This window comes from Mchenga conophoros, linkage group LG23, assembly GCF_057382185.1.
Source record: "Mchenga conophoros isolate Kocher_MC1m ecotype Shallow Benthic linkage group LG23, M_conophoros_male_GT1.1, whole genome shotgun sequence".
Lineage (NCBI taxonomy): Eukaryota > Metazoa > Chordata > Actinopteri > Cichliformes > Cichlidae > Mchenga > Mchenga conophoros.
In genome coordinates, this window is record NC_140547.1 from 1 (window position 1) to 123,757 (window position 123,757).

At 42.1% G+C, this 123,757-nt stretch overlaps 5 protein-coding genes, 1 long non-coding RNA gene and 2 pseudogenes across 7 annotated transcripts in view; 3 read left to right on the forward strand and 5 right to left on the reverse strand.

Annotated features, from left to right (window-relative positions):
• Positions 1–2,516: 2,516 nt before the first annotated feature.
• Positions 2,517–15,474, reverse strand: LOC146546238 (uncharacterized). 2 transcript variants are annotated; one of them, XR_014890753.1, is made up of 6 exons: positions 13,969–15,474; positions 13,514–13,888; positions 12,533–12,579; positions 12,077–12,223; positions 9,819–9,951; positions 2,517–8,338 (listed from the first exon to the last, which is right to left on the reverse strand). It is a non-coding gene; the product is annotated as an uncharacterized LOC146546238 (long non-coding RNA). The 2 variants fall into 2 exon arrangements; XR_014890754.1 differs by lacking the exons at positions 13,514–13,888; positions 13,969–15,474 and adding an exon at positions 13,461–13,511.
• A 4,538-nt stretch (positions 15,475–20,012) lies between these two features.
• LOC146546239 (uncharacterized) lies at positions 20,013–23,763 on the reverse strand. The gene is made up of 2 exons (XM_085265141.1): positions 22,886–23,763; positions 20,013–22,121 (listed from the first exon to the last, which is right to left on the reverse strand). The coding sequence occupies exons 1-2, from the start codon at positions 23,705–23,707 to the stop codon at positions 21,786–21,788; spliced, it is 1,158 nt and encodes a 385-aa protein (XP_085121267.1). The 5' UTR covers positions 23,708–23,763; the 3' UTR covers positions 20,013–21,785.
• Positions 23,764–37,029: 13,266 nt separating this feature from the next.
• LOC146546240 (protein cramped-like) lies at positions 37,030–88,338 on the forward strand (annotated as a pseudogene).
• LOC146546241 (uncharacterized) lies at positions 43,184–44,950 on the forward strand. The gene is made up of 8 exons (XM_085265142.1): positions 43,184–43,543; positions 43,616–43,651; positions 43,729–43,899; positions 44,031–44,144; positions 44,305–44,367; positions 44,451–44,513; positions 44,601–44,702; positions 44,799–44,950. Exons 1-8 carry the CDS (start codon positions 43,471–43,473, stop codon positions 44,900–44,902), a joined length of 726 nt encoding a protein of 241 aa, XP_085121268.1. The 5' UTR covers positions 43,184–43,470; the 3' UTR covers positions 44,903–44,950.
• On the reverse strand, positions 51,217–52,573 carry LOC146546242 (uncharacterized protein F54H12.2-like). The gene has a single exon (XM_085265586.1). It carries the CDS (start codon positions 52,571–52,573, stop codon positions 51,332–51,334), a length of 1,242 nt encoding a protein of 413 aa, XP_085121712.1. The 3' UTR covers positions 51,217–51,331.
• Positions 56,550–58,262, reverse strand: LOC146546243 (uncharacterized). Its single transcript, XM_085265175.1, has one exon. The coding sequence runs from the start codon at positions 57,891–57,893 to the stop codon at positions 56,550–56,552; it is 1,344 nt and encodes a 447-aa protein (XP_085121301.1). The 5' UTR covers positions 57,894–58,262.
• Positions 88,287–92,547, reverse strand: LOC146546244 (peroxisomal reductase activating PPAR-gamma-like; annotated as a pseudogene).
• A 28,867-nt stretch (positions 92,548–121,414) lies between these two features.
• Positions 121,415–123,757, forward strand: part of LOC146546245 (uncharacterized) — a 2,983-nt gene continuing 640 nt past the window's right edge. The window contains exons 1-3 of the mRNA XM_085263840.1: positions 121,415–122,386; positions 122,496–122,777; positions 123,273–123,751. Coding sequence (XP_085119966.1) covers positions 122,170–122,386; positions 122,496–122,777; positions 123,273–123,751 — 978 coding nt within the window. The 5' untranslated portion in view covers positions 121,415–122,169. The remainder of the gene's footprint in view (positions 122,387–122,495; positions 122,778–123,272; positions 123,752–123,757) is intronic.

Here is a 123,757-nt window from a genome sequence, read left to right on the forward strand (position 1 = left end):
CATTGCACTTTTCTTTATTTTTAAAGCTTAAGTATGCGTACATGGGATATATTAAAAACTGACAAGCTGTTTGAACATATGATGTGAAATCACTTAATTAACCTGCTGGATTTGCTAAAAGTTAAAATATTTATACTACTTTGGCTAATGGGTTTTGCACATTACTCTTAGTTTAGTAAGTGGCTATTAGTGAGGGTCATGATAATCAATTCAATTGCGTAATGGGCTGACTAAGTATTTCCAGACTAAGAGAAAAAGTCAGTGAACATATCCGTTGGTTTAGGTGTAGGCTTAATCCATTTCTGAGAAAACTGAAGAGCATAAGTGAGGGTTAGTATGTGTTAATGATTTCAGTGTCATGCAGGGGAAAGTAGCATTCAGTGGAAGCTTCTCGGTGATTGTTTTAAATCCAAATATGACCCTTATTTGTGGCGCATGTTAGCATACAGTCAGCTCAGGAGTTAGTATCAGTCATGTGGTTGTCACGAGGTTGCGCACAGCATCACCGGCAAGAGGGCTTGGTTTGAGAGGTTTTTGGCATCTGTGATGTGATTTACAACCATCCACCCATGTACAGTAAGAAGCTGCACTCACAACCGTGGGCATCAGCAAGTTGGTGAAATTTAAACAAAACAGCATTCCATCTGAAACTCTCTTATTGTACCCAAAATACAAATTTTAGTGATTACATGTGGCTTCATTAATTATGTTCAAAAGGATGAATACATAACGCAAGTAATAACTTTATAATCAGTCAGTGAATGAAGGAGCTCAAGAGTGCAAATATAGTTGCAATAAAGTGACAAATATGCCCTTTTATGTCAAACAAAGACCGAAATAAGTGGCATCAGTGTGGGGATGAAAATGAGCGATCCAACCTCACACTGCAGATATCAGGGCAACGCACAGTGGGGGGGCAGGGGAGGGGGGGGGGTTGCAGTCTGCGCGCACAAGAGGGCTAACAACGCTGTGAGTGACAGAATCCACCCAAACTGAGGAACAGCTTCTTCCCCAGAGCTGAAGCCTGCACTGTTTGCACTATAATATAATATAATATGTTGCTATTTAATGTTTTTTGTTCGTGTTGCAGCTGCTCTGTGAGCCAAGCTTTCGTAGTCTAAATTCAATGGAAATATATCTCTGCACCACACGATGGCGATAGATTCTCACAGTCTGTGCTCTGCTTCCGCCACCAGTCATCTTTAAATCTTTTTTTTTTATTCAATGAAACCTTTAACTGTCCATCTCGCAGCATTACTTTAAAAAAAATCATATTTAAATACAAAAAAAATTAAATACATGAACGACAGTAGTAGAAAATTGATAAAATAACACCAAATAAATATATTTACAAATGATAGCAACATCAATGGAATAAAACTATGAACAGCAGCAGAAGGAGAAAGAGGCCTGTATCTACATTATTACTCTGGCAGCTCTCAGTCTCCATACAGACAGGACACGTTGCAGCGTAATTGCAGACAGGTGCGTGGGCCTGAGCTCCGCCCAGGCAGAATGACGAGTGGAAGAAAGCAGCAACACAATAAACATATGTAACCTTGCGGAGCCGGCCGGGCAGACATCGAGACCGTGACAGAGTGCAAAACTTTTATACTTGACAACTGTTAAGAGTTCAAATATTGAGGAAGGAGAGTAAAAACAACCATGGTCCAGAAGAGCTTGGTCAAACAATTGATTTTAATGAACACACGCGTGGGGGGAGTAGTCGGAGTTTCCTGTCACTCTGACTTTGCACAGAGTGTACTCAGAATCAACAGAATCAGCACATACACACTTAAGATTATAACAAGCATTCAATCAAAAGCATTTATTATAGATTCAACTCAGTTTAAATTGGTTATAACTGCACCTGTAACAAAGGCTAATTGGGTGCCAATATGTTTAAACATCTGAATGCAATATCAGTGCTGTAGATTATATTATTAATGCAATGGTAATGATGATGATTATTAACAATAGCAGCAAAATAATTTCCCTGATCTCCACACTCCCTCTTTTGACCCACTTTCCCTAAAAAGAGGGTCACTACACTTTACTTGTTTCATTTCTCTGACATCCATCCTCTGGCTCAGCAAATCAGACAACCTCATGTCATCTAGGTGGTCCAATAATAAAATGCCAGCTCCCACTTGAGAACACTCCATGCGTAAGATTAGGTTTTTTCTGCGTCCCTCTCTTGTGGTCCATCAGGCCTCGGGCCTCCAGGATCCTCACCCCCCTGTGGTCGCCGAGACCTTCTGCAAAGGAAACAAAACAGCTTTTCCTGCGCCTCCCTAACTTATGTTTGGGACTCTTTAATCAAAAGCATGATCCTAATTATGTTCTTGACTTATTGACTTGTATTTGTACACACACACACATATATATATATATATATATATATATATATATATATATATATATATATATATATATATATATATATATATATATATATATATATATATATATATATATATATATATATATATATATATATATATACACACACACACTCTTCAACGTTACTCATCATTTTAAGCGCTGCTTTCACGTCCCTGCATGTTTCCTATTGCTCGCCTTATCTGATCATCAACATCCTGTACACAAAACTGTCGCTGCTGCAAGTGCCTTAACTCTGATCTAAAGTCACCTTTCACAAGAAAATCATTATAAGCGCCTATTCTACTAAAAGATCCAAGAGAGAACAACCATTTTAATCAATTAAGTTTAAGCATATAAGCAATTACTCATGCATACATTTTATCATAGCTAAATGCTGCCTAAAAACAACTCCTGTGTGTTAACACCAACTTCATTTTAACACTCACATTTCCTATGTTATAACCCGTTTTTGGTATAGCCTTTTTATTTCATTTTGCTCCTTACCCCTGGAGGGTCTTGGGTCGATTTGTGGCTATTTTCAAATTTTGATTACATGCCATTTGCACAGTGTTGAATGGACTATAGCCAAATTCTCCAAAAAAAAAAAAAAAAAAAGTTTGATATGATTTTATTTCAAAATTCAAGTCCGACTTCCTTCAATTAGCTTCAGTGGCTAAGCTACAAATAAACTTACACTATTGGGCTTAGGGTCGATTTGTGCCCCATTGAAAGCCATTATAAACGCTATTTTTCACTGCAGAATTATTACCGTTAACATCTGGGTGACGGCTTAGGTTTCGTTTTTGTTTTGGACAAGAGGCCTTAGAATTGTAATTTTATTTGTCCACCGGGTGGCGCCCTTGCTCCACATTTGACCCGGGGCTGGAAAACAGCAAGAGCAACAGCGGGCTGCTTTGACAGACCTGCGGGAAATGAAGCCTCATTTCCGGCGTGCAGCAGCGGCTTCGCCCGCTGATCGGGCGGGACCATTTTCTGTCCCTAGGACCGTTAGAGTAACAATTTCTGCTTCAGTTTTACCATCTCTAAATGATCAAAAACCCCAAAAGTTATAAAATAATCCTAAAACCCATTTCAAATTAAACCTTAAATTCCCCCTTTTTTGACACATCTCATGTGTCAAACTAAAAATGCTCCACCCAAGCTTAGGAAATTAAAAGAAAAATACAGTTAGTCATATCATCCCTCAAAACACCTCAGCAATCCTCCTCTCAGGTATATTTGCTCCGACCCTGCAAACCTGTCTTTAAGGAATGAAATCCATTTAATCATCATGTCACATCTTTTCGAACTCCCGGCTCTATCCACAGCCTGCATCCTTGGAACTTCCTAAAAACAAAACCTGAACTTCACATTCCATACTCAGTTTTCCCCCTTATGATCCAATCTGTGTTATAAAAATAAACTTAGAACAGTTATCAGTCATGTGTTTCTTCAGTTAATGGTAACATGAGTTATATCAAAAAAATGTTTCCCCTTTAGCATTCTCCCAACAATATACTATAATACCATAATCTAACCCCAGTCAATAAAACAGAAATTTTCTCAAAGCAAACATCAGCAACCCAAAATCAACATCGCCAGAATTAAGCCTTCCACTCCCCTTGCTTATGGCAAAAGCAAAGCAAACCCTTTCTCTTGCTGGCATGGCAAGTGGTTTGTCCACATTTATTCATCCCCACCTTCATCCAGTCACACACACATCCACACCATGTATTCACACCAGGTATTGCTAATAGTGGAGCCTCCCGCGCAAGTAATCAGATTCTCCACTCTCAGCAAAATGAGCTCATTCATTTGTTTTATTTGTCATAGTAAAATAGTTCTTTATGCTTTTGGACTGGATTGACTCGCTATTATTGTCCCGATTCGTATTTTGAAGAAAAGACAAACGACTACAAAGTCCCAATAAGGTGCGTCAAAACAAGGATTTTATTGAAATATATATGGGGGGGGAGAAGTAGAGCACGATCACTCAAACAGCGGCGATCTTCCCCGAACAATACTTGGGGTGTAACATACATATGATGACCAGTAATATGCGTCACCGCAGATGAAAAACAACATGCATGTTCCCCCCCCAGTTGTTCTGCAAAGCCCACCATGGCGTCCCTGGTAAGGTTTGAGAGCCTCAGCAAATTATAATGAACATAATTAATGCGATCAACATTTTTATTTGGAGTTATCCATAGGAACACACTTTCAAATCCTGCTGCTATTTGGTTAACTAATTTATATTCATCAGGAACTCCCCTGGGAACTCCAATCGAGTCAATCCAGGTAGGCGAGTCAGTTCTCGGGTCATAAATCTGTGTACCCGTTGTGCTTCTTTCCCTCAACATGCGTCTCCTACATCTGACTGTCAATGTACGCGTGTCATGTTGTGGAATGGCTTTTACCCTACTCCCTATTAGCATCAATGGTGCTCCTAACCGCACCATAGCACATGTCCCCACACTCCCCAAAGGAACATGCACCAAAAGGGTGTGATGTCCACAGTAATAATACAACCCACCTCTAGCCCATGTACCTATTATGGTGTTTGGGTCACTTACATTATTTGTGGTCCTTCCCGTGAGCGTCCTCTCACACCAACTAGGGTCAATTTCTCCCAGAGTGTATTTCACGGCGTCCGTAGAAAATTCAAAACAGGTGTAATTATTTTGTTTAGGTATGAATGAACCTGTCTGCGTACGCTTGTCAATTGGTGGATATAAACTTGACAGTGTGATGCAGTCACCCGTGGCCACAGCTTCTCTAGTTAATCTCAACATGCAATTATAACCCCACTCATCCTCTGGATACAGAGGCGCAGGCTCAGTAAACAAACGAGGTCTAGCTGTAGCACAGGCAACACAATCATCTACATGCTGTTCCCTAGCATTTTGAGCCACCCAATCCAGCCAGAGATTGCTGTCACTGAATCCGGTGGCACGTTCAATTAAATCTTTTCAGGCGAGTGTAGTCAACTGCAACTACCTTCCTATCTGAGTTTTGGTTAATTTTTATCAGTGATGTCCCATTGTCCCTTACTACAGGCCTCATTGGTTTAGCTTTACTAAGAAAATTAACTTTTATTAACCTTTTTGGATCTATCCCTACAGTTTCCACACCCAGAACTAAATATAAGGAATTTTGACGCCACCAGTTCCCCATTGACAAGGTCAATGGATTCTGGGCCGGACTATAATCTCTCTGAAGTTTTAGCTCATTCTCTGGCCCCTGCTCTGACGCCTCCCAATCTTCCCCAGTGTAACCTTTTACCTGATCCCAGTTCCGACACCAATTGGCATAAGGACGACTTCCCCTTTCACAATATGTGTTCACAGCATAATCCCAACACACCCACACATTAAATCCCCTCCAGCTACTGTCAGCTCCCTTACAGATAAAAACGTTGCACAAATCAAACGTGAATGAAGTGGTGGACCCATTAACATAGTCTAATTCTAGTCCACCATATATGCTGAGGCACTCATCCCTTTTACCTGAGACTTCACGCTTAACCTTCCTTGGCAACGCAATCAATTTGGACTCTGAAGCGGGTAGACTTCTGCGTCTGGGCAATTCACCTGTCTGCCAAAAAACAAAGAAACATTAGAACACTCACGCACGCCAACACCCCAGTTATTTTCCAATCTCCCCACAAGCCCATGGTTTTGGTTCCCCTACTCTCCTCTAACTCTAGGCTGGAGCCCCAGCCTATCACGCTTCACGCCTCTTTGGCACCTCCTCTTTGAGTGAAGAGACGCCCCGGATCCTTCTCTTCTTTCTTCGACTTCCCAGGTAGACTATTTGGGGATGAGCTTGTCTCCACCAAGCTCTCGTCTGCCACTGCACATTGAGACCAATGGAACCAGGTCTGGCCTTTCCCCTTCAACTGGACCGCTGTTGTGGTACGAGCGTTCACTTCAAATGGCCCCGTCCACCTCGGGTCTTTCCACTTTCGCTTGATGACCTTCAGCCACACCACCTTGGCGTCGGACCTGTCCACCGTGGTCACTCCTGCTGCAACCTGTTGTGTGAAACTAGACACAAGAGCTTTTAATTCTTTCCAATATTCTGCATGCGTTCTGTTACTTTTTATACTCTCTTCAGCCGGGACTGCCGTCCAGGGACCTGGAAACTGTCGTCCTGTCAACAGCTCGTACGGCGTGAAGCCTGTGGATTGGTTAACAGAACATCTTATGATCATTAATGCAATGGGCAGGGATGCGACCCAATTTAGCCCCGTCTGAGCACAAATTTTGTTCTTCAAATTTAGATTCATCCTTTCTACTTTCCCTTGGGACTGAGGATGATACACAGTTCCAAACGTGTGTTGCACCCCCAGCCTCTGTTCTGCCTCCGCCAAATCTTTGTTTTTAAAATGGGTCCCATTATCTGACCGAATTCGCTTGGGGAACCCATACCTCCTTTTAGACAGGGACTTTCAATCTGATCAGGTCCCCACTGGTAGCCTTCTCCTCAGCCAGTTGTAATCTGGAAAGCCCACCTTATATTTGCTCTCCCGAGAATTTGTCACCGCTGTTATTCACTGTTGCAGGCCTGCTTAGAACAAAAATGAGAAAAAAAAGAGAGCTGATTATTAGCTCATCAAAGCACCTGACAGGTTTTCTTTAAGTGCACTGTTACAAAAATAATGGGCCCCTTCTTAGACGTCCATGTTTAATAAAACTCCCTCTATTAAAAACAAAAACAACCCAAACCTAACTGACAGAATCAACCCATCTCCACAACAACCTCAAAAATCTTAAACAAAAAGTTGTGCCACCAGAGTCCTGACACTCCCAGGTCAACTCATGTAATTTCACCTCCTCAATACACCGAAAGTCTTGTTAAAACCACACAATTTGCACACAACAATCGCCCCCTTTATGCACTTTAACATACTTAGATTCAGCATAAGATAACCCCATTACAACAACGTATCAACACTAAACTATAAATTTCCTATCCAAATCTGCTATGCTTCCTCTCCTGAAAGAGAGGCGCACACACACACACACACAGTCATCTCTCAATAAGTTGCTGTGACAAGACAAATACATGTTCAAACATTACCACCTTGTTAAATTATTTTATTTCTTTCTACAGTGATCACTGGTTTTGATCACTCAGTACGAGGGCACTCCTAAGTCACTCTTTTAAAACTACTTCAATCACTTTTTCTTTTTTCCATAATTCACTCCCTTGTCATATAGCTTCTTTTGAGTTATTCCTCAACTTCAAACTCAAGTGCATTTTATTCTTTTTTTTGCCTGTCCCGTTTGGTTCTTTGGCCATCAGAATTATTGTCTGAAGGCGAGAAAAGATGCCCAACGGATTTACTTTACCAAATTGACCATCCCAGCCTTGCCGTAATGGTCTATTTGATTCATCTTTTATGGTTTATTTTCACTCGCTTTGCCCATTTGCTCTCTCATCTGTTAAATCTTCAGTTTGGTCACCATAAATTCATTTTCGTCTTGTAACTGTGTATTATGCCACAAAACACCGTCAATCCAACACTGCGAGGATTGACGTTCTTCCTCGCGTTCCTTAACCGCATTGACGGCCACACTACTATTTTTTACTGTTCTCTTAAGCTTTATTTTGGAATCATACATTTCAATGACCTCTTCTAACTTTCTGTCTGCAGCATTGGCTTTGTCTTCGTTTTTTAGTATTTTCCTCGTAAAATTGCTGCATCTTATTTTTTATTTTTTATATTTTTTATTTTCACTCGCTAGATACGGGACTGACTTGAATGAGGAAAAGAAAAGGGAGAAAGGAAGAGGGGGGAGAAACAGTGGAGAAGAGGGACGGGGATAAAGGGCAGAAAAAACCTCGCGTTTTATGGTGACTCCTGAATTTCCTCCACTTCCTCCTCATCCTTAAAATACTCCGGATGAGTGTCCACAGCATTGTTCAGTCTGATGGCATCCTCCATGACCTGGACAACATGATACCATTAGAATGACATCATAGAATGAGGGGTGTGACCAGAGCCAGAAATGCACTCATTGATCCTTTTGTTGATTTATTGCTATCATACACTACTAATCAACTAATCGAAGTGCAAGTGTCACAGTCTGTTATTTATTCTCCCTCCATGCAAGGCAACATCCAGGGGTGGTGCTGTGGGTTCAGCATGGCTGGCAGCCATTGTTCAATCATGCCTCCCCTATTTCAGTTGGAACGCTGGGGCCTGGAGGAGAGAGCTGCGGACTGCCATGCACCATGAGCAGCCGATGGGAGCGAGAACAGTCGCAGTTCTTGCTTTTTCTGTTGGGGGAGGCCCAAATAGTGCCATTCAACCTTCAGCAGCAGCAGCAGCAAGGGGCTGTTTTTACAATGTCTGCCAGGTAATTCTACACCGACTGGGTAGAGGGCATCAGAGGGCCACTACTGCCATTTCTGAGGAGGACAGATGGAGCTGGGGGACAGGCCCTTCGCATATGCTAATGCACAATGCAATAGCCAAAGACCACTGGAAATTAAACCAAGGGGCAAAATATACAGCCCAAGGCTGCGGTTCGCTCCTGCGTGTGTAACGGAGCAAAGGTGATTTTATTTTTTCCACAGTGTTTTTAAAGGAGGGAAACCTTCCTCCAAACGGACAGAGCAGTGGAGTCGCCAAGGGAAAGCACACAAATTAAAAACTGTGGAGCCTGCGGCTTAATTTGACTCAACATGGGAAACCTCACCCGGCCACGGAAAGGATTGACAGATTGATATTTATAGTTAAAAATATAAAATGAATTAAAACAACCCTGGCCAGGGGACAACACAATAAAAATCAATAAAACACAACATTAAAAGTCCAGTGGCGTCCGCCACGGTACACTAAAACAAAAAAACAACTCTTTAAATGAACAAAAAAAAAAAAAATCATGGAAAGAATTTCCACGTGATTAAATTGCTTTATTTTAGCATTATGCAATTCTGTTACTCCAACTTAATGCACTCAAGTCGGACCAACTTAATTAAAGATTGATTCATCAATGTATTTACTGCATTTTGATCCAATATATTTTAATAGTGTTGATCCAACAAAGAGTTTTGTTCCAACTCAATTCAGGTTTTCTCCAACTAATTTACTAAATTTGGTCCCAGCTTAAGTTAATTGAGTTAAACCAACTCATACAAATTAAGTTATTCCAACACAAGTCTTTAATGCTAATAGAAAACACTTTAATCACATGGAAATTCTTTCCATGATTATTTGAAGTTAATTTAAAGAGTAATTTTTTGGAGCATTTAACAAAGTCTAGAGTCTGGTTAACATACATTTCACTATTACATCTAAAAGGTAAATACAAATTTGTCATACACATCTTTTTGTTTTCTCCAATTTCTAGCAAATTTCAGGTTCAGTGAATAGACCAGACCAAGCAACATTGTCACTGCAAAAACTACATTGCCCAACTCACCCATCACTTCCACCCCCTCTAGAACAATCATAACATCCTGAGGGTCATCGCTGGCTCCGCACCCTCTGACCGAATGACACAGATTCCAAAGACTGTCTCTGCTATGGCAGTGGCCATGCTTTCTATCAACTTCCTGTGACAATAAAACAAACAAATTTAAAAAAAAGATAATGATTTCTCACTAATGTCCATTGCAAACAGTTTTAAAAGTACATCTGTTTTACATTAATGTAAAATACCTAAAAGCTTTATTCATTCAAGCCTTATAATAATGTAAATGTAATCAAAAATGACTGCCCGATATTTTTCCTCACTCAAGAGAAGTTCATTCAATACCTCAACAATGTTCTGTCTTTCAAAATCTTGAGTTGTGATAGGGGTGACTGTGGCACAGGAGGTAGAGCAAGTTGTCTACTGCTTTAATCCCTGGCTTCTCTAATCTGATACTAAAACTATCAATGGGTAACACACTGAACCCCAAGTTGCTCCTGATACATCCATTGAAGTGTAAATGTTACATAAAAATCTTGTATGAATGAGGTTATAATGATATTATAATAATGATAGTATAAAACACTCAAGAATGGTGCGTGTAGTTAGGGCTGCTCAATTAATCGAATTTTAATCACGATTACGATCTGGGCTTTCAACGATCATTAAAAGTGACTGAGCCGATTATTAGCCCCTCCCTCGTGCTTTACTCTCGCGCTGCTCCGTGTGGCAAATCGAGCGCACCTCTTGTTTCCAACACGCGTCACAACAATTAAGAGGACCCGAGGGAAGCTCGGAAAGCTAAGCAGAAGTTATTTGGAGAGGAGAGTGACTGCCGTTGGTTGAAAAGAGGGGTAAAAAAACAAAAACAAAAAAAACTTCAGTGGTGTGGAAACATTATGGGTTCGCCGAGTCAGACATCGTGTGTAAACTTTGCTACGGTGTTGTAGCTGCACCACTGCAAAGTTCACTAAACAGATGTTTACATTTATTTCTTATATTGCAAACATTTGCACTGTTATCAGTATTTGCACACTATTTTATATTATTTGTTAAAGTCATTATTCAATACATTGTTATTGTTAACCTTTACAGTCAGAGCGGGCATGCTCCGTTTTGCGTAACTATTTTTAAATCCCTGTAGAACCGGAACCGCGTAAGCTAGCGCAATAATTTTTTGCATATGAAACCAGAGGAGTCGTACTTACATCTTATGCTATCAGCTTGTCCTAGGTCACGGTTGCAAAAATTGCACAAAACGCACTAGCAGGAACAAACACATAATATTCCAGAAACGCGCTTTGCCGATTTGATCAGCTGTTCGCAACACTTCCCACATTGAAACAGACGTCAGCGCGAACTATCGCACGTCCGCCATTTCCTGCCAGAAACCCGAAGTGACGTCATCTTCGCGGAAACTGTAGTTTTTTTACTTGTAGGCCTTAAACACCTATACTGGTGTTTTTATAAGTCATGTTAGACTTTACTGAATAGTTTCTGGGATGCTTAGAACTCATATTGCACTGCTGGAAATAGTTTATTTTGATGCACATGCTGTTTTCTTTGCAAATTTGAATCATAGGATTGTTTTCCCTGCAGTATATAAAAATTGCTTTATCTCCAAAATAAAACTATGAAGACACTCAAAATAAATTTCCTGTTGTTGTAAACTATTTTTTGCATTTAAAGTTTTGAGGGATAAACCTCTTAAATTTCTCCAAGTAGAAATATATGTAAAAAACGATTTTCAATTTTTTTGTAGTTTATTGCACTTTTTGCAATTAATCAGAATCAGAATACTTTATTGATCCCTGGGGGAAATTATTTTTTGTTACAGTGCTCCATTTTAATGTAGTTACTATGGACTTAATGCATACATATTATTAAAATATGGGCTATAACAGTTGTATTGATGTATAGCAACTTGAAATGCTCCCAATGGCACTATAACATGTAAAAAAATAATATAAGCTCTGGCGGACTTTGTTCTATAGTAGGTCTTAAAGGGTTAAATAAATATCGTCAAATAATCGAGACCTCAATTTCAGTGAAAATAATAGTGATTATCATTTTTGCCATAATCGAGTAGCCCTACGTGTAGTATCCAGTGAGAAACTTAAAGCTCTTACTTTTCCCATTTTAAAAGCTATTTTTTTTACAGCCACCGGTAATTTATAGGAAAACCCCATCCCCTGAAACTTTTTGCATGTAGTTCAAGCTTATCTTTGATCATCTCCTTAGTTAAGGATACAGGCAAGTTAACATACCAGGTAATCCTTCACCAGCTCAGGATCTTCATTCAGGTACACGCAAAGACCTTTGGCGATGTATTCTCTTCTGATTTCAACAGCATCAGTACACAGAGTGGGGGGGGGGGGGGGAAACAAATATATACGGAAATCCATCTCAACGACCTAGCAGTGGGATTAAAGAACTTTTAACTGAATTACCAGGAATTTGTGAGAAATACAGAGGCTATTGTTTTACAGTCTTAATCTTTTCAAATAGTATTCATGCATTTTAGACAATTCTGTCATTCTAATATTGTTTTTTACTTTGTATTAATTTAATCATGCCATACCCCCAATTCAAGAAAGTTTAGATGATGTGTACATAAAATCAGAATGCAATGTTTTCTTGGTCTCAAAACTATGTCACTTACAAATGAATATATTAAATTTTTAACATGGGAATGTGATAATTTAAGAAAAATATTAGCTCACCATGAATTTGATGAACGGGCCTGCCAGCTCTCCAGACCTTTCACCACCTGATAAGATTAAACATTTATTATCTTTACAGGAGGGAACTGCAAGTCTAAGTTTAAGTAGAAAAATATTTAATTTAAAAAACAAAAAACAAAACAGGAAAACATATCTGTTCATGTTTTGTCTTTCCTCCTCAGTGTACTAAAAACACAAGTTGTTAAATAAACCACTCTCCATCAGTTGCAACTTACAAATTTCAACAACCCACACGTAAAATGTAAATTTATCACAACAGTCTCTGTGGTAGAGCCAAACTAGCTTATGTGCAGAGTTTAAGTTATAAACAATATCTATATTTGGAGTAGCTAAGTCTTTCATATTAGGCTATCATGCTAGCATGACATTGTGCTATATTCTTGCACTAATGTGTTAGCTAGCTATCCATCCATCCATCCATTCGCTTCCGCTTATCCTTTTCAGGGTCGCGGGGGGCGCTGGAGCCTATCCCAGCTGTCATAGGGCGAAAGGCGGGGTACACCCTGGACAGGTCGCCAGTCTGTCGCAGAGCTAACACACAGGGACAGACAACCATTCACACTCACATTCACTCGCACATTCACACCTAGTGGCAATTTGGATTATCCAATTAACCTATCCCCACAAGCTGCATGTCTTTGGACGGTGGGAGGAAGCCGGAGTACCCGGAGAGAACCCACGCAAACACGGGGAGAACATGCAAACTCCACACAGAAAGACCCCGGCCTGATGTTGGAATTGAACTCAGGACCTTCTTGCTGTGAGGCAACAGTGCTAACCACCGTGCTGCCGTGTTAGCTAGCTAGAATGGCATAAACAGATTAAAAAAAACAAAACAACAACAACAACAACAACAAGAACAAATGTGAATAAATAGAACTGAAAAGAATCGACAAACTAATGATACCTTTGTGCAAAAAGTATTTTCATCAAGATGGATGAAGATAGATTCACTCTTACCTTTCCAAGAGGACTGTGGAGCAAACCATGTGCTTTCCTGCCTCTTGTTTAGAATCTCACGTGATCTTGTGATATCGCGAGTCTTTAAGGCAGCTAACCACTCTTGTTAGATTTTATCATGTCATATCAACAAGAATTTAAGAGGTGCTAGTTGGTGAATTTCATGTAGATCTTATATGATTTTATTACGTTCACCTTAGAAACATAAATTCATTGTGTTCAAATTACATGTTAGAGTCTTGTAAATGCAATAAACCACCAAATTTCACTTTGAGTGTATAAGAGTCACTAAGAATTAAAAATCCAGTGAAGCGGTGCAGGAGGGAAACCCGGCGGCGTCCTCGCCTTCCTCTCCGCGTTCTGCGCCCCGGTGCGCTAAAGAAAGGAAGGCAGCGGTAGTCACTATTCTTTTAGGCAGCTATAATTCATTAAAGGGGACAAGTCAAAAGACTTACCCCGGGTGGGCAGAGCTCTTAACTCTGCCCGCCGCTTCTTTGTAACCGCCAATCGGCACCGGCCCGCCTCGCCGCCTCTAATTCCCTGCAGACACGTAATCTGGCCTCCTGTTGCTGCAGCAGTCGGACCGCTCGCTCCGTGTTGCTGGCACTGTATCCTCCTCTCCTGAACGCCAAGCTCCACCAGCCCTCCGGGCTTGCAGGCGCCGCCGCCTGACACCACTCACGCCTGCCCGTCTCTCAAGCCTCTTTCTCCATGGTCTGCCAGGCCCTCTTATTGGCCTCTGTGACCTCCCAGGTGTGATCAGGTTTATAATCAGGTAGGGGCGGAGTCTTTCCAGGACAAGTCACCAAATAAATACCATAAAAAACATGCAGTAAAACTCATAAAAATAAACCAGTGTACAATATTAAAATATTGAAAAGGTAAAACACAGCAAAACATGCATAGTAAAAAACCCTAGATAAGTTGTCCCTTTCCACCCCGTGACACGTGACACACACCTTGACTTTGGGAACAGATTGATGTGATTGCTGTGATTGATGCGATATTTGGCCACATTGCTATAACGACACCACTCGATTACTTCACACGCATGCTACCAATAATCCATAAATTGCTGCTTAAGGAACTAAGGACAATACATTTAAATGCAAGTTCTTTTTTCTAATGTGTTGTACAACTATCAAATTCATTTTTTTATGTTACATAGTAATATGGTCCTTACCGATTGTGAAACTAAATTAATTCGTTTCATAGATCTAATCCATACTGCTCCTTTAAGGCAGCAAACTCGCTATATTCTATTCATTATACCAATTAATAACACCAGTGGTAAACAAAAACACTACTTTAAAACAACTCAGTGCAAATAGGCATGCATGTTCATTTGCTTTCAACTCACAACAACAACTCAACTTCCAAACCAAAACACCAACACAAAGGAGTGTGAGTTTAGACAGCACCAGTTAGCTAATCACATAGAACTGTAATCTTTGACATTTGTTTACCAAGTGAACAGCTTTAACATTTAAGCAGCTGTAACTGTTAGTGCAAACACTGTGTATTTATAAGGAAAGAGCTTCAAGTCTCCAGATCTACTAGCTAACAAAAGACACATTACGCTTTCACCTGCTTCTCTGCTTCAACAGCAACAATGTTCCTCTTACGTCAGAGGCACAGCTACAGCAAGTGTAGAGCCAAGCAGCCTCACCAGCGTAACCAGTGTTGCTCTTTTAGCTTTGAATGTTTTAACTTAAATGCATTAACAACTTGTGTAATAATTCTAACAAAAGGTTTCTAACTTTTATCTGTTTGTAACCCTGGGCTACACAACATCCATAAACAACATGTATCCATTCAATATCAATCCAACCAACAAACCTGCATTAACCCAACTATCCATAAAGCCAGCAACCATCCAGCCAACATGCATCAACCCAAAACTCCAACCAGACAGCATGCATCATAGTAAGACTAGGTGGACTGCTGTGGATTCATTTGAATCTTACTCTGCACAGCTGCAGAACACTGTTGATGTAGCTCTCGTCCTTTTCGACCTTATTCCTGAAAAGGCTGGTTTGTTTCTTGTCAGCAGGGTCGATGTCCTTGGGCCACCCCCCTCCACTTGGTTTACTCCACAGCTTCTTGTCTTGTGAAGTTTTGTGTTCACCTGAAAACAACAAGTAGCACCTGAGATTCACACAGACAGGCAATTCACACAGTGCACTGTTAATCAGGAGGTAGAGCAGGTCACTAATCAGAAGGTTGGTGGTTCAGTCCTTGGCTGCATCCCTTGGGCAAGATACTGAACCCTGAATTGCTTTCTGATGCATTCATCAGAGTGTGATAAAAAACACAGAAAAGTTGCTTTTATGAATGGGTGAATGAGGCATGTTCTGTATATAAGAACCACTCTCTTTACTCTGTATGTAATTTCAACCCTTTTGGCAATCCAGTTCAAGCTGTGTGTAGGTGATCAGTTACTGCAGGAGCGTCACACTCATTTTAGCTCATGGACTGCTTCTAGCTTGATTTATCCTAGCCCAATACTAATAAGATAATAATAATAATGAATACTGTATTGATCCCCGAGGGAAAATCCCTCTCTGCATTTAACCCATTCACTCAGAGAAGGAGTGGGAAGACACTGGGCACCCAAAGAGCAGTGCGTAGAGACAGCACCTTGCTCAGGGGTACCTCGGGGGAGCCGTTCAGTGGATTCGAACCCCCAACCTTCCAATCATAGGGCCACCACTGTACCTACTGAGCTATCCCTGCCCATAACTCTAGAGCATTCACATTTCTCTGTGTAAAGGCAGCTGATCTGTACGGAGCCCCTCTGATGACATGGTACAAAAAATAAATAAATTGTGGCCACGAAATACCATTTCAAGGCCACGAAATAGGTATAACGTGCCCACGAAACACTTGATGATATATATATATATATATATATATCATCCCAGGGCACATTCACTAGAGCCTGCGTCAGCCATAGTACGGAGTCCTTGCTGTTGGTGATGTCCTTAAGGTGAGTGTATTATATTTTATATTTATTTCATATTGTTATCCCGCAATTCGGCAGTTATTTATTCAGACCTATATTGTTACTATGTTCTAAATTGTATCTGCTGACGTTTCAAATGTTGTATCCTCATGTTGCTACTACACGTTGTTTTGTTGTGCTAATATGTAGCCGTAAACTCATTTTTAACTGTAGGACGTTTCAAAGTAGAGCAAGGCTGAAGGCTACTAATAAACGAGGTATGTTCAACATAAAACCTTAGTTCTCTGTGTCACGAAGTTGTCTCTCTTTTACCCTGGCCACATCACCATACTAGCTGGTGCAACTAATCTGGTCTGGACAATAATAACAGTTTTAGACGGAAAGCATCTTAAAATTGCCTCTTTTTTTCGCTGAACATCTCCTTTGAAAGTAGCATCATGTGAGTCACACTTGTCAAGGTAATGCATGCTAAATGAGCCGTAGCTTTCAATGCATCACCGGATGAAGCCTTGCAGTTACAGTAGCTCACTGCAGGTATCACGTTGCCAAGGGAACTAATAAAGCATACAGTGATCAGAATGATTTTGTATTGATGCAGGTTGCCATTGCTAATACTGAACTACTTAAACTCCAAGTAGACAATCGCTCCATTCCTCATTACCATAGATAATATCTAAGTAATAAAACAATCATTATCAAATTCTGATTTGCCATATATAAAGTGATTTTATAGGTAGGCTATCATGTAAAAATCTGCTACATAAAATTTATAACCGAGTGTAAAAATACTAATTTCATTTTCATGTGGTTTGGAGGTCAGCTATGGATACTCGGCTGCGAGAATTTTTAACAGAGCGTAAAGTTGAAGAAGATGTGATCAAGAAACTTGAAGATGAGAATGTAAGCCACTGCAGCTGTTGCTGTGTGCGTGTGTCTGTGTGTTTGTTTTTGAACGGAGAGCCGCAATCCACAATTTACTATGCACATTCTAAAATAAATTATTGAATTTCATATTTTGGTTTAATCAATGACATTAATTAATGACATGATATGTTTAAAGAGTAATTTAAAAAGTAATTTTTGTTCATCTTATGTTGGACAAATGTGTACCACATTACCAAAAGTATCTGTTATCAAAAGTAGATAGCAAAAAACAACTCTAAAATATGCAGTTGTATGTATTCATTGTTTTTTTAATATTGACACTTTTATTAATTTGTTATTTATATTTTTCAGATTGATGAAACTCTCATTCCCTTAATGACAGACAGTGACCTGGCAAAGTACATCCCCAAAGTTGGCGATAGAGTCTCCACTGTGGCCTTCTGCAGACAAGCAACACGTCACCATCCAGGAAAGAATCTATACTCTCAAGGCTACGACAAAGACTGACAGGAGCTGAGGGAATGCCTCCTAAAAAGAAATTGTCTCAGTGGGCAGAAAATACAAATGCAAAACGAACAGTGAGACGAATTGAGGTTGGCTGGATGGATTTTGATGAGGAGAAGGGTGGGTTCAAACAGGTGACGTGTGTAAGTGGTGGTGGAACAATAATGGATTGGATTTATATAGCGCTTTTCAAGGCACCCAAAGTGCTTTACAATGCCACTATTCATTCACTCTCACATTCACACACACTGGTGGAGGCAGCTACAGTTGTAGCCACAGCTGCCCTGGGGCAGACTGACAGAAGCGAGGCTGCCATATCGCGCCATCGGCCCCTCTGGCCAACACCAGTAGGCAGTAGGGTAAAGTGTCTTGCCCAAGGACACAACGACCAGGACAGAGAGCCCAGGGATCGAACCGGCGACCTTCTGGTATCCCAGATACGCTTCCCAACCCCCTGAGCCATGGTCGCCCCAACAAGGCATTTATCTGTAGATAAAAATGAAACAGTGTCAAATATCAAACTTATGGCTGAAAATCAGTTTTTCCCCAATGGCACCTCAAAAAAAACCAAAAGTCTTTCACACTATTCAACTCATATTGAGAGCTCACAGATGCATGTGGATGCTTCCAGTACAGTTGATGAGTTGTATAAGCAAAGTAAGGTCAAAATTCTGCGACTTTATCTGTGTACCAGAAAGAAAACACAACAGCAGCCTCAAGACGTAGAGGCCGATCATGCAATAACCCAGCCCTCTGTGGTAGATCTCACTGACAATGAACCTAATCAGGCCGCTGATGATCTGTTGGTGGAAAACGTGAATTCAGAACCATCAAACTTTGTAATTAATGATGGAGCTTCCATAAGTGGATATTTGGAACTGAATGACACATTACCATGGGATGGTCTGCCAAATGTAGGTGAAAGTGAAGATTCTGATGCAGTTGTTATTATTAGTGGGGATAACAGGGTGGATATTAGTGTGGTTGAACTAAACCCTGAAACACTGTTTACAGAAAAAGAGTCTGATCCACCTCATCACACATTGTCTCTCTCACCGGGGCTGACAGGAGAGGCCAATATTCCTGACCAAGCACCCCCTGAACCACGATCTTGTCCCGTAATACTAACTGTTAGAAGAGGTCATTGTCTTACTGATTTGATCAGTGCCTTTGAGGACTCAAACATTATTTCATCTGAGGTCAATATCACAGATAGGACACAAAGTACTTATTCAGGCCCCAATGTTTGTAATCAAGTGCTGGCGTCCCGTTGTGGGTTCTGTAGCTGGTTTACTCCCACCAGAAGGACTGCATCATTTCATTGCAGAAAAAAAACCAACTGTAAAAACAGTGAAGGAGCTTCTAATCTTTCCAGAGGAGATGACAGCTGCCCAGTCAACAGTTTCTCGTTACCTGAAAAGGTACATTGGAGAAATTGATATCTTCAGCTTTTCCTGCGGTTCTGTACAGGATCCAATCTGTTCGATAAAGCCATACTAATTGAGTTCATAGAAACTACAGATTTCCTCCGCAGACCACAATCCCACACATGTGGATGTGTGCTAAAGCTGCCCCTTGGTTATCACAGCTAACCAGACTTTCGCAGTGAATTTAACAGCATTCTCGCAAGCTCTATGTGGGTGATGGATGTGGTGTAGGTCAGTGTTACCCAACCATGGTCCTCAAGGCACTCTGCCCTACACGTTTTAGGTTTTCCACCCTAACAGTTCATAGAAACACGGGTGTAGTTAACAGTAACATGAAGGAATGAATGTGAATGTTCAATAGACTGGGCCGTTAAGTTCTCTTAACGGTGTAGCCCGTTGTGCCTTTTTCATGTGCAGCCTTTTTTTTCATCTGGTCAGTAAGTGCTTTCTTAGTTTCTCCCGCTAATTAAAATAGTAAGCTAAAGGGAATGTTCAGGTTATTTGAAGTGGAGTTGCCTGTAGTAGACAGCACTTAGCACTCTGACTTTGCAGAAGCAGCAGTTAGATATTGGGGACAAAATAAGGCAACAAATTGCTTGGGGAATGAGACCACAAAACAACACCAGTTGAAAATACATATACATATTTAAATGATTTTAATTTTCAGTGCTTCACCTGGCAGGAATCCGTACACTAAACATAGAAGTGCATCTGTTCCTGCTGCACACATTGTTACTGTGTTTTTGGCTAGTGCCAAAATAAATGACTAATTTTAACATTCTAATACTTTTTTACTACAGGAAGAGTAACAAATATTTCCAATATAGCATACAGTAACAGTTCTACAAACTGGAAGATTGCTGAGTGCTGTCTACTGTATATACAAACATAAGTACAACACCATTACAAATACCATATTCCAACTGATTAAGCATGTTCTATATTAAAGTATTTCAGATGTTTGCAGAAATCTTAATAGAAACAAGAATGTGAACCTTTATGTTCCTAATGGGTTTAGAAGAAAAGTTGTCAATTACAGAGATTGGTTACATTGTGAAGAGGTTTGTATAACCTCTTCACAATGTAACTGTTATTTTAGCCTGTTATTATATGCAAAATACAACCTGTTTTTGAGTATGGTGTATTTTGAAAGACACCAGTAAACCATTCTCATTTGTACAAAACATTGTCCTCTCTGTTACATTCTATACATCTTTAAACATGAACATGTCTAATGACACCGCTGAAAGTTATTTAATTACTCATTCTATAATGTCATACACGTGCTGTGATTTTTAAGAAAAGAAGCCGTTCTTTATCAAACATGGGATTGCTTTAATCTATTCCACAATAACAAAAATATAGGCTCAAGAAACATTTGGAGCATTGGTGACACAACTATGATTCTACACTTTAGCCTACTTGGTCTTCTTGTCTAATTGATCACAACATTAGCTATATTGCCAGTCTATGTGGTTGTTATCCAAGGTGCTCTTGTTTTTGTTAGAAATGAACACATTTTTGCTACCAAAAACTATTATGAACAACTTTTGATGCTTTAACAGTTTGATAAGTTTAACTCAATCCCAAAAGGATTTATTTTTTTCTAACCTGTATCATATTTTAGTTTAATACTCCACGCTTTGTAGCTACTGTGAGATTATTCTGTTATCATATGTTATCTTATATCTGTAGTTAAAGTAGTTGAATTATGTTAACAGCTGTAGAACATATATGTATCCCTTAGTCTAGATTGTGTGCAAAGTATGTAGCTTAGTTTCCCTTATATTTTTAGGTTAAAAGAATGTGACCATTTTTGGATTTGTTAGACAGGTGTGGATTACCCTGTACCCTTGATCTGCTGTGAATGTGTTACACTGTTTCTTGACATTTCATACTGCTGAATCATGAAGAGAATGTTGTGTGCAGAGGACCTTGTGCCGATAATAGAAGAGACAGACCACATTCCATACCCCCACCTTTACAGAGAGCAGAAAGACAGGGAGCCGAGGTCATAACTTAGGCGCCGTAACAGAGAAAGAATGTGAATGTTTAGGCTTTTACGACTAGGTGGGGGCCACTAGAGGCTATAAGAAGCGGAGTAGCCCGTCACCATTTTGAGATTTGCTGTGACCCTCTTCATGCATGTCTCCCCATCATGATGGCTTATGCTCATAAAGTGTTGGATTGTATGGAAATAAAAGATTGTTGATTGAGCATTTATACACCGAGTATTGTCCTTCCTTCAGCCCAAAGATTCAAAGAATTGGGAGATTTTAACACTACCAAGAGCAAGCAACACTTCATGATGAGTTAATTTACTGACATGGATAAAATGAAAATTATGTTATACAGTCTTTTCTGATAATTTTGATACAAAGACAAGATAAGTACACACTGGAGAAAAATAATTACTTAATAATAAGTACATTAAGCTGTAGGAATACGTACTGAAGTACAAAATGTACTACATTTGTATGTTTGTGTCCATTTAAGTAGCCTCAAATAACTGTGAACGAACTGTATCCCTGAGATGAAAATATAAATCAAGGGCCTGGGACATGGTAGATGGGAATTCCAAGCTTGATTCCTCCATTATTATTGTGCACAAATCAAACACTTGCACATCACATGGGACTGAACTAACAAAAGTGCAGCTATTTTTACACAAGGTCAAATCTTCTGTCAGTGGAACGAGACAGTCTTCTGCACCCCAAAGGTGAGGGGCCATGTACATGACATCAGGTATCCCACAGGGCACGTTGTTATTCTTTGAGGGCCTTATACGGTGAGCATTCCAAACACTCCGGATGTCATTCAATACCTCCTGATGAAGAAACAAGAATTAGGTCAGAGCTGTAATACAAGGCATTTTTAAAATGGTCGACAATAAGTGTGGTGCATCCTTAAATGAATTGAAAAGCAGCAATGTTTGGATGCAGTTTAATGAAAACCAAAGGAAGAGGGAGTGATTGCAAAAAAAGAAAAGAAAGAACCACACCAGGCAAACCACTGAGTTGTGGGATCTGGGCTTTATACTAATACTAATACTAATCTTGGTCCGGATGCGCAAAGCTTTTCAACTTTATGCGCATAATACAGGTGACAAAATCAATATTTTTCAATCCCATGAGGGGATCCAATATCATCTGAGTCCTGAATGTACCAATGATAGAGCGCTGAAGAGTTACTGATGCGTGAAGCCTCTGACTGCTTTTGACAGACTGGCAGTGACAGATCGGTAGCTGCAGCATAACTGCTGATGCAGAATGAGCGCAGACAAGGATAATGTCCTCCGATCAGAAAAAAACAACATTTAAGTCGTGCTGACTTCTGATCAGTTCAATTGGCAAAGTGTTCCCTGATTTAAAAACTTTGGCTGGGTCGATGCTTCAGCCTCCATTACGCACATACAGAGTGCAGTTGACCTACTTCAACAACGTTAGGAATACATTGCATTTACCGTTCGGTAAAGGTAATGTCGTTTTAACTACGGTATGTAAACGATTATTTTGTTACCCTTACTGCTAAAACAGCGTAATTTAATGTAATTAATTACCACCACTGGTTATCATAATATGGGTCATTTACCTGAATGATTGACATGAAGCAGAACTGTGACAGAGCTTTGTCAATGAAATCCCCAAAGAAGAATCCTTCGTCCTTCAGTTCTCCTAGAAGCTTGATCCATGACTCGACTCCTTCTTTTCTCATCACTGCCCACCAGCTCTCAATTCTCTGGTTTGCCGTACTTGCTCCTGTGACATAGCTTCTGTCTCCTGCTCTATCATCCCCGTCATTTCTCTGTAAATAACGCTGGAGGTCTCTGACCAACACGTTCTCAGTGCCCATGTCAGTTCGTACGAGCCTGGGGAAACCCCCACGACTCTCCACTGCTTCCACAAAGTAACCTCCGATAACCTTTGGGTCACTGTTAGTGTGTGCGGCCCGCAGCCAAATGATGTTGCGTGAGAAACCGTCGATGCATCCATTAATACATATCCCATATGGCTTTAGTTTGTCATAAGAGTCTATGTGCCACACAAAGTTAGGCCCCTGAGCAAAATATTGCCTCCTTCTGAGACGTGTGGTCTGGCGAACCTGGGAACCTAATGGGTCCAGTAAAGAGATGAGGATCCTGACGTCTTCTTTCCTGATCGCAGTGCCGTGTTGTTTGCACTTTGTAAACATCCACCGATAACCGTGATCCTTCCCAGGCCCTTGCAGTTGGTTCACAATAAAATCTATCCCGGCGTCCAGGTCGTACTTACGTCTGTAAAGCGACTTGGCTCTCAATATCCGGTTTAAATGTCTCTCCGTAATGATGGTTCCTTGCATTGCCAGGCTTTTCAAAATGCGTTTGTAGCTCATTCCCAGCCTAAAATAAAACTCAATCAGACTGTCTCTGTCCATGGTGTATAGGTTTAGCTTCTTTTAGCTTGGGGTAGGCCTCAGTTGATGTTTTAAATTAAAACGCTTGAAGACAAAGTGAACTCTGGACAAGCGTGCGGCCTACCTGAAGCCCAGGTGGGCTTGTTGATAATCACATTTTCACACTCATCTCGGGGCACATCCATGGTGTTCTGGTGCCAGCCTGTCCCCTCTGTTTTTGTGGGGGTTTTCCCCACATACGAAAATGGCCGCTTCTGCCTGGAGGGAGTTTTTTATTTTTGCTTTGCAGCTGCACAGGATCTGTATAGAAGTTTTAAACACTTCTATTTTGGGCAAATTTATAATATTTTAGACGACAGAACATAAAACACTGTTTGCTTGCGTGCGTGTGTTTGTGTGTAAAAAGTGAGATGTTCAGAGGTCTTGCTTCATGGTATCGAACAGCCCACACAAAACAGGTTCTTTATGATTTAATTTAAGTGCTGATGTAAACCACAATGTTCAGCAAACATCTATCAGGTCATTGGACTGTATTTTTTTAAAGCTTAAGTATGCGCACATGGGATATATTAAAAACTGACAAGCCGTTTGAACACATGATGTGAAATCACTTAATCAACCTGCTGGATTTGCCAAAAGTTAAAATATTTATACTACTTTGGCACATTGCTCTTAACTTATTAAGGTGGCTATTAGTGAGGGTCATGATAATCAATTCAATTGAGCAGAAGTGACGTTCTTACTTCGATTCGTCCAAATTCATGTGAGTTCCAGTCTGTTCAGCCTGTTTCTGTGTAGCACCAAGCAGTAGACCTAAACCTGGATGTGCTTCTGGGTTCTGCCTCTAATGAAAACGGATGAGTGTAAAATGCAACCATTGTTTGTAGTTTGCTGCCACCTACTGAGTGAAAAAAGAACTGAAGTTGTAAAAAGTCACTATTCCTAATGATAGGCTTCGTTTTGTTTCAGTTTCAGTTCACTATACAGCTCATCAAACTGTTTTCCCTTTACGTTTTGATATAATAGCTTTTTAGTACTACTGAGACACATACTGCCTTTTTCTTCCGTTAGAGTAATATTTTCTTGAGCTGTGTAACTGGATTTGTTCAAACATAGAGGTAGTTTGGATTCACTGACACAGGAGCCATACGCCCTTTCTGCAGTTTCTATGCTTCCTTAGCTCGTTTATGTCGCCATTGTTAATCCTGTCCTGTGCAAAGAAAAGCCCAAGCTACACTTGTCTGACTGACAGAAGGTTCAAGAGAAGGACATTTGCTCTCAACTCTTTCCCTGTTGAAATGTTATTCCAAGCAAGTGAGTTTCCTACAGGGTATGGAGGGTTAGTATGTGTTAATGATTTCAGTGTCATGCAGGGGAAAGTAGCATTCAGTGGAAGCTTCTCGGTGATTGTTTTAAATCCAAATATGACCCTTATTTGTGGCGCATGTTAGCATACAGTCAGCTCAGGAGTTAGTATCAGTCATGTGGTTGTCACGAGGTTGCGCACAGCATCACCGGCAAGAGGGCTTGGTTTGAGAGGTTTTTGGCATCTGTGATGTGATTTACAACCATCCACCCATGTACAGTAAGAAGCTGCACTCACAACCGTGGGCATCAGCAAGTTGGTGAAATTTAAACAAAACAGCATTCCATCTGAAACTCTCTTATTGTACCCAAAATACAAATTTTAGTGATTACATGTGGCTTCATTAATTATGTTCAAAAGGATGAATACATAACGCAAGTAATAACTTTATAATCAGTCAGTGAATGAAGGAGCTCAAGAGTGCAAATATAGTTGCAATAAAGTGACAAATATGCCCTTTTATGTCAAACAAAGACCGAAATAAGTGGCATCAGTGTGAGGATGAAAATGAGCGATCCAACCTCACACTGCAGATATCAGGGCAACGCACAGTGGGGGGGCAGGGGAGGGGGGGGGTTGCAGTCTGCGCGCACAAGAGGGCTAACAACGCTGTGAGTGACAGAATCCACCCAAACTGAGGAACAGCTTCTTCCCCAGAGCTGAAGCCTGCACTGTTTGCACTATAATATAATATAATATAATATAATATGTTGCTATTTAATGTTTTTTGTTCGTGTTGCAGCTGCTCTGTGAGCCAAGCTTTCGTAGTCTAAATTCAATGGAAATATATCTCTGCACCACACGATGGCGATAGATTCTCACAGTCTGTGCTCTGCTTCCGCCACCAGTCATCTTTAAATCTTTTTTTTATTCAATGAAACCTTTATTTAACTCGCAGCATTACTTTAAAAAAATCATATTTAAATACAAAAAAAAAAATAAATACATGAACGACAGTAGTAGAAAATTGATAAAATAACACCAAATAAATATATTTACAAATGATAGCAACATCAATGGAATAAAACCATGAACACCAGCAGAAGGAGAAAGAGGCCTGTATCTACATTATTACTCTGGCAGCTCTCAGGCTCCATACAGACAGGACACGTTGCAGCGTAATTGCAGACAGGTGCGTGGGCCTGAGCTCCGCCCAGGCAGAATGACGAGTGGAAGAAAGCAGCAACACAATAAACATATGTAACCTTGCGGAGCCGGCCGGGCAGACATCGAGACCGTGACAGAGTGCAAAACTTTTATACTTGACAACACACACAAAAACCCCCACACACAACAAAAATCAGAATTTTTGTGATTTGGATTTTTATTTAAAGGTGAAACCTTTTTTCTTTTCTTTTTTTTGCCAGATTAGACATTTTGATTAATTTCATTGAAGTATACTTTAGTTTTTTTGTTTTACTTTGATGCTATAATAGATGTTTTTAAAATTTAGTAATATTTAATACTATATTGCATCATGGCAAAACAACAGTCTCCTCAAGCTGCTTTATACTGTAAGGTGAAAACACTACAGAAAAAGCCAGAAAACCCCAACAATCCAAAGATCCCCTTTGAGCAAGCACTGGGCGACAGTGGGGAGGAAAAACTCCCTTTAGGAAGAAACCTCCGGCAGAACCAGGCTCAAGAAGGGGCGGCCATCTGCTGCGACCGGTTGGGGGTGATGGAAAGAGAATAGAGGGAGACAAGATGAAGTATACTTCTAATGGCCTATTCCAATTGGTGGTAATACATCATAAGAATTGAGGAAAGGTGGTGTTGATGGAGACTCTGGGGAAGGCCTTCGTCTGCCAGGGTGTTTTGGAGCCACTTGAATAAATTTAGTTTGCACTGGAGGTGGACGAGGTTTAATCTGTGGAAAGATCTGAGACGGAGTTGGAGTCTCCCCATAACATCTCCCCATCACGCCTCTATGGACCAACGGTGCGAGCTTTTGTCCTTTCTGTTTTTCTAATTTAAGCTGGAGTTGAACGTCTTTCACTCTAGATTTTAGATGACCCATCTCTTTTTCTTCATTGCCAGCCTTTCTGATCATCTGGTTCACTGGTCCAATGAGCTCCTGTTTTTGTTTGAATAAAGCGTATTCGGAAGACTTTACCATATCATTGTACTGCTTTTTAAATGATTCCAGCTCCCGTGTTTTATCTAGTAAAGCTGCATCTAGATCCTTGCATCTGGTACGTAGACAGTTCAGCTGTTTTTCAAGAAACTCGGTCGTTCCAACAAAGGGGATGCCTTCCACACCGTCTGTCACGGCTGCCGAGGCGAGCCGTGTGGAGTTGGAAAAAGGACCCAAGAGCAAGCAGTGTATGAAAAGATTAGTGGAGTTTATTTACAAGGTGTCAGTGGCAGGAACAGAAAACGAATAATGAGACAAACTAACGGAAACCTAAACTGGGAAAACTAAAGAGCAACTAGAAATCCACAGGACACGGGGAGAAAGGCAGAGAGACGCAGACTGACGGAGGATACAGAGACGCAGAGAGACACAGATGAATGCAGAAAAGCGCGGACTTACATGGAGTAATACAGACGAACCGGCAACAGGCAGGAGAACACACAGGGCTTAAATACACACACCAGTAATCAGGGGATAAGAGACAGGAGGGCAACACAGCTGGGAGAAATCAGAGCTGACGGGACAGGGGAAATGTAAACTGAACACACTCACATCAGACATGAACCTTCAGAATAAAACAGGAAATTAACAGACAGAGAACCAGACAGGACACTGAACTTGACAGGCAGACTCATGAGCAGACACAAAAACACCATGGACAGACAGAGGGAACACAGAGAAGTGGGAGCAGGCAGGCAAAGAACAGAAACCTAACAAATGGCAAAATAACAACAGAATACACACTCGGAATGAACAAAAGCATAAGGAAACACAAAACACTGAGTCCTCAGACTCAGGACCATGACACCGTCTACGTATTTCTTTTTCAAGTTGTGGAATATATCCCTAAATTCCACCTTTTCTTTTTGTCTGAAGTGACCTGCATGTGGAAATGCCTTTTCAAAGGACAAAACGCACTGGTACAATTCCTCTTGGAAGTGGCGCTTTTTCTTTTCCAGGCAATTCGTTTTTTGTGTGAATATTTCTGTTTGCTTTTTTGTGGCGCGCAGTTGCTCTTCCAGTGAGATCTTTTCAGCCAGTGCCTGATTGTGTGCCGTTTTTACTTTATGCCTGTCCACTGCTGTCTTTCTGTGTTCTTCCTTCTCTTTACTTAGTGTCACAGTTCGGCTGTGTGGCAGGCAGGAGAAGGACCCAAACGCAAACTCACAGAGTCAAAAGTTAAACTCAAAAAACACAGCTTTATTGCTGGCGTGGAGTGGGACACGAAAAACAATACAAAATAACCTAAACTGGGAAAAACTAAAGCACAAGGAGCCACAGGGAAAAATCACACAGCTATGATGGAGGACGCAACACTGACAAAGAGAAACATGGGGCTTAAATACACTGAGGGATAACGAGGGGGAATGAGCCACAGGAGGAGAGCACAGCTGAGAGTAATTAAGCAGGACGAGGCAAGGGAAGCAAAACTAGAAACATTAACATAGAACAGACTGTGAAAGTAAAACAGGAAACACACTGACGGAACTCAAGACATGTGGACTTAACAGACTGGGGGAGACAGAACATAGGGATCTGAAACATGGAACAGAAAGGCACAGTAGATCAACATAAACATAACAACGCCACAGGGGAAGAGTAAAACTGAACACGATGAACACAGAAACACCAGACCTCTTCACAATAAAACAGGAAACATAATGAGACGTAGACATGACAACCCAAACTTCACAATGTATATCAAAACGTAAAGGGAAAACAGTTTGATGAGCTGTATAGTGAACTGAAACTGAAACAAAACGAAGCCTATCATTAGGAATAGTGACTTTTTACAACTTCAGTTCTTTTTTCACTCAGTAGGTGGCAGCAAACTACAAACAATGGTTGCATTTTACACTCATCCGTTTTCATTAGAGGCAGAACCCAGAAGCACATCCAGGTTTAGGTCTACTGCTTGGTGCTACACAGAAACAGGCTGAACAGACTGGAACTCACATGAATTTGGACGAATCGAAGTAAGAATGTCACTTCTGCTCAATTGAATTGATTATCATGACCCTCACTAATAGCCACCTTAATAAGTTAAGAGCAATGTGCCAAAGTAGTATAAATATTTTAACTTTTGGAAAATCCAGCAGGTTGATTAAGTGATTTCACATCATGTGTTCAAACGGCTTGTCAGTTTTTAATATATCCCATGTGCGCATACTTAAGCTTTAAAAAAATACAGTCCAATGACCTGATAGATGTTTGCTGAACATTGTGGTTTACATCAGCACTTAAATTAAATCATACAGAACCTGTTTTGTGTGGGCTGTTCGATACCATGAAGCAAGACCTCTGAACATCTCACTTTTTACACACAAACACACACATCCAAGCAAACAGTGTTTTATGTGCTGTGAGATTTATAATATTATTTTATGCCATGTTAGACCCCTAATTAAAGATTGTGAATTATTATGTAGTTTTAGTTTGCATTATTCTCCTGAATTAGGAGAGGGTGATAACTATTGCATTTGTTAAACTGATTTGCATTACACTGCTGATTTATTGTGAATGGATGATATTGTTTCATGATGCATTATACTGCTGAGTTATAAGAAATACTGTTTGCAGAAAAGTCATCGCCTTATTTGTCTGATTAGAAGAGAACGGAACATGCTGGAGTTTTCTGCCCCATCTCAGCAGGAGCAGATAAACAGGGAGCCAAGGTCGTAGCTTAGGCGCCGTGTGAGAGAAAGCATGTGAATGTTTAGGCTTTTATGATAAGGTGGGGGCACCAGAGGCTATAAGAGTTTTATCAATGCTCCACCATTTTGAGATCTGAGGCTGTCTGCATACAGTGTCCATCTCCCACGCGTGTGATCATTAAAATCATCGTTTGACTTAACCCGGCCGGACCAGTGTTGTTATTGTGGTTTTTCCTCTTGTCTCCATCCCCAATTTTTGAACTCGTAACAGTGCTGTCGTCTAAAATATTATAAATTTGCCTAAAATAGAAGTGTTTAAAACTTCTATACAGATCCTGTGCAGCTGCAAAGCAAAAATAAAAAACTCCCTCCAGGCAGAAGCGGCCATTTTCGTATGTGGGGAAGACCCCCACAAAAACAGAGGGGACAGGCTGGCACCAGAACACCACGGATGTGCCCCGAGATGAGTGTGAAAATGTGATTATCAACAAGCCCACCTGGGCTTCAGGTAGGCCACACGCCTGTCCAGAGTTCACTTTGTCTTCAAGCTTTTTAATTTAAAACATAAACTGAGGCCTACCCCAAGCTGAAAGAAGGCAGATTATGTCCTCAGATAAAGCAAGCAATGAGGGCGAAGCAGAGAAAGTACCTGCACAATACATTCACATAAATCTAAATGGAATTTCTTTGAGGACACAAACATCTGGGGAGTAAACAGCTGTTTCAATACCTAATCACAGATGATGAGGACGAAGTCGAAGTCCTGCAAGGACTGCTGGAAACAGCAAAAGAAAAGGTGGTACGTCAGGAATTTCACAACAGCCAAGTTGTTGAATTATTATTGAAACGCCACAAAGAGGAAAAAAATAAGATGCAGCAATTTTACGAGGAAAATACTAAAAAAAACTCGAAGACAAAGCCAATGCTGCAGACAGAAAGTTAGAAGAGGTCATGGAAATGTATGATTCCAAAATAGAAAAGCTTGAGAGAACAGTAAAAAATAGTAGAGGTGTGTAAGTAAGTAAGTAAGTAAGTAAAATTTATTTATATAGCACATTTCACAGATAAAAATCACAAAGTGCTTTACAGTAAGATCAGACATACAAGTTAAAATTAATTAAATTAGTTAAAAGCCCGTTTGTATAAAAATGTCTTCAGCTGCTTTTTAAAGGAGTCAGTAGAGTCTAGACAGCGTAAAGACAACGGCAGAGAGTTCCACAGCCTAGGTGCCAGTGCCTGAAAAGCCCGATCCCCACGTGTTTTAAATCTAGTACGTGGGACCACCAGTAGCCTCTGACCTGAAGACCTAAGTGCTCGGGATGAAGCATGAGGTTTCAACAGGTCAGAGATATACTGGGGAGCTTCACCATGCAGAGCTCTAAAAGTTACAACTAAAATTTTAAAATGAACCCTAAAATTTACAGGCAACCAATGAAGAGAAGCCAAAACTGGAGTAATGTGTGACCTCTTGTTTGTACCAGTTAAAAGTCTTGCCGGTGCATTCTGAACAGACTGAAGGCGATCCAGAGCTGATTTGTTAAGACACGTAAAAAGACCGTTACAATAATCCAAACGAGAAGAGATAAAAGCATGAATAATCATCTCAAGTTCTGCCTTTGACACCAGTAGCCTGAGTTTAGAAATGTTTCTTAGATGATAAAAACAGTTCCGGACAAGTTGTTTAGAGTGTTTCTCAAGAGACATCGAACTGTCAAATATAACACCTAAGTTTCTGAGACTCGACTGAAATGAAGGGTCTAAAAAACTGATATGCTGCCTAATTTCTGAGAGCATGTGATCAGGTGCAATAATCAAAGTTTCTGTTTTATCTGCATTTAACTGAAGGAAATTGTCATTTAACCATTGTTTGATTTCTGACAGACAATTTTTTAAACAAGACAATTTATACAACTCAGAAGCTTTGAAAGAACAGTACAACTGAATGTCATCAGCATAGAGATGATAAGAAATATTATTGTAACGTCTGATAATGTGGCCTAGAGGGAGGATATACAGCAAAAAGAGAATAGGACCTAAAACAGATCCTTGAGGTACCCCAGAAGACAGAACTGATGTTTCCGACAGCACATGATTTATACAGACAGTAAAGGATCTCTCAGATAGATACGACATAAACCATTTTAAAACAACGCCAGTAATCCCAAACAAGTCCTTCAGCCTATTTATCATGATGCTGTGATCAACAGTATCAAAAGCAGAGCTGAGATCCAACATAACCAGAACAGTGTACTCTCCAGAGTCTGCTGCCATCAGAATGTCACTAGACACTTTAAGCAAAGCGGTTTCAGTGGAGTGCAATTTGCGGAAACCAGACTGGAAAATGTCCAGAACATTGTTCTTTTCCAAAAAGTTTATAAGTTGTTCTGCAGCTATTTTTTCCAAAATCTTTGACACCAATGGAAGTTTTGATATTGGCCTGTAACTGCTTGGAAGAGATGACCGTCAATGCGGTTAAAGAACGCGAGGAACAACATCAATCCTCGCAGTGTTGGATTGAGGGTCTTCTGACACGTAATACAAAGTTACAGGACGAAAATGAATTGATGGATAAAACCGTGAAAGAATTAACAGACGAGAAAGATCAAATGGGCAAAGTAATAGACAACCAAAAGGCCCAGAATATGGAGATCAAACGGAAATGTCAGAGAAATATTAGGGCTCTGGCCTTTGAAAAGAAAATGAAGGCTATGGTCGAAGATGAAGTTGATTCTTTGAAAAAGAAAAATGAAGACCTAAAAAAGGCCCTAAGCACAGAGCAGGAAAACCACAGAAAGACAGCAGTGGACAGGTATAAAGTAAAAACGGCACACAATCAGGCACTGGCTGAAAAGATCTCACTGGAAGAGCAACTGCGCGCCACAAAAAAGCAAACAGAAATATTCACACAAAAAACGAATTGCCTGGAAAAGAAAAAGCGCCACTTCCAAGAGGAATTGTACCAGTGCGTTTTGTCCTTTGAAAAGGCATTTCCACATGCAGGTCACTTCAGAGAAAAAGAAAAGGTGGAATTTAGGGATATATTCCACAACTTGAAAAAGAAATACGTAGACGGTGTGGAAGGCATCCCCTTTGTTGGAACAACGAAGGAGTTTCTTGAAAAACAGCTGAACTGTCTACGTATCAGATGCAAGGATCTAGATGCAGCTTTACTAGATAAAACACGGGAGCTGGAATCATTTAAAAAGCAGTACAATGATATGGTAAAGTCTTCCGAATACGCTTTATTCAAACAAAAACAGGAGCTCATTGGACCAGTGAACCAGATGATCAGAAAAGCTGGCAATGAAGAAAAAGAGATAGGTCATCTAAAATCTAGAGTGAAAGACGTTCAACTCCAGCTTAAATTAGAAAAACAGAAAGGACAAAAGCTCGCACCGTTGGTCCATAGAGGCGTGATGGGGAGATGTTATGGGGAGACTCCGACTCCGTCTCAGATCTTTCCACAGATTAAACCTCGTCCACCTCCAGTGCAAACTAAATTTATTCAAGTGGCTCCAAAACACCCTGGCAGACGAAGGCCTTCCCCAGAGTCTCCATCAACACCACCTTTCCTCAATTCTTATGATGTATTACCACCAATTGGAATAGGCCATTAGAAGTATACTTCATCTTGTCTCCCTCTATTCTCTTTCCATCACCCCCAACCGGTCGCAGCAGATGGCCGCCCCTTCTTGAGCCTGGTTCTGCTGGAGGTTTCTTCCTAAAGGGAGTTTTTCCTCCCCACTGTCGCCCAGTGCTTGCTCAAAGGGGATCTTTGGATTGTTGGGGTTTTCTGGCTTTTTCTGTAGTGTTTTCACCTTACAGTATAAAGCAGCTTGAGGAGACTGTTTTTTTGCCATGATGCAATATAGTATTAAATATGACTACATTTTAAAAACATCTATTATAGCATCAAAGTAAAACAAAAAAACTAAATGAAATGAATCAAAATGTCTAATCTGGCAAAACAAGAAAAGAAAAAAGGTTTCACCTTTAAATAAAAATCCAAATCACAAACACATTCTGATTTTTGTTGTGTGTGTTTTTTTGTGTGTGTTGTCACGTATAAAATCTTTGCACTCTGTCTCGGTGTCTGCCCGGCCGGCTCCGCAAGGCTACATATGTTTATTGTGTTGCTGCTTTCTTCCACTCGTCATTCTGCCTGGGCGGAGCTCAGGCCCACGCACCTGTCTGCAATTACGCTGCAACGTGTCCTGTCTGTATGGAGACTGAGAGCTGCCAGAGTAATAATGTAGATACAGGCCTCTTTCTCCTTCTGCTGCTGTTCATGCTTTTATTCCATTGATGTTGCTATCATTTGTAAATATATTTATTTGCTCTTATTTTATCAATTTACTGTCGTTCATGTATTTAATCTTCTTTGTATTTAAATATGATTTTTTTTAAGTAATGCCGCGAGATGGACAGTTAAATAAAGGTTTCATTGAATTAAAAAAAAGATTTAAAGATGACTGGTGGCGGAAGCAGAGCACAGACTGTCTGTGAGAATCTATCGCCATCGTGTGGTGCAGAGATATATTGCCATTGAATTTAGACAACGAAAGCTTGGCTCACAGAGCAGCTGCAACACGAACAAAAAACATTAAATAGCAACATGATATATTATATTATATTATATTATATTATATTATATTATATTATATTTATAGCTGTCGAAATTAACGCGTTAATTGCGATAATTAAATTTTGGAATTAATTACGTTAGAATATTTAACTATTTAGCGCAACACGCAGATAAGTCGCTCCCATAATTCCACTTGATTTGTTTACCGCGCCACTGAAAATGGAGAAGCAGGAAGCGGATGGCCTTCTGGATGGGGAATTTAAATACAAGAAGAACATAGATGGGACAATAAACAAACGCGTTGTAATTTGCACTCACTGTAGTAAAGAGTTTCAATTTCACCGTTCAAATTCGACCTTAAAATACCACCTTAATGCCAAACACGCGTTTGTCGGGGCAGCAGCTTCACCCGGCCTGCGTCAGACCACTCTTAGTGAACGCAGGCCACTCGGTAAGTCTTCTTTGGACAAACTGACCGACAATATAGCCAAATGGATAGCAAAGGACTGCAGACCGCTAAGCATTGTGGAGGACAAGGGCTTTGCGGATGTTTTAAAGGTTGCATCTCAGGACGCGTCCTACAAGCCCCCAGCGAGAAGCACAATAACAATTCGAATCCACGAACTGTATGAAACGGAGAAAAAGAAAAAAGAAGAGGCTTTAGTTCACACAGAATGCGTGGCTCTGACAGGAGACCACTGGACATCATTGAGTAATGACAATTACCTGGGAGTTACTGCGCATTTAATCACTGAAGCCTGGGGTCTGACATCCTTTGCGCTGACTATAATGAAAACGGAAGAGCGGCACTTTGCGGAGGCTTGTGCAGAGCAGTTCCAGACTGTTGCTCGCAGGTGGAGAATTGAGGAGAAGGTGACAACAGTAGGCACGGACAGTGCGCGCAATATGATCGCCGCGGCTCGCATCATGCCATTCAATCACATGCCGTGTACCGCGCACATTCTACAGAGATGCATCACAGTGAGTCTCGCAGACAGTGGCTTTGTCACTGCGCTGGCCAAATGCAAACAAACAATGAGTATACAACATACGAACAGATGAAGTATACAACAGAACATGAACACAAAAAGCCAAGGGTGAAAGAAAAAGGTAACAATTATAAGAATACACGCAAAAATTCACATACATATATTGTTGTGAGAGCCTTTTTGTTGGTGCAGTCTGATATTGATTGTATGTGCATGTGCACATCCTTAAAATAATGACAGAAATATGGTGTTTTGTTAGTAAACTTACATTTATGGATAAAAAATTTAGCTAAAAGTATTAAGAAATTTATCATAAAAAACATTTCTCATACTTCTTGGGGAACTTAAAGAAACAGAATAAAACATTTTCCCATCGTAAAGAAAACTCCCTTAAAATATGGACAATAACAAAGCTGCTAAATTCCTTCCAGAATCTCTGTGTAAAAGAACAGTACCAAAAAAGATGTGTCACCGTTTCTGGATGATCCCCACAGAAAGTACAATTAGTATTTATGTCCCTTTTGAATTTGACCATGTAGTGACTGGCTGGATAACATGTATGTCGAATTTTAAAAGAGACTTCTTTCACCTTATTTACAATCAAATATTTATGGGGGACCATCCAGACTGTCTTCCGCTTGATATCTGGAACACTGATTGGAAAATTATATAGTGCAATAAAGTCGTTGTAAGTAAGTAGTTGTCCCTCTTTACTAACCAGCTGAGCCACCAATAGGATCCCATTTTGGAGCCAAGTTTCCAGGAAAAGTGATTTATTTTTCTATAAAATATCTCTGTTGTTCCAGATAAGGTATTTGTGAGGTGAGAAGTTGTGTTTATAAATGAGGGTCCACGCTAAGAGGACCTGCTTATGGAAGGATGAAAGCTTTACAGGGACTTTCTCAACATTGTAATTACAATTTCAAATAAAAGTAAAGCCACCAAAACGAGAGAAAATGTGGTATGGTATAAAGTTCCAGATAGAGGTAGGGTTTTAAGAAAATGTTTGGCCCAATTAATTTTGAAAGTGTTATTTAAAGTAGAAAAGTCTAAGACGTTAAGCCCACCTGATTCGTACTTATTCATCACAACAGTTTTTCTAATATAGTGCGTACGGTTTTTCCATATAAAATTAAAGAGCATACGGTCAATATCTTTACTACTTTTCTTATCCAGATGTAAGGAGAGAGCAGCATATGTTCATCGGGATATCCCTTCAGCTTTAGTAATTAACACTCTACCTTTCAAAGACAAGTCCCTTGTTCCAAGATGGCGCCGCCGCGTATGGATGCCCCGGTGCTTCAGTGCGTTACTTCTGTTTTGTTTTTGTGCATAACTTCTGTGTCTGGGCACTCCTCTGGATATTCTTACACTAGAGAAGAGCTTCTTAACTACAGGACTACAACACCTGTGGATTTACTTCCAATATTTGTCGCATCTGCGGCAGATTTACTGCAGACTCTGATCAGGAAAGTGAGACGCCGAAAGCGAGGAAAGCGAGCCGGCGCACTCGTGCGTCTGAGGAGTGCTGCGAACTGCTCTTCCTGGGATCTTCCTTTCCAATGTACGCTCACTCAGGAATGAGATGGACGAGCTGGCCCTGATGAGAAGCATGAACAGAGACGTTGCCTCCTCCTGTGTCTTGTGTTTTACGGAGTCGTGGCTCTGTGAGGACATCCCGGACAGCGCGCTCAAGCTGGAGGGCTTTCATCTGCTGCGCGCGGACCGGCAGGCCTCTCTCTCTGGTAAGACCACAGGTGGACGTGTCTGCTTCTACATTAATAGTGGCTGGTGCACAGATGTAACAGTGATTGCTCAGCACTGCTCTTCCTCTCTGGAATACCTTTTTATTCACTGCAAACCGTTTTATTCTCCGCGGGAGTTTGCTTCATTCATCTTGGCCGCTGTTTACATCCCGCCAGATGCGGATGCGCAGGCAGCTCAGTGCGCACTCGCGGAGCAGATACTGCACATGGAGCGGACATTCCCGGACTCTCTCATCATTGCTCTTGGGGACTTTTACAACACCCCCCTCCTCACCCCACACAAAAGAGGATTTCACACCACCTCCTCCCACCACAACCCTTCATATTCATGAAGCAGATGCGAGGAAGCAGTTTAAGAGTCTGAATGCTCGGAAAGCTCCCGGCCCAGACGGTGTGTCTCGTCTACTGGACGCAGCCGGAGGGTTCACTTGGTTGTTTGCTCTCAATAGAAGCTGAGCGCGTCTCCGTGTCTGTGCTGGTAAACGATACTGAGTCCCAGTGCTCAGTAAACTGTACACCTGACCGTTATTCTCCCACTGAATCCGGTGTGTCCACGGTCCAACACGTGCTCAACACGATGGTGCTGACCGGTGCCCAAACACACCAGAACACCAAATAAGTAAAATAACACAAACACGAACTTCTCCATGGCTCGTCGGGATGGCAACTGCTCCAAAAGTGACACATGAAATAGGCTGACATTTGAGTTTGACACGGGAGGTGAGGGGGTGTTTTGAATATGCTTGACTCCGTCACGAGGTTGCGCACAGCATCACCGGCAAGGGGGCTTGGTTTGAGAGGTTTTTGGCATCTGTGATGTGATTTACAACCATCCACCCATGTACAGCAAGAAGCCGCACTCACAACCGTGGGCATCAGCAAGTTGGTGAAATTTAAACAAAACAAAACAGCATTCCATCTGAAACTCTCTTATTGTACCCAAAATACAAATTTTAGTGATTACATGTGGCTTCATTAATTATGTTCAAACGGATGAATACATAACGCAAGTAATAACTTTATGATCAGTCAGTGAATGAAGGAGCTCAAGAGTGCAAATATAGTTGCAATAAAGTGACAAATATGCCCTTTTATGTCAAACAAAGACCGAAATAAGTGGCATCAGTGTGAGGATGAGAATGAGCGATCCAACCTCACACTGCAGATATCAGGGCAAAGCACAGTGGGGGGGTTGCAGTCTGCGCGCACAAGAGGGCTAACAACGCTGTGAGTGACGGAATCCACCCAAACTGAGGAACAGCTTGTTCCCCAGAGCTGAAGCCTGCACTGTTTGCACTATAATATAATATAATATAATATAATATAATATAATATAATATAATATAATTAGGGCTGTCAAATGATTAAAATTTTTAATCAGATTAATCACAGCCTAAAAATTAATTAATCATGATTAATCACAACTCGAAATATGACCAAAATGTGTGCAAACATACGGACAGATAGCGGATTTTTACACACTTGTTAGTGTTATTTAATGCTAAGACCACGCTGAGTGGCCTGCGTTCACTCAGCGTGGTCTGACGTAGGCTGGGTGTTGTGCTGGAAGCGAATTAATCACAGCCTAAAAATGTATTAATCGCAACTCGAAATATATGTGTATATGTGTGTATATATGTGTAAAAATCGGGACAGATAGTGGTTTTTAACACACTTGTTTGTTTTATTTATTATTAATTGTGAGTACAAGCAGTACAAGCAGAACAGGGCTTCAAATAATTGTGAGGGATTTTTACTGAATGTTTTCCACCCGTTTAAATCTAGCACATTGTTTTATCCATATACATCTTCAAGTTCACAGAACATAGGCCTAATTCAACAGGCAAAATGTGGAGGCAGGAGTGGCCAGGTATCTGCGAGCAAGGCGGGCCAGCTGGCTGTGGGCTCCTGCATGAGCTGCCCACCACTGTAAGGGACAGTCCTCTAAGGCAGTGCAGGGCTCTGCTCTGTAGCGCTGTATGGCTCTGTCCTGCTGTACCTCCTCCTCTGACTCAGAGTCAGAGTCCATCTGCAGCAGGCTCAGCCTCTTCTTGGCTGGACCTTCTTCTGCAGTGTGTGATCTTCTAGGAGAGTCTTCATGCAGCATGCCTGCCAGTGTGGTCCACACTGCTTCTCTGTCAGTCTTGGGCACACTGCGTAGGTCTTTAAAACGTGGGTCCAGTGCAGTTGCGATCTGGAGCCATGCATAGTTGGTATGTTCCTGGCGGGAAGCAAGGTCTTCCTTAAACTTCTCTTTAAACCTCACCACATATGCAGGGTCCTCATCAGTTACTTCCATGACACGGCGCAGGTGGCAGAAGGCTGGTAGAACTACAGAGCAGGAGACGTAGGCCTCTCCTCCCAGCAGTTCAGTCACATATCTGCAGTGGAATACACACATACACACATGGGGTGGCTGTAGCTCAGGTGGCAGAGCAGGTCAGCCACTAATCAGAAGGTCGGTGGTTCGATCCCAGGCTGCCTCCTGGCTGCATGCCAAATATCCTTGGGCAAGATACTAACCCCGTGTTTGCCTACTGGTGGTGGTCAGAGGGCCCGGTGGCGCCTGTGTCCGGCAGCCTCGCCTCTGTCAGTGCGCCCCAGGGCAGCTGTGGCTACAATGTAGCTTGCCATCGCCAGTGTGTGAATGTGTGCGTGAATGGGTGAATGACTGAATGTAGTGTAAAGCGCTTTGGGGTCCTATGGACTAGAAAAGCGCTATACAAATGCAGGCCATTTACACACACACACACACACACAGATAAGACAGCAAATTAAAAAAAGCTTTTTAATACTAGGTAATATTAATAAAATATTTGATTTCATTTATTTTTTAAATAAGACATTTTCATAATAACAAAACTGATTTAAGATGTATGTTTGATACATTTAATCTAAACCTACAATTATGGTCACAATGACAGGCTCACCTGCAGGGCTCTAGAAGTGTCTCCAGTCTCTGGAGTTTGTCCCACTCTGGAGGCGTCAGGAGGACAAGTTTATGCTTTTGTTTATCCAGAGTCGCGGTTACTGCAGTTTGGTTGCGGATCAAGCGCTTCACCATCTCCAGCGTGGAGTTCCAGCGCGTAGGCACGTCCTGGGCCAACGGCTCCTGCTTGCGCCCCAGTGACACCTGCTCTGCGTTCAGCTCTGCTGTGTTTGCTGGGCTGTGCTTAAAATGGCCAACAATTTTGCGGCATTTGGCCAGCGCAGTGACAAAGCCACTGTCTGCGAGACTCACTGTGATGCATCTCTGTAGAATGTGCGCGGTACACGGCATGTGATTGAATGGCATGATGCGAGCCGCGGCGATCATATTGCGCGCACTGTCCGTGCCTACTGTTGTCACCTTCTCCTCAATTCTCCACCTGCGAGCAACAGTCTGGAACTGCTCTGCACAAGCCTCCGCAAAGTGCCGCTCTTCCGTTTTCATTATAGTCAGCGCAAAGGATGTCAGACCCCAGGCTTCAGTGATTAAATGCGCAGTAACTCCCAGGTAATTGTCATTACTCAATGATGTCCAGTGGTCTCCTGTCAGAGCCACGCATTCTGTGTGAACTAAAGCCTCTTCTTTTTTCTTTTTCTCCGTTTCATACAGTTCGTGGATTCGAATTGTTATTGTGCTTCTCGCTGGGGGCTTGTAGGACGCGTCCTGAGATGCAACCTTTAAAACATCCGCAAAGCCCTTGTCCTCCACAATGCTTAGCGGTCTGCAGTCCTTTGCTATCCATTTGGCTATATTGTCGGTCAGTTTGTCCAAAGAAGACTTACCGAGTGGCCTGCGTTCACTAAGAGTGGTCTGACGCAGGCCGGGTGAAGCTGCTGCCCCGACAAACGCGTGTTTGGCATTAAGGTGGTATTTTAAGGTCGAATTTGAACGGTGAAATTGAAACTCTTTACTACAGTGAGTGCAAATTACAACGCGTTTGTTTATTGTCCCATCTATGTTCTTCTTGTATTTAAATTCCCCATCCAGAAGGCCATCCGCTTCCTGCTTCTCCATTTTCAGTGGCGCGGTAAACAAATCAAGTGGAATTATGGGAGCGACTTATCTGCGTGTTGCGCTAAATAGTTAAATATTCTAACGTAATTAATTCCAAAATTTAATTATCGCAATAGAGAGTTAATCCCATACAGCTTATGACAAAATTTGATCCGAAGTGATTGATGGCCCTAATCACGACCTTTTGACCTCCCGCCCCTCCCCTCCGTGGGAAACCCCCAGCGTGACGAATCGTATCCGGAGAAAGGGGGGTGGGAAACCCCCCGCGTGACGAATCGTATCCTGAGAAAGGGGGGCGGACCCCGGAAGCGCGCCATCTGTTGCTAACCGTAACGAATTGCACCCCGAGAAAGGAGGGGTGAACCCCCGGAAGCGCGTCATCTGTTGTTGGGGGAAAAAAAAGTTTTTAGAGGGAGGGGGAAAACCTCCGGAAGCGCGTCATCTGTTGTTGGGAAAAAAAGTTTTTAGAGAGGGGGAAACCTCCAGAAGCGCGCCATCTGTTGGAGGGGAATAAAAAAGCAGAGAGAGGAGTCCGTCACAATTTCTAAGGCACAGACACAAGATGGATTTCCTTCTGCAGCCCCGCAGCGGTCCTGTGTCCGATGAGATCTGCTCTCCCAAAGAAGAAGGTTTTGAATATGACATATTCAAATACAGCATATTTACTATGGAAGGCATCGATCCGGACCTTATGACCCTACCGGAAATACTCCGGAAGTGTCTAGTCATTTTCAGACCTGTTGCATCATGTTCCCTAACCACAGCGGTGATGCAGCAGATGATTCTGCGATGAAAAGAAGAACTTTCTATCCGCTTGTAACCTTTAAGATACACCATAGCTTGTGATGAAAAGAAGAACTTTCTATCCGCTTGTAACCTACAGGCTGCCTATGTGTAAAAAAAATTGAATAAATATCGCTTAGTGAATACTACTTTTCCTTTTGAGAGTCCTTTTTTTACAAGAGACTGAAAAAACAAACCAGCGACAGGCGATCTTGTTTCACACACACACACACACACACACACACACACACACACACACACACACCTCTGTGGGAAAGAGTCAACCATGAGAGTTTTGTCGACAGCAATTGTCCATTTGGCAAAACAAATATCCGTCTCAAAGCTGTATTTTACCGTTGCAGAAAACAGAAGGCGTTCACAAGAAGGCACACACACACACACACACACACACACACACACACCCACCCCCACCCCGCGGACCAAGGAGGAGTGAGTCAGCAGATATCAGTTTTGTTTTTTGTTTTTTTTTTTTGTTTTTTTTTCTCAATGCTTATATCCTATAACACGCCCTCCAAAAAAAATATTATTATTATTATTAAAACATCTATATGAGGTAGGTTTTGCGCAACCTGCTCCTTGTCAGACCAAAGTAGAGAGTTTTTTCTTCAATACTTTAACAATAAGTTTTCTCAATAGATAGAAAATGATGACGCTGAGGAGTCAACATTCGATATTATCATTGCTTGTAACCCTGTTTTTTACATCTCCCCATAAAACTAGTCTTAGCGAGGAAAAAAGCTCATATTCGAATAAGTTTATTAAAGCACCCCCTCTGTGGGAACGAGTCAACCATGAGCCGAGTTTTGTCAACAGCAATTGTCCATTTGGTAAAACAAATATCCGTCTCAAAGTCGTATTTTACCGTTGCAGAAAACAGACGGCGTTCACAAGAAGGCCACACACACACACACACACACACACACACACACACACACACACACACACACACACACACACACACACACACCCCGCGAGGCAAGGAGGAGTTTTTTTCTTCATTACTTTTTACAATAAGTTTTCTCAATAGATAGAAAATGATGACGCTGAGGAGTCAACATCCGATATTATCATTGCTTGTAACCCTGTTTTTTACATCTCCCCATAAAACTAGTCTTAGCGAGGAAAAAAAAAATCTAATTATTCGAATAAGTTTATTAAAGCACCCCCTCTGTGGGAACGAGTCAACCATGAACCGAGTTTTGTCAACAGCAAGAACAAGGTCAGACAGCAATTGTCCATTTGGTAAAACAAATACCCGTCTCAAAGCCATATTTTACCGTTGCGGAATGGGGGAAAACAGACGGCGTTCGCAAGAAGGCAATCAAAAAAAAAACAAACCCCCTCTAACTACCGGTATTGTCAAGAGAAAGATGCGAAAAACAGATGCTTCGCTAGACTAGGATAAAATGAGAGAAGAAGCGGAAGGGGAGTCGCTATCTGTGACAGTTCTACCAATCGCGAGGAAGAATCCGAGAATATTATGTCAGCATCCCGTTCAAACAACGCCGCCGATCAGAGGGCCATCTCGCCGGATCTGTTCATACCTCACCCCGGTAAGTTTTTTTCTTTACGACTTTAAATTATATATCAACAGAGATGTCAATAATTTGATTACTTTCTTTTAGATTTCTACATCAATGATTTCACGCAAGTGGACTACGGTACGTTTAAATAAGTATATACCATTTTTTAAACAAGTTTAGATAGACTTGATTTAACCATGCTCTGATACTTACAGAAACAATCGATAATGCAGTGAGTAACAGCAGAAATCCGGCCGTTTTCCACGGCGAATTAGAAGACATATCCCCCGCAGAATCTCCGCTGCCGCCGCATCGAAGAGAAGACGGCACTATTTCCGTCTCCGCATACCGGGAGAACCGCGGAGAAAAAAGTTTTAAAATCGAAGGTAAACAATATGATGCATTATCAGCCATTTTGTTGAATAACAGGATGTGACGGAGTAATCCGAGTGTGCTATACCGCCCCTCCCGACCCGGAGCAGATTTTTTAAAAAAGTTTTGCTTTATTTCTCGACAGAGGTAACCGAGAATATACAGACCCCGCCGCAGCGAAAAGAAGAAGAAGACGACGACGTTATTTTCGTCAACGCATACCGGGAGAACTGCAGGAAAATACCTTTTAAACCAAAAGGTAAACAATATGATGCAATATCCGTCATTTCGATAAATATCAGGATGTGGCGGAGTAATCCGAGTGTGCTATACCGCCCCTCCCGACTTGGAGTGGTATAAAGCGAGCTAAAAAGTTTTTTTTATTAAATCTTTCTCTTTTCTGTTTTATTTCTCGACAGCCGAGATTGCGGATATACCTATTCAACCCCCCTCCGCTACAGACAATTGCGCGGAGGAGCGAGGTAAATAAAAAGTTTTTTCATTCTCGAAAAATAGGAAAGAGGAGGTTGTTTTCTTAAATCTCTTCTGTTTTATTTCTCGGCAGCCGAGATTGCGGATTTACCTAACCAATCCCCCGCCGCTACAGACAATCGGGCGGAGGAGCGAGGTAAATAAAACGTTTTTTTTCATTCTCAAAAAATAGGAAGGATGAGATTGTTTTCTTAAATCTCTTCTGTTTTATTTTCCCCGACAGAGACCGATACAGAAAATCAGACGGAAGAAAATCAGGCTGAGGAGGAACCGTCCAGATCGCCTCCTATCAGGAGAGTGAGAGCTCCTCTCGGAAGACTGAGAGGTAATTGACTGGGGGATGAATCGAACCTATTAAACTTCTCTGCTCTATAAAAAATGTAAGGTTTAAAAAATACATTCTGTCCGTCTTTTCTTACAGCTCGACGGATGCTTCATAAGAAGAGAATCCTTGAAAAACTCGCTTTCATGTACGTCGCAACAGTTCGCACATTTGCATCGATATACAGACACAAGGACCTGTAAAGTAAAAGCATGTAAAAGTCTGTGAATTAAGAAATAAAGAAAATCATGTCGGAAGAACACAGCATTCCTGAGGCTTTGTTGGAAGCCGTGGCAGAATTAAACAGAAACCATGAACATTTAGCCCCACCGTTAGAAAACAATATAGCCCCACCACCACCAAACGACCCTCTACAACCTTTAGAAAACGCATTGCAGATCCTCCTTCAAAACATTGAAAACGAGCGGCTTGCCGGTCTACTGAACTTTGACCCTCTGCAGCCGATAGAAAATGCTCTTCAGCTCTACGACCGGCAGCAGGGGGAGGTGCAGCAGCAGGTGCAGGTGGAGCAGCAGCATCAGCAGCACCCCAGGGAGGAGGAGGAGGACCGGCCTGCGGAGCATCAACAAGGAGGAGGATCTCGGGTACAGAACGATGCGGTGACTCGCCGCGAACATTTTAATAATTTCGAAATAAGGCGAGTATTTAACATTCCCTCTCCGGATGAAGCGAGCGACCTCGCTCAATTTTACCTCAACGTCAGGGATAATTTTGTAGATCTAGCGGATAGGGTCAGACCGGAAGTTAGTCGTAACGACCGGGTTCAACTGGAGATCATCAGCGAGCACGCGCGAAATCACTCTGTTTTTAACGTCGATGACGAAAGCGCTGAAAACATTGTACCGGTTTTTGAGGACCTGCTAGCCAGGCTGATACAATCAAACGGAGCGATCGTCGCAGGCTCTCCCCTAGAAATTGTTGTGCAAGTAATTAGAAATCCTAGAGGCGGTGGCAGTAATGACCCGCGTAAAAAGATTCACAAAATGTTAGACGATGAAATTCTAGTCAAAAAGCGACGCTGTCTGTACGTGGTAAAAAACAAAAACGATAATCTGTGTTTTGCCATCAACCTGATTCACCTCACTCAACCTCATTTCACAGATAAACAGGCCCTGGAACGCGGCAGAGAGCTGCAGCGTTTAGCGGGGTTGAGCGATCGCACTCAGGTAACTCTCACCGACATAGGTAAATTCGAACAAATACTAAAACGTAAAATCGTCGTGTTTTACCGCCCGCGCGAGGACAGAACTCTTTCATTAATCGAAACAGACTACCCGAACACGCCTCACCCGCTGTACTTATTCTTATTCCACCATCACTATTACGGGATAAAAAATCTAAAAACATTTTTAGGAATTCAGTACATTTGCGACGAATGTCACCGCGGGTATTATAAAAGAGAAGAACACTTTTGCCAAAACCGCTGCAACCTCTGTTTTGACCCCGCATGCCCCTCTCACTTTCTGGACTCTGTAATCTGTACGGATTGTAACAGATCATGTCGCACACGTGCGTGTTATTTAAAGCACAAACAACCTAGAATTCACTCCGGTTCAGACCTCAGCGTTTGTCAACAATTGTATAAATGTCCGGACTGCAAGCACCTCTCCCGTCGCGGAATGCACAGGTGCACAGCCGCCAGATGTAAAATCTGTCGCGCGGAGCTTCCTCCCGACGACGATCAACATCTGTGTTACATCCAACCTTTGAAACATGAAAACTCTGATAACGCTTCCATAATCTTTTATGACTTTGAAACCTTCCCAGACAGGGAGGGGGCGCACGTCCCTTACCTAGTGTGCACAAAATCTCTAGAAGGAGAAGAGTGGCACGCTTACGGTGTAGACTGTGTTGAAAAGTTTCTCCAAAGATACAGAAGGAAAAAATATAGAGAGACCACGTTCGTTGCGCACAACGCGAAAGGGTTTGACAGCTATTTAATTCTAAGCCACCTGGTGGGGGGTGGGATGACGCCCTCTCTCATCATGCAAGGCAGTAAAATTATATGTTTCACAGAATCCGATTTCCTTCTCAAATTCATAGACTCGCTTTCTTTTCTCACCATGCGTCTCAGCGCTATGCCCAAAGCTTTAGGCTTCGAGGACAAATCCAAGGGATTTTTTCCTCACAAATTCAGCTCGCGGGACCGCTTAAAATACTCGGGTCCGTACCCTCCTCCTTCAGATTACGGGGTGGAGCGTATGTCACCTCCCGAAAGGGCTGAGTTTTTGCAATGGCACTGCGAGGCCTCCCGGGGAGTGTTTAACTTTGAAAAAGAATCCCTGTATTACTGCCGAAACGACGTTAATATTCTGAGAGAGGCGTGCGTAAAGTTCAGAGACGGGTTTATAGGCGAAACTAAAGTAGACCCTTTCAGCTGCGTCACTATAGCTTCAGCCTGCATGAAAGTGTTTCTCACCAATTTCCTACCCGAAAACAGTCTGGCTATCCCCTCGCCCGACAACTACGGGCGCAGGTTCAAAGCCTATTCGCACGCGTCCATTCAGTGGCTGGAGTGGGTAGCTCACTCTCAGAAAATTCCCGTTCAACACGCTCTCACAACCGGCGGAGAGAAAAAAATAGGCCCGTACTTTGTCGACGGATACGCGCTGATTAACGGGGAAAAGTGGGTGTGGGAATTTCTGGGATGCTTTTATCACGGCTGTCCAAAATGCTACAGGCCTGAGGAAATCTGCCCTTTGACCCGCGCTCCTTACGGGGACCTGCACGCCTCTGCCGAGGCGAGGCTCCGGGAGCTGAGAAACGTTTACAGAGTCCGCACGGTCACTCTGTGGGAGCACGAATGGAACGAGATGAAAAAATCGAACGAGGAGGTTATAAATTTTATGCGGAACTACGAAGTCCCGGAACCTCTGTCTCCTCGCTCGGGGCTTTACGGAGGCCGCACTTCGGCCTTGAGACTGCGTTACAGCGCCTCGCCAGGAGAAAATGTGTATTACGTAGACGTCACATCCCTGTACCCTTACGTCAACGCCAAACGCGCTTACCCTCTGCATCACCCCCAAATCATCAGAGAGAATTTTGCAGACCCTCGCAGTTATTTCGGGTTGATCAGAGCCACCGTTTACCCGCCGCGCGGGCTCTATTTCCCCGTTCTACCGTACAAAACCCCCGGAGGTAAATTAATATTCTCCCTCTGTCGCACCTGCGCCGAGACCAATCAACAAAGCGGTCCGTGCCTTCACGACGATGAGGCCAGAGCTCTCACCGGGGTCTGGGTCACCGTCGAGTTTAACAAAGCCTTAGAATTAGGTTACAGAGTGGTTAAAATCACAGAGGTCTGGCACTTTGATAGTAGCAGCAGCGATATTTTCGCCGGCTATATTAACACTTTTCTCAAAGGCAAACAGGAAGCCTCCGGTTATCCTCCGGAAGCTCGCGACGAGGATGAGAGGAACAAATACGTGGAAGAGTACCACAGGCATCAGGGCATACGTTTAGACCCGTCAAAAATAGAGGTGAATCAGGCCAAAAGACAAGTTTCGAAATTGTGTCTCAACAGTTTCTGGGGAAAGTTTGCTCAGAGAGCCAACATGACTCAGACCGCTCTGGTCAGAAAGCCGAGTCAGTTTTTTAACTACGTCTTTTCAGGACAGTACGTCTTTAAACACGTCTCTTTTTTAAAGACCAAAAAACAGGAAGTGGCTTTAATTCAGTGGAGCTATAACGAGCGGTGCGTGATACCTCCCGGCGCTACCAATAACGTTTTTATTGCCGCATTTACTACAGCCTACGCCCGCCTAAAACTCTACGAGTATTTAGAAAAATTGCAGCGCAGCGTTCTGTACACCGACACCGACTCTCTGATCTACGTAGTGAAAGAGGGGGAGGAACCTTTAGAGCTGGGTAACTATCTAGGGGATCTCACGGACGAATTAGACGGGGACACCATCCAGGAATTTGTCTCCGCGGGTCCAAAGAGTTACGCCTACCGGACCAGAAACAAAAAGAAAATGGTGGTAAAAATGAAAGGAATAACGCAGACGAGAGAATGTTGCGAACGCGTCAATTTCGACAGTATGAGCGGGTTGGTGGAAAGTTACCTTTCTGGTATGAAAGAGGCGGAGCTCCAGACCCCTCAGAACGGAATTCAGAGGGATAAGAGAGGCTTTGTGCTCAAAAACAGAACATTTCAGAAAAAGTTTCGCGTGGTTTACGACAAGAGACGTCTCTTTCCAGACGGTACAACTCTGCCTTTCGGGTACTAGTGTTTTTGTTTTCTTCTAAAAAAAAAAGAATGGAGGAAACTGATTTTGATCACAGACTGAAAGTGCCTTTTTCCTGTCTAGTTGTGGGTCCTAGCGGGTGTGGGAAAACTCATTTTGTAAAGTGTGTTTTGGAAAACTGTGAACGCGTCATGGATACTGTGCCCGCGAATATTGTGTGGATTTATACTTCTTTTCAACCCATGTATGAGGAGCTTTCAAAGACCAATAAAAACATTAAATTTATCGAAGGGCTGCCTGATTCTTTTGAAGATTTCCGAGACGTTCTGGTGGTGCTGGATGACGTCATCTTTCAGGCCTCGGATCACCAGGAAGTGGTTAAAATTTTCACTCAATACCGCCACCATAAAAACGTCTCGGTTATGATGCTAACCCAGAACGTTTTTCATCAGGGTAAATACAGCCGCACCATCAGCTTAAACTCCAATTATATGGTGTTGTTTAAAAACCCCAGAGACAAGCTGCAGATTGAGATTTTGGCCCGTCAGATTTTCCCTTCGCAAAAAACATTTTTCTCAGACAGTTTCAAAGACGCCACCGAGGAGCCCCACGGGTATTTAATCCTCGATCTCACTCCCTCGTGCCCAGAACGCTACAGAGTGCGCGCCGGTCTGCTTCCGGGGCAGTACCCCGTCATTTACCTGCCTAAACCCAAGTAGCCATGTCTCAGCGTATAAAAAGAAACGCAGTCTTACTGCAAGCTCTGTACCACGCGTCGCCGCAGAAACGCAAAGACATTCTCGCTCACAGCTCCCCGGATTTCCTCCAGGCGCTGTGCGAGATAGCTTTAAATCTTTTAAAGGGAAACATACCTCTTTCCGCTCCTCAATACCAAAAACTGAAACGCCAGAAAAAGATCATCAGGCTGCTGGCCGACAAGAAAACGAGTTTAAACCGTAAGCGTCAAGTTTTAAAGAAACAAACGGGCGGGTTTCTTTTCCCTCTGCTGTCCGCAGCCGTACCCATTCTGGGGAACCTGCTGGGAGGAATATTTCAAAAACGCTGAGATGTTTAAAAAAATGATTCTCGTTCCCTCTCACGAGTTGAAAAAACTGACCCGACCCACCGAGCCTACCGTCAGAGAAACTGCCAAAGACGATTTGGACGAAAAGATGAAAGCCATACTGGAGGATCCGCGGCTAAATTCGTATGAAAAAATCAAAAGATACGAGTCTCTGCTGCGGAGATATCTCACACTCTCTAAACAGGACCGGGACGAGGAGAGTAGGCTGACTTTCCAGCTCCCGCCAGAGGAGGCGCAGCAGCAGGTGCAACAGCAGCAGGTGCAGCAGCAGGTGCATCAGCAGGTGCAGCAACAAGTGCAGCGGCCCAGAGAGGAGGATGATGAAATGATGGAAGAAGTATTAAAATCCTTACCCCCTCGAGATCGCAAAAACGCCCGCTACATTATGCAGAAATTACCTGAGGGTGGAGGAGGATGGACAAAGAGGGGTGAATTTGTTTACAAGGGGGATGCGGTGCGGGGTTCGCACATGATCGATCTATTTAAAAACCTCTCCCTCTCTTTTAAAAGTAAAAACCAAACGCGACCGAAAGGATGGAACGCGTTTTTAACTACTTTGGTCGAAACAAACATACCCTCATCCTCAATACATAACCGTATAGCTCGCGATCAGTATGCGCGTCTTAAATCTGTGGAGGAGGAGGAGGGAGGACAGACACCTGCGCGAAGGGGGAGAAAACCTTCTCGGGTCAAAATAACGCTTTCCCCGACCTGGACCTCTATGTAAAATCAAATGTTTTTTTTGTTTACAAATGAAATAAAAAACGCTGCAACAAACTTTTTTTTGTTTACGTTTCTTTATTTGATACACACATCTTTAAACTTTTGTAAGGAGCACGCCCCGTGATGACCTCTGCGAGAGCGAGCGGGGCAGCGTCCTTTCAGAAAGTCAGACACCATGTCATCATTTTTAAACACATCGTTATAGTACAGAGAAAGTATTTTACCGACGGATAACCCCTGAGCCTTGTGACATAGATAAAAAATGCAATGTTGCCCGCAAACGACAGACATAGGGTGCTGAAGTTGACGATCGTGATAGAGTATTTTGTCAGAGCGGCCTTCCAGAAACTCTGAGATGACCGAGGGATAGTGAGCAAAGTCGGGAGGGAATCCGTAAGAGTCAAAAAAAGTGGAGGAACCGTCCTTTTCCAGAGTCAGAGCCAGCCAGTGTTCTCCCCTCAAGTGCGAGGGGTGAGTGTTTACTATAAAGTAGGCGGGGGGTTTAAAGTCGCGCCTCAAAAAGGCCAGCTGGTCCGAGGCCCAAACACCGCAGAAAACGTCTCCCAAGGCGCGATGTAGAATGTGCTCCAGCTGAAGGTTATCCATGTGTGTATATTTTAGTAATAATCCACCAGCACCTGTCTTTTAGAGTCAATCTCCAGAATTGAGTCGTAGCAGGCATACACTATGAGAGTGGTGGTCTGAGGTAGAGGAACTCTGAATCTCATCTCCAGCCTCAAATTCCCGTTGGAGACGGGAGACAGGGCGTCAGCATCCTCGCTGGGTTCCAGATTAAAGGCAAAAAGGGCGTACCCTTCGTTAAATTCCCGGCGATCGATGCTCAGAGGTAAATCTTTGAGGTGTCTCCCCGTGGCGGAAAACATGTGATAAAACTCCCTGACCGAATTTCCGCGGTCAAACTGTGGCTGGAAAGCTTTGGCGGGCACCTGCCTGCCGTCCTGACACAACGCCAGATACTCTACATCGTTGTGTCTAAAGTTGAAAGGCGACAGATCCCTCCTCCCGGTGAAGGCGTCGTGATGAACCATGCCCAGGACCACGTATTTGGGCATGGCTCCCAGAAAGAGATTCTCTTGGTTGCAGATCCTGGAATTTTCAGGGATGGAGTAGGTTTTCACAGAAACGCGCGAAAGAGGATAGAGGGCGTTTCCTTTCATCAGGGCCGCGGCGTGCCCCAGCCTGACGGCCGGCGAGACAGTGACCTTTTTAACAAACAGAGAGGCCGAAGTTATTTTCAGAGCAAACTGCGAATCCCGAGTTCCCATCAGACTGAAGGCATCGCTGTTGCGTATCAATTTAATTCTCAAATCCACAGAGTTCAGCAGGAGCCTCTCGCAGAAGAAAATATCTGCGTGGAGGGGACCCAGCAGGTCCACTTCTCGCGACTCGGCCGTGAAAACGGCTCTCTGTTTTATCCCTCTGTTTGGCCCGTTGCTTATAACTATAGAATCCATGTCTCCGGCAGTGTCTTTGTAAAACAGACCGGCGCTGAATTGACTCTTTAGAGTGTCTTCTGAAAAGTTGAGCAGCGTCTCGATCATGGCCCTGTAAGGATGGGTGGCGCTGGACTGCGAAATCAATCGATCCCCCAGAATAACGTCGCACTGGCTGAAAATTGTGTTGAGAGGATAATTGATGAGGGCTACCCCCGCGTCGGGTGGGATGTTGGTCCCGTCCCTTTCCGTAATTTTCACTCTCAGATGGAGCATGGTGTCGTTCAGATCGAGATACTTTTCCCCGTCTCCGGGGATGAAAAATTCGATGGGTGAGTTGTCGTTCAAAGCAGAGAGGGGCTGACATTCTTGATATTTTTTATCCTCTATGGATAGCTGGGTCATGGGAGCCGAAAATAGATCCAGTTCGGCAAGGCTGCATTCGGCAGATTTCTTGTGTAAGAGAGACATTTTTTATTTATTTATTTTCTTCTAAAATATGTCAGAGCTCCTCTGGGGCTTCCTTCTCTTCCCGCTGCCAGCCTTAACTGATTTACTTTTTACTCCGACGCTTTTATTTTTAATCCGCTCGCCCGGAGGGCGTTTCCTCTTCCTGCGGGAGAGCACCATCATACCCCCCGCCCCCTCCTGGCGAGGCTCTGTCAGCTTACCCATCACTCTTTTCACAGCGTCTGTAGCGATATTGGTTGCGGCCGTTTTCAGGTGAGGTTTAGCTACGGCGAACCCGGATTTGAAGAGAGGAGACACGAAACGAAACAGTCTGGAGAAGATGGATCCTATCCCTCTGCCGTACATCACGGGCGCTCCGTAAAAACCCGGAAGGGAACCTCCCACCTGCCCCTCATAATACCTCACAAAACGGTGAGGGTCCTGCGGGAGACGCGCAGCCATTCTCAAGCCGGTTTAAAGTGCAGCTTGACTATCGTTTTCCCGTAAACAAAATCCACGAATCTGTCGCGGTCCGTTTTAATTTCTACGCGTATGGTTTTAATGTATTTTTTAGAAACGCGCAAGTAATGGACAGTATTATGTCTGATGCTGATCACGTCTCCGTAATCGCCTTTCACGTTAAGGACGCTGAGCAACGGTGAGTAACTGTCACCGACCGGCTGGTACTGAACGATGTCGGTGTAGAGAAACAGGTTATATACGCCCGCGTTCATATCGCACGGATACGGAGTAGAGCGCTTTGACAGAGTCCACCACTCGTTCGTTTTCAATCCTAGCATGTAAGCCAGAGGAGGGAAGACCTTTATTTTATGGCTCCCGACTCCTTTGATATCCAGACGCTTGGTGACGTTGTTGAATGAAGCCTCGAAGGACGGGTCGTACTTTTGGATCGCCGGCACCAGGTGATCCAATAGATCTTTAACGCGTCCGTAATGACCTCCCCTGCCGAATTTTAAAATCACCAGGGGCTGATCTTCCTCCGTCGTCCGCATCAGCTCCAAGTAGGAGGCGTCCGACGATAGATTGTACCATGTGCGCGGGTAAATGAATTCGCATAAGCCCACGCTCCATTCTCCGGTCAGCTCGAGGGGTTTGGCCAGATCCACCGTGTAGCAACCGCTGGTGTTATCTTTAAATAAACCCTTGCTGGCGTTGGAAGGCAGGGTCACGTAAAACCCTTCGGACTGCATGATGAATTTTAAAAAATGAGCCGAATGATGCGAGGGGTCTCTTTTTTTATACGCCTACCACTTCCGAGGCTTTCACCCAGCTGTTGAATTTATCCGGCCAGTTTTTCCACTTGACAAAAACCTGTTTTTCCCCTCTGACTGTGCGCCGCTTTAAAATCTTCTCCACATGAAACGCTTTGTCCTCGGTCAGTTTCACTTTCTGCAGCTCGGGCTCATAAAACGACCCATCAATGGGGTCCCCGTCATAATCTTGTAATTTATACACAGGTGGCGATCGGTGAAGGACCCTGATCACAGTAAAGATTTCGTCCGTGAAACTCTGTTCGTATTTTTTATCAAATACTCCTCTCAATTTGGATATCCTCACCAGATCCGCCTTCTTAAATTTCAACTTTATTTTAGGACGGGCGGGTGTGTTTCCATACAAGTTGCGAAACACCTGATCCGCGTTCTCGGGGCGCACCTCGGCAGGTGCCATTTTAATGCTGCTGTGATAACTGCGGTTATATCCTTCTAACAGGTCTGGCAACACCTCCAGATAGCGTCTGGTATTGCGCGCGGTGAAATATCTCCACATCCTCGTTTTCAGAGTGCGGTTAAATCTCTCCACCACCGAGGCCTTTAGATCGCTGGCGGTAGCAAAATGGGATATACCGTGATTTTTCATCAGAGCTTGAAAACTCTTGTTGAAAAACTCTTTTCCCGCATCGGTCTGTAAATTTTCCGGTATTTCACTCTCTCTCAACACAGATTCGAAAGCTTCAGTCACTTCAGAACCCGTCTTCTTTTTCAGGGGGCGGGCGTAAGCCTTTTTTGAAAATACGTCTATGACGGTTAATAAATAATTGAATCCGTCGTTGTATTCAGACAGCTGTCTCATGTCGCACAGGTCGGCCTGAAGCTGCTTCAGGGGTTTGGTCACAAACACTCTATTTCTCTTAAATCTTACTCGCGCCGGTTTGTGCAGAGTATAGGCGTCCTGCTCGGATAAAAAATTCTGCACCTTGCGGATATCAACTTTTTTACCAGTTTCATCTTCTAAAGCGCGTCGAAGTCTATTTACTCCTCCGAAACTACCTGGGTGATGCGGGTCATAATACACTTTTTTCATCTCACTTTTCTCGGCCATCTCGTCTTCTGATAAAAAGCTCGTCTGCGTTATAACGTCGCAGGAGTCGGCTTTTATTATTTTATTCAAAAACCAGAGGGCTTAATGTGCAGAAAACAGGAATACAATATTCAAAAACCAGAGATGAATGCTTTTTAAATATTTTTTATTCGAAACCAGAGGGTTTAACATGCAAAAAAACAGGGATACATTTTTATTCAAAAACCCTGAGATAAAACACACTTATAGAATACAAGTAAGTTACAAAAAAAAACAGGAATACACTTTTATTCAAAACCCTGAGATAAAACACAGTTATAGAATACAAAAACTCCTTTTTTTAAAATTCAAAACCAGAAGGTTTAACATGCGAAAAAAACAGGAATACATTTTTATTCAAAACCCTGAGATAAAACACAGTTATAGAGTCAAACGGTTACAAAAACTATTTTTTCTTTTTTTTTAAAAACATGAGGTAAACATGTTAAAAAGGTTACAAACAGGATACTTTTTTTTTTTAAAGCATACACGATTAAAAAATGAGGTAGTTTTTTTTTTTTTTGTTTGTTTTGTTTTTTAAAAAGAAACAGAATACATGATTAAAATAAAGCAGAATTAAAAAACGAGTTAGGTTTTTTTTTGTTTTTTAAAAAGAAACAGAATACACTTTTATTCAAAACCCTGAGATAAAACACAGTTATAGAGTCAAACGGTTACAAAAACTGTTTTTTCTTTTTTTAAAAAAACATGAGGTAAACATGTTAAATGGTTACAAACAGGATACTTTTTTTTTTAAAGCATACACGATTAAAAAATGAGGTAGGATTTTAAAAAAACAGAATACACGATTAAAAATGAGGTAGTTTTATTTTTTTTTTTTGTTTTTTAAAAAAGAAACAGAATACATGGTTTAAAAAAACAAGGTTAAATATAGGAAGCATGCAGGAAAAGAATCAGCAGCCTTTGTAAAACTCCGTAACCAAACGGAGTTCCCCGATTTTAACCACATCTTGCCCCACCAAATTGTCATAAGCGTCTGTGATGGCGTCAAAGACTTTCCTCACCGATTTCAGCTCATGAAGCAAGGTCTCCGCAACCATCCCGACTTTAACATCCTCAGTTTTGATGTTTCGAGCAATCAACAGCCGTTGAATGGATGGGACAAAGCGAGGAGTGAGCAGTTTCTTTCTGATGTTATAATAATTGTCAGAATAAAAATCATCCTCCAGAATTTGCAGGCACTCGTGTTGTCTCTGGCTGGGATGGTCTATCTTACATCCATTACATTCGTCGGTGCGGTGCTTGTTTATCACCAAGTTGACCAGATGATAGACAGCAGTTTTCACAGTGTCGATGAATAAAGAAGACGCCCAGCCGTCCATCTCGTCGGTATGCTGCTGCTGCTGCCGCCTCAGGCGCTTCAGAGGCCAGTAACCGGGAGTGTCGGGTACCACCTCGCCCTCGTCAGAAAAACAATCGGTGGAGCAGGTCTCCTCATCGCGAAGCAGGGGTGCAGAGTCCATCTCTCTCTCTCTCTGAGCTAAAAAAGGCTTTTTGATCGGACTTTTAAAACAGAAGGAAGGGGGGCGTGGTCCGGGAGGGGCGGGGATTTTCAGAAGCTGAGACTTTTCCTTACTCCTACGGCATCCCTCCAGCAGCGGCAAGTTTGAAAAAGAATTGTAATATCCTTCCTCACTTGCAGCATTCTTACGACCCACTCTTTGGCTGGTATAACCATCATGCTGCGAAATAATCCGCAGTCGGGGTTGAATTTTTCCATGACAAAAATGTCAGGGGCATCAGACTCGTCAGTCGAACGCAGACTTGCTCTCATTCTCCATCTCCCTGTGGCTGTGGTTCCTGAAGACCAGACGGTTGACAAGATTGTTTTAGTCTTGATCAGCTGCTCATCGTTGAAGCGTATGCCTCCGTTCCGCGGCGGGGGAGGGGGAATAGCTTCTATTTCTTCTTCCGTAGCTTTTTCTGGAGACGGGGGAATGTTTTCTTTATTCTCAGCGGCTGCTTTCTCCTCTTTTATTTCTGAAGCTGGGGGAATGTTTTCTTTTTTCTCAGGAGCTGCTTTCTCCTCTTTTATTTCTGGAGCTGGGGGCTCATCATCATCATCATCTTCTTCTGGAAGCTTTTCGGCCAGGGTCTCTTCTTCTTCTTCTTCTTCTTCTTCTTCTTCTTCTTCTTCTTCTTCTTCTTCTTCTTCTTCTTCTTCTGTAACTGTGTCGAGAGGATGATCATCATCATCATCATCATCATCATCAGCTGATTCATCAGGGGAGGAAACATCCTCTACAGAGGGGGTCTTTTCTTTATCCTCATCATTCTCAGCAGCAGTATCCTCTTTTTCATCAGACGAGACAGAAGGAGGGGAAGGAGGATCTTTTTCATCATGCTCTTCTTCATCACCGAAGCCGGAAGGAGAAGGAGGAGGAGGGGGAGGAGAATCTTCCTCTCTCCGGGGTCTTTTAGCGGCAACATCTTCCTCTTCAGGAATGGGAAAATCCTCATTTGCCTCTCCGATAGCCATCGCAACCAGCAGCTTCAGCACGGCCCAGTCATTGGGAGTCAGCTTCACAATGCTGCTCGATTCCGTCAAGCTTTCTCCTTCGTTCAACTGATAAAACCAGAGCTCCCCCGATTCATATTTGAATATGTAGCCCCACTTTCCACAACCCTCAGCAGGCAGAGTCCATTCTCCTCGCAAGTTTCTCGGTGCTGGAATTTGGCTGCGGAACATGAAGACACTCTTACTTCTTCCTTCTTTCCGCGGAGTGTCAGTTGCTTCGGGTCTGGTACTGTAGACAGACACCGGCGTATCGCTGATAATCGACGAGGCCCACTCGCTGCTGCTGCCGCCCATGCTCGAGGGTTCTGCGGGAGAGCAGATTTCTTCACCGTCCAAGTAAACAGGACCGCTGGAGGGTTGCAGAAGGAAAGAATCCATCTTGTGTGTGTGAGAGACTTTGAAATTGTGACGGGACTCCTCTCTCTGGTTTTTATTCTCCTCCCTCGCTGCAGTCCCTCCCACTAAAAACTTTTTTTTTCACATCAACAGATGGCGCTCTTCCGGGGGTTCACCCCTCCTTTCTCGGGGTGCAATTCGTTACGGTTAGCAACAGATGGCGCGCTTCCGGGGGTTCGCCCCCCTTTCTCGGGGTGCAATTCGTTACGGTTAGCAACAGATGGCGCGCTTCCGGGGTCCGCCCCCCTTTCTCAGGATACGATTCGTCACGCGGGGGGTTTCCCACCCCCCTTTCTCCGGATACGATTCGTCACGCTGGGGGTTTCCCACGGAGGGGAGGGGCGGGAGGTCAAAAGGTCGTGATTAGGGCCATCAATCACTTCGGATCAAATTTTGTCATAAGCTGTATGGGATTAACTCTCTCGCAATTAACGCGTTAATTTCGACAGCTATAAATATAATATAATATAATATAATATAATATAATATAATATATCATGTTGCTATTTAATGTTTTTTGTTCGTGTTGCAGCTGCTCTGTGAGCCAAGCTTTCGTTGTCTAAATTCAATGGCAATATATCTCTGCACCACACGATGGCGATAGATTCTCACAGACAGTCTGTGCTCTGCTTCCGCCACCAGTCATCTTTAAATCTTTTTTTTAATTCAATGAAACCTTTATTTAACTGTCCATCTCGCGGCATTACTTAAAAAAAATCATATTTAAATACAAAGAAGATTAAATACATGAACGACAGTAAATTGATAAAATAAGAGCAAATAAATATATTTACAAATGATAGCAACATCAATGGAATAAAAGCATGAACAGCAGCAGAAGGAGAAAGAGGCCTGTATCTACATTATTACTCTGGCAGCTCTCAGTCTCCATACAGACAGGACACGTTGCAGCGTAATTGCAGACAGGTGCGTGGGCCTGAGCTCCGCCCAGGCAGAATGACGAGTGGAAGAAAGCAGCAACACAATAAACATATGTAGCCTTGCGGAGCCGGCCGGGCAGACACCGAGACAGAGTGCAAAGATTTTATACGTGACAACACACACAAAAAAACACACACAACAAAAATCAGAATGTGTTTGTGATTTGGATTTTTATTTAAAGGTGAAACCTTTTTTCTTTTCTTGTTTTGCCAGATTAGACATTTTGATTCATTTCATTTAGTTTTTTTGTTTTACTTTGATGCTATAATAGATGTTTTTAAAATGTAGTCATATTTAATACTATATTGCATCATGGCAAAACAACAGTCTCCTCAAGCTGCTTTATACTGTAAGGTGAAAACACTACAGAAAAAGCCAGAAAACCCCAACAATCCAAAGATCCCCTTTGAGCAAGCACTGGGCGACAGTGGGGAGGAAAAACTCCCTTTAGGAAGAAACCTCCGGCAGAACCAGGCTCAAGAAGGGGCGGCCATCTGCTGCGACCGGTTGGGGGTGATGGAAAGAGAATAGAGGGAGACAAGATGAAGTATACTTCTAATGGCCTATTCCAATTGGTGGTAATACATCATAAGAATTGAGGAAAGGTGGTGTTGATGGAGACTCTGGGGAAGGCCTTCGTCTGCCAGGGTGTTTTGGAGCCACTTGAATAAATTTAGTTTGCACTGGAGGTGGACGAGGTTTAATCTGTGGAAAGATCTGAGACGGAGTCGGAGTCTCCCCATAACATCTCCCCATCACGCCTCTATGGACCAACGGTGCGAGCTTTTGTCCTTTCTGTTTTTCTAATTTAAGCTGGAGTTGAACGTCTTTCACTCTAGATTTTAGATGACCTATCTCTTTTTCTTCATTGCCAGCTTTTCTGATCATCTGGTTCACTGGTCCAATGAGCTCCTGTTTTTGTTTGAATAAAGCGTATTCGGAAGACTTTACCATATCATTGTACTGCTTTTTAAATGATTCCAGCTCCCGTGTTTTATCTAGTAAAGCTGCATCTAGATCCTTGCATCTGATACGTAGACAGTTCAGCTGTTTTTCAAGAAACTCCTTCGTTGTTCCAACAAAGGGGATGCCTTCCACACCGTCTACGTATTTCTTTTTCAAGTTGTGGAATATATCCCTAAATTCCACCTTTTCTTTTTCTCTGAAGTGACCTGCATGTGGAAATGCCTTTTCAAAGGACAAAACGCACTGGTACAATTCCTCTTGGAAGTGGCGCTTTTTCTTTTCCAGGCAATTCGTTTTTTGTGTGAATATTTCTGTTTGCTTTTTTGTGGCGCGCAGTTGCTCTTCCAGTGAGATCTTTTCAGCCAGTGCCTGATTGTGTGCCGTTTTTACTTTATACCTGTCCACTGCTGTCTTTCTGTGGTTTTCCTGCTCTGTGCTTAGGGCCTTTTTTAGGTCTTCATTTTTCTTTTTCAAAGAATCAACTTCATCTTCGACCATAGCCTTCATTTTCTTTTCAAAGGCCAGAGCCCTAATATTTCTCTGACATTTCCGTTTGATCTCCATATTCTGGGCCTTTTGGTTGTCTATTACTTTGCCCATTTGATCTTTCTCGTCTGTTAATTCTTTCACGGTTTTATCCATCAATTCATTTTCGTCCTGTAACTTTGTATTACGTGTCAGAAGACCCTCAATCCAACACTGCGAGGATTGATGTTGTTCCTCGCGTTCTTTAACCGCATTGACGGCCACACCTCTACTATTTTTTACTGTTCTCTCAAGCTTTTCTATTTTGGAATCATACATTTCCATGACCTCTTCTAACTTTCTGTCTGCAGCATTGGCTTTGTCTTCGAGTTTTTTTTAGTATTTTCCTCGTAAAATTGCTGCATCTTATTTTTTTCCTCTTTGTGGCGTTTCAATAATAATTCAACAACTTGGCTGTTGTGAAATTCCTGACGTACCACCTTTTCTTTTGCTGTTTCCAGCAGTCCTTGCAGGACTTCGACTTCGTCCTCATCATCTGTGATTAGGTATTGAAACAGCTGTTTACTCCCCAGATGTTTGTGTCCTCAAAGAAATTCCATTTAGATTTATGTGAATGTATTGTGCAGGTACTTTCTCTGCTTCGCCCTCATTGCTTGCTTTATCTGAGGACATAATCTGCCTTCTTTCAGCTTGGGGTAGGCCTCAGTTTATGTTTTAAATTAAAAAGCTTGAAGACAAAGTGAACTCTGGACAAGCGTGTGGCCTACCTGAAGCCCAGGTGGGCTTGTTGATAATCACATTTTCACACTCATCTCGGGGCACATCCGTGGTGTTCTGGTGCCAGCCTGTCCCCTCTGTTTTTGTGGCTGCACAGGATCTGTATAGAAGTTTTAAACACTTCTATTTTAGGCAAATTTATAATATTTTAGACGACAGCACTGTTACGAGTTCAAAAATTGGGGATGGAGACAAGAGGAAAAACCACAATAACAACACTGGTCCGGCCGGGTTAAGTCAAACGATGATTTTAATGATCACACGCGTGGGAGATGGACACTGTATGCAGACAGCCTCAGATCTCAAAATGGTGGAGCATTGATCAAACTCTTATAGCCTCTGGTGCCCCCACCTTATCATAAAAGCCTAAACATTCACATGCTTTCTCTCACACGGCGCCTAAGCTACGACCTTGGCTCCCTGTTTATCTGCTCCTGCTGAGATGGGGCAGAAAACTCCAGCATGTTCCGTTCTCTTCTAATCAGACAAATAAGGCGATGACTTTTCTGCAAACAGTATTTCTTATAACTCAGCAGTATAATGCATCATGAAACAATATCATCCATTCACAATAAATCAGCAGTGTAATGCAAATCAGTTTAACAAATGCAATAGTTATCACCCTCTCCTAATTCAGGAGAATAATGCAAACTAAAACTACATAATAATTCACAATCTTTAATTAGGGGTCTAACATGGCATAAAATAATATTATAAATCTCACAGCACATAAAACACTGTTTGCTTGGATGTGTGTGTTTGTGTGTAAAAAGTGAGATGTTCAGAGGTCTTGCTTCATGGTATCGAACAGCCCACACAAAACAGGTTCTGTATGATTTAATTTAAGTGCTGATGTAAACCACAATGTTCAGCAAACATCTATCAGGTCATTGGACTGTATTTTTTTAAAGCTTAAGTATGCGCACATGGGATATATTAAAAACTGACAAGCCGTTTGAACACATGATGTGAAATCACTTAATCAACCTGCTGGATTTTCCAAAAGTTAAAATATTTATACTACTTTGGCACATTGCTCTTAACTTATTAAGGTGGCTATTAGTGAGGGTCATGATAATCAATTCAATTGAGCAGAAGTGACATTCTTACTTCGATTCGTCCAAATTCATGTGAGTTCCAGTCTGTTCAGCCTGTTTCTGTGTAGCACCAAGCAGTAGACCTAAACCTGGATGTGCTTCTGGGTTCTGCCTCTAATGAAAACGGATGAGTGTAAAATGCAACCATTGTTTGTAGTTTGCTGCCACCTACTGAGTGAAAAAAGAACTGAAGTTGTAAAAAGTCACTATTCCTAATGATAGGCTTCGTTTTGTTTCAGTTTCAGTTCACTATACAGCTCATCAAACTGTTTTCCCTTTACGTTTTGATATACATTGTGAAGTTTGGGTTGTCATGTCTACGTCTCATTATGTTTCCTGTTTTATTGTGAAGAGGTCTGGTGTTTCTGTGTTCATCGTGTTCAGTTTTACTCTTCCCCTGTGGCGTTGTTATGTTCATGTTGATCTACTGTGCCTTTCTGTTCCATGTTTCAGATCCCTATGTTCTGTCTCCCCCAGTCTGTTAAGTCCACATGTCTTGAGTTCCGTCAGTGTGTTTCCTGTTTTACTTTCACAGTCTGTTCTATGTTAATGTTTCTAGTTTTGCTTCCCTTGCCTCGTCCTGCTTAATTACTCTCAGCTGTGCTCTCCTCCTGTGGCTCATTCCCCCTCGTTATCCCTCAGTGTATTTAAGCCCCATGTTTCTCTTTGTCAGTGTTGCGTCCTCCATCATAGCTGTGTGATTTTTCCCTGTGGCTCCTTGTGCTTTAGTTTTTCCCAGTTTAGGTTATTTTGTATTGTTTTTCGTGTCCCACTCCACGCCAGCAATAAAGCTGTGTTTTTTGAGTTTAACTTTTGACTCTGTGAGTTTGCGTTTGGGTCCTTCTCCTGCCTGCCACACAGCCGAACTGTGACACTAAGTAAAGAGAAGGAAGAACACAGAAAGACAGCAGTGGACAGGCATAAAGTAAAAACGGCACACAATCAGGCACTGGCTGAAAAGATCTCACTGGAAGAGCAACTGCGCGCCACAAAAAAGCAAACAGAAATATTCACACAAAAAACGAATTGCCTGGAAAAGAAAAAGCGCCACTTCCAAGAGGAATTGTACCAGTGCGTTTTGTCCTTTGAAAAGGCATTTCCACATGCAGGTCACTTGAGAGAAAAAGAAAAGGTGGAATTTAGGGATATATTCCACAACTTGAAAAAGAAATACGTAGACGGTGTCATGGTCCTGAGTCTGAGGACTCAGTGTTTTGTGTTTCCTTATGCTTTTGTTCATTCCGAGTGTGTATTCTGTTGTTATTTTGCCATTTGTTAGGTTTCTGTTCTTTGCCTGCCTGCTCCCACTTCTCTGTGTTCCCTCTGTCTGTCCATGGTGTTTTTGTGTCTGCTCATGAGTCTGCCTGTCAAGTTCAGTGTCCTGTCTGGTTCTCTGTCTGTTAATTTCCTGTTTTATTCTGAAGGTTCATGTCTGATGTGAGTGTGTTCAGTTTACATTTCCCCTGTCCCGTCAGCTCTGATTTCTCCCAGCTGTGTTGCCCTCCTGTCTCTTATCCCCTGATTACTGGTGTGTGTATTTAAGCCCTGTGTGTTCTCCTGCCTGTTGCCGGTTCGTCTGTATTACTCCATGTAAGTCCGCGCTTTTCTGCATTCATCTGTGTCTCTCTGCGTCTCTGTATCCTCCGTCAGTCTGCGTCTCTCTGCCTTTCTGTCCTGTGGATTTCTAGTTGCTCTTTAGTTTTCCCAGTTTAGGTTTCCGTTAGTTTGTCTCATTATTCGTTTTCTGTTCCTGCCACTGACACCTTGTAAATAAACTCCACTAATCTTTTCATACACTGCTTGCTCTTGGGTCCTTTTTCCAACTCCACACGGCTCGCCTCGGCAGCCGTGACAGACGGTGTGGAAGGCATCCCCTTTGTTGGAACGACCGAGTTTCTTGAAAAACAGCTGAACTGTCTACGTACCAGATGCAAGGATCTAGATGCAGCTTTACTAGATAAAACACGGGAGCTGGAATCATTTAAAAAGCAGTACAATGATATGGTAAAGTCTTCCGAATACGCTTTATTCAAACAAAAACAGGAGCTCATTGGACCAGTGAACCAGATGATCAGAAAGGCTGGCAATGAAGAAAAAGAGATGGGTCATCTAAAATCTAGAGTGAAAGACGTTCAACTCCAGCTTAAATTAGAAAAACAGAAAGGACAAAAGCTCGCACCGTTGGTCCATAGAGGCGTGATGGGGAGATGTTATGGGGAGACTCCGACTCCGTCTCAGATCTTTCCACAGATTAAACCTCGTCCACCTCCAGTGCAAACTAAATTTATTCAAGTGGCTCCAAAACACCCTGGCAGACGAAGGCCTTCCCCAGAGTCTCCATCAACACCACCTTTCCTCAATTCTTATGATGTATTACCACCAATTGGAATAGGCCATTAGAAGTATACTTCATCTTGTCTCCCTCTATTCTCTTTCCATCACCCCCAACCGGTCGCAGCAGATGGCCGCCCCTTCTTGAGCCTGGTTCTGCCGGAGGTTTCTTCCTAAAGGGAGTTTTTCCTCCCCACTGTCGCCCAGTGCTTGCTCAAAGGGGATCTTTGGATTGTTGGGGTTTTCTGGCTTTTTCTGTAGTGTTTTCACCTTACAGTATAAAGCAGCTTGAGGAGACTGTTGTTTTGCCATGATGCAATATAGTATTAAATATTACTAAATTTTAAAAACATCTATTATAGCATCAAAGTAAAACAAAAAAACTAAAGTATACTTCAATGAAATTAATCAAAATGTCTAATCTGGCAAAAAAAAGAAAAAAAAGGTTTCACCTTTAAATAAAAATCCAAATCACAAAAATTCTGATTTTTGTTGTGTGTGGGGGTTTTTGTGTGTGTTGTCAAGTATAAAAGTTTTGCACTCTGTCACGGTCTCGATGTCTGCCCGGCCGGCTCCGCAAGGTTACATATGTTTATTGTGTTGCTGCTTTCTTCCACTCGTCATTCTGCCTGGGCGGAGCTCAGGCCCACGCACCTGTCTGCAATTACGCTGCAACGTGTCCTGTCTGTATGGAGACTGAGAGCTGCCAGAGTAATAATGTAGATACAGGCCTCTTTCTCCTTCTGCTGGTGTTCATGGTTTTATTCCATTGATGTTGCTATCATTTGTAAATATATTTATTTGGTGTTATTTTATCAATTTTCTACTACTGTCGTTCATGTATTTATTTATTTTTTTGTATTTAAATATGATTTTTTTAAAGTAATGCTGCGAGTTAAATAAAGGTTTCATTGAATAAAAAAAAGATTTAAAGATGACTGGTGGCGGAAGCAGAGCACAGACTGTGAGAATCTATCGCCATCGTGTGGTGCAGAGATATATTTCCATTGAATTTAGACTACGAAAGCTTGGCTCACAGAGCAGCTGCAACACGAACAAAAAACATTAAATAGCAACATATTATATTATATTATATTATATTATAGTGCAAACAGTGCAGGCTTCAGCTCTGGGGAAGAAGCTGTTCCTCAGTTTGGGTGGATTCTGTCACTCACAGCGTTGTTAGCCCTCTTGTGCGCGCAGACTGCAACCCCCCCCTCCCCTGCCCCCCCACTGTGCGTTGCCCTGATATCTGCAGTGTGAGGTTGGATCGCTCATTTTCATCCTCACACTGATGCCACTTATTTCGGTCTTTGTTTGACATAAAAGGGCATATTTGTCACTTTATTGCAACTATATTTGCACTCTTGAGCTCCTTCATTCACTGACTGATTATAAAGTTATTACTTGCGTTATGTATTCATCCTTTTGAACATAATTAATGAAGCCACATGTAATCACTAAAATTTGTATTTTGGGTACAATAAGAGAGTTTCAGATGGAATGCTGTTTTGTTTAAATTTCACCAACTTGCTGATGCCCACGGTTGTGAGTGCAGCTTCTTACTGTACATGGGTGGATGGTTGTAAATCACATCACAGATGCCAAAAACCTCTCAAACCAAGCCCTCTTGCCGGTGATGCTGTGCGCAACCTCGTGACAACCACATGACTGATACTAACTCCTGAGCTGACTGTATGCTAACATGCGCCACAAATAAGGGTCATATTTGGATTTAAAACAATCACCGAGAAGCTTCCACTGAATGCTACTTTCCCCTGCATGACACTGAAATCATTAACACATACTAACCCTCACTTATGCTCTTCAGTTTTCTCAGAAATGGATTAAGCCTACACCTAAACCAACGGATATGTTCACTGACTTTTTCTCTTAGTCTGGAAATACTTAGTCAGCCCATTACGCAATTGAATTGATTATCATGACCCTCACTAATAGCCACTTACTAAACTAAGAGTAATGTGCAAAACCCATTAGCCAAAGTAGTATAAATATTTTAACTTTTAGCAAATCCAGCAGGTTAATTAAGTGATTTCACATCATATGTTCAAACAGCTTGTCAGTTTTTAATATATCCCATGTACGCATACTTAAGCTTTAAAAATAAAGAAAAGTGCAATGACCTGATAGATGTTTGCTGAAAATTGTGGTTTACATCAGCACCTACATTAAAATACAAAGACCCTGTTTTGTGTGAGCTGCTCGATACCATGAAGCAAGACCTCTGAACATCTCAGTTTTTACACACACACACAAACACACACACACACAAGTGCAAGCAAATGGTGTTTTATATGCTGTTGTCTAAAATATTATAAAATAAACCGTCTCTTTTTATATGTGGGGGGGGGCACTCAAAAAACGGAGGGGACAGGTTGGCACCAGAACACCACAGGTCTGCCCCGAGATGAGTGTGAAAATGTGATTATCAACAAGCCCACCTGGACTTCAGTTAGGTCGCACGCTTGTCCAGAGTTCACTTTGTCTTCAAGCGTTTTAATTTAAAACATAAAGTGAGGCCTACCCCAAGCTAAAAGAAGGCAGATTATGTTCTCAGATAAAGCAAGCAATGAGGGCGAAGCAGAGAAAGTACCTGCACAATACATTCACATAAATCAAAATGGAATTTCTTTGAGGACACAAACATCTGGGGAGTAAACAGCTGTTTCAATACCTAATCACAGATTGTGCTCTCTGTTTTACACGTTTTTAGTAAGGCATAATTAACTAAAAGGCTAGAGAGATGAAAGGATGCCAAGCTGATACCAGGCCTCAGTCACATGGATTGTTTCTTAAATTCTGAAATTAAGTGGACATGCAAAAAGATCTGGCACTTCATATATTAAACTGAGAAGCTGTGCTGACCCAAGAAAGCGCCCAGAAATTTGGGCAAATGTCTGCTCTGAAGTTTTTAGCCAAACCAAACTGCAGGTCAGTTTAAAGCGCAAAATTGTGCAAGTAGTCCAAACTAAACCGTTCTTGAGATGCAGAAATGTTGTCACACACAAAAATCAGACGATTGTGCCTCCAAACAAATTGCACTTACAAATGCTTGTAACATAAATGATGAAAATAGTAACTGCAAAGTTGAGACTGAACAGTGTTTCAGTTAAAGTGATAAGCTAGCCATTCAGCTGACTCATTGGTGATTGCAATGATTGCAGGTTTCATTATAGAAGAATATCAAGGAGAAGACAGATGGCAGGGAGTCAGAAACGGGGGATGGAAATGCAAGATATTGAGGACAACTTATGAGCCCAGGCGTCAGGTGTGAACAACAACAATAACTGGGCTGTATTTAGGTGTACAGATCACATGACCATCAAAAGAGCAGTGTAGGAATGAGAGAAGATCAACAGGGGAGCACACAAAGAGGTTTATGGACACAAACTGGGAAAGGTGGCATGCTCAGTTGATCAGTAGAATACCACACTAGACTTTCTTCCAGGACGGTTGAGGACCCTGTTGTGGGGGCGAAGCTTGGGTCCAATGTTCCCTCTAATTTTTCATGTGTCTGAGCGAACACACAAACTCTCTGAGCGGTCCCTTGGACCACTGTGAGCAACAGCAGGCGTGTGCACTGTGGTCACGTCAGCATTGAATCCATCCAAGTTACATGGTTTATTAAAATAATCAAATTACAACATTTAAATTTATGTTAGACTTTTTTTTAATTAACTCCTTTAGCCCACTTACAACAAAAATTCAAAAAAAAATCTTGTTCATGACCTGTGTAGTATGTTAACACTATTGGAAGTAAAAATAACTTGAACTCCAATTTTGAAAACGCAACTTTCTTTTTTAAAAAAAAAAAAAAAAAGCTCTGACTTGTATTATGAGTATGAGTCTGTGGTCTGGGAGAGAGTCCTGTAACTCTCTGTCTGCAAAATACAGTATATAATGACCAATGTTGGGCAATTAATTATATAATTACGTCTTCAAAAAAGTAACTGATCTATGCAAACAAAGTTTTTTGCAGCTGTTTACTTAAAATGCAGCCAAGGCGTTTTTTTAAATAAACATTTCAAACTATTTACAGAACAATCAGCTGTTCTGCATCAAATTTGATGCCACACAAATTATTTGTGCCACTCCAAAAATAATTTCAAATCAAAATCAAATCAAATCACTTTTATTGTCACATCACATGTGCAGGTACATTGGTACAGCACATGTGAGTGAAATTCTTGTGTGCGAGCTTCACAAGCAACAGAGTTGTGCAAAATACAATAATGTAAACAAGCAAAATACAAGAATGGCTACATCTGAAACTAATAAATATATGTACAATATATAATAGTATATGCATTTCTGGATGTGTATACTAAATATTTTTCTACGTGTGTGTGTGTGTGTGTGTGTGTGTGTGTGTGTGTGTGTGTGTGTACACATATTTTACAAATTAAATAGAGTCAACAATAAATAAAATATATAAAAATATACAGAGTTGAGACATGTGCAAAACAGTGGCGTTACTGTACAGTATGGAGTGCATAATGTTAAAGTTCCAGTAGTGAAGCTGAGGTGTCTATGAAGTGTTCAGCAGTCTGATGGCCTGATGGAAGAAGCTGTCTCTCAGTCTGCTGGTACGGGACCGGATGCTGCAGAACCTCCTTCCTGATGGAAGCAGTCTGAACAGTTTATGGCTGGGGTGACTGGAGTCCTTGATGATCCTCCCCGCTTTCCTCAGGCACCGCTTCCTGTAGATGTCTTGGAGGGAGGGAAGCTCACCTCCAATTATCCGTTCAGAGCACCGCACTACTCGCTGGAGAGCTTTGCAGTTGTAGGCGGTGCTGTTGCCATACCAGGTGGTGATGCATCCAGTGAGGATGCTCTCAATGGCACAGTGATAGAAGGTCCTGAGGATGCGGGGGCTCATGCCGAATCTTTTCAGTCTCCTGAGAAAGAAGAGGCGCTGCTGCGCCTTCTTCACTGTTTTGTTTGTGTGTACTGACCACGTAAGATCCTCAGCCAGATGTACATCAAGGAACCGGAAGCTGCTCACTCTCTCCACAGCAGCGCCGTTGATGGTGATGGGGGTGTGTACTTCTCTGCACCTCCGGAAGTCCACTATCAGCTCCTTTGTCTTTGCGACGTTGAGTGTGAGATGGTTGTCTTGACACCAGTGGGTCAGGGCGCTGACCTCCTCCCTGTAAGCCGTCTCATCACCATTGGTGATAAGACCCACCACTGTAGTGTCGTCCGCAAACTTCACAATGATGTTGGAGTTGTTAGTGGCTGTGCAGTCGTAGGTGTAGAGTGAGTACAGGAGAGGGCTCAGTACACACCCCTGTGGGGCACCAGTGTTCAGTGTGATGGGGGATGAGGTGATGCTGCCCAGTCTGACCACTTGGCGTCTGTCAGACAGGAAGCTAAGGATCCAGCTGCAGAGGGAGCTGCTCAGTCCTAGATCCTGCAGTTTCCTGTCCAGCTTCGAGGGAACGATGGTATTGAATGCTGAGCTGTAATCTACAAACAGCATTCTCACATACGTGTCTCTCTTCTCCAGGTGTGACAGGGCAGTGTGTAGTGTCAAGGCTATGGCATCATCAGTGGACCTGTTGTGGCGGTATGCGAACTGTAGAGGGTCCAGTGACCGAAGCATTTGCTTACGATGGGGGTCAGGGCTACAGGTCGCCAGTCGTTCAATGAGGAGATGGTGGAGGATTTGGGTACAGGGACGACGGTGGCCATTTTGAAGCAGGCTGGGACTACAGACAGAGAGAGGGAAAGGTTGAAGATGTGCGTGAACACTGCAGCCAGCTGAGCCGCGCATGACTTGAGGACGCGGCCGGGAATCCCGTCCGGACCAGTAGCTTTGCGTGCGTTCACCTTCCTGAAGCACTTCCGCACATCCTCCTCAGACACAGTGTGCGCACTGACGTCATCCGCGGTGCGCACACTGTCCGGTCTCATGGTGTTCGCTGTGTCGAATCTAGCGTAGAATACGTTTAGATCCTCACACAGAGAGGCCGTGGTCTGCGGTGTGCTGGTTTTCCCTCTAAAGTCTGTGATCGTGTTTAGTCCCTGCCACATACTCCGAGGGTTGTCGAACTGTTGCTCCACCCTGTCCCTGTACTCACGTTTGGCTGCTTAGATAGTCTTCCGGAGTTGGTAATGTGCGTGTTTGTAGTCCGATGTGTTCGCGGAGGCAAAGGCGGTGCTCCGTGCCGCCAGTGCCGCGCGAACATCTCCGTTAATCCAGGGTTTTTGATTTGGGAAGGATTTAACTGTTCTGGATGGGACGACATCTTCCACGCATTTCCTGATAAATCCGCAGACTGAGTCTGTGTACTCGTCAATGTCCCTAGCAGCCACGTGAAACATTTCCCAGTCCGCGTGATCAAAACAGCACCGCCCTCCGGGTTGGAGCTTCCTGTTTCAGCTTCTGCCTGTAGGCGGGCAGGAGCAGGATGGAGCGGTGATCTGATTGGCCGAATGGGGTGCGGGGGAGGGCTTTGTACGCATCCCGGAAAGAGATGTAGCAGTGGTCGAGTAGCCGGTCTCCACGAGTGTTAAAATGGATGTGTTGGTGGAGTTTGGGTGAGACTTTCTTCAGGTTTCCCTTATTAAAGTCTCCGGCTGTGATAAACGCTGCCTCTGGGTGTGCGGTTTCCTCACTGCTGATCGCGCTGTACAGTTCCCTGAGTGCTCGGTCAGTGTCGGCTTGTGGGGGAATGTAAACAGCCGTAATAATCACTGCTGTAAATTCCCTCGGTAGCCAGAATGGCCGGCACTTAATCATCAGGTACTCCAGGTCCGGTGAGGTCCAGGTCCACTTATGCTTACTCCAAGCACCGCTGCGAGTTTGGCCGTCAGTGTCAGTTTTCGGATTCGCCTGCTGAGCTGCTGGTGGAGATCCACCCGGACCCAGTGGCGTGTCTAGAAAATTTTTGTTGGGGGGCCAGGTAGGGGCACAGATTTGGAGAAGGGTGGCAGATGTAATTGGCAGATAATGTTTTTAAAAAAAAAATCTACCAACCGTTAACCATAATTCAATAATCCTATAAACCTAATAACCGAATGCGCTTTTAATTCTTATTAGAATGAGATTTTAACCACTATGGTGCAAAGTTTTTAGATACTGCGTTGATAAAGTACAAGAGATACAATCAGTGCTTTGTCAGTGTTTACTCAGCATTCAAGGACAGCAATATTTGCATAATATTTTTACTGACATATAGTGCACATATGTTTTGGGCAAAAACATTTTTGAATATTAAAATACGAACATTTGTAACAAAGAATTGACAAATTAGCCAATGCCAATGCAAAACCAATGCCTATTAAAAAAAAGAAGATAATCTTCTCACAAACTGGTGTTTGATTTTGAAACAGGAAAAAAGTGGGGAAACAACTGAAAAGACTAACATTTGAATAAAACCTGAAAGCAAGTAAATACTTTCTATGCTGCCTTATGGTAAACTTTGGTAATATTGATCAAGAACAACACTGGCTGATGATGAAATACAGTCAGCTGGCATGGTGACACTGCCAGTATTAACCTGCAGGGCTGGACTGGGACAGAAAATCAGGCATTTTGACTAGAGACCGGCCCACCAGGTATTAAAGCCATAAAGACTTTGACTGAAAACAAATGCTGTTGTGACAGTGATGTACACTGTCTTGTTGGTATATGTATGATTTCTATACATTTTACGTCAGATAAAAACTTTGGTTGTAAGATTTAGATAATTATTTAATAAAAGCTAGATATTTTAAATGAGAATAAGAAAGAAAAGTATTTCTTTGTGCCCCACCTTTCCCTGTTAATGCCCTACCTGGCCCCCTGGCAAAACTTTCCTAGATCCACCCCTGCACAGTTGCCAGCTGTCAGCTACATAAAAAAGGATCCTGGTGTTATTTGTGTCTCAGAAACAGTTCATAACTTCCCTTCAACTCATTCATGTGAACTAAAAGGTAAACCTGTTTCTCCATCACCTGTTCAGCTCTGATGATTCAGTAAGGACATCTCCTGGTTTCATCTTCATGTTTCCCTCTCACCACATATCCAAACCGATATCATGACCAGCAGCTTTTACAGCTGTGACTCCAGCAAACATCAGCTGATACTAGAAAGTAATATCAAATAAATTCTAACAACAGCTGATCAAGCTTAAATGTGCTGCTGTTGTTTAGCGCGACATCTGCTGGTTTCCTCTTTCTGGCGCAAAGTGGGCGATAAATAAACAAGGGAGAAAAGCCAATCAGCTGATCATTGATCAGTTTCATGATTGAAGTAGCAACAGGAGAGGCAGGGGAGAGGATGAGAGGAGAAGAGGCAGCTGTGCAGCGTAACGACAGAATAACTCCAGCTTTGTGTCTTTTTTTCATTATAGCGAAAGTCCGGGACAAACTGTGTTCCTTCTCAGCTCAATACGAAACGTGTAATATTTTCTCTGAATGAGGGACCATTCCATTTTTTTAAAGAGCCGTTGGCAACTCTACTAACTAACCTTATGAATAAAATAAAGTTCACTATCAGTAACGTCATAGCACCCACCCAGCTGTATATAAACTCTGTCAAGCTGGCTAGAACCAGTACTAGTTATTGCAACTGAGGGTAAAAAGTCAGCACAACGAAAATAAACTCCACCTAAACTTGGTTTATATCTGACCCAGATAGACTGCAGGTCATAACTTCTTACCTGAAGTTCAGTTCACCTGACACTCGGACTGGCGGTGTTCCAGATCTACTGGCGTTTAGATCAACTGGCGTTGGTCGAACAGATGTGTGGCAGTCTTGCGTTTCAGGAGCTGCTACCGACAAACCAGCAAAAAAACGCCAAATGTGTCATCTGTGACACTTGTGAGGTTATCTCAAACACACTCCGTCAGTCTTGATGCTGTTGAACAACAAAATGTTTAAAATGTGGCGAGTTTATCTGGTGATATCCTCATTCGCGACGCGATCGCGAAAACAGCAAACAATTAACACCACGCCGATGTTGTTCACAGGACAGCAAGAGTAAACGATCGGGAGACTCTTGTCGTCGTTATCGTTCCGCTCGCACGGTTTATTTCTCCGATTTCAGCGTTTTTGCTTCACAACTACAGCGAGCAGTTTACTTTGTGCACTAACATGGAGTCGAGTCAACCAGCGCCACCTCTGGCCAAGTGCCACAGCCTACAGCCAGATCAACCTGTGACACACATCTGCACCACGTTTGAATTCGTGTCATGCACATTTGTACCTTTCAACTGTGTCTGTTTAAATCACGGGCTTAAAATGGACCTGATATCAGGACAGGAAAGGGACATTACTGAACAGGGTTGCTTACAGTTCTTTTGTCTTTTTTCTTATTATTTTCTTTTGGGACTATATAGGAAATTGGACTAGAATGATGTTGCAGTTTTCAGCCAATCATTTCATTGACCCACAGATTTAGCCTAGGCTACCTTTGTTTTGTTTTTTTTATCACCCCCATTTTACAACAAATACCAGTAAAGCAGAGGTTGTAATTTATTTGCCATTATTCAGTTTTGGTTTTGCAAATAATCTGAATGAGCCTCTGTAGTAACTCAGAGGGTGACTGATATCAGGAACTTTCTAAACAATGAATCAAAGCTAGAGATGACTTAAGGCTTTCAGGATGACTTTTAAACACAATGAAGGATTCCCCTGTAGGCTACCAATCACTAATAGTATTGTATTTGCTAAGTGTGAGCTGGTTGGTGTCAGTTTATCTATGCAGACAAGGCATTACCTCCTGGGTTTCCACACTACCTGTCCCTCTGGAGGCACAGACAGCTTTGGGTGGGGCTGAGACTTAGTAAGGTGGTGGTGGTTTTTGAGTTTGTTAATGAGGCTATGCCACCCAGTAATCTGTGTGTTCCTCATTGAAAAGTGGAATTTATTTGGAAAAATATTTCAGTACATTATACATCTGTGATTTTAATTTGTACATTTTTCCTTTTAAAATTGCTTTGTCCACAAAACAGCAGCCATTGATCAGATCAGAAACAATATTATTTACTTGTGTATCCTTTGACAGGTATGACTGGTGGATTTTTGTTGTTTGAAACAGAAAAGCTCTGATTGTGTCAGAAACTATATTTAGATTGAGCACAAACGTTTGACTGTCTGACTAAGAAAGCCTCACTTATTTTTATGTGATGCTATATCGGTGCACTTCTATTTTGAAGGCGACACATCTAGGTTATTGTCTGTGAGCCAGTCACATGCTTGTGTTTGTAAATTAACACCCATTTGGGCTAAAAAAAAACAAAAAAAACAACACTTTTTTTTCTTTCTTTATTTTTTTTTATAATGTAGCACAGTACTGCAACAGCAACTCTCTGGGTGCTCCTGCTAATGTCTCCTGGTGTTGTGCACAGTACTGGGCCAGAAAACTTGGCCAGTGGAGCCCACCATGAGTTGGTTTTGGAACTGTGTAATGTAGACCTGACCATAGGGACTGATTGCTTTTCCTGTCTCCTTGCCAGAGCTTAACCACAGAGAGGGAAGCTCTGCAGGTTCTGTGCGCTGTAATGGCAGTGGGTGGCTTTGTGTGCATGTATTTTAACATCTCGCAAATCACACACCTCAGATCAACCTTTTTTCGTTATGACATAAAAAACAGCCAGGGTGGTGAGCTGATATTTAAGTTGTGCCTTTCCTCTGAATGTTTCTGTGTTAAAACAGGGGCAGAGAATGGCTCCTCTTCCCAGGGTGTGGTGGGGCAGACCGGGCCTGTGGTCAGCTCCACGGGGGGAGTATCCAAGACCTCCAAGGGCCAAGGGTCTACAGAGAAGGAAGAACAAGCTGGTAACCAGAAAAGAGCCCGTCGGCAGTGGGAATCCTGGAGCGCCGAGGACAAAAACAGCTTTTTTGAGGGTCTTTATGAGGTAAAGCTTGCAACAACCTTTTACCAAGTTAAAAGTTTACCATGTGTAGATCTTTTGACGTCGTAGATTCACGGCTGCCCTCCTTTGTTCCCAGCACGGGAAGGATTTTGAGGCCATCCAGAACAACATTGCAATGAAGTACAAGAAGAGAGGCAAGCCAGCAAATATGGTGAAGAACAAGGAACAGGTCCGCCACTTTTACTACCGAACTTGGCACAAGATCTCCAAACACATCGACTTCGCTAACGGTGAGTTGCTTTTTTTCTCTCTCTCTTAATTCACCTTGGAATTTTTGATCCCCAAATATGAAGTTTGTACACTGTAATGACTTTATCGAATGACGCCTCATAAAAATGTGTACAACTCATACAACAAGGTGATGTCTTAGGCTGATCTTAATTGGTTTATTTTAGGTTTGTGTTTAGTTGTTTCAGTTATGCTACTTACTGCAGACACTGTGAATGAGAAGTAAAGAAGAGATGCTGTTAAACAGCCACATATATTATTATTTTTTCCTACAACAGAACTCACACTGACATTTTTGTTTTTTAGCAAGCAAAACATATGTTAAAGAAGTTCACCAGATAAGCTGGAGCTCTTTTCCCCTACAAAAAGCACCCAGTGTTACTCTCATGTTATCTTTATGTAGCACGCACAGGCCTCCACCAGTGTTGTGACTTGTGCTTCCTTTCCTTCTCAGTGTACTCCAGGGTGTTAAAGAAATCTTCTCAAGAACTGTACGGCCTCATCTGCTACGCCGAGCTTCGCAAAAAAGTTGGAGGATGTAAGTGAGGGCTGTGAAAGCGCTTGGATGCAATGTAGACTGCGTGTGTTTTGCTGTTTGTTCTGCTGGTTGTGGACACAGGGGATGTGATTAAACTCCAGATGATCCCTGTGGCTCGGGGCAGTTGCCCCTGAGGAGCATGTCTTAACTAGCTGTCTTGTGTTTTGTCTTTGACAGTGATGGATGATAAGAATGTGGCAAAGCTGAACGAACTCATCCAGCAAGGGTAAGTCTGTGGCAGAAGCTTTGGCTAGTGGGTTTACGTACACATCTGGGATTGTGATACTTTAAACTGATGCACTAGATCACATTTGGAAAGATACAGATTAGCACTTTGCTAGTATGAAAAACAAATCTGAGGGCTGAGTTGACAGTATGTAGTCAGATGCTTTCTCTGTGGCACGGCAAGGTTTAGAGCTTACAACATATATGAATAAAGATTCTTCTGTTCCACCAGGGCCACCACCGTGCGCTCTAAGGGGAGGAACCTGCGGATCAAAGCTCCAATGTGCCGAGCGTTGAAGAAACTTTGTGATCCAGATGGTGAGTATGAGCCTGCAGAAACCCAGCACACGCGTTACAGAACAAGCACTGAAAACCTCACTGATGGTGAGACTGGGGGGTTCACGGGGGCGGGGCTTTTTTACAAAAACCATGGCATCAAGTGGGCTGGTGGTGTTTCCATGGTAACTTTGGGTGCAAAGTGAGGAGGATGAAGGAGATGACTGTTCTGACCAGCTGTCATCAACCCCTCTGCTCAATAACACCCACTCATCACACTTACTGAAAATATTTGCTTTCATCAAGGGTAGAAAAAGACTGTCTCTTGTCATTGTTGTATGTAAATCTGTGAATGGATCCCACCGAGATTGATGGCTGCCTTTTCATTTTGTCGTGGTTGATTAAGTGAGAGAGCATAGTTGAGTTTATAGGTTTTGGGCTTTTCTTATAGTGGCTGAATCTGTAATTTTGTGTCCTGCAGGAGTGAGTGATGAAGAGGACCAGAAGCCGGTGCGTCTGCCCTTGAAGGTGGCAGTGGAGCTCCAGCCACGCAGTAACCACTCCTGGGCCCGAGTTCAGAGTCTTGCCCACAACCCTCGCCTCAGGTCTGACATGGATAAGAACCACAATATATTTTCAAAAGCATAACATCCAAGAGTCGGAGAGATGTCATACCTTCATTAATTCATTTTCTATTATTATTTTATTTATTTATTTTATTAGTTCAAGCCATGGTGATGCAACAAAGCCTGAGCTAATTTAAGAACCTCTTCTTGGCTTCAGACTGCTTATTTCAGTTTGATGGTTTGCATGTTTTCCACCGTTTTCTGGGTCAGCTCTTTTTTTTTTTTTTTTTTTTTTTTTGTGCAAATTAAATATGTGTGTATATGTTTTTTTTTTAAGCTAACTCGTGAAATTTGAAAAGTGTAAACACCCTCAGACATGATGCTGTTCAAAGTTTAAACTCTATTTCTTTCATTTTTAATTTTTGTTCTCAGTTCAGTTTTCAGTTAGTGTTCAGACTGGGTTTGCTTCTTTTGAGGTTCAGTTTCGTTTTTACTGGTTTCAGTGTTAGGGGTTTTTTTTGTTTTTTTGTTTAATTATTATGATAATAAGGGTTATTTATCATGGGTAGGTTGAAGAAGGGTAAAGACTTTGTGAAAATGGCTGAATTACAGCAATGTCAGTATGCATTTGTTTGCAAACGTGACAAAACAAATATAGTAAAACTATACATTAATGAACATTTCTGTTTTATTTTAGTTATTTTTGGAGCACGTAGTTGGCGTTTTGATTTTTCCCACACAGGATTATTTCGGTTTTAGAAAACTCTATTAAATTTGATCCACAGTAGTCTAAGTGTAAAATGTAGAAGTAGTTTATGTCAGACGTATTCGACCTGGTAGTGTTGTATTTTGCAAAGTTGACATCAAATGTTTTTTCTGTTTTCTCAGGATGGTGGTGGAGCTCCACAGGAAAGTTTCCAGCCTCATAGAGTATCTGAAACAGAAGTGGGCTTATCATGACCAGTGGATTGTATCCTTTTTAAAAAAAACATTACAGTGCAATATGTATGCAAAACTCTTCAGAGTGTTTTTCATTCCTAGTGTACATATTAGAAATGTACTGCTCTAACATGCTGCTTTCTGGGGCATATACAGTGGGGCAAAAAAGTATTTAGTCAGCCACCGATTGTGCAAGTTCCCCCACCTAAAATGATGACAGAGGTCAGTAATTTGTACCAGAGGTACACTTCAACTGTGAGAGACAGAATGTGGAAAAAAAAAAAATCCATGAATCCACATGGTAGGATTTGTAAAGAATTTATTCGTAAATCAGGGTGGAAAATAAGTATTTGGTCAATAACAAAAATACAACTCAATACTTTGTAACATAACCTTTGTTGGCAATAACAGAGGTCAAACGTTTACTATAGGTCTTTACCAGGTTTGCACACACAGTAGCTGGTATTTTGGCCCATTCCTCCATGCAGATCTTCTCGAGAGCAGTGATGTTTTGGGGCTGTCGCCGAGCAACACGGACTTTCAACTCCCGCCACAGATTTTCTATGGGGTTGAGGTCTGGAGACTGGCTAGGCCACTCCAGGACTTTCAAATGCTTCTTACGGAGCCACTCCTTTGTTGCCCGGGCGGTGTGTTTTGGATCATTGTCATGTTGGAAGACCCAGCCTCGTTTCATCTTCAAAGTTCTCACTGATGGAAGGAGGTTTTGGCTCAAAATCTCACGATACATGGCCCCATTCATTCTGTCCTTAACACGGATCAGTCGTCCTGTCCCCTTGGCAGAAAAACAGCCCCATAGCATGATGTTTCCACCCCCATGCTTCACAGTAGGTATGGTGTTCTTGGGATGCAACTCAGTATTCTTCTTCCTCCAAACACGACGAGTTGAGTTTATACCAAAAAGTTCTACTTTGGTTTCATCTGACCACATGACATTCTCCCAATCCTCTGCTGTATCATCCATGTGCTCTCTGGCAAACTTCAGACGGGCCTGGACATGCACTGGCTTCAGCAGCGGACCACGTCTGGCACTGCGGGATTTGATTCCCTGCCGTTGTAGTGTGTTACTGATGGTGACCTTTGTTACTTTGGTCCCAGCTCTCTGCAGGTCATTCACCAGGTCCCCCCGTGTGGTTCTGGGATCTTTGCTCACCGTTCTCATGATCATTTTGACCCCACGGGATGAGATCTTGCGTGGAGCCCCAGATCGAGGGAGATTATCAGTGGTCTTGTATGTCTTCCATTTTCTGATGATTGCTCCCACAGTTGATTTTTTCACACCAAGCTGCTTGCCTATTGTAGATTCACTCTTCCCAGTCTGGTGCAGGTCTACAATACTTTTCCTGGTGTCCTTCGAAAGCTCTTTGGTCTTGGCCATAGCGGAGTTTGGAGTCTGACTGTTTGAGGCTGTGGACAGGTGTCTTTTATACAGATGAGTTCAAACAGGTGCCATTCATACAGGTAACGAGTGGGGGGACAGAAAAGCGTCTTACAGAAGACGTTACAGGTCTGTGAGAGCCAGAGATTTTCCTTGTTTGAGGTGACCAAATACTTATTTTCCACCCTGATTTACAAATAAATTCTTTACAAATCCTACCATGTGAATTCATGGATTTTTTTTTTTTCCACATTCTGTCTCTCACAGTTGAAGTGTACCTCTGGTGCAAATTACTGACCTCTGTCATCATTTTAAGTGGGGGAACTTGCACAATCGGTGGCTGACTAAATACTTTTTTGCCCCACTGTACCAGCTTGTGTCGAATATAAACTGGTCCTTAACTTTGAAAACTCAGCTTAAGAGTCTCATGGAGAGAGAGGCTCTAGAAGGCAACCAGACCAGCACAGCCTCTCCCAGCATAACTCAGAAGGAAGAACTTTTTCTTTTTCCAGCTGAGAGCTGCACATTGACTACACTGCCTGGGGTGGCACGTGTGGTTCACTCCAAAGCGTCCTGCACTGTCCATTGGATCGAGAGTGGCAAGAGCCGACCTAATGCCAAGGAGTTGCCAGCTGCCCAGATCCTGGGCATCCATGCAGCTCCACAACCTCGAACTGGCAGCAAATCTGGGCGGGGAAGCGCTGCTGTTGCTGGTGCTTCACTGACTATAACGGGTGATGCTCGTCGAACTGAAACCCCCAACCCTGATCCATCAGCAGACAGTTCTGCAAAGGTAGAGGAGAAGAGACTTCAGTCCCCTTGTGTCCCAGTTTCCTCTCAGCTGACTGTCAGAGAAGAGGGAGATGGGATGGGATCTTCTGATCCAGGAAAGGCCTGCACTGGCGTTGAGGTCAGTGGTGGTTTAGCCATGACCAGAAGCACGGACAGGTCATGTAGTGGTGCCGATGGCTCCGCTGAGCAGTACAAAGAGGAGCAGAGCACCAGCGCGTCTTCCTCGGAGGCAAATCAGCCTCCTTCAGTCAAACCTTCAGTGACTGGCTCAGACGAAGCCGTGTCGCAAGCTTCCCCACCAGCGACCAAAGAACGGGTCGTTGAGCAGATCAGAGAGGAAGGCTGGAGCGCCCGTGACGCAGAGAACGTCACCCTGGCCGAGCTGTACCTGATGTTTGGGAAGCCAGGCAAGCTGCAGCTGGAGTACGAGTGGCAGCCGGTCACAGCTCCACCCAGCAACTCAGAAGAGGGACAAGCCTCAGTGCAGCCAAAGCCCGACAGGACAAATCGAGTTTTGCGCTGCTTACTCAAGCTGGTTTCCACTGAAGTCAACCCCAAACCTCTGGTAAGTTTTCCCTTTTCTGTCTTCCAAGATTGTGGCCTGGTGTGTTGTTTAAATTACAAGTTGAAAAGATGAAAAATGTGTAATTATCAGTGGCATTAAGGCTTAAAATTAAACATTTTTAAGATGCAGCAGTGTGAAGAGTTTATATTCCGTACAAAGCCAGCTGATGAAAAACATGTTACTGGTTATGTACTATGAACACCACAGGTTTTTTTTTTTGTTTGGTTTTTTTTTGTCTTTTTCAATGAAAGTGCTATTTCGAGATAGGAGCATATCATGTGTCTTTTCCTTCAGGCTCCAGAGCTGTGCTCCACAGCCACATCACCCCTCAAGACCTATCAGGAGGAGCAAAACCAGGTCCTCACACCTCCGGCGAAGGGTCCTGTTGCAGGCGCCCGTAGCCCCAGCTGTGGGCGGCCGCAGGCGTCTTTGCGCATGCCCAAGTTACAGCTGCCAAGTGCTGGAGGTATTTATGTCTCTCTCCTGCTGGCTTTTGTGATAAAGTCTTTTCTGTACTTACAGTGCTGTAGTTATTAAACAGCGAGAAGTAATTATGCAGCACCGATGCTTCCTCTTTAGAAGTTGTCTTCAAATAGCTGCCTTTCCTGATGTGGCACCACATCTGTTTCAATCCTGTTCAGGTGGGCGCAACCTTACCCGCTCTCTGCTGGGTTCTACTGCAGTTGGCGAATCAGAAAGCAGCGTGTTCGCAGTACCCACCACGCTGCCACCCAACAGCTCACGGCACAACCGAATGTTCTCCCCTAACAAAGAGGCAGAGCTAGCCTTCAGACAGCAGCTCGACTCGATCAGTGTAAGCCAGAATAATGCATCATTTTTTGTTTATGCCAACTGTACAGAGACATAATTCATGTATTAACGAGCATTAATATGTGCTTTTTTCTTTTCTTTTTCTCACAGATGCAGTCAGATCTTTTCCTTTCTAGACAGAGAAAACCTCGGAACAGACAACTTCGCAAACCACTTGTAGTTCAGGTGAGAGCAAGATCATTATCCATTCATCAGTTCTGGGCTTGGTTGGGTGGAAGGCGGGTTTTCCTAAGTGTGTTTTTGTTTGGCCACTTCTTTCTCGTTCACAGCGAACACTGCTGCCCAGAACTACAGGAGACACTCCTCAACACGTCTGCTCCTTCTCCATCCTCTCCAACTCCTCTGCCACAGGTACTCCTCAGATGGCAGGACAGAACGATAGAATATGTCGTCAGCTGAGGCTGGAAATGTTTAGGGCGTAGTTTTACAGTATGCATTAATGAAATCACAGCTAAAAACGATTTCTCTTTCTCAGCAAGACCCTCTGGTAATTGTCTGCTCTCTCACTTCCTGTTTCTTCCTTCAGGAACTGGATCTTTCCGGCCGATCCATCCCCGACTAGCTCCTTCCTCTCGCTCTGTCCAAACTAAAACAACCCCAGCAACATCCAGCTCTGCGGGGGCCAGCCAGCTCTCTAGTATGGACTTCTTCTGTTATCTACTACATTTTTCTGTTTTATTGAAATATTGATAAACTCTACACCAAATATACTGCAAAAAAATTACATATTGTTGTTTTTATGGGGTCAACAACTTTGCTTTTATAAGCACCCAGTTTCACACCTTGGCTCAGGCGATTAGAGGATCATCAGGGGTCCTTTTGTCCCTCTGTGGGGGGATACTCCCACTAGGTTTAAATCTGGGACTCCCCACCATTTGACCTTAGAACTGAAGAAGCTTCTCGGATGAGAGGTGAAACGTCTTCAAGTAACTTAAAGAAGTCCAGATGCTTTTCTTTGTAAGCTCCTTTGACTACGATGACCTGGATGACTGAGAACCTTCACAGACATATTTTATAAAATTGCTTAAAAACATATTTAAGGTCCAAGTTGTATTTGTGTAAGATTCCTGTGTCAAAATCTAGAACTCTGAGAAGGTCAGTGACAGACAGTATTTCTGTGCAGACGACAGAAGCAAAAACATTTTTCCAGAAGACCTTGGACCATCCTTTTTTTTTTTTTTTCTTCCTGCTCTGCTCTTCACATGCTGTTGCTGTTGATGCTTATCAGGAGTGATATGACAAATCTCTCGTTTGCCTGAACTGTTAATACTTTCAGGTGCCATTGACCTGGCAGCTAAGTCTGCAGGCATCATCCCAGGCAGTCCCTGTCGGGAGGTGGATTCTTCCACTGTGGATAACAGCGCTCTTCTCGCCACCACTCCCATTGCTGATGCTGAGCCAGACTCTCAACTCCACCAGCAAAATGTTCCAGAGGTCAGAGACAGACACACACACACACACACACACACACACACACACACACACACACACACACACACACACACACACACACGGACTAGAACCCTCCTTCATTTGATGTCTCCTCCTTGCCTGTGGCATTAGAATAAATGCTATTGCCCATTACCATCTTGGAGTGTTACATTTAAAACGGTCAGTTTTTGATTTATCTTACTTTAATGAAAGTTATTGCTCACTCTAATGATTTTCTGTTTATCTGTGCGGTGTAGGCCAGGTTTTGCATAATGTTTTTCTTTTTACTGTGCATCTGTCGTACAAGACTTCACAAATGATTTAGTAATTTTTATAGATTTTCTTTGTAGACATTATTCTTGCATACAGTTGTCATATTCATGATCACCTGTTTATTTGTCTGTTACGGTTTAAAAACAAGCTGCTCCAAACAGTTTGCCCTGATGGGATAAATAAAGCTGTTTGTATCGCCATCAGAGCGTTTCCTTGCTCACAGTGGACCTTTGTGAGGGAACACTTGGCTTAGTTAAAGGCAGTGAGTCTGCGTAACCTCATTTGTTTTCCAGTCGTAGCTGATCACCATTTGGTAAAGAAAATTGTCAGCTATGCTTGAATAAATGGTTTAAAAAAATGTGATGTGCTAAGTTAAATCGCTCTTTCCATAGAATGGCGTACCACCTCCGTCTCCTGGAGTCACCGGCGGGGGAGACTCACTCCTCTCTCCCCCGAGCGTTGCCTCGCTCCTTGATATCTCACTCCCAGGCCCTCCTGAAGAGGCTCTAACCCCCGGAGAACCTCAAACGCAGATCAGCGACTCCATCATCGAGCTTGCCATCAACTCCACACATTACGGTGCGTGCACGTGCAGACGTCTTACCCGAGCCATATTGACAAGAAACTGCTAAATAAAGCTTGATGATGTTTGTTTAGTGAAATGGAAAGTGAGAGTAGGTTAGAAAGGTTTTGTAATTACCACTGAGGTCAGCTTTGTGGCTCCACAGCATTAATTCCTCTGCAGGTTGTGGAAAAGAGTGCACGTTGACATCCAAGCAGCTAAACATCTGAGCCTGCTGAGTTTAATCGCTGATATCTCATTTCTGTTTGCCTGCTGCACTGCAGGTGAGGAGGCTGCTCTCTCTCCAGCCAAGCTGGGCAACAGCGACGGCTCCAAACTGCTGGCCTCGTCTCCCTCGCTCAGCCCATCCAGAGGCTGGATCCCTTCACCCAGCCACGACCCTCAGTGGTACCCCAGCGACTCGTCTGACTCCACACTGGGATGCCTCCTTTGTAAGAGTTTTTTTGCTTCCTTTCTCAAGAGTGTGCCAGAAGTTACATTTTAGGCCAAGAAGAACAGAATATTAAGTGGATGTATTTTTATCATTACTTCCCACTAAAAATGCTGCATACAGCAGCACGTGCAGTCAACATTTACAAAGATTTGTTTGTAAAATCCCCAATATTACTAACACAGCTGTATGATGAAAGGCCATTTACTCAGTCTTTTGCTCTTATTTTCCTTGCAGCCAGCATGGTCTCTCCTGATAAGGGCAGACGGACCACCCTAACCCCCACTGGCCCCTCCAGTGGCACAGCTCTACTCGGTCCTAGCCTCCTGGACTGCAATTCTCATGATTCTCATGATTCAATCCCGTGGCCTTCCTGATGTGGCAGAGGTAAGTAAATGCTTGTTGATTAAATGAAAGAAAGTTGTGACTGAGAAGCAACACTTGCCACAAACACAACACAGTCTGAATCTCAGCAACCAACATGTTATATGTTATTAATTAGTCTCTAAAATGTAAATGTAAAAACATCACTTCCCATTTTAAAAATAACCTGCATTTATATCCACTCTGAAAATGTGGTTCTTATCCCCTTTTGGATCTGTCCTGCTGTGCAAGTGGACTCTGACCCAGAGCCGGTTGTGTTAGGGACCACATGGTACCTTTTGGATAGATCAGCTTCTGGGCTGATCCACCAAATTTTAGGTGATTTTTAATGAAAAACTTGTTGAGTCACACCCTGAGATTCAGACACCATACCTTTTGAAATGCTGACAGCATTTAATATCTGAATCTCAGTCTGTGAACACGTTTCCATTTTTAGTGCTCTCTCTCGCTCTCTTGCGTGCTTTGATAGCGACTTTATGAAGAAATGAATCGGGAGTGTCAGTTAGCTGGTTCAGGTGTGGCAGGAGGGGATGAGGCAGAGAGAAGCTCTAAGTTTGTTAAAGATAACCTGCCAGTGAGCAGGTTTAGTTCAGATTGTGTTAAGTGATTCATCTCAGGGTTAACAAACGCAGACTTGTTAGCTTAAACCTGTTTCCTGGGATGGGGCCCAAACCTGCCTGGGAGGTGAATAGAGCCCGGTGACTGTTGCCTCCTGTGTTTGGACTAACACATCTGCTTTTTCAGTAAATAATTTAATTTCATTGACAGATATTGATGTGATGAACTTTTCCCCCCCTGCACTCTTGACCTAAAGTATGAAACTGTTCGAGGGATGTCTGGAAAAATCTTGTTTTTTGGGGGTTTTTTCTCCTTCTTGGATTTGCCCTTGTTGTCAGTCTGAAAGCTCTTTGGTGTTGCTTGCAGATGGATTCTCAGCTTGCTTGTATGATGAGTGAGAGCAGCATAGACTACATCGCTCGCTTCAATGATCTGGCTCAGGAGCTCGCCGTAACTGAGCCCTCCATTCCACCTCCCTGAGGAAGACTCCACCAAGCCATGGTCATCTGTACCTCTAATCTACAGCCAGTTCCAGGCATTTCCACAGTTCCAGGAGAGAGAGACACAAACTTCTGGGCCCACACTTGGAAGCAGTGACTACTGCTAGAAATTCAAAACCGATTTGCAGCCAGCAGCTGCAAATTACCCCAACTTTTACCACGTCTGGTTCTCACACCTGTCGATAAGCAGGCCATTCCTAAAAAGAGACCAAGGCAGAACTTTGCTCACCTAGAGCATCATGTTGTTGGTGACAAGAGGTACTGTAAGTGAGGAGAGGAGAGGTTTCCTCTCTGTCTTCTCCCTGTTTGGAGAAAGAAGACTGGGGAGAAAGGCCAACCCCATCCCCCCTCAAAGCCATCCATGGCCTGTTTGTAAAAGTGCAATAATAGGTGGTCAACCGTGACCATTGTTCAAAAGCGAGTTGCGTTGGTTTCACTGAACTGTTCTCTAAGGAACAATTCCCTTTAAATACAAACACTTTAGATAAAACAAATGAGTTTACAAAGATACAACCTCATGTACAGGAAAATACTATGCCATATCCGAACAAAATATCTGATCTTTCATGTCTCTTCCTGCTCTCGGTGTGTGAGTGCATGAATGTATCTGTGTGTGCGTGTGTATTAAAGGCTGTAAGGCTGACCGCTCAAAATGTGCAGTTCAGATCATCAGCTGGTGGCAAACAGCCACTGGACTGTGATTTTTATTAAAAGTAATGTCGGTGAGAAAGAGATACTTGGCATAGTTCAGTAGCAAAAGTGGAACAAAACAAAGTGATGTGTAGAAGTTCATTTTTCCTGTTGGCCTCCTTTTTTCTTTTCTTTTTGTTCCTCATCTCTTATGAGTTCAGGTGTTACAGATTGTGTTGTAGTCACACGTGTTTGGAATCGGGTTCTTCATTTCTCAAACCCACATTTAAAAAAAAACAAACAAAAAAAACAAAACAAAAAAAACAAACAAATACAAATAAAAAATGGCAGCTTGTTGGTTGACTCCACTTGGGTAGCTCCACAGATGCTGAAAATGTTATTGGAATTATTTTATTGTTGCATTCATTTCTCATTAGTTTTGTGTGCAGAGATGCAAGTTCAAATATTGGATTTTGTTGCATAAACAGGAATACCTTTTTAGATATTTAAGCCCTCTTCACACGTGTGGTATTTGGAGACTGAATCAGAATGTTTTAAAGAGTCTGTGCTGACAGTGCTTATAGCCACAAACAGCATAATGTGCGTAATGTACTGTTCTTCATGGTTGTTGCGTCTGAATGAAAGCCTTGAGGAACGTTCACATTAAAACGTTTCCTTTGACTCGGCGCTTTCCCAGCTCCTCATTCGCAAGCTGCAATAGGGAGAATTTCCCTCCTGTATTGTAGATGTGAGCGTGAATTGCACAGGAAGGTTTTAATGAAGGGAGATGAACAACTCAAAAAGATGCGCGTGAGCGGCAGCACTCTGATGCGTGCCTGTCTGTTAACATACATTCAGGCTTGCGCTGTTTTAAAAGGTGACCTATCCAGACCTGAAGCTGCCAGATCAACAGCAAGGAGGGCGTGTCTTTGTTTACTTTTGCTGTCGTTTTCAGTAACGCTGACACAACAGGTGGGCGCTCTCTTGCCGACGCCATCGATTACAAGGAAATCTAACAATGTTGCTCATTTACTTTCCTTAGTTCTGTTGCTTTCTTGCCGTCCTAATTAGTTCAAACAAATGAGCTGGCTGCAGCCACACATTCATTTTGTTTGACAAACTAGAATTATGAATGTCCTGGCTACTATTGAGTTCCCAGTAGAAATACACTCCATAAGAGCGAGCGGTTAATTTAATGAAACACTAAAGCCATAGTTGACTCCATTTATTTTAATTTTTGTTTTTTATTATATGCCCCCAAATTACTTTCCTCTGACTAGTGGATGCTAACAAAACACTATGACTAAAGAGTGGCTCTTGCATGTTACAGAAGCAGACATCGTTTCTCTGAATTTTTCATGCAGTACAGACTCATTGCCTTCACATTTAATTTGATCAACCAGCATCATCTCTATGCAGCTGTGTGAACCCGTTTGGTGTAAACTGTTAGACCTCTTTGTCATTCCACAAACGAGATTGTAAGACGATCTAACAAATGTAAGCGCTCCTGTGGTGTTAGTTTGTGAACATTTGGAAACGCTTGATCTTGTCACACTAGATGATTCTTAATAAGGAATCCTATTGAAGGATGTATTTGTACAAATGGAAATTCCAGTATTCACTGCGCTTTTGTAACATAATGTAAATCATTATTTGGACTATTTATTGTTAATATTTCTGAGACAAGTGTTTTTTCTGTTTTAATTTAAGGTGACATCCAAGAAAGGAGGAAAAAAAAATACTGTTTTCAGTTTGTAAAAGGTGTTTTATTCTGTGCATAAAGATAGTTATAAAAACCTGCCTGTTTTCTTGTATTCACTGTGTTTGGGGGATACACAGCAGTTCATATGCAAGCTTGTACAAAGTTCGGTCTTTGGCCTTGGGCTTGTTTCTGACAGGTTTGTCAGCTTCTCCAGAGATGGATGAGTGGTTTATCCGCACAGACTCCACACTGAATTCCTCGCTGCTCCCAATAAAAGTACAATCATGCTCCAATCCAGACGACACTTTAAAGTGACAAAGAATATTAGCCGGAAACAAAAACTCGACTGCACGTACGTGTGCTGAAGTGACTCATTTTCAGTGATGTGCTCTGCATACTGCATGGAAAATATGACCCAGAAACAGGTCGGGTGCTGCACCATTTTTCAATGAGAAATTGTTGGCAAACGTTGACTTTGTAACCACAGTAGATATTTTAAAGGAGAGTAAGTGACACAGTTGTGGGTAGACATTCTGCCAAAACATCAGACATGATTCCTTTACCACAGTTTGGTTTATTTAAGCTGTTCTGTTTGCATCAGGAGTCCCAAATTATGGAGTTCAAATTAAACCATCTCTTCTCACCAGCCTGCAAAATGTGATACTGCAGGCTTTTGCCAACAATTTTTGTTGTTTTTGGGTGGGAAGGGTAAAAGTTTCTCAGACATGACAGACAATATCAACATGTAAATTAGACATTAAACAATGAATAGTACAAAAACCCACTCCAGCTCTGTCCCAGATGTTATAAAACAGATCTCCTCATTTCCTCCAAAGTCTTGCTTATTTCAGGTCCTAGACCTCACCAGCTCGAACATCACTTATCCTTAGGTTTTTGCTCCTTTCGAGCGCGCGAGGACATGAGCTTGAAGAAAAGTGCAGGCCAGAGTGTGCGGAGGTATACTGCAGCAGTGGGCAGAGGGCCGGCCAAAACCACGTCTTTACTTTGCTGACGAACAGCCTTTAGGACTTCCCACGCCACGTCCCTGGGGTCCCAGCCCGTAGCTGTAGTTCTGTCCAACACTGAGCGGTAGTTGCAAAGACAAGAGACATGTTGCATCATTGATACAAGAGAGTACAGATTACTTCAATTAATTCAAATTACTTTTATTTATATAGTACCAAATCACAACAGCAGTTGCCTCGAGGTGCTTTTTAATGTAAGGTAAGAAAGACCCTACAATAACTTATAAATTACTCTGGTTATGTTGCTTCTTACTTTTATTATTTAGTTATAAAAATCCATTTGGCTTGTAGTCTTTTCCTTATGTAGTCAAAAAAAAAAATCAGTAAGAAAACACAAAATCCCAGCTGGCATCAAAGATCCACACACATTCCAACACCACCTTAATAACTCTGAGATTTATCACCTGTTACCAGCTGACTCTTAAAAATGCTGCTTTTGCTACTGTTACTCTTTTGTTCCATCCTCTCACTGCCTCACCTCCATACTTGGATCCATCTCCTGTGACAGCATTGATCGACAGGTTGGTTCAGATGTACCCGGGGCTGATCACAGTCACTGGGATCCCGTAGCGCTCCATCTCTGCCCGCAAGCAGTCGAAGTAGGCCTGGGTGGCGTGCTTGGACGCAGCATCTGACCAGCATGAGACAAATCAGAGGCTTGCTTTAGTTACCCTCCTCCTGCTGGCAAACTCATGTTGTGTTTGTTTGCATTAATCAAAGACGACTTACAGGCTGACCGGTAAGGAATGGCTATCTTCCCCTGGACGCTGCTAATCACTACAATATGGCCGCTGTGCCGGCGAACCATGGAAGGCAGGAGAGCTGTGGAGAGAGGAAAGAAATGAAAGAGAGAGGGCTGACTCATATTCATGATAATCTTCACCCAAATCTCTACATAAATGACTTATTAACTTCACATTTAGCTCGGCTCTTTCAACCACAAGCCAAAATAAATGAAAACATCCCGTACGCTGAAACCAACAAGATTAAACAAACCTTGTGTAAGAGCAACGGGCCCGAAGTAATTTGTCTCCATAACATCCCGCTGAACTGAAATGTGAGTCTCTAGTATATTGCCAAGGTAACTGATTCCAGCATTATTAATGAGGATGTCCACTTGTCCGTAACATTTCAGGATCTCTTCTGCAGCTCTCTCCACCGTGTCTGTTTTAGCCAGGTCGAAGACAACAGTACAGGGAGTGTGAATCTGGTGGATAACCAAAGCGAAACAAAACGACTCTTTACAAATGGATCCTTAGAGGCTAAGCTATAGTTCAGACAGACCAGACTTTATTGTGTTACTCCTTTGTGTGTATATACATACCAGTTTCTGTGTGTTTGCTGAACTCGCTGTTAGTTCTTGGACCACCTGCTGCAGGCGAGCTGCGTCACGTCCACACAAGCCGTGCACCTGCAGCGTGGAAGACCCGCGCAGACTCTACAATGCAGAATTCTCGTTGTAGATTAGTGAGCATAAAACAGGGGTGGGTGCAGAGAGCCACACCACTAAGCTGAACTCAAATCTGCTCAGTATCTCTTTAATTCTTACCAGGAGCACTTTATAAAACTGAAATAAGCATAGAAGAAAACTGCTAACATTTTTATCATGATATAATAAACATTCCCCAAAACAATTGTGCACAAAATGTCCATATTTTTGCAAAATTTAAAAGACTTAACTTTATTTTAAAATAAGTGCTATTGCTATTTTTAATTATTTTTTCTTGCTCAGCTACAGGAATCTAGTCCGTCTTGAGTTTCTACAAGTGCATCCAGTGAATCAACAGTGCAACAAACTGAAGTTAACGGTTTTAGTTACAACACCAACAGCATGGTTCACTGACTTGCACAACACCTTCTGCTGTACGATTCAGCGGGAAAAAAAAGCAATTTTACTTCTGGCTTCATTTCAGTCACTTTATCTTGCATCTGCTTTAAAAGTCCCACATTTTTCCCTGTCAGATTTTGACAGGTGTAAGTTGTTTACAAACAAACAAACCTTGGTAGTCCCTTTTACTGAGCCTGTGGCTGCTAAACTCTTTTCGTTGTCCCATGTAAAAAATTCATTAACAGGGCTGGGTCATCACAACTGTCATCCACAGCCACCAAGCACTCTTTGATAAACTCCTCAGAGGATGGCTTGTTTGAAATCACAAAGCTGGTCTTGCCTGCTCCATCCCTGGATGTGTGAGGCTTAGTGAAAAGTCCTGTTGCTTTTCGCAGATTTGCTAGCAACAGTCCAGCTCTTTTCTCTCTCTGTTTAGTCTCACAAAGGGGATTCAATCTGTAATCCATAAACAGAGCACTCTGCTCTCCACAAACTAAACACATGGCTTTACCTCTGACTTCAGTAATTAAATATTGAGAAGTCTACGTCCTGTTAAAAACTCTACACTCCGTATCAATCTTTCCTGTTTTTAAAGGTCAGCTGACATCTTTCGGGGCTAGAAACTCTCAGAAACAAAAGATCAGGCACACTTACAGAGGAGATGCATTCGCTCACAAACATGTGTTTGTAAAGTAAAAAAATAGCATTCATGTTCAAAATAGAAGTGACAAATTTGTAATGTGGTTTCCTACAAAAATCAGGAATCCACTCTCTGACCAGGAATTTATCAAAGAGTGTTTGGTGTCTGAAATGGGACAAAATGATTCATGTATACGTATATATGTTTAAATCCTAATTTCCCATTGATCGCACGCAGACTGGTCCGAGACAACCAACGGGCAGTACAATGTCCAAATCTGATAAAGAACTACAACTACATGTTGGCATCTGCACAACAACACTGAAGAATGAGATTGCACATTATCTAAATAAAAGCCTACTAGCACTAAAGCAGTATGGTTTAGAGAGTTTGCACATGTAAGCTGAAATGAATGAATGGAGGCTGACCTTTCCCGAGTCCAGAGCTGGCCCCAGTTATGACCACTACAGCACCTTGGACTGAAGCCCCTTTTCTGAGACGTACAAGTATCCGGTACAACAATACGACTCCCAAACCGGTTAAAACCACCGGTAGCATTCCTCCTCCCATCACACGCTCCATTACTTGGCAATCACCAGCTACCTGCAGGTAAAAAATAATCAGTAAATACCTTATAAGAAATTATTTACTGTACCTTTAAAGTCCATCTGAATGCAACTACCAACATGACAATAATAAACACACATACAGCCAAAAAAGCGGGGGAATTAAATGGTAATTCATTGTAATAAGAACAGTAGGAGTTATGGATCTTCCTTTATCTTCTTAACCACTTAAGCCCCACCTGCTAGCAACAACCAATAACTTGATATCACCAGACTTCGGACAATCTTATTAAGCAAATGTTAACTAAATACATGCATCACTTAGCACATTAATATTCGCATGGTTAAAAAGTACAGTTCAGTATGCCAGGTGAACACCTTGCACATGCACACACTGGGTTTAGCACTAGCTTGTTCTGCGCAGGCAGTGTCAAAATAACGGCTACTGAGGCTAAAGCTAACAACAGCTAGCATCTCTAGCAAATACTAACAAGTGTTGGTTTGTAGTTCTGTTTTTTACAGGTCTCACCTGAGCCGAGCTGCTGAGCAGAGCAGCAGTAATGTGTCAATGTGTCTCCTCTTCTTTTAGCTGATCTTCTTCCTTCTGTTTTGTCTTTATTGACGGTTAGAAAAACAGCTTTTGGTCGCTTTAGCGCCACCGTCTGATCTGGAGTATGCACTTAACAAAATGCGCTCTTTCAAATGATTAACAAATAAGGAAATAAGCTATTATTTCTCGTAAAGCTCATAATTTGATAATTTGCTATATTAATGCTTTACATTTATATTTAGAGGTCTTTTTAAACCACTAGTGCCTATTTAATCAGCTGCTATCTTCTTCATTGCTACATGATCCATTAGAAGTGTGCTCTACATCTCATTTCAGTTTTTCTTTTTAATTATTTAAAAATTCTTAGTTTACTTTATTTTTTATTATTTATTACAAATTGTAGGGTATTTGTCAGGTTCATATTCTTCAGAAGTCCATCCATCCATCCATTCACTTCCGCTTATCCTTTTCAGGGTCGCGGGGGGCGCTGGAGCCTATCCCAGCTGTCATAGGGCGAGAGGCGGGGTACACCCTGGACAGGTCGCCAGTCTGTCGCAAGGCTAACACACAAGGACAAACAACCATTCGCACTCACATACATTTGCACATTCACACCTAGTGACAATTTGGGTTATCCAATTAACCTATCCCCACAAGCTTCATGTCTTTGGACGGTGGGAGGAAGCCGGAGTACCCGGAGGGAACCCACGCAGACACGGGGAGAACATGCAAACTCCACACAGAAAGACCCCGGCCTGATGTTGGAATTGAACTCAGGACATTCTTGCTGTGCGGCAACAGTGCTAACCACCGTGCCACCGTGCTGCCCTTCAGAAGTTCAGAATGGAAATTGCATCACAAACACAGGAAGTTGACTCAGAGTCATGCAGACATCCTGAGTGTGAATAAATACAGCTGAGGTCAGAAGTTTACAGGGACTCACTATGGACTTTAATTTCATGATCTCTTTGAATTGTCCTGGGTGAAATGATTGTACAGCACACATTTTTAATTTCTTTAAAATGAACAAAAATTAGGTAAACAAGTTTGAACTGGTTTTGAACTTTCTCTAATCCAAGGTTACACGAGGTCAAACGTATGTACCTCTAAGGCTGTTGCAAGTTAAAATTTGTGCTTTATAAATATAATTATAAACGATTTTAATGTAACGTTTTTTTCAAGGGATGATTATACAGCGTACATCTTTAATGACTTTTAAAAAAAGACTTCTTTATTTTGGATTTTCTCTAATCCACACAGGGTCAAAAGTATATATAGGCCCAAATATATACATACACCCCCAGTAATATTTGGTTAAATGTCCTTTAGTAAGTTGTACTTCAACCAGATGCTTTTTGTAGCTATTGATGCTACCACCCTGGTTAACACTGTTACTAAGTTTTAAAGACTCAACATTACTGCCCTGAACTTACCTCTTGTCATTGTGGCCAAACAGGTCAATCTTTGCTTCGTCTGACCATAACACTCCGATTTATAAATCAAATCAAGGTACGGTTTATCATCTCATGTGACTTCTGATGTAGATGTGAGTTCCGGCCACATTTGAGACCTATCCAACACATTTCCCAAGGATACCAAGAATACACCGTTGTGTGGATTGTGATCTGGACTTTCAGAATCAGAATAGTTTATTGATCCCTTGGGGCAATTGTGTAGAAAGCATTATTTTTGCAAGAATTAGTTTCCAACCTGTGTGGTGTTGTAAACAGGGACTATAACTGTTTTGTTTTTTTAAAATCATGTCTAATAGGATTCTTTTTTTGTTATAGTTGTTGATGCATCTTTAATTAAATCTTTCCCTGCAGGTCTTCTATGGGTGGAGCCTCTAACCTGTTTGTGAGTCAGTTTTCAGTCCAAGCAAACAGTGTTTTATGTGCTGTCGTCTAAAATATTATAAAATTGCCTAAAATAGAAGTGTTTAAAACAGATCCTGTGCAGCTGCAAAGCAAAAATAAAAAACTCCCTCCAGGCAGAAGCGGCCATTTTCGTATGTGGGGAAAACCCCCACAAAAACAGAGGGGACAGGCTGGCACCAGAACACCATGGATGTGCCCCGAGATGAGTGTGAAAATGTGATTATCAACAAGCCCACCTGGGCTTCAGGTAGGCCGCACGCTTGTCCAGAGTTCACTTTGTCTTCAAGCTTTTTAATTTAAAACATAAAGTGAGGCCTACCCCAAGCTAAAAGAAGGCAGATTATGTTCTCAGATAAAGCAAGCAATGAGGGCGAAGCAGAGAAAGTACCTGCACAATACATTCACATAAATCAAAATGGAATTTCTTTGAGGACACAAACATCTGGGGAGTAAACAGCTGTTTCAATACCTAATCACAGATTGTGCTCTCTGTTGTACATGTTTTTAGTAAGGCATAATTAACTAAAAGGCTAGAGAGATGAAAGGATGCCAAGCTGATACCAGGCCTCAGTCACATGAGTGGAGATGTGGACATGCAATAAAGATCTGGCACTTCATATATTAAACTGATGAGAGGCTGTGTTCACCCCAGAAAGCTTCCAGAAATTTGGGCAAATGTCTGCTGTGAAGTTTTTAGTCAAACGAAATTGCAGGTCAGTTTAAAGCGCAAAATTGTGCAAGTAGTCCAAACTAAACCGTTCTTGAGATGCAGAAATGTTGTCACACACACAAAAATTAGACGATTGTGCCTCCAAACAAATTGCACTTACAAATGCTTGTGACATAAATGATGAAAACGGTAGGTGCAAAGTTGAGATTGAACAGTGTTACAGTTAAAATGATAAGCCAATGGCAATAGTTCTATTAAAATAATTAACGGCTCCACCCCGAGATTTGACCTGAAACGTGCTATTCGCCAAGGATGTCCTATTTCACCATATTTATTTTTACTTTGTACACAAATTCTTGCAACTAATAGTTCAAACAGTGTTGTACAAGGAATCACCATAGCTGATAAGGAGCTCGTCATCAGCCAGTTAGCCAATGACACCACACTCTTCTTGAAGAATGCAAACCAAATCCCTGCAGCCCTTACTGTGATTAGTGATTTCTCTGAGGCCTCTGGTTTATGCCTAAATCTAAAAAAGTGTGAGTTACTAGCAATTAAAGACTGCCCTGCAAATACTATCTGTAATATCTCTGTTAAACAAGAAGTCACATACTTGGGACTGTTAATATCCAAAGACCAAAAATCAAGATGCTCTTCAAACTTCACTCCAATTATACAGAAAACCCTAAAAAAGTTCAACCAGTGGCTGCAAAGGGACTTGTCTTTGAAAGGTAGAGTGTTAATTACTAAAGCAGAAGGGATATCCCAATTAACATATGCTGCTCTCTCCTTACATCTGGATAAGAAAATTAGTAAAGATATTGACCGTATGCTCTTTAATTTTATATGGAAAAACCGTACGCATTATATTAGAAAAACTGTTGTGATGAATAAGTACAAATCAGGTGGGCTTAACGTCTTAGACTTTTCTACTTTAAATAACACTTTCAAAATTAATTGGGCTAAACATTTTCTTAAAAACTACCTCTATCTGGAACTTTATACCATATTATATTTTCTCTCATTTTGGTGGCTTTAATTTTATTTTAAATTGTAATTACAATGGTGAGAAACTCCCTGTAAAGCTTTCATCCTTCCATAAGCAGGTCCTCTTAGCGTGGACCCTCATTTATAAACACAACTTCTCACCTCACAAATACCTTATCTGGAACAACAGAGATATTTTATAGAAAAATAAATCACTTTTCCTGGAAACTTGGCTCCAAAATGGGATCCTATTGGTGGCTCAGCTGGTTAATAAAGAGGGACAACTACTTACTTACAACGACTTTATTGCACTATATAATTTTCCAATCAGTGTTCAGGAATTCTCAATGGTGCTTGGTGCCATACCCTCAGGGACTTTAATGTTATATAAAAACACTGACAGCTCAATATCTACCTCAGTCACTCTCCCCGATCCAGCTGAGTCACCAATAGGAAAAATCTGCTTTTCATAGGAACTTGGTAACAGCAATAAGAGAATACGTAGTTTATTCCAAGAAGATATCGTCTCTCTCCCACATATAACATCTTATTGGAACCGATATGTTCCAGATATCAAGTGGAAGACAGTCTGGGTGGTCCCCCATAAATATTTGATTGTAAATAAGGTGAAATAAGTCTCTTTTAAAATTCTACATAAATGTTATCCAGCCAGTCACTACATGGTCAAATTTAAAAGGGATATAAATACTAATTGTACTTTCTGTGGGGATCATCCAGAAACTGTGACACATCTTTTTTGGTACTGTTCTTTTACACAGAGATTCTGGAAGGAATTTAGCAGGTTTGTTATTGTCCATATTTTAAGGGAGTTTTCTTTACGATGGGAAAATGTTTTATTCTGTTTCTTTAAGTTCCCCAAGAAGTATGAGAAAAATTTTTTTATGATAAATTTCTTAATACTTTTAGCTAAATTTTTGATCCATAAATGTAAGTTTACTAACAAAACACCATATTTCTGTCATTATTTTAAGGATGTGGAAATGTACATACAATCAATATCAGACTCCAGCAACAAAAAGGCTCTCAAAACAATATATGTATGTGAATTTTTGCGTGTATTCTTATAATTGTTACCTTTTTCTTTTACCCTTGGCTTTTTGTGTTCATGTTCTGTTGTTTTGTATACTTCATCTGTTCGTATATTGTATACTCATTGTTTGATAAATAAAGTTTAAAAAAAAAAAAGACACACTTTGTTTAGACCCCCAAAATCCTTTCCACGCCCACCCCCGTGACATCACGCTCCAAAGCCCTATTACCACAGAACGTGGTGCCGTTTAATGACATTACGTCACAGAACGTGGTGATGTCATAGTGACAGTCGTTTCATCCTTTGATGTTCAAGTCTATAAATAGAGGAAAGCTGTCAAAGGGAATTCATTGAGCTATCGTTTTGTTGGAGTGATACAGCACATAAAAAAGCAGAAATGACTTCGAAACCTAACAAAGACAGAAATGTTAATTTCTTGAAAGCAATGGTTAAAAAAAGTGAAAAAGAAAAAGAAACATATGCCAGACAGTTCGACCAAAGACTGCAGCCAATGATTGATGAAGTTGAAAAGCTTAAAACTGAGCTTGACTACTTCAAAAAACAGGACACAATCAAGAACAAACGGATCGAGGATCTAACTAAAGAAAACAAAGAACTTTGGCAGAATAATGAGATGCTGTCTTCTGTTGTGGACGACAGGACCAGTATCTCAGACAGGTTGGACTCGAGAAAAGATGACAACGAAGCTCTCATAAAGTTCCGCGCAGAGACGGAGAAAACACTGGCTGAACTTAATAGGAAACATGAAGAAGATGTTGAAGTGCTGCAAGCATTGCTGGAAACGGAAAAAGAAAAAGTTGCGCGTCAGCAGTTTCACAACAGCCAAGTCGTCGACTTACTGGTGAAACGCCACAAAGAGGAGAAAAATCGGATGCAGCAATTTTATGACGAAAATACATCAAAACTCACAGACAAAGCATATGCTGCAGAAACAAAGTTAAAAATCGTCATAGGCATTTATGATAAATATATTGCAAAGCTTGAGAAGAAAATGGAAATTGGTAAAAGTGTGAGCATCAATGCAGTCAAAGAACGTGAGGAGGAACATAAATCCTCGAAGTTTTGGATCGAGGGCCTTTTGACGCATAATGCAAAGCTGCAGGACCAAAACAAATTAATAGGCAAAACGGTGAAAGATTTAACAGATGAGAAAGCTCAAATGGGGAAGACCATCAACGAAAAAACGGCCCAGCAAATGGAGATGAAACAAAAATGTCAGAGAAATATTAGGGCTCTGGCCTTTGAAAAGAAAATGAAGGCTGGGGTCGAAGATGAAAATGATTCTCTGAAAAAGAAAAATGAAGACATAAAAAAGGCCCTAAGTAAAGAGAAGGAAGAACACAGAAAGACAGCAGTGGACAGGCATAAAGTAAAAACGGCACACAATCAGGCACTGGCTGAAAAGATCTCACTGGAAGAGCAACTGCGCGCCACAAAAAAGCAAACAGAAATATTCACACACAAAACGAATTGCCTGGAAAAGAAAAAGCGCCACTTCCAAGAGGAATTGTACCAGTGCGTTTTGTCCTTTGAAAAGGCATTTCCACATGCAGGTCACTTCAGAGAAAAAGAAAAGGTGGAATTTAGGGATAAATTCCTCAACTTGAAAAAGAAATACGTAGACGGTGTGGAAGGCATCCCCTTTGTTGGAACAACGAAGGAGTTTCTTGAAAAACAGCTGAACTGTCTACGTACCAGATGCAAGGATCTAGATGCAGCTTTACTAGATAAAACACGGGAGCTGGAATCATTTAAAAAGCAGTACAATGATATGGTAAAGTCTTCCGAATACGCTTTATTCAAACAAAAACAGGAGCTCATTGGACCAGTGAACCAGATGATCAGAAAGGCTGGCAATGAAGAAAAAGAGATAGGTCATCTAAAATCTAGAGTGAAAGACGTTCAACTCCAGCTTAAATTAGAAAAACAGAAAGGACAAAAGCTCGCACCGTTGGTCCATAGAGGCGTGATGGGGAGATGTTATGGGGAGACTCCGTCTCAGATCTTTCCACAGATTAAACCTCGTCCACCTCCAGTGCAAACTAAATTTATTCAAGTGGCTCCAAAACACCCTGGCAGACGAAGGCCTTCCCCAGAGTCTCCATCAACACCACCTTTCCTCAATTCTTATGATGTATTACCACCAATTGGAATAGGCCATTAGAAGTATACTTCATCTTGTCTCCCTCTATTCTTTTTCCATCACCCCCAACCGGTCGCAGCAGATGGCCGCCCCTTCTTGAGCCTGGTTCTGCCGGAGGTTTCTTCCTAAAGGGAGTTTTTCCTCCCCACTGTCGCCCAGTGCTTGCTCAAAGGGGATCTTTGGATTGTTGGGGTTTTCTGGATTTTTCTGTAGTGTTTTCACCTTACAGTATAACGCAGCTTGAGGAGACTGTTGTTTTGCCATGATGCTATATAATCTTAAATATAACTGAATTTTATAAACATCTATTATAGCATCAAAGTAAAACAATAAAACTAAAGTATACTTCAATGAAATTAATCAAAATGTCTAACCCTACGGTGGCCCTGAGAGGCCAAACGGACACCAGCAGTAAGAAAAATGCTGCAAAAGCACACAAAACACAACGGAAATAGGAAAAACAAAACAGCATTTTTCTTATCGCTGGTGTTTTCTAAAGTTGCAGTCCGTTTGGCCTCTGAGGGCCACCGTACTAACCTGACCAAAAAAGAAGAGAAAAAATGAATAAATAAATAAAAATCCAAATCACAAAAACCTTCTGATTTCTGTTGTGTTTTATTGTGTTGTATGAAAGGACTTATATTGCAAGGTAAAATCCCCAATATATAAACCAGAAATCCCAACAATAGCAAGTCATTTCACACTTGCTAGAATTCCAAAAACGTCCAAATCTTTTGCATCTGTGTGAGTTTTTGATACAATTTTATATCAGCTTCAAAAGAAACAGAGCAATAAAGTTTTTCTCTTGAGTTCTGCATCTCCCTGCCCTTTTACAACATTTTTGTTTTGGTGGCTGAGTGGCAATTTAGAAAGCTAGCATGTGATTGACAGTTTCCAATTGGCTGAAAGAAGAGATTTAAATTAAGTTTGATAAAACCTTATCTGGTTTCATAATTTATGCTGCTAGTTTGGTGAGTTAAAGTTTATGACGCACTCATCTGATAATTCATCGAGATAACTTTTGACTTCTTTCCTTCTTTATTATTATTATTATTATTATTTAAAGGAACCTATTAAATCTTTTTTGTAATGAAAATCAATCAATAGTAATTGTCGATAGAATGAAAGTCAAAATGGAATTTCTTTACAGATTTGTCGTCAGCTCTTAAGGATTTACGTATTACATGATTTATGACTCATTACATTTTTGTTATTGTTGGAGCTATTTGTTCTTTATTTATTTTTTTTTAAATTAGTTAAAGTTTGTTGTTAGTTTACTTATATTTTGGGGTTTATTTGTCGGTTAATATTTTGTTTTAACCCTTGTATGGTGTTCGGGTCTGTGAGACCCGTTTTCAGGCTGGCACCAGAACACCACGGATGTGCCCCGAGATGAGTGTGAAAATGTGATTATCAACAAGCCCACCTGGGCTTCAGGTAGGCCGCACGCTTGTCCAGAGTTCACTTTGTCTTCAAGCGTTTTAATTTAAAACATCAACTGAGGCCTACCCCAAGCTAAAAGAAGCTAAACCTATACACCATGGACAGAGACAGTCTGATTGAGTTTTATTTTAGGCTGGGAATGAGCTACAAACGCATTTTGAAAAGCCTGGCAATGCAAGGAACCATCATTACGGAGAGACATTTAAACCGGATATTGAGAGCCAAGTCGCTTTACAGACGTAAGTACGACCTGGACGCCGGGATAGATTTTATTGTGAACCAACTGCAAGGGCCTGGGAAGGATCACGGTTATCGGTGGATGTTTACAAAGTGCAAACAACACGGCACTGCGATCAGGAAAGAAGACGTCAGGATCCTCATCTCTTTACTGGACCCATTAGGTTCCCAGGTTCGCCAGACCACACGTCTCAGAAGGAGGCAATATTTTGCTCAGGGGCCTAACTTTGTGTGGCACATAGACTCTTATGACAAACTAAAGCCATATGGGATATGTATTAATGGATGCATCGACGGTTTCTCACGCAACATCATTTGGCTGCGGGCCGCACACACTAACAGTGACCCAAAGGTTATCGGAGGTTACTTTGTGGAAGCAGTGGAGAGTCGTGGGGTTGGCCTACCCCAAGCTAAAAGAAGGCAGATTATGTTCTCAGATAAAGCAAGCAATGAGGGCGAAGCAGAGAAAGTACCTGCACAATACATTCACATAAATCAAAATGGAATTTCTTTGAGGACACAAACATCTGGGGAGTAAACAGCTGTTTCAATACCTAATCACAGATGATGAGGACGAAGTCGAAGTCCTGCAAGGACTGCTGGAAACAGCAAAAGAAAAGGTGGTACGTCAGGAATTTCACAACAGCCAAGTTGTTGAATTATTATTGAAACGCCACAAAGAGGAAAAAAATAAGATGCAGCAATTTTACGAGGAAAATACTAAAAAAAACTCGAAGACAAAGCCAATGCTGCAGACAGAAAGTTAGAAGAGGTCATGGAAATGTATGATTCCAAAATAGAAAAGCTTGAGAGAACAGTAAAAAATAGTAGAGGTGTGGCCGTCAATGCGGTTAAAGAACGCGAGGAACAACATCAATCCTCGCAGTGTTGGATTGAGGGTCTTCTGACACGTAATACAAAGTTACAGGACGAAAATGAATTGATGGATAAAACCGTGAAAGAATTAACAGACGAGAAAGATCAAATGGGCAAAGTAATAGACAACCAAAAGGCCCAGAATATGGAGATCAAACGGAAATGTCAGAGAAATATTAGGGCTCTGGCCTTTGAAAAGAAAATGAAGGCTATGGTCGAAGATGAAGTTGATTCTTTGAAAAAGAAAAATGAAGACCTAAAAAAGGCCCTAAGCACAGAGCAGGAAAACCACAGAAAGACAGCAGTGGACAGGTATAAAGTAAAAACGGCACACAATCAGGCACTGGCTGAAAAGATCTCACTGGAAGAGCAACTGCGCGCCACAAAAAAGCAAACAGAAATATTCACACAAAAAACGAATTGCCTGGAAAAGAAAAAGCGCCACTTCCAAGAGGAATTGTACCAGTGCGTTTTGTCCTTTGAAAAGGCATTTCCACATGCAGGTCACTTCAGAGAAAAAGAAAAGGTGGAATTTAGGGATATATTCCACAACTTGAAAAAGAAATACGTAGACGGTGTGGAAGGCATCCCCTTTGTTGGAACAACGAAGGAGTTTCTTGAAAAACAGCTGAACTGTCTACGTACCAGATGCAAGGATCTAGATGCAGCTTTACTAGATAAAACACGGGAGCTGGAATCATTTAAAAAGCAGTACAATGATATGGTAAAGTCTTCCGAATACGCTTTATTCAAACAAAAACAGGAGCTCATTGGACCAGTGAACCAGATGATCAGAAAAGCTGGCAATGAAGAAAAAGAGATAGGTCATCTAAAATCTAGAGTGAAAGACGTTCAACTCCAGCTTAAATTAGAAAAACAGAAAGGACAAAAGCTCGCACCGTTGGTCCATAGAGGCGTGATGGGGAGATGTTATGGGGAGACTCCGACTCCGTCTCAGATCTTTCCACAGATTAAACCTCGTCCACCTCCAGTGCAAACTAAATTTATTCAAGTGGCTCCAAAACACCCTGGCAGACGAAGGCCTTCCCCAGAGTCTCCATCAACACCACCTTTCCTCAATTCTTATGATGTATTACCACCAATTGGAATAGGCCATTAGAAGTATACTTCATCTTGTCTCCCTCTATTCTCTTTCCATCACCCCCAACCGGTCGCAGCAGATGGCCGCCCCTTCTTGAGCCTGGTTCTGCTGGAGGTTTCTTCCTAAAGGGAGTTTTTCCTCCCCACTGTCGCCCAGTGCTTGCTCAAAGGGGATCTTTGGATTGTTGGGGTTTTCTGGCTTTTTCTGTAGTGTTTTCACCTTACAGTATAAAGCAGCTTGAGGAGACTGTTTTTTTGCCATGATGCAATATAGTATTAAATATGACTACATTTTAAAAACATCTATTATAGCATCAAAGTAAAACAAAAAAACTAAATGAAATGAATCAAAATGTCTAATCTGGCAAAACAAGAAAAGAAAAAAGGTTTCACCTTTAAATAAAAATCCAAATCACAAACACATTCTGATTTTTGTTGTGTGTGTTTTTTTGTGTGTGTTGTCACGTATAAAATCGTTGCACTCTGTCTCGGTGTCTGCCCGGCCGGCTCCGCAAGGCTACATATGTTTATTGTGTTGCTGCTTTCTTCCACTCGTCATTCTGCCTGGGCGGAGCTCAGGCCCACGCACCTGTCTGCAATTACGCTGCAACGTGTCCTGTCTGTATGGAGACTGAGAGCTGCCAGAGTAATAATGTAGATACAGGCCTCTTTCTCCTTCTGCTGCTGTTCATGCTTTTATTCCATTGATGTTGCTATCATTTGTAAATATATTTATTTGCTCTTATTTTATCAATTTACTGTCGTTCATGTATTTAATCTTCTTTGTATTTAAATATGATTTTTTTTTAAGTAATGCCGCGAGATGGACAGTTAAATAAAGGTTTCATTGAATTAAAAAAAAGATTTAAAGATGACTGGTGGCGGAAGCAGAGCACAGACTGTCTGTGAGAATCTATCGCCATCGTGTGGTGCAGAGATATATTGCCATTGAATTTAGACAACGAAAGCTTGGCTCACAGAGCAGCTGCAACAGAACAAAAAACATTAAATAGCAACATGATATATTATATTATATTATATTATATTATATTATATTATATTATATTATATTATATTATATTATATTATATTATATTTATAGCTGTCGAAATTAACGCGTTAATTGCGATAATTAAATTTTGGAATTAATTACGTTAGAATATTTAACTATTTAGCGCAACACGCAGATAAGTCGCTCCCATAATTCCACTTGATTTGTTTACCGCGCCACTGAAAATGGAGAAGCAGGAAGCGGATGGCCTTCTGGATGGGGAATTTAAATACAAGAAGAACATAGATGGGACAATAAACAAACGCGTTGTAATTTGCACTCACTGTAGTAAAGAGTTTCAATTTCACCGTTCAAATTCGACCTTAAAATACCACCTTAATGCCAAACACGCGTTTGTCGGGGCAGCAGCTTCACCCGGCCTGCGTCAGACCACTCTTAGTGAACGCAGGCCACTCGGTAAGTCTTCTTTGGACAAACTGACCGACAATATAGCCAAATGGATAGCAAAGGACTGCAGACCGCTAAGCATTGTGGAGGACAAGGGCTTTGCGGATGTTTTAAAGGTTGCATCTCAGGACGCGTCCTACAAGCCCCCAGCGAGAAGCACAATAACAATTCGAATCCACGAACTGTATGAAACGGAGAAAAAGAAAAAAGAAGAGGCTTTAGTTCACACAGAATGCGTGGCTCTGACAGGAGACCACTGGACATCATTGAGTAATGACAATTACCTGGGAGTTACTGCGCATTTAATCACTGAAGCCTGGGGTCTGACATCCTTTGCGCTGACTATAATGAAAACGGAAGAGCGGCACTTTGCGGAGGCTTGTGCAGAGCAGTTCCAGACTGTTGCTCGCAGGTGGAGAATTGAGGAGAAGGTGACAACAGTAGGCACGGACAGTGCGCGCAATATGATCGCCGCGGCTCGCATCATGCCATTCAATCACATGCCGTGTACCGCGCACATTCTACAGAGATGCATCACAGTGAGTCTCGCAGACAGTGGCTTTGTCACTGCGCTGGCCAAATGCCGCAAAATTGTTGGCCATTTTAAGCACAGCCCAGCAAACACAGCAGAGCTGAACGCAGAGCAGGTGTCACTGGAGCGCAAGCAGGAGCCGTTGGCCCAGGACGTGCCTACGCGCTGGAACTCCACGCTGGAGATGGTGAAGCGCTTGATCCGCAACCAAACTGCAGTAACCGCGACTCTGGATAAACAAAAGCATAAACTTGTCCTCCTGACGCCTCCAGAGTGGGACAAACTCCAGAGACTGGAGACACTTCTAGAGCCCTGCAGGTGAGCCTGTCATTGTGACCATAATTGTAGGTTTAGATTAAATGTATCAAACATACATCTTAAATCAGTTTTGTTATTATGAAAATGTCTTATTTAAAAAATAAATGAAATCAAATATTTTATTAATATTACCTAGTATTAAAAAGCTTTTTTTAATTTGCTGTCTTATCTCTGTGTGTGTGTGTGTGTGTGTGTGTGTGTGTGTGTGTGTATTCCACTGCAGATATGTGACTGAACTGCTGGGAGGAGAGGCCTACGTCTCCTGCTCTGTAGTTCTACCAGCCTTCTGCCACCTGCGCCGTGTCATGGAAGTAACTGATGAGGACCCTGCATATGTGGTGAGGTTTAAAGAGAAGTTTAAGGAAGACCTTGCTTCCCGCCAGGAACATACCAACTATGCATGGCTCCAGATCGCAACTGCACTGGACCCACGTTTTAAAGACCTACGCAGTGTGCCCAAGACTGACAGAGAAGCAGTGTGGACCACACTGGCAGGCATGCTGCATGAAGACTCTCCTAGAAGATCACACACTGCAGAAGAAGGTCCAGCCAAGAAGACTGCAACCCCCCCCCACTGTGCTTTGCCCTGATATCTGCAGTGTGAGGTTGGATCGCTCATTCTCATCCTCACACTGATGCCACTTATTTCGGTCTTTGTTTGACATAAAAGGGCATATTTGTCACTTTATTGCAACTATATTTGCACTCTTGAGCTCCTTCATTCACTGACTGATCATAAAGTTATTACTTGCGTTATGTATTCATCCGTTTGAACATAATTAATGAAGCCACATGTAATCACTAAAATTTGTATTTTGGGTACAATAAGAGAGTTTCAGATGGAATGCTGTTTTGTTTTGTTTAAATTTCACCAACTTGCTGATGCCCACGGTTGTGAGTGCGGCTTCTTGCTGTACATGGGTGGATGGTTGTAAATCACATCACAGATGCCAAAAACCTCTCAAACCAAGCCCCCTTGCCGGTGATGCTGTGCGCAACCTCGTGACGGAGTCAAGCATATTCAAAACACCCCCTCACCTCCCGTGTCAAACTCAAATGTCAGCCTATTTCATGTGTCACTTTTGGAGCAGTTGCCATCCCGACGAGCCATGGAGAAGTTCGTGTTTGTGTTATTTTACTTATTTGGTGTTCTGGTGTGTTTGGGCACCGGTCAGCACCATCGTGTTGAGCACGTGTTGGACCGTGGACACACCGGATTCAGTGGGAGAATAACGGTCAGGTGTACAGTTTACTGAGCACTGGGACTCAGTATCGTTTACCAGCACAGACACGGAGACGCGCTCAGCTTCTATTGAGAGCAAACAACCAAGTGAACCCTCCGGCTGCGTCCAGTAGACGAGACACACCGTCTGGGCCGGGAGCTTTCCGAGCATTCAGACTCTTAAACTGCTTCCTCGCATCTGCTTCATGAATATGAAGGGTTGTGGTGGGAGGAGGTGGTGTGAAATCCTCTTTTGTGTGGGGTGAGGAGGGGGGTGTTGTAAAAGTCCCCAAGAGCAATGATGAGAGAGTCCGGGAATGTCCGCTCCATGTGCAGTATCTGCTCCGCGAGTGCGCACTGAGCTGCCTGCGCATCCGCATCTGGCGGGATGTAAACAGCGGCCAAGATGAATGAAGCAAACTCCCGCGGAGAATAAAACGGTTTGCAGTGAATAAAAAGGTATTCCAGAGAGGAAGAGCAGTGCTGAGCAATCACTGTTACATCTGTGCACCAGCCACTATTAATGTAGAAGCAGACACGTCCACCTGTGGTCTTACCAGAGAGAGAGGCCTGCCGGTCCGCGCGCAGCAGATGAAAGCCCTCCAGCTTGAGCGCGCTGTCCGGGATGTCCTCACAGAGCCACAACTCCGTAAAACACAAGACACAGGAGGAGGCAACGTCTCTGTTCATGCTTCTCATCAGGGCCAGCTCGTCCATCTCATTCCTGAGTGAGCGTACGTCGGAAAGGAAGATCCCAGGAAGAGCAGTTCGCAGTCCGCGTCTCCTCAGACGCACGAGTGCGCCGGCTCGCTTTCCTCGCTTTCGGCGTCTCACTTTCCTGATCAGAGTCTGCAGTAAATCTGCCGCAGATGCGACAAATATTGGAAGTAAATCCACAGGTGTTGTAGTCCTGTAGTTAAGAAGCTCTTCTCTAGTGTAAGAATATCCAGAGGAGTGCCCAGACACAGAAGTTATGCACAAAAACAAAACAGAAGTAACGCACTGAAGCACCGGGGCATCCATACGCGGCGGCGCCATCTTGGAACAAGGGACTTGTCTTTGAAAGGTAGAGTGTTAATTACTAAAGCTGAAGGGATATCCCGATGAACATATGCTGCTCTCTCCTTACATCTGGATAAGAAAAGTAGTAAAGATATTGACCGTATGCTCTTTAATTTTATATGGAAAAACCGTACGCACTATATTAGAAAAACTGTTGTGATGAATAAGTACGAATCAGGTGGGCTTAACGTCTTAGACTTTTCTACTTTAAATAACACTTTCAAAATTAATTGGGCCAAACATTTTCTTAAAACCCTACCTCTATCTGGAACTTTATACCATACCACATTTTCTCTCGTTTTGGTGGCTTTACTTTTATTTGAAATTGTAATTACAATGTTGAGAAAGTCCCTGTAAAGCTTTCATCCTTCCATAAGCAGGTCCTCTTAGCGTGGACCCTCATTTATAAACACAACTTCTCACCTCACAAATACCTTATCTGGAACAACAGAGATATTTTATAGAAAAATAAATCACTTTTCCTGGAAACTTGGCTCCAAAATGGGATCCTATTGGTGGCTCAGCTGGTTAGTAAAGAGGGACAACTACTTACTTACAACGACTTTATTGCACTATATAATTTTCCAATCAGTGTTCCAGATATCAAGCGGAAGACAGTCTGGATGGTCCCCCATAAATATTTGATTGTAAATAAGGTGAAAGAAGTCTCTTTTAAAATTCGACATACATGTTATCCAGCCAGTCACTACATGGTCAAATTTAAAAGGGACATAAATACTAATTGTACTTTCTGTGGGGATCATCCAGAAACGGTGACACATCTTTTTTGGTACTGTTCTTTTACACAGAGATTCTGGAAGGAATTTAGCAGCTTTGTTATTGTCCATATTTTAAGGGAGTTTTCTTTACGATGGGAAAATGTTTTATTCTGTTTCTTTAAGTTCCCCAAGAAGTATGAGAAATGTTTTTTATGATAAATTTCTTAATACTTTTAGCTAAATTTTTTATCCATAAATGTAAGTTTACTAACAAAACACCATATTTCTGTCATTATTTTAAGGATGTGCACATGCACATACAATCAATATCAGACTGCACCAACAAAAAGGCTCTCACAACAATATATGTATGTGAATTTTTGCGTGTATTCTTATAATTGTTACCTTTTTCTTTCACCCTTGGCTTTTTGTGTTCATGTTCTGTTGTATACTTCATCTGTTCGTATGTTGTATACTCATTGTTTGTTAAATAAAGTTTTCAAAAAAAGACACGCTTTGTTTAGACCCCCAAAATCCTTTCCACGCCCACCCCCGTGACATCACGCTCCAAAGCCCTGTTACGTCACAGAACGTGGTGATGTCATAGTGACAGTCCTTTCATCCTTTGATGTTCAAGTCTATAAATAGAGGACAGCTGTCAAAGGGAATTCATTAAGCTATCGTTTTGTTGGAGTGATACAGCACATAAAAAAGCAGAAATGAGTTCGAAAGCTAACAAAGACAGAAATGTTAATTTCTCGAAAACAATGGTTAAAAAAAGTGAAAAAGAAAAAGAAACATATGCCAGACAGTTCGAGCAAAGACTGCAGCCAATGATCGACGAGGTTGAAAAGCTCAAAACTGAGCTTGACTACTTCAAAAACCTGCATACAGTCAATAAGAAACGGATCGAGGATCTAACAAAAGAAAACAATGAACTTTTGCAGAATAATAAGCTGCTGGGTTCGGTCTTGGATGACAGGACAAACATCGCAGACAGGTTGGACTCGATAAAAGATGACCACGAAGCTCTGGTAAAGTTCCGCGCAGAGACGGAGAAAACTCTGGCTGAGCTTAAAGAAAAACACGAGGACGAAGTCCAAGTCCTGCAAGGACTGCTGGAAACAGAGAAAGAAAAGGTGGCACGTCAGCAATTTCACAACAGCCAAGTTGTTGAATTATTATTGAAACGCCACAAAGAGGAAAAAAATAAGATGCAGCAGTTTTACCAGGAAAATACTAAAAAACTGGAAAACAAAGCAAATGCTGCAGACAGGAAGTTAGAAGAGGTGATCAACATGTATGACTCCAAAATAGAAAAGCTGCAGACGGCAGTAAAAAATAGTAGAGGTGTGACCGTCAATGCGGTTAAGGAACGCGAGGAAGAACGTCAATCCTCGCAGGGTTGGATTGACGGTGTTTTGTGGCATAATACACAGTTACAAGACGAAAATGAATTTATGGTTAAAAACATGAAAGAATTAACAGAGGAGAAAGGTCAAATGGGCAAAGTGATAGACGACCAAAAGGCCCAGAATATGGCGATCAAGCAGAAATGCCAGAGTAATATTAGAGCTCTGGCCTTGGAAAAGAAAATGAAGGCTATGCTTGAAGACGAAGTTGATTCTTTGAAAAAGAAAATTGAAGACGTCAAAAAGGCCCTAAGCACAGAGCAGGAAAACCACAGAAAGACAGCAGTGGACCGGCACAAAGTAAAAGCGGCACACAATCAGGCACTGGCTGAAAAGGTGGCGCTGGAAGAGAAACTGCGCTCCACAAAAAAGCAACGGGAAAGATTTATATCCAAAGTGAATTGGCTGGAGAAGAAAGAGCGCTACTTCCAAGAGGAATTGTGCCAGTGCGTTTTGTCCTTTGAAAAGGCATTTCCACATGAAGGTCACTTGAGAGGAAAAGAAAAGGTGGAATTTAGGGATATGTTCCACTACTTGAAAAAGAAATACGTAGACGGAGTGGAAGGCACCCCCTTTGTTGGAACAACGAAGGAGTTTCTTGAAAAACAGCTGAACTGTCTACGTATCAGATGCAAGGATCTAGATGCAGCTTTACTAGATAAAACACGGGAGCTGGAATCATTTAAAAAGCAGTACAATGACATGGTAAAGTCTTCCGAGTACGCTTTATTCCGACAAAGAGAGGAGCTCATTGGACCAGTGAACCAGATTATCCAAAAGGCTGCCAATGAAGAAAAAGAGATAGGTCATCTAAAATCTAGAGTGAAAGACGCTCAACTCCAGCTTAAATTAGAAAAACAGAAAGGACAAAAGCTGGCATCGTTGGACCATAGAAGCATGATGGGGAGATGTTCTGAGGAGACTCCGTCTCAGATTAATCCTCGTCCACTTCCAGGGAAAACTACATTTATTCAGGTACGTCCAAGACACCCTGGCAGAAGTGCAGGTATGGCTTCCCCAGTGAATCCTCCTGTAGAGTCTCCATCAACACCACCTTTCCTCAATTCTGATGATGGATTACCACCAGTTGATTGTTAAAAATTAACTGCTAAAATAGGCCATTAGAAGTATACTTCATCTTGTCTCCCTATATCATGGGTGGGCATTCTCAGTCCACGAGGGCCGGTGTCCCTGCAGGTTTTAGATCTCACCTTGGCTCAACACACCTGAATCACATGATTAGTTCGTTACCAGGCCTCTGGAGAACTTCAGGACATGTTGAGGAGCTAATTTAGCCGTTTAAATCAGCTGTGTTGGTTCGAGGACACATCTAAAACCTGCAGGGACACCGGCCCTCGTGGACTGAGATTGCCCACCCACCCCCAACCGGTCGCAGCAGATGGCCGCCCCTTCTTGAGCCTGGTTCTGCCGGAGGTTTCTTCCTAAAGGGAGTTTTTCCTCCCCACTGTCGCCCAGTGCTTGCTCAAAGGGGATCATTGGATTGTTGGGGTTTTCTGGCTTTTACTGTAGTGTTTTTACCTTACAGTATAAAGCAGCTTGAGGAGACTGTTGTTTTGCCATGATGCAATATAGTATTAAATATGACTACATTTTAAAAACATCTATTATAGCATCAAAGTAAAACAAAAAAACTAAATGAAATGAATCAAAATGTCTAATCTGGCAAAACAAGAAAAGAAAAAAGGTTTCACCTTTAAATAAAAATCCAAATCACAAACACATTCTGATTTTTGTTGTGTGTGTTTTTTTGTGTATGTTGTCACGTATAAAATCGTTGCACTCTGTCTCGGTGTCTGCCCGGCCGGCTCCGCAAGGCTACATATGTTTATTGTGTTGCTGCTTTCTTCCACTCGTCATTCTGCCTGGGCGGAGCTCAGGCCCACGCACCTGTCTGCAATTACGCTGCAACGTGTCCTGTCTGTATGGAGACTGAGAGCTGCCAGAGTAATAATGTAGATACAGGCCTCTTTCTCCTTCTGCTGCTGTTCATGCTTTTATTCCATTGATGTTGCTATCATTTGTAAATATATTTATTTGCTCTTATTTTATCAATTTACTGTCGTTCATGTATTTAATCTTCTTTGTATTTAAATATGATTTTTTTTAAGTAATGCCGCGAGATGGACAGTTAAATAAAGGTTTCATTGAATTAAAAAAAAGATTTAAAGATGACTGGTGGCGGAAGCAGAGCACAGACTGTCTGTGAGAATCTATCGCCATCGTGTGGTGCAGAGATATATTGCCATTGAATTTAGACAACGAAAGCTTGGCTCACAGAGCAGCTGCAACACGAACAAAAAACATTAAATAGCAACATGATATATTATATTATATTATATTATATTATATTATATTATATTATATTATATTATATTATATTATATTATATTATATTATATTTATAGCTGTCGAAATTAACGCGTTAATTGCGATAATTAAATTTTGGAATTAATTACGTTAGAATATTTAACTATTTAGCGCAACACGCAGATAAGTCGCTCCCATAATTCCACTTGATTTGTTTACCGCGCCACTGAAAATGGAGAAGCAGGAAGCGGATGGCCTTCTGGATGGGGAATTTAAATACAAGAAGAACATAGATGGGACAATAAACAAACGCGTTGTAATTTGCACTCACTGTAGTAAAGAGTTTCAATTTCACCGTTCAAATTCGACCTTAAAATACCACCTTAATGCCAAACACGCGTTTGTCGGGGCAGCAGCTTCACCCGGCCTGCGTCAGACCACTCTTAGTGAACGCAGGCCACTCGGTAAGTCTTCTTTGGACAAACTGACCGACAATATAGCCAAATGGATAGCAAAGGACTGCAGACCGCTAAGCATTGTGGAGGACAAGGGCTTTGCGGATGTTTTAAAGGTTGCATCTCAGGACGCGTCCTACAAGCCCCCAGCGAGAAGCACAATAACAATTCGAATCCACGAACTGTATGAAACGGAGAAAAAGAAAAAAGAAGAGGCTTTAGTTCACACAGAATGCGTGGCTCTGACAGGAGACCACTGGACATCATTGAGTAATGACAATTACCTGGGAGTTACTGCGCATTTAATCACTGAAGCCTGGGGTCTGACATCCTTTGCGCTGACTATAATGAAAACGGAAGAGCGGCACTTTGCGGAGGCTTGTGCAGAGCAGTTCCAGACTGTTGCTCGCAGGTGGAGAATTGAGGAGAAGGTGACAACAGTAGGCACGGACAGTGCGCGCAATATGATCGCCACGGCTCGCATCATGCCATTCAATCACATGCCGTGTACCGCGCACATTCTACAGAGATGCATCACAGTGAGTCTCGCAGACAGTGGCTTTGTCACTGCGCTGGCCAAATGCCGCAAAATTGTTGGCCATTTTAAGCACAGCCCAGCAAACACAGCAGAGCTGAACGCAGAGCAGGTGTCACTGGGGCGCAAGCAGGAGCCGTTGGCCCAGGACGTGCCTACGCGCTGGAACTCCACGCTGGAGATGGTGAAGCGCTTGATCCGCAACCAAACTGCAGTAACCGCGACTCTGGATAAACAAAAGCATAAACTTGTCCTCCTGACGCCTCCAGAGTGGGACAAACTCCAGAGACTGGAGACACTTCTAGAGCCCTGCAGGTGAGCCTGTCATTGTGACCATAATTGTAGGTTTAGATTAAATGTATCAAACATACATCTTAAATCAGTTTTGTTATTATGAAAATGTCTTATTTAAAAAATAAATGAAATCAAATATTTTATTAATATTACCTAGTATTAAAAAGCTTTTTTTAATTTGCTGTCTTATCTCTCTCTCTCTCTCTGTGTGTGTGTGTGTGTGTGTGTGTGTGTGTGTGTGTGTGTGTGTGTGTGTGTGTGTGTGTGTGTGTGTGTGTATTCCACTGCAGATATGTGACTGAACTGCTGGGAGGAGAGGCCTACGTCTCCTGCTCTGTAGTTCTACCAGCCTTCTGCCACCTGCGCCGTGTCATGGAAGTAACTGATGAGGACCCTGCATATGTGGTGAGGTTTAAAGAGAAGTTTAAGGAAGACCTTGCTTCCCGCCAGGAACATACCAACTATGCATGGCTCCAGATCGCAACTGCACTGGACCCACGTTTTAAAGACCTACGCAGTGTGCCCAAGACTGACAGAGAAGCAGTGTGGACCACACTGGCAGGCATGCTGCATGAAGACTCTCCTAGAAGATCACACACTGCAGAAGAAGGTCCAGCCAAGAAGACTGCAACCCCCCCCCACTGTGCTTTGCCCTGATATCTGCAGTGTGAGGTTGGATCGCTCATTCTCATCCTCACACTGATGCCACTTATTTCGGTCTTTGTTTGACATAAAAGGGCATATTTGTCACTTTATTGCAACTATATTTGCACTCTTGAGCTCCTTCATTCACTGACTGATCATAAAGTTATTACTTGCGTTATGTATTCATCCGTTTGAACATAATTAATGAAGCCACATGTAATCACTAAAATTTGTATTTTGGGTACAATAAGAGAGTTTCAGATGGAATGCTGTTTTGTTTTGTTTAAATTTCACCAACTTGCTGATGCCCACGGTTGTGAGTGCGGCTTCTTGCTGTACATGGGTGGATGGTTGTAAATCACATCACAGATGCCAAAAACCTCTCAAACCAAGCCCCCTTGCCGGTGATGCTGTGCGCAACCTCGTGACGGAGTCAAGCATATTCAAAACACCCCCTCACCTCCCGTGTCAAACTCAAATGTCAGCCTATTTCATGTGTCACTTTTGGAGCAGTTGCCATCCCGACGAGCCATGGAGAAGTTCGTGTTTGTGTTATTTTACTTATTTGGTGTTCTGGTGTGTTTGGGCACCGGTCAGCACCATCGTGTTGAGCACGTGTTGGACCGTGGACACACCGGATTCAGTGGGAGAATAACGGTCAGGTGTACAGTTTACTGAGCACTGGGACTCAGTATCGTTTACCAGCACAGACACGGAGACGCGCTCAGCTTCTATTGAGAGCAAACAACCAAGTGAACCCTCCGGCTGCGTCCAGTAGACGAGACACACCGTCTGGGCCGGGAGCTTTCCGAGCATTCAGACTCTTAAACTGCTTCCTCGCATCTGCTTCATGAATATGAAGGGTTGTGGTGGGAGGAGGTGGTGTGAAATCCTCTTTTGTGTGGGGTGAGGAGGGGGGTGTTGTAAAAGTCCCCAAGAGCAATGATGAGAGAGTCCGGGAATGTCCGCTCCATGTGCAGTATCTGCTCCGCGAGTGCGCACTGAGCTGCCTGCGCATCCGCATCTGGCGGGATGTAAACAGCGGCCAAGATGAATGAAGCAAACTCCCGCGGAGAATAAAACGGTTTGCAGTGAATAAAAAGGTATTCCAGAGAGGAAGAGCAGTGCTGAGCAATCACTGTTACATCTGTGCACCAGCCACTATTAATGTAGAAGCAGACACGTCCACCTGTGGTCTTACCAGAGAGAGAGGCCTGCCGGTCCGCGCGCAGCAGATGAAAGCCCTCCAGCTTGAGCGCGCTGTCCGGGATGTCCTCACAGAGCCACGACTCCGTAAAACACAAGACACAGGAGGAGGCAACGTCTCTGTTCATGCTTCTCATCAGGGCCAGCTCGTCCATCTCATTCCTGAGTGAGCGTACGTTGGAAAGGAAGATCCCAGGAAGAGCAGTTCGCAGTCCGCGTCTCCTCAGACGCACGAGTGCGCCGGCTCGCTTTCCTCGCTTTCGGCGTCTCACTTTCCTGATCAGAGTCTGCAGTAAATCTGCCGCAGATGCGACAAATATTGGAAGTAAATCCACAGGTGTTGTAGTCCTGTAGTTAAGAAGCTCTTCTCTAGTGTAAGAATATCCAGAGGAGTGCCCAGACACAGAAGTTATGCACAAAAACAAAACAGAAGTAACGCACTGAAGCACCGGGGCATCCATACGCGGCGGCGCCATCTTGGAACAAGGGACTTGTCTTTGAAAGGTAGAGTGTTAATTACTAAAGCTGAAGGGATATCCCGATGAACATATGCTGCTCTCTCCTTACATCTGGATAAGAAAAGTAGTAAAGATATTGACCGTATGCTCTTTAATTTTATATGGAAAAACCGTACGCACTATATTAGAAAAACTGTTGTGATGAATAAGTACGAATCAGGTGGGCTTAACGTCTTAGACTTTTCTACTTTAAATAACACTTTCAAAATTAATTGGGCCAAACATTTTCTTAAAACCCTACCTCTATCTGGAACTTTATACCATACCACATTTTCTCTCGTTTTGGTGGCTTTACTTTTATTTGAAATTGTAATTACAATGTTGAGAAAGTCCCTGTAAAGCTTTCATCCTTCCATAAGCAGGTCCTCTTAGCGTGGACCCTCATTTATAAACACAACTTCTCACCTCACAAATACCTTATCTGGAACAACAGAGATATTTTATAGAAAAATAAATCACTTTTCCTGGAAACTTGGCTCCAAAATGGGATCCTATTGGTGGCTCAGCTGGTTAGTAAAGAGGGACAACTACTTACTTACAACGACTTTATTGCACTATATAATTTTCCAATCAGTGTTCCAGATATCAAGCGGAAGACAGTCTGGATGGTCCCCCATAAATATTTGATTGTAAATAAGGTGAAAGAAGTCTCTTTTAAAATTCGACATACATGTTATCCAGCCAGTCACTACATGGTCAAATTCAAAAGGGACATAAATACTAATTGTACTTTCTGTGGGGATCATCCAGAAACGGTGACACATCTTTTTTGGTACTGTTCTTTTACACAGAGATTCTGGAAGGAATTTAGCAGCTTTGTTATTGTCCATATTTTAAGGGAGTTTTCTTTACGATGGGAAAATGTTTTATTCTGTTTCTTTAAGTTCCCCAAGAAGTATGAGAAATGTTTTTTATGATAAATTTCTTAATACTTTTAGCTAAATTTTTTATCCATAAATGTAAGTTTACTAACAAAACACCATATTTCTGTCATTATTTTAAGGATGTGCACATGCACATACAATCAATATCAGACTGCACCAACAAAAAGGCTCTCACAACAATATATGTATGTGAATTTTTGCGTGTATTCTTATAATTGTTACCTTTTTCTTTCACCCTTGGCTTTTTGTGTTCATGTTCTGTTGTATACTTCATCTGTTCGTATGTTGTATACTCATTGTTTGTTAAATAAAGTTTTAAAAAAAAAAGACACGCTTTGTTTAGACCCCCAAAATCCTTTCCACGCCCACCCCCGTGACATCACGCTCCAAAGCCCTGTTACGTCACAGAACGTGGTGATGTCATAGTGACAGTCCTTTCATCCTTTGATGTTCAAGTCTATAAATAGAGGACAGCTGTCAAAGGGAATTCATTAAGCTATCGTTTTGTTGGAGTGATACAGCACATAAAAAAGCAGAAATGAGTTCGAAAGCTAACAAAGACAGAAATGTTAATTTCTCGAAAACAATGGTTAAAAAAAGTGAAAAAGAAAAAGAAACATATGCCAGACAGTTCGAGCAAAGACTGCAGCCAATGATCGACGAGGTTGAAAAGCTCAAAACTGAGCTTGACTACTTCAAAAACCTGCATACAGTCAATAAGAAACGGATCGAGGATCTAACAAAAGAAAACAATGAACTTTTGCAGAATAATAAGCTGCTGGGTTCGGTCTTGGATGACAGGACAAACATCGCAGACAGGTTGGACTCGATAAAAGATGACCACGAAGCTCTGGTAAAGTTCCGCGCAGAGACGGAGAAAACTCTGGCTGAGCTTAAAGAAAAACACGAGGACGAAGTCCAAGTCCTGCAAGGACTGCTGGAAACAGAGAAAGAAAAGGTGGCACGTCAGCAATTTCACAACAGCCAAGTTGTTGAATTATTATTGAAACGCCACAAAGAGGAAAAAAATAAGATGCAGCAGTTTTACCAGGAAAATACTAAAAAACTGGAAAACAAAGCAAATGCTGCAGACAGGAAGTTAGAAGAGGTGATCAACATGTATGACTCCAAAATAGAAAAGCTGCAGACGGCAGTAAAAAATAGTAGAGGTGTGACCGTCAATGCGGTTAAGGAACGCGAGGAAGAACGTCAATCCTCGCAGTGTTGGATTGACGGTGTTTTGTGGCATAATACACAGTTACAAGACGAAAATGAATTTATGGTTAAAAACATGAAAGAATTAACAGAGGAGAAAGGTCAAATGGGCAAAGTGATAGACGACCAAAAGGCCCAGAATATGGCGATCAAGCAGAAATGCCAGAGTAATATTAGAGCTCTGGCCTTGGAAAAGAAAATGAAGGCTATGCTTGAAGACGAAGTTGATTCTTTGAAAAAGAAAATTGAAGACGTCAAAAAGGCCCTAAGCACAGAGCAGGAAAACCACAGAAAGACAGCAGTGGACCGGCACAAAGTAAAAGCGGCACACAATCAGGCACTGGCTGAAAAGGTGGCGCTGGAAGAGAAACTGCGCTCCACAAAAAAGCAACGGGAAAGATTTATATCCAAAGTGAATTGGCTGGAGAAGAAAGAGCGCTACTTCCAAGAGGAATTGTGCCAGTGCGTTTTGTCCTTTGAAAAGGCATTTCCACATGCAGGTCACTTGAGAGGAAAAGAAAAGGTGGAATTTAGGGATATGTTCCACTACTTGAAAAAGAAATACGTAGACGGAGTGGAAGGCACCCCCTTTGTTGGAACAACGAAGGAGTTTCTTGAAAAACAGCTGAACTGTCTACGTACCAGATGCAAGGATCTAGATGCAGCTTTACTAGATAAAACACGGGAGCTGGAATCATTTAAAAAGCAGTACAATGATATGGTAAAGTCTTCCGAATACGCTTTATTCAAACAAAAACAGGAGCTCATTGGACCAGTGAACCAGATGATCAGAAAAGCTGGCAATGAAGAAAAAGAGATAGGTCATCTAAAATCTAGAGTGAAAGACGTTCAACTCCAGCTTAAATTAGAAAAACAGAAAGGACAAAAGCTCGCACCGTTGGTCCATAGAGGCGTGATGGGGAGATGTTATGGGGAGACTCCGACTCCGTCTCAGATCTTTCCACAGATTAAACCTCGTCCACCTCCAGTGCAAACTAAATTTATTCAAGTGGCTCCAAAACACCCTGGCAGACGAAGGCCTTCCCCAGAGTCTCCATCAACACCACCTTTCCTCAATTCTTATGATGTATTACCACCAATTGGAATAGGCCATTAGAAGTATACTTCATCTTGTCTCCCTCTATTCACAGAGCAGGAAAACCACAGAAAAGACAGCAGAATATGCATCTTCTTTTTGTTTTCATATTTTAATCTATATTTAATTGTTTTGTGGTTTGCAGTGTTTTGTGTTGTTTCACTTTAAATTTGTAAAAGGAAAAAGCTGAAAATTTAAATAGTTAAAAGTTGAAATGTGAATATTTGATTTTTGTATTATATGATTTATTTATTACATTTTATGTGAAGTGAATAAAAAGTATATTTACGGTTGCCCCTACAGACAAAGCACATACAAACTTCAAATCACGTATGAACTCTGAAGCACATACAAACTCCAAAACACGTAAAAACTCTGAAGCACGTAAAAACTCTGAAGCACGTAAAAACTCAAAACACGTACAAAAGACAACAGAAGTGCTCCAGGATGCTGGGCGCAGTGTTGAGCTTTTGTTACCTAGTGGCTACACAAGCCAGCAAGTACCAACGACCGGATTTGGTGTGTGGTAGTAACAGGTAAATGAACTTTTTTTTTTAATTATTTGGATATATATGAGTGCGTGTGTATAAATACACAAACAATACACACATGCTTTTAATTGTGTAATTTAAGTGATCTAGTAGCTCTGCTTTGGAAGTTCAGTTCATGCTAGAAATGTGTTTTGAAGTTTGTACGTGTTTTGTCTCTAGGGGCCACCGCATATATTTATATATAAACATATATGAATAAAACCACTTTTTTTTACGCTAGTAATTCCTTTTGTGCATAATTTTATATTATTGTTAATAATAAATTAATTAAAGCAACAAAACAACCCGAAGAGCCGGTTTGGAGCCGAAAGAGCCGGCTCTTTTTAGTGAGCCCAACCAAAAGAGCCGGATCTCTAAAAAGAGCCGGAAATCCCATCGCTATTAGGGTGGGTTAGGTTAGGGGAATGGAAATTCCTCCCTGCACAAGGAGGGCAGGAGTAGGTGCACGCTCCGCACCATGACCCTTCCCGAGACCCGCCATCCCATCTACCGTATCCGGCAATCCCCAGGTCCGAATTGAGGTAAGTACCGTCCTTTTCTTTTTCAGGTTCAGGTAAGTACCAAATTATGTTTAATTTTACCAAAGTTGTGTTTTATTTGTCCTGTTTTTTTAGGTTTCTAACTGTGTTTTAATAAAATTTGATTTCTCAATGAATTTAGTCTGTGTCATTTTTAATTCCAATTTTTAGGCTTTTAAACTGTTTTTATCCATAAATTATCCAATTTTTAGGTTATAAATTTATGATATTCCAATTTTTAGGCCAGTAAATCAATATGTAAATGAAAAAAACATCAAAAGAAACCCCCCCCCCCCCAAAAATAACAAACTAAAACAACAAGCAAAAACACTTTTTAGCGCTGACGCATGGCTGTAGCTACATTTCGGCTGGGCTGTGCCTTCTTCAGGGTGTGCACATGCGTCGCTGGCCAAATTAAAATGAAGAAACTCTTCTCTGCCCCTCCTTTTATAGTGTGCTGTGTCTCCTCCCACTCTTGGGATTTCTGTTTTATTGGGGGTTTTTTTGTTCAGTATCTTTAATGTTTGTCCTGTGTTAGCTTAGGCTTTTTTTGTTTTTATTATTTTTCTGGCACCTCCTTCTGTAATGTCTTTTCCATTATCCATCCTTATTTTTCTATTGTTATGGCACCCCCTTCTTATTTGTCCTTTCCGTTAATTTTTTCGTGATTTTGTTCCTTTCCTGTGATTGTCCTATTCGTCCTGCTCTGTCCTTGTTATGAGATCCTCCGTGACCTTTTGTGCTATGTTGCGTTTTATTGTGTTGTCAAGTGGAATTTGTGCACACTTTCCCGAGGTTTCTTCCCATCATCTGGCACCTGGGAGTTTTTCCTTGTCTTCCTAGAGAGCCAGCTTGGCCTGGGTCAGGAGCTCTATCACAGCAAAACAACAAAAAAAAGACTTTTATGAAAGAACGACTTGAATTTTGTGTTATTTAAAAACACGTATTTAATTATTATTCAGTGTTGTGTGTGATAGCAAACTGCCAGCCTTAAACCTGAAAAAAACTCACGATTTTATAGAACTAGACAATGCATTTCCTGAAGAAAATTTCAATGTAATGATTATTTATTAATACGTTTTGTATTCAGTATTTAGTTTTATAAAGTAAATGCTGACCACACAAGTTTCCTTCTGGATTAATAAAGTTTTAAAAAATATCTGTAAAGTGTTATGAAATATAAAAATGTTTTTGTTGAGAATATGTCCACACAAAATAATTAAATAGGGCATTTTCTGTTATTTAACAGAGGTTTTCTGTTTTATAATTACACTGCAGTTTGGACGACGAGCTTCTGGAACGTTTTTAGGCATTTGTTCACATTTTGCAATTTAAGCCCCAAGAAACATAAAGATTTTATTATTTTATTCCAGCAGCACTCCATTATCATGTACACTGTAAAATCTAACATTGTGTTTAATTAAAAAAATGTAAGGATATACTAAACTCAATTTTTATCAGTTTGTTTAAATAAGTTACCAGTAGTTTTTATTCAAAAAGCTGATCAACCCAGTTTATTTGAGTTGTCTTGAATTGGAAAAACTAAGTAAGCTAGAAATTTTGCTTCTCAGTGCAGGCTTTTAAAAGATATGGTTTGAAAATGCCATGTCACTGCTATCCTCCTCACTTTGCACAGATCAGTCTGCATGTTCATGGCACCCACATTTTTTTATTGCATTAGTTTGAGCAAACCTGGGTTCAGATGGAGCAGCTTGAGCTCAAGAGATAATTTCTGTGATTTTTTGCGTGATACTCTGGCTTGGAAGTAAACTGTTTTTGTACCTTCTTTCAGTTTAGAACCAGGTTTTGAACTTGCTAGCTAGCCAGCTTGTTAGCCTAGCATTAGCCTAGCGTTGCTGCTGCTTCTCAGCTCATGTTACGTAGAAAATTAACCCCAAGTGAAAAAGATAAGCGCAAAATCACAGACAGACAGTACGCAAAATGCCTATGTCCTGTTGTGTTTACGGATGCTCCAGTAGGTCGACCAGAGAAACTGATAAACGGTATTTTAGGGTACCAAAAATAGCCCAACGAAGAGGAGAAAAATGGAAAATTCTAACCGAAAAACGTAGGAAAAAATGGATTTTAAATTTACGTTTACAGTTGGGAGGAGCAGAGTCTGCCAATGCCCGTGTCTGCAGCGACCACTTCGTCAGAGGTAATGTTATGTTTGCAAACGAACTTATTAGCATTAGGTTGTCGTTAAATTCTCGTTTACTTAGTGCTTTTAAGTTAGTAGTCTAATATTGACTTGATTGGGACTATAGGCTGCCCAAGTGCTTTGGATGACGACGAGTCGGAGGACTGGGCTCCGACGGTCAATCTCGGCTACGAACGAAAACCCAGATCGGAATCAGTTCTCAAACGAGAGAAAAGAATGAAGCTTAAGGCAGAACAGCATCGATGTGCAGAGGCGATTTTGGATATGCAACAGACGGCTGAGAGCCCGGATTTGAGCCTAGTGACAGTGGAGAACCCCGAACTGCAGCTTCCAGCTGAGAATCCACAACCAGAAGACTTCAGTGTGAATGAGACATTCACTTATCCAGGTAAGATATTGTGCTGAGATGTAAAACAAACAAGAATCATGTCAAAGAGAAAAAGATGCCATTATCTGTAATGATTATGGTCCAAGTTACATATTACATGTTTGTGATTTTTTTTAATCACAGAGTAAATCCATACCATTTTATTCAGAAAAAAAGAAAAAGTGGCACTTATTACCGTCAGGCACACACCACAGGTTTTTGTACACTGCTATGGTTCTTATATTGCCAGATTCCAGACAGTCTCCTTTCACAGATAAGTAAAGATATCCGTAATGTAAGGTTTCTGTGGTGAGAAACATATAAATATATTTTTTGTTTAGACGCAACATGTTTTTTTGTTGATTAAAAAAAATAATTACATTAAATTAACATAGTGAATTAAACACATTACACCAGATTCTAATAGCCCACTAAAAAAACTCCTACAGTGAAAATGAGTAAAAATTGAGGTTGCCTCTATTATGCTGATTATGCTCCCCCACTGTTATATTGCAGGCTGTGCGGATGCTGGATGCCAGACAGAGCTGACGATGGATGACATCGAGAAGATGGAGGATGTTTTGAGACAGAACACAGCAGAGCTGGTTGATCTTCGGAGCAAGGCTCTGGACACACAGTTCAGCCAGGAGGCTTTTGAAAAAAATGAAGACAAGACAAAGTTCTACACAGGGCTCCCCAACTTCTTAGTTTTAATTCAGATTTTTGAACTGTGCGAGCCCTATATCACCTCGGGACCTATGTCTTTGTTGTCCAAATTTGAACAATTCATACTAGTTTTGCTGAGGCTGAGACTAAATCTGCCCCTGAAAGATTTAGCTTTCAGGTTCAATATTTCTCTGTCCACTGCTTCTAGAGTTTGGCATAAAGTAATTGACATACTTCATAAAAGGTTAGAGTTCCTAATTGAGTGGCCAGAGCGACATGTTCTTCAAGCTACGATGCCACTGAGTTTCAGACAGGCATTTGGATGTAAAGTGGCT

Excerpts from the sequence above, each read along its gene's own strand:
- LOC146546239 (XM_085265141.1), bottom strand. The coding sequence starts at position 23,707 with ATGGACAGAGACAGTCTGATTGAGTTTTATTTTAGGCTGGGAATGAGC. Across the intron at positions 22,122-22,885 it reads GCTTCATGTCAATCATTCAG|GAGGTATTGAATGACATCCG; the intron begins GTAAATGACCCA and ends TTTCTTCATCAG.
- LOC146546241 (XM_085265142.1), top strand. The coding sequence starts at position 43,471 with ATGTCAGCATCCCGTTCAAACAACGCCGCCGATCAGAGGGCCATCTCG. Across the intron at positions 43,544-43,615 it reads TCTGTTCATACCTCACCCCG|ATTTCTACATCAATGATTTC; the intron begins GTAAGTTTTTTT and ends ACTTTCTTTTAG. Across the intron at positions 44,368-44,450 it reads CAATTGCGCGGAGGAGCGAG|CCGAGATTGCGGATTTACCT; the intron begins GTAAATAAAAAG and ends ATTTCTCGGCAG.
- LOC146546242 (XM_085265586.1), bottom strand. The coding sequence starts at position 52,573 with ATGACCCAGCTATCCATAGAGGATAAAAAATATCAAGAATGTCAGCCC.
- LOC146546243 (XM_085265175.1), bottom strand. The coding sequence starts at position 57,893 with ATGGATTCTTTCCTTCTGCAACCCTCCAGCGGTCCTGTTTACTTGGAC.